The sequence below is a fragment of the Aotus nancymaae genome, unplaced genomic scaffold (assembly GCF_030222135.1).
Source record: "Aotus nancymaae isolate 86718 unplaced genomic scaffold, 86718_ANA_hifiasm-v0.15.2.pri h1tg000049l, whole genome shotgun sequence".
Lineage (NCBI taxonomy): Eukaryota > Metazoa > Chordata > Mammalia > Primates > Aotidae > Aotus > Aotus nancymaae.
The window spans coordinates 27,433,664-27,572,416 of NW_026988463.1; the positions used below are offsets into that span (position 1 = coordinate 27,433,664).

The 138,753-nt window shown below is 50.2% G+C and overlaps 6 protein-coding genes, 1 non-coding gene and 1 pseudogene across 15 annotated transcripts; 1 reads left to right on the top strand and 7 right to left on the bottom strand.

Moving 5' to 3' along the window:
- Positions 1-12,459: 12,459 nt before the first annotated feature.
- On the bottom strand, positions 12,460-14,126 carry LOC105725450 (phosphoserine aminotransferase-like; annotated as a pseudogene).
- Positions 14,127-27,796: 13,670 nt separating this feature from the next.
- Positions 27,797-82,413, top strand: ITGAL (integrin subunit alpha L). Of its 3 annotated transcripts, none has more exons than XM_064362663.1 (31): positions 27,797-27,996; positions 29,346-29,448; positions 31,078-31,172; positions 31,285-31,352; positions 34,513-34,630; positions 34,731-34,861; positions 36,962-37,107; positions 39,958-40,090; positions 40,253-40,403; positions 44,898-44,971; positions 45,079-45,211; positions 50,016-50,167; positions 50,813-50,950; positions 52,019-52,216; positions 52,358-52,488; positions 55,857-56,017; positions 56,123-56,274; positions 60,246-60,335; positions 62,001-62,054; positions 62,143-62,216; positions 63,179-63,320; positions 66,120-66,230; positions 66,645-66,724; positions 66,814-66,900; positions 69,479-69,554; positions 73,942-74,055; positions 74,621-74,677; positions 74,762-74,860; positions 75,622-75,717; positions 76,840-76,950; positions 80,432-82,413. In XM_064362663.1, exons 1-31 carry the CDS (start codon positions 27,936-27,938, stop codon positions 80,603-80,605), a joined length of 3,510 nt encoding a protein of 1,169 aa, XP_064218733.1. In that variant the 5' UTR covers positions 27,797-27,935; the 3' UTR covers positions 80,606-82,413. The 3 variants fall into 3 exon arrangements, with proteins under 3 accessions (XP_064218733.1, XP_064218732.1, XP_064218734.1); XM_064362662.1 differs by having other exon boundaries at positions 29,346-29,437; positions 31,061-31,172; XM_064362664.1 differs by lacking the exons at positions 27,797-27,996; positions 29,346-29,448; positions 31,285-31,352 and having other exon boundaries at positions 31,119-31,172.
- On the bottom strand, positions 39,264-39,325 carry LOC135269133 (U7 small nuclear RNA). Its single transcript, XR_010337441.1, has one exon. It is a non-coding gene; the product is annotated as a U7 small nuclear RNA (small nuclear RNA).
- A 4,738-nt stretch (positions 82,414-87,151) lies between the features above and the next one.
- Positions 87,152-89,769, bottom strand: ZNF768 (zinc finger protein 768). The gene is made up of 2 exons (XM_012464481.2): positions 89,517-89,769; positions 87,152-89,232 (listed from the first exon to the last, which is right to left on the bottom strand). Exons 1-2 carry the CDS (start codon positions 89,602-89,604, stop codon positions 87,680-87,682), a joined length of 1,641 nt encoding a protein of 546 aa, XP_012319904.1. The 5' UTR covers positions 89,605-89,769; the 3' UTR covers positions 87,152-87,679.
- A 4,140-nt stretch (positions 89,770-93,909) lies between these two features.
- On the bottom strand, positions 93,910-98,978 carry ZNF747 (zinc finger protein 747). 2 transcript variants are annotated; one of them, XM_021672361.2, is made up of 3 exons: positions 98,622-98,978; positions 98,368-98,481; positions 93,910-97,294 (listed from the first exon to the last, which is right to left on the bottom strand). In XM_021672361.2, exons 1-3 carry the CDS (start codon positions 98,815-98,817, stop codon positions 96,645-96,647), a joined length of 960 nt encoding a protein of 319 aa, XP_021528036.2. In that variant the 5' UTR covers positions 98,818-98,978; the 3' UTR covers positions 93,910-96,644. The 2 variants fall into 2 exon arrangements, with proteins under 2 accessions (XP_021528036.2, XP_021528035.2); XM_021672360.2 differs by having other exon boundaries at positions 93,910-97,297.
- Positions 98,979-108,600: 9,622 nt separating this feature from the next.
- On the bottom strand, positions 108,601-115,219 carry ZNF764 (zinc finger protein 764). Of its 5 annotated transcripts, none has more exons than XM_064362666.1 (3): positions 114,552-115,219; positions 112,613-112,726; positions 108,601-110,917 (listed from the first exon to the last, which is right to left on the bottom strand). In XM_064362666.1, the coding sequence occupies exons 2-3, from the start codon at positions 112,689-112,691 to the stop codon at positions 110,001-110,003; spliced, it is 996 nt and encodes a 331-aa protein (XP_064218736.1). In that variant the 5' UTR covers positions 112,692-112,726; positions 114,552-115,219; the 3' UTR covers positions 108,601-110,000. The 5 variants fall into 5 exon arrangements, with proteins under 5 accessions (XP_064218736.1, XP_064218735.1, XP_012319911.1 ...); XM_064362665.1 differs by lacking the exon at positions 114,552-115,219 and adding an exon at positions 114,069-114,542; XM_012464488.3 differs by lacking the exon at positions 114,552-115,219 and adding an exon at positions 113,270-113,335.
- A 5,587-nt stretch (positions 115,220-120,806) lies between these two features.
- ZNF688 (zinc finger protein 688) lies at positions 120,807-124,065 on the bottom strand. The gene is made up of 3 exons (XM_012470017.2): positions 123,543-124,065; positions 123,118-123,231; positions 120,807-121,498 (listed from the first exon to the last, which is right to left on the bottom strand). Exons 1-3 carry the CDS (start codon positions 123,736-123,738, stop codon positions 120,981-120,983), a joined length of 828 nt encoding a protein of 275 aa, XP_012325440.2. The 5' UTR covers positions 123,739-124,065; the 3' UTR covers positions 120,807-120,980.
- Positions 124,066-130,634: 6,569 nt separating this feature from the next.
- Positions 130,635-135,487, bottom strand: ZNF785 (zinc finger protein 785). Of its 2 annotated transcripts, XR_010337393.1 has the most exons (4): positions 135,133-135,487; positions 134,849-134,977; positions 131,521-132,524; positions 130,635-131,176 (listed from the first exon to the last, which is right to left on the bottom strand). XR_010337393.1 is itself a non-coding variant. In XM_012470016.3 (3 exons), the coding sequence occupies exons 1-3, from the start codon at positions 135,335-135,337 to the stop codon at positions 131,638-131,640; spliced, it is 1,221 nt and encodes a 406-aa protein (XP_012325439.2). In that variant the 5' UTR covers positions 135,338-135,487; the 3' UTR covers positions 130,635-131,637. The 2 variants fall into 2 exon arrangements, 1 of the variants encoding a protein (XP_012325439.2); XM_012470016.3 differs by having other exon boundaries at positions 130,635-132,524.
- Between the last annotated feature and the right edge of the window lie 3,266 nt (positions 135,488-138,753).

Consider the following 138,753-nt stretch of genomic DNA (forward strand, 5'->3'; position numbering starts at 1 on the left):
CCTCTAGGAAACAGTCTTTGGGGGAAGGTTTTCATCCATACAGTTCCCTGTTGCTTCTACTTGGAGTAATATTCACTTGGCCCAGTGCAAAGAAAGTCAGGAATTTGCCTTCAGTGACCAACCTGCTGTGCTCAGAATGACACGTGCATTTGCCTCTGTGCAGGTGACCCATAGGGGCCTCTCAAGGGTGACCCTGAAGGCTGAAGCCTCAGCACCTGGAAGCATTCCTTTTGTTCTTTTCTTGTTTCTCACAGAGAGATCCATTGAGCTATATTTACTATTTGTGACCAGGCACAGTGACTCATGCCTGTAATCCCAGAACTTTGAGAGGCCAATTCAGGTGGATCACCTGAGATCAGGAGTTCGAGATCAGCCTAGCCAACATGGCAAAACCCCATTTCTACTAAAAATACAAAAATTAGCTGGCCATGGTGGTGTGTGCATATACTCCCAGCTACTCAGGAAGCTGAGGCAGGAGAGTAGCTTGAACTCGGGAGGTGGAGGTTGCAGTGAACCAAGATCTCACCATTGCACTCCAGCCTGGGCAACAGAGCGAGACTCTATCTCAAAAAAAAAAAAAAAAAAAAAAAAAAAAAAGAATAAGAGGACCTCGCTTGAGCCCAGGAGTTCAAGGTGACATGACAGTGAGCTATGATTGCGCCACTCCATCCAGGCTGGGAAAAGATTAACAGAATTGGAGTTCCAGCCCCTGGTTTGCTTTTCACATATAACAAAGGCATTTGGGCCATGTATGTGGTTTTTTTCCCATTATGATAATCATTTGAGATTATAACACTACACTTGAAGGATCAGTACACCTAAAAAAGTCTTATTTTTTACTGTGGTAAAATATACATACCTTTAGTGCACTATTCCCTTTTTCCCCTTTTTTTCTTTTCTTTTCTTTTCTTTTCTTTTTTTTTTTTTTGAGACAAGGTCTTGCTGTGTCACCTGGGCTGGAGTGCAATGGTTTAATTATAGCTCACTGCAGCCTTGACCTCCTGGGCTCAAGCAATCCTCCTACCCCAGCCTCCCAAGTAGCTGGGACTACAGGTGCACACCACCACCCCTGCTACATTTTTGCAGAGATGGCGTCTTGCTATGTTTTCCAGGCTGATCTTTAACTCTTGGGCTCAAGTGATCCACTCACCTGGGCTTCTCAAAATGCTGAGATTGCAGTCGTAAACCACCACACCCGGCCCCATTTTTTTTCTTATTGCAAAATCGTTCTGTTGTCATTGTAGAAAAACATAAGATACAACTTCATGAAAAGGAGGAATATTAAAACAACTGGAAATCCCATTTCCCAGAGAGAAATTCTATTAATACCTTAATGGATGGTCTTTTAAATATTTTCCACCTACACGTGTCACCACCTCACACTGAACTCCAGGGGGCGCCCTGTCACCCTTCATGCTGTGGGGAACCCTGCCCTGTATGCTGTGTATATATAAAATAAATAAATAAGATTATCCCGTTTAAATAAATAAGATTATCCCGTTAACGGGATAATCTTATTTATTTGGTTATTTATTTTATTATTTTTTGTGTGTGTGTGTGTGAGACAAAGTCTCACTGTCGCCTAGGCTGGAGTGCAGTGGTATGATCTTGACTCACTGCAACCTCTGCCCCCTAGGTTCAATCGATTCTCTTGTCTCCGCCTCCCAGTTGCTGGGACTACAGGTGCCTGCCACCACACCTGGCTAATTTTTGGTATTTTTAGTAGAGACAGGGTTTCCTCATGTTGGCCAGGCTGATCTCGAACTCCTGACCTCTGGTGATCCACTGGCCTTGTCCACCTAAAGTGCTGGGATTACAGGCGTGAGCCACCACAGCCAGCCTCAATTATTTCTAGTAAGAAATTAAATAATGGCTAAAAATTACCTGGCATACCAGGTTATAGATGTTCAACACTCCCCTGGTTCATTCCAAATATTTACTGAAGATTTCCTCTGTGCCAGCCACTGTGCTAGACCTGGGGTACAGCAATGAACACAACAGGTAAAATTGTCTCACAGCAGTAAGCCAAGATCTCGCCACTGAATGGCAACAAGAGCAAAACTGTCTCAAAAAAAAAAAAAAATTAAAATTAAAAAAAAAATTCAAGAGGTCTGGAACCTCTGAAGCATCTTTCCTACAGTCTGAGCCTGCACTACGTTGGCCCAGCATCCAAATGAGTGCCCCAGTTGCCGTTTCCTGACCTGGGCTTGACCCAGGCCCGGCACAGCCTCAGTTCCCAAGCCCCACTTCCCCTGGACTTGCCTGTGGGACTTACAGTAACAGGCTCTGCCACAGAAGACTTGAGAGATTAAAAAAAAAAAAAAAAAGACTTGAGAGATGACACCTACGGCCACCACCCTCACACCTTCATCAGCTGCCACCATCCCAAGTGACAGAAAGCTTCAGCTTCATATCTGGGGCAAATGTGAGAAGCCCTAGTGCATCAGCTCTTGCCACAAGAGCAAGAGAGCCACACATGGTGGGTTGAGCCTGTAGCCTCAGCTAGTTGGGAGGCTGAGGCAGGAGGATCATTGGAGTCCAAGGGTTCAAGGCCATAGCGTGCTACGATGGGCACCTGTGAATGGCCACTGCACTCCAGCCTGGGCTACACAGGGGCTGCTCTCCATTCCCCTTTGGAATGGCTATTTCTCTGCCCAAGAAACACTATTATCTTCAAGAGGAAGTCCCTCCTTTGTGATCCCATACCCTGGTCTTTCCTCTGTTCTATCATTTACCATGCTGGATTTTCTCTGACACCTGTGAGCTCCTACAGCTGGAACCCCGCTTCACTGGTCTCCATGTGCCCAAGGCTCAGCGTGGGGTCTGGTACAAAGAAAGCCTTGGAGAGTGTTGGTTGAATGAATAAATGCAAAGAACGTGAAGAAGGAAAGAGTGCAACACCCTGACTCAGAGCTCACCAAAGCACTGCAAATCCTCTTTAAAAATTAGAATTTTTTCGAGACAGGGTCTTGCTCTGTCACCTAGGCTGGAGTGCAATTGCACAATCTTGGCTCACTGCAACCTCTGCCTCCCAGGTTCAAGTGATTCTCCCACCTCAGCCTCCCCAGTAGCTGAGACTACAGGCATGCACCACTACACTGGCTACTTTTTTCATTTTTAGTAGAGACGGAATTTCACTGTGTTGGCCAGGCTGGTCTCGAACCCCTGACCTCAAGTAATCTGCCTGCCTTGGCCTCCCAAAGTGCTGCGATCACAGGTGTGAACTACCGTACCCAGCCAAAAATTAATTAATTTTTAAAAGAGATTACGTTTCTCACTCAGGCTGCACTCACCTGGGCTAGATCATAGTTCACTGCAGCCTGGAACTCCTGGGCTGAAGCGATCCTCCTGCCTCACCTTCCCACCATGCCAAGCTTATCTCAAATCCATTATTAATTTTTTTATTTTAAAAGTAATATGTGCTATTTATTTTAAAACAAACATTATGGAGATATATACACAGCCAGCCCTTCGTATCTGTGAGTTTCGTGTCCGTGGATTCAACCAATCATGCATTGAAAATAATATTAAAAGAATGAATGGTTACCTCTGCACTGAACATGTACAGACTTTTTTCCTTGTGATTATTTCCTAAACAATACAGTGTACCAATGATTTATATATTTACATACCATTTACATTGTATTAGATATTGTGAGTTATCTAGAAATGATTTGTGTAGGTTACATACAAATACTATGTCATTTTATATAAGGGACGTGAGCATCCGTGGAATCTGTTATTTGCAGGGATTCCTGGAATCAGTCCCCCAGGGACGATGATCATTCAAGTGATTCTCCTCCCAGAGCCTCCGGAGTAGCTGACCCTACAGGCGCCCGCCACCACGCCTGGCTAATTTTTTATAAATATCAGTATCACTGCACATGGATGGTTCTCAAATCCTCATCTCTTCTGTGCTCTATAAATAAGACATCTCTAAAATCTAGAAATAACTGTACAGAGTTCCTCCCAGCAATTTGTTTTAAAGTATGCCTAACAAATGTTTACTAGGCAGAGATATGGACGTGGGAGGCTGAGAAAAAAACAGACTTCCTGTCTAACAGATAAATAAGATGTAACACACAATGTTTTGTAACTTGCTTCTTTCCTGCTTACATTATCATAACGATCTTTCTATGCTAGCACATGTAAATCTACCTTTTTATTTTTGAGACAGGGTCTGGTTCTGTTGCCCAGGCTGGAGTGCAGTGGCGTGACCTCAGCTCACTGCAACCTCACCGCCTGGGCTCAAACGATCCTCCCACCTCAGCCTCCCAAGTAGTCGGGACCACAGGTAGGCACCACCATACCCAGCTAATTTTTGTATCTTTTGTAGAGATGGAGTTTCATCATGTTGCTGAAGTTGGTTTCAAACTCCTGGGCTCAGGCAATCTGCCCGCCTCGGCCTCCCAAAGTTTTGGGATTACAGGCGTGAACCACAGCGCCCGGCCAACATTTTGTTAAAGGTTGGATAGTATTCTATGAAACTGATGCATTTAATTGATTTAACCAATTTATTATTGCTGGATATTTCATTTGTCTTGCCTTCTTCTTTTTTTTAATGAAAAGATTTCCTTGGCCGGGTGTGGTGGTTCATGCCAAGTAATCCCAACACTTTATTTTTTATTTATTTTATTATTATTATTATTATTATTTTCGGAGACGGAGTTTCGCTCTTGTTACCCAGGCTGGAGTGCAATGGCGCGATCTCGGCTCACCGCAACCTCCGCCTCCTGGGTTCAGGCAATTCTCCTGCCTCAGCCTCCTGAGTAGCTGGGATTACAGGCACGCACCACCATGCCCAGCTAATTTTTTGTATTTTTAGTAGAGATGGGGTTTCACCATGTTGACCAGGATGGTCTCAATCTCTTGACCTCGTGATCCACCCACCTCGGCCTCCCAAAGTGCTGGGATTATAGGCGTGAGTCACCGCGCCAGGCTCCTTATTATTTTTTTTTAAGACGGGGTTTCACCATGTTGGTCAGGCTGGTCTTGAACTCCCGACCTCAGGTGATCCGCCTGCCTTGGCCTCCAATGTGCTTGGATTACAGGCGTGAGCCACTACGCCCGGCGAATCCCAACACTTTAGAAGGCTGAGGTGGGAGGACTGCTTGAGCTTAGGAGTTCAAGACCACCATGGGCAACATGGCTAGACCCCTGTCAGCTGGGCATGGTGATGCATGCCTGTGGTCGAAGATACTTGGGAGGCTGAGGCGGGAGGATCACTGCAGTGAGCCAAGAATGTGCTACTGCACTCCAGCCTGGGTGACAGAGTAAGACCCTGCTTCAAAAAAAAAAAAAAAAAAAAAAAAAAGATTTCCTGGAACAGGCATTTACATTCATTGACTGATGATTGATTGATTGATTTTAGGCTCGTCAGGTGAAGCAGTTGGAGTGGAGAAGGACCAAGGAATCTGTAACTGGTTGTGATCAGTTCGCTGTAAACACCACTGCGCTCGAGCCAGCCCCTTTTGCTTTTATTTTGAGGCATCAAATGTCCTAAAAGTTGAAGCAGATGTTGCCCATGGGGTGATCAGAGGACTTGGGAATTTGTCTTATGGGGGAACATTAGTTATATCTAAGGATGTTCAGCCTGAAAGAGAGAAGACTAAGAGGTGACACGAGCCCCGTCCAAGTATCCAAAGGGGCTTCCAGGTGTGGAACGGAACGGACTTGTCCTGGGCATTTCCACAGGGCAGAGCCAGCTGTCAGCGTGGGAGTGGCAGGGAAGCATTTTCCCATAGGCAGAGCTGCAATGGATCTCAGCTTGAAGTTTCCAGCATCCTGTCTGGAGGTGCGTAAGCCGGGCTGGCTCAACACTTGGTGGGAGGGAATAGAGAAGGGACTGTGTGAGGCAGGGGAGTGCTGGATTAGATGATATTTAGGAGGCCTTTCAAATCTGATGTTTTATGACTACACTTCTAGTCGAAGGTATCATAAGAGGTGGCATGGAGAAGTTGGTCCAATGCCTTAGAGGCCTGGGGATATTTTGGCAAGTGGTAATGGGGGGGTGTTATCCAGGCGAAAGGAACAGGCTGATGAGAGAGATTGAGGAAGGGAAGCAGGAGGTGAGAGGTGTGGGCCAAGCTATGGCGTAAGATTGAACATTACTCCAGGTGACAAATAATTTTGGTGTGTCTGCCTAGCGTGACAACTTCCACATGAGAACTTCAGGTGATGCTGGGTTGTATATAGGATATGACCCTCTTCCTTTGATCATAGGTTACCTTAGGGTGGACATTTGACTCCAGCTGGGCCAATCAGATCCTCCCTCCTAAGACCTAAGACTGTGGAAATTGAGACCTTAGCCTCCATGTCTTTCTTTCTTTTCTTTCCATTTTTTTTTTTTTTTTTTTTTTTTTTTGAGACAGGGTCTCACTCTGTCACCCAGGCTGGAATGCAGTAGGGAAATCCCAGCTCACTGCAACCTCCACCTCCCAGGTTCAAGTGATTCGCCTGCCTCAGCCTCCCAAGTAGCTGGGACTACAGGCACCTGCCACCATGCCCTGCTAATTTCTGTATTTTTAGTAGAGATGGAGTTTCACCATGTTGTCCAGGCTGTTCTTGGACCCTTAACTTCAAATGATCCATCCACCTTGGCATCCCAAAGTGTTGGGATTACCGGCGTGAGCCGCCTCCCCCGGCCATCCATGGTCTTTCTTTTCTTTTTCTTTTTTTCCTTTTGAGACAGAGTTTTTGCTCTTGTCATCCAGACTGCAGTGCAGTGGTGCAGTCTGGGCTCACTACAACCTCTGCCCCCCGGGTTCAAGCGATTCTCTTGCCTCAGCCTCTCAAATAGCAGGGATTACAGGCGCCCGCCACCACATCCAGCGAATTTTTTGTATTTTTAGCAGAGACAGGGTTGCACTGTGTTGACCAGAATGGTCTCGAACTCTCGACCTCAACTGATCCACCCACCTCCGCCTCGCAAAGTGCTGTGATTATAGGCGTGAGCCACCGTGCCCGGCCATGGTCTTTCGATTAAGCAAGTGCAAAGTTGGGAACTGACGTTGCCACTGAAGGGCAGTTATATTCACGGTTTGTTGAAAAAAAGGTGACCTGCAGAGAGAGGGAGAATGGAGGGATATGGTGGCCTCCTCCAGCCACCCAGGAGACCTGATATATTTGGGTTCCTCGAAGGGTTTTTTGATAGCCCTTAAATTATTGGGGTATTGTTTGTTTGTTTGTTATTTGAGACAGTGTCTGGCTCTGTCACCCAGGCTGGAGTGCAGTGGTATGATCATAGTTCCTTGCAGCCTCAGCCTCCTAGACTCAAGTGATCCTCCTGCCTCAGCCTCCTGAGTAGCTGGGACTGCAGGCAAATGCCACCATGTGCGGCTACAGATTATTCTTTTGGTTCTAGCCAGCTCACAGGGGCTCCTCCTACTTGCCACACCCGTATGAGCTTTGGCCAAGAACTTCCAAAATAATAGGGAGTCATCCAGGGCTCCCCAGTGAGCTTCAGGAATATTCAGCTGGAGGAGGAGTGGCAGAAGGGGCTGAGAAGAGAGTCCAGCAGCTGTTGAGGCCAGCAGGAGGCCTTCCTAATCATTCTGCTACTAGAGGTGCTGTTGGAGATGATTAGAAAGATGCCACAGGGCCGGACGTGGTGGCACACACCTGTAATCCCAACACTTTGGGAGGCTGAGGCAGGTGGATCACAAGGTCAAGAGATCAAGACCATCCTGGCCCTCTACTAAAAATACAAAAATTAGCTGGGTTTGGTGGCGCACGCCTGTAGTCCCAGCTACTTGGGAGGCTGAGGCAGGAGAATCACCTGAACCCAGGAGGCAGAGGTTGCAGTGAGCCGAGGTCACACCACTGTACTCCAGCCTAGGGGGACAGAGAGAGACTCTGTCTTAAAAAAAAGAAAAAGAAAGATGCTACAGGAATTCCCCCAAACACTTCAGCTCCTTGCACCGTGCAAAGGCATCAGTCAGTAACAGGTACCACACTTTCTGTTTTTGTTTGTCTTTTTTTTTTTTCTTTTTTTGAGGTGGGATCTTGCTCTGCTCGGCACAGGCTGGATCACCACTCACTGCAGCCTCAAGCTCCTGAGCTCAAGGGATCCTCCCATCTCAGCCTCCTGGGTAGCTGAGACTACAGATGTGTGCCACCATGACTGTTTGTTTTCTGTTGTTTTGTTTTTTTGTTTTTGTTTTTGTAGAAATGGGGACTCACTACATTGCCCCAGGCTGGTCTTGAGCTCCTGACTTCAAGCCATCCTCCCACCTTGGCCTACCAAACCCCTGGGAATACAGGTATGAGCCACTGTACCCCACCAAGGAACAAAGTCTTAGTCATCCCTGGGGAGTAGTGACACTGCCTGTGGCATAGTGGCTGTTACTCAAGTGTATTTCTGGCTCAGCCTCCCTGAATATACATCTGGGTTCAAGAGACAGAGGGAGAGAGAAAGAAGAATAGGTAAAAACTGAAAGACCTGACTGGGCGAGGTAGCTCCCAGCACTTTGGGATGCCGAGGTGAGCTGATCACTTGTGGTCAGGAGTTCAAGGCCAGCCTGTCCAACATGGCGAAACCCCGTTTCTACTAAAACTACAAAAATTAGCAGGTGTGGTGTCACACGCCTGTAGTCCCAGCTACTCAGGAGGCTGAGACAGGAGAATTGCTTGAACCCGGGAGGCAGAGGTTGCAGTGAGCTGAGATTGCACCACGGCACTCCAGCCTGGGCGACAGAGCGAGACTCCATCTCAAAACAAACAAACAAGACTGAAGGAGCTGCTTCACTAGCCTGTACACGCCGGAGCCCAAGCTGTAGCTTTGGGACACCTTCCCCATGATGCAATCAAAGCAGAGAGAGCCCTTCTCCCCAGCTCTGCTACAGCTCCGTCAGTCCTGGCACGTCCAGGGCTCAGGGCCAGGGCCAAAAGCAAGCGGAATGGCTCTAAGGTCAGACTATAGAACAGCAGCCAAGGGGCAACGCCTGGAACAGCTCACCCTCCAGGGAGAAGAATGGAGCACCAGTAAGATAACGCTGGAGGCTTTCTGCAAGAACTCGAGTTTGCAGGAAGCTGGAGAGCCTGGACTGGCAGGTGGAGGCAACGAGGCCACAGCATGGGGATGTGAAAGTTAATATGATGCTATTGGAACTCATGGGTTATCGAGTCCTGTAGAGGTGTAAGTTATATATAGAGGGAGGTCTGAGGCCCAAAGAGGGGAATACCCTCATCCACATTATTTGTTTATTTTTAGTTTTGAGACAGAATCTTCCTCTGTAGCCCAGGCTAGAATGCAGTCAAGCTATCTCTGCTCACTGCAACCTCCACCTCCTGGGCTCAAGAGATTCTCCTGCCTCAGGCTCCCAAGTAGGTGGGACTACAGGCACCCACTACCACACTGAGCTAATTTTTGTATTTTTAGTAGAGACAGGGTTTCACCATGTTGGCCAGGCTAGTCTTGAACTTTTGGCCTAGGTGATTTACCTGTCTCAGCCTCCCAAAGTGCTGGGATTACAGGCATGAGCCACCATGCCTGGCCCATTCATCGACATTAAAGGCAAGAGAAGAGTGTTGGCCCTATCTGGCTCCCAGGTCTCTGGCCCTGAACTATACGGTCGTTTGCAAACACACACTCTCTCTCTCACACACACCCACACAAATCAACCATCCACTTAGAGTCTGGAAATGAAGCCCCTGAAGTGAGCTCACCCAGTGACAACGGACCGTATGGACTGCATGTGAACACCCCCAAGGGATGCTATCCTTCCAAAACCCTACCTGTGGTGCAGGCAGCTCAGTCCTTCCTCAGAAAATCCAGGTTGAGTTTCTAGAACTTTAGTTTGTATTTATTTATTTAGAGACAGAGTCACAAACACCAGAAGAAAATAAAAAAATAAATAAAATAAAAAGAGACAGAGTCTCGCTCTGTCACCCAGACTGGAGTACAGTGGCACGATCTTGGCTCACTGCAACCTCTGCCTCCCAGTTTCAAGTGATTCTCCTCCCCCAGCCTCCTGAGTTGCTGAGACTACAGGCACCCGCCACCATGCCTGGCTAATTTTTTTTTTTTTTTTTTTTTTGTATTTTTAGTAGAGACAGGGTTTCACCACATTGGTCAGGCTGGTCTTGAACTCTTGACCTCAAATGATTCACTCGCCTCGACCTCCTAAGTGCTGGGATTACAGGCGTGAGCCACTGCGCCTGGCCTTGAGTTTCTAAAACTTTGGAATGCCCAGACCCACCTACCACGAGATCACAAAGGCCTTGGAACCTGATGATGGCCTCCAAGCTCCACCCACCTTAGAAACCTCTCCCCTGAGGCGCAGCCTCCCCTAAACCTCTTGGCAGGTGGGAAGAAGAGGAAGGAGCAGTGTGGTGACCCACAAACATCTGTCAGAGTCATCTTGACCAAAGTGGCCTTTGTCATGCACCCAGGAGGAAGTGGTGGGTGGGGAACCAGGCTGGTAGGAGAGAGCGGCAGCTGAGAGCGAGGCAGCGCCTGCCCAGCAAGCCTCTGTGAAGCTGCAGGCAGACCTTTAGCCCTGATTTAGCTATGAGGCCTCCAGGGACTGGTGTAGGGCAGGGAAGCCCCGCCTGCTTCTCCAGCCAGAGCCCTGCAGCCCACTCCATGTCTGTGGCCATTTGTCTCAGTGTGCCCAGCAGCCTCCTGCTGCCACACCCCAGTTTACTCCACTTTTTTTTTTTTTTTTTTTTTTTTTGAGACAGAGTCTCACTCTGTTACTCAGGGAGGAGTGCAGTGACGCTAACTTGGCTCAGCACAGCCTCGACCTCCCCAGGCTCAGGAGATTCTCCCACCTCAGCCTCCTGGGTAGCTGGAACCACAGGCACATCCCACCACAGCTACCTAATTATTTTTTCTTTTTTTGTGTGTGTAGAGAAGGGGTTTTGCCATGTTGCCTAGGCTTATGCATCATTTTATTCATTTAAAAGCCACAAGAGGCCGGGCATGGTGGCTCATGCCTGTAATCCCAGCACTTTAGGAGGCCAAGGCAGGTGGATCACCTGTCAGGAATTTGAGACCAGCCTGGACAACGTGGTGAAATCCCGTCTCTACTATAAATACAAAAAATTACCCAGGCATGGTGGTGGGTGCTTGTAATCCCAGCTACTCGGGAGGCTGAAGCAGGAAAATTGCTTGAAACCAGAAGGCAGAGTTTGCAGTGACCTGAGATCACGCCACTGCACTCCAGCCTGAGCGACAGAGCGAGACTCCATCTCGCACTCCAGCCTGGGCGACAGAGCGAGACTCCATCTCAAAATATAAGTAAATAAATAAATAAAAGCCAACAGAGAGAAAGATTCAGCAGGAAACTGTATGGACTGGGACTAGAGGGGCCATGAGGAATGGAGGCAGCTCTGCAAATTATTGCTGTTTTTTTGTTTTTTTGTTTTTTTTTTCTGAGACGGAGTCTCTCTCTGTTGCCCAGGCTGGAGTGCAATGGTGCAATCTTGGCTCACTGCAACCTCCACATCCCAGGTTCAAGAAACTCCCCTGCCTCAGCCTCCTGAGTAGCTGGGACTACAGGCGTGAGCCACCATGCCCGGCTAATTTTTTTTTGTTAGTAGAGACGGGGTTTCACTCTGTTGGCCAGACTGGTTTTGATCTCCGATCTCCCGACCTCGTGATCTACCCACCTTGGCCTCCCAAAGTGCTGAGATTACAGGTTTGAGCCACCGCATCTCGCCACCTGGCACTCTTAAACTGCTCCCCCTATGGTCAATGTTGACCTTGAATCAGCAGCTGCTGAACCCAGGAGACCTCACAGATGTCTAGATTCAGCACCTAGAGGGCGCCACCTACCCTCTACGCTGTGTGTTCCCAGGACTCCAGAAATAATTAATTGCAACTTGCATTAAGTCCACAGGCAAGTTTGAAATCTAGCTAGAAAAAGTAGCAGCAAAGGCAAAATAAGCTGGAATTTCTTAGAAAAGCAAAGAGAAGGGCACGGTGGCTCATGCCTGTAATCCCAGCACTTTGGGAGGCCAAGGCGGGTGGATCACAAGGTCAAGAGATCGAGACCATCCTGGTCAACATGGTGAAACCCCATCTCTACTAAAAAATACAAAAATTAGCCAGGCGTGGTGGTGGGCACCTGTGGTCCCAGCTACTCAGGAGGCTGAGGCGGAAGAATCACTTGAACCCAAGAGGCGGAGGTTGCAGTGAGCTGAGATTGCGCCACTGCACTCCATCCTGGCGACAGAGCAAGACTCCGTCTCAAAAAAAAAGAAGAAGAAGAAAAGCAATGAGAAGTTCTCAAAAAATGCTTCCAGTTCAAATCAGAATTAAGGTAAACATTAGGTCCCACCAGCTTTGCAGAGCTGTAGATGTTTTGCTCTTGTTCTTTCAAAAAAGAAGAATCTATAATAAGCATGTTCATTTGAGAGAAATACTGTGCTTGTTAACTTTTCTGCAGCCATCCCCAAGTTAGTTTAAACTTTGTATGCTGTTCAAGAACAGCGTATATGCTGGTTAGGATGTGTTTATAGCTGATGCATCTCCAAAAAATTTTTCATGAATGCGGCCAGTTTCTGAACATCTTCAATTGTGACAGCATTACACAGAGAGGCCCGGATGCCTCCCACAGACCTGTGCCTGTTCAAGGGCAACATATTGAATTCGAGAGCTTTATCAAGAAATCTTTTTCTAAAGCATCATCTCCTTTGGCGTTGATGATTCGGAATGGAATATTCATCTTGCTTCTATTTTGGGGGTCCACTGGACATATGTAGAATCCTTGAATTATCAATAATCTCACAAATCATTTGGGATTTGATGGAGCTAAGCTTCTCCATGGCTGTGGCACCTCCAATGTTTTTAATCCACTCCAGGACCAAGCCCATGATGGAGATGCTGGAACATGGAGGCGTGTTGTACCAGGAGCTATTTCCAGCCTGCACCTTGTATTCCAGGACCGAGGGGCACTCTCTGAGGGCAAACCCCAGCAGGTCATCACAGACAATCACCACAGTGACCCCAGCAGAGTCAGCGTTCTTCTGGGCACCAGCAAAAATCACACCAAACTTGGAAACATCCACTGGCTTGGATAGGAAGTTTGAGGACATGTCGCGAACCAGTACTGCTCCCTTGACACGGGGCATAAAGTCACACCCCACACCATGCACCATCTCATTTGTGCAGTGTTACACATAGGAGGCATCCCAGTTGAGGTTCAAGGTGCTTGGATCTGGAATATCTATATCATTCACAAGTCTAGGGTGAACGATATTTATAGTCCCAAACTTCTTGGCTTCTTCTGTGGCCTTAGCAAGCTCCTGTCACCACATAGTCTGCACAGCTTCCTGCTTGCTTTCTTTTTTCCTTTTTTTGAAACAGAGTCTAACTCTGTCACCCAGGCTGGAGTACAGTGGCATGATCTCGGCTCACTGCAACCTCCGCCTCCAGGGTTCAAGTGATTCTCCTGCCACCACATCCAGCTAATTTTTCGTATTTTTAGTAGACATGGGGTTTCACCATGTTGGCCAGGCTGGTCTTGAACTCCTGACTTTGTGATCCACCTGCCTCAGCCTCCCACAGTGCTGGGATTACAGGTGTGAGCTACTGTCCCCGGCCACCTTCCTGCTTTCAAGCCAATTGGGTTTAAGGGGACAGCACTGAACTGGCCGGACCCACCTCTTGGCATAAAAATCACCTTATAGTTGTCTGGAATGGCTAACAATTACCGCACAAGATTCTCTGTTTGTTAATAATCTTGGCAAAATATGACAACTTGTGACTTATTTCTTTTTTATTTTATTTTATTTTTTTATTTTTATTTTATTTTATTTTTTTAAAGACGGGGTTTCTCCATGTTGGTCAGGCTGGTCTTGAACTCCCGACCTCAGGTGATCCACCTGCCTTGGCCTCCAAAGTGCTTGGATTACAGGTGTGAGCCAGTATGCCCGGCCATTTTTATTTTAAAGATGGAGTTTCACCATGATGGCCAGGCTGGTCTTGAACTCCTGACCTCAGGTGATACACCCACCTCGGCCTCCCAAAGCCTGTGACTTATTTCAAGAACACTAATGCCAACTCCCTTGTAGTCTAATAATTCCTTTTGTATCTTTAACAACATTGAGCACAGCAGTTTGGCAGGACCAAGCCCGGAGTTAACCACCTGCCTTGGGGCGCCCATGGTTTGGTGGTGAGGGCAGTGAGTGAGCCAAAGAGGATCGAACGTGTGAACATCGAGCATTCCTGGCTGCTGCAGGGCGAGTCTTTTTTTTTTTTTTTTTACTTTAGAGCCAATTCTGTATTTTTTTTTTTTTTTTTTTTTTTTTACTTTTTAGAGACAGAGACAGGGTCTTACTCTTTCACCCAGACTGGAGCACAGTGGTGTCATCATAGCTCGCTGCAGCCTCCAAGTCCTGGATTCAAGCAATCCTCCTGCCTCAGCCTCCTGAGTAGCTGGGACTATAGGTACCCACCACCATGCCTGGCTAATTTTTGTATTTTTTTCATAGAAGTGGGGTTTTGCCGTGTTGCCCAGGCTGGTCTCAAACTCCTGGGTTCAACTTGTCCTCCCACCTCAGACTTCCAAAGTGCTGGGATTACAGGCATGAACCACCACACCTGGCCTTACTTGGTCTTTTTTACAGGCTAGCTACAACACCTGGCATTGTTAATAAATATTTGTTGAATGAATGCCTCTCTATAGAATAATTCCAGGCTCACACCTGTAATCCCACCATTTTGGGAGTCCTAGGCTGAAGGATTGCTTGAGGCCAGGAGATTAAGAGCAGTCTGGCAACACAGCAAGAGCCTATCTCTACAATTTTTTTTTTAATTTTTGAGATGGAGTCTCGCTTTGTCCCAGGTTGGAGTGCAGTGGCCTGATCTCAGCTCACTGCAGCCTCCGTCTCCCAGGTTCAAGTGATTCTCCTGCCTCAGCTCTCCCTACCCCCTCGTAGCTGGGATTACAGGCGTGTGCCACCACGCCCAGCTAATTTTTGTATTTTTAGTAGAGATGGGGTTTCACCATCTTGTCCAGGCTAGTCTTGAACTCCTGACCTCATGATCCACCCACCTCAGCCTCCCAAAATGCTGGGATTACAGGCATGAACCACCACATCCGGCTACAAAATTATTTTTTTTTAAATAGCTAAGCATGCTGGACACGTATCTGTGGTTCCAGTTACTTGTAAGGCTAAGGTGGGAAGATCACTTACAGGCGTGAACCACCATGCTCAGCCAAAAATGGCTTTAATCCACAAGACAGGCAATAACAAACACTGGTGAGGATGTGGAGAAAAGGGGAACTGTGTACATTGTTCGTGGGAATGTAAAAAGTACAACTGCTATGGAGAACAGTTTGGGGGTTCCTCAAAAACTAAAAATAGAGCTATCATATGATTCAGCAATCCCACTGCTGAGCATAAACCCAAAAGAAAGACAATCAGGGCCAGGCGTGGTGGCTCACACCTGCAATCCCAGTACTTTGGGAGGCTGAGGCAGGAGAATCACTTGAACCCGGAGAGGCAGACGTTGCAGTGAGCTGAGATCGGGCCAATTGCACTCCAGCCTGGGCAACAGAGGGAGACTCCATCTCAAAAAAAAAAAGACAACCAGTCTATCAAAGAGATACGTGCACTCACGTTTGTTGCAGCACTGTTTCCGATAGCTAAGATTTGGAAGCAACCTGAGTGTCCATCAGCTGATGAATGGATAAAGAAACAGGTTCATGTACACACAGTGGAGTACTATTCAGCCAGAAAAACGAATGAGATCCTGTTATTTGCAACAACATGGAACTGGAAGTCATTATGTAAAGTGAAATCAGCCAGGCACAGAAAGGCAAACAACAAATGTTCTCATTTATTTGTGGGATCTAAAAATAAAAACGATTAAACTCATGGACATAGAGAGTAGAAGGATGGTGGGGGGCATGAGGGCAGAGATGGGGATGGTTAATGGGTACAAAAAAATAGTTAGAAAGGGGCCGGGCGCAGTGGCACACACCTGTAATACCAGCACTTCAGGAGGCCGAGGCAAACAGATCACTTGAGGTCAGGAGTGTGAGACCAGCCTGGCCAACATGATGAAACCCCATCCCTACTAAAAATATAAAAATTAGCCAGGCATGATGGTGGCTGCCTGTAATCCCACCTATTCGGGAGGCTGAGGCAGGAGAATCACTTCAACCTGGGAGGCAGAGGTTGCAGTGAGCCGAGATCTCACCACTGCACTCCAGCCTCCGTGATAGAGCGAATCCCTGTTACCCTGTCAAAAAAAAAAAAAAAGAAAAAAAGAATGAATGAACAAGACCCACCATTTGCTACTATAACAGGGTACTACAGTCAGCAACAATTTAACTGTATGTTTTAATATAACTAAAAGAGTGTAATTGGATTGTTTATAACACAAAGTATAAATGCTTGAGGAGATGGGTATCCCATTCTCCATGATGGTTTTCATTTCACATTGCATGCCTGTGTCAAAACGTCTCATGAATCCCATAAAGATATATATACCTACTATATTCCCACAAAAACTAAAAATAAAACCTTTTTTTAAATAAAAAACCTGCAACAACAGCCAGGCGTGGTGGCTCATGCCTATAATCCCAGCACTTTGGAAGGCCAAGGTGGGCAGATCACCTGAGGTCAGAAGTTTGACCAGCCTGGCCAACATGGTGAAACCCCGTCTCTACTAAAAATACAAAAATTAGCTGGGCGTGGTGGCGGATGCCTATAATCTCAGCCACTTGGGAGGCTGAGGCAGGGGAATCGCTTGAACCCAGGAGGCGGAGGTTTCAGTGAGCTGAGATGGCGCCATTGCACTCCAGGCTGGGGAACAAGAGCAAAAGTATGTCTCAAAAAAAAAAAAAAAAAAAAGCAACAACATGGATGAATTTCAATAGCATTATGTTAAGTGAATGCAGCCAGGCACAAAAGGCTATACACCATATGCCATGGTTTGAATGTGTCCCACAAAAGCATGCGTTAAAAAAGGAATTCCCGGGCCGGGCGCGGTGGTTCACGCCTGTAATCCCAGCACTTTGGGAGGCCAAGGCGGGTGGATCACGAGGTCAAGAAATCGAGACCATCCTGGTCAACAAGGTGAAACTCCGTCTCTACTAAAAATACAAAAAATTAGCTGGGCATGGTGGTGCGTGCCTGTAATCCCAGCTACTCAGGAGGCTGAGGCAGGAGAATTGCCTGAACCCAGGAGGCGGAGGTTGCGGTGAGCCGAGATCGCGCCATTGCACTCCAGCCTGGGTAACAAGAGCGAAACTCCGTCTCAAAAAAAAAAAAAAAAAAAGGAATTCCCAATGCACCAGTGTTGGGAGGTGGAGCCTAATGGGAAGTGTTTAGGTCTTGAGGGCTCTTCTTCCCTAAATAGATTAATGCTGATTATAAAGGGACTTACAAGAGACTGAGGCTGAGAACTGCTTGAACCCGGGAGGCAGAGGTTGCAGTGAGCCAAAATCGAATCACTACACTCCAGCCTGGGTGACAGAATGAGACGCCATCTCAAAATAAAAAAAAAAAAAGGGACTTGATGCTGTGAGTTCAATCTTTTGTTCTTTGAATGCTGTCTCATTCAAAAGATGTGATGTGATACCGTCTACTGTGGAATAACACAGCAAGAAGGCCCTGACCAGATGCAGGTTCTTCAGCCTTGAAGTTCCCAGCCTCCATAACCATAAGCCAAATAATAAATCTCTGTTCTTTATAAATTACCCAGTCTCAGGTATTCTGTCAGAGTAGCACAAAACAGATTAAGGCCCTACATGAGGTCGGGGGCAGTGGCTCACGCCTGTAATCCCAGCACTTTGGGAGGTGGGTGGATCATGAGGTCAGGAGTGCAAGACCAGCCTGACCAACATGGTGAAACCCTGTCTTTTTTTTTTTTTTTTTTTTTTTGAGACGGAGTTTCGCTCTTGTTACCCAGGCTGGAGTGCAATGGCGCAATCTTGGCTCACCGCAACCTCCGCCTCCTGGGTGAAACCCCGTCTCTATTAAAAATACAAAAATTAGCCGGGCATGGTGGCTGTAATCCCAGCTACTCAGGAGGCTGAGGCAGGAGAATTACATGAACCCAGGAGGCAGAAGTTGCAGTGAGCTGAGATTGTACCACTGCACTCCAGCCTAGGTGACAGAGCAAGACTCTGCCTCAAAAAAAAAAAAGAAGACCCTACATGATTCTTTTTATAGGCTATTCTGAAAAAGCAAAACTGTGGGGACAGAAAACAGATCAATAGTTGTCAGGGTTTGGGGTAAATGCAAGAAATTCACTTCTAAGTAGCAAAAGGGGCATTTGAGTGTGAGGGAAAGATTCTGTATCTTGATTGTCATAGTAGTTACTCAACAGCATACATTTGTCAAACTCATAAACTATACTCTTTTAAAGGGTGAACATTAATGAGTGTAAATGATACACAAATCTGGCTTTTATTTATTTATTTATTTATTTATTTTTTATTTTTAAGATGGGGTTTCACCATGATGGCCAGGCTGGTCTTGAACTCCTGACCTCAGGTGATCCACCCACCTCGGCCTCCCAAAGTGCTAGGATTATAGGCATGAGCCACTGCACCCGGCTTATTTTTTAATTTAATTTAATTTTTAAAAATAGAGATGAGGTCTCACTATGTTACCCAGGGTGGTGTCAAACTCCTGGGCTCAAGTGATCCTTCCACCTCAGCCTCCCAAAGTGCTGGGATTACAGGTGTGAGCCACCCACCCAGCCTAAATCTGGCTTTAAAGAGTCCTGGGAGGTTTATGTATTTCAAAAATTAGATGGAAGATCTTTGGATTTCCCCGTCTTGGTGGCTATGGAGATGCTCATTGTCCAAGCTGCCTGTTTCATTCTAAAGCAGCAGTTCTACTCAGAGGATCTCGTCTCTTCACGCCCAGATCGGCCACTGGAAGTTGTCTTGCAGCCTCTAAATCCAGGGATTTGGGATTCTGTCTCCAGACTTCCACACATCACCCTCCAGGACTGCCTCTTCCAGCACAGAGAGTCATAGCCATCGATTGCCCTCATTTATTTATTTATTTATTTTACAAGGAGTCTTGCTCCGTCGCCCAGACTGGAGTGCAGTGGCGCAATATCTGTTCACTGCAACCTCTGCTTCCTGGTTTAAGCGATTCTCCTGCCCCAGCTTCCAGAGTAGCTGGAATTACAGCTGCTCACCACCATGCCTGGCTAATTTTCATATTTTTCTTTTTTTTTTGTTGTTTTTTTTAGTAGAGATGGGGTTTTGCCACCTCAGCCTCCCAAAGTGCTACGATTACAGCCCGTGAACCACTACGCCCAGCCTAACCCTCTTCTTTCCACGCCTTCAAGCCATCTGTTTTGGACAATACAGCTGTTTGCTTCTAAGAATCTAGACCTTCAAAAACAAAAGCCTCTTAACTCTCCTTGTGGGCAGTGGCAACCCCAAACATTTTCTCATTTGATAAATATTTACTGAGCATCTACTATGCTCCAGGCACTGTTTTAGGTCCTGGGGATAGAACAGTGAAGAAAACAAATAATAATAATACTTCCTCTCGGGAGTTTACATTCTAGTAGGAAAAATGAACAATAAATTGGATGACTAAATAAGTTAGATAGTATAGGGCCAGGCGTGGTGGCTCACGGCCACCCACCTCAGCCTCCCAAAGTGCTAGGATTACAGGTATGAGCCACAGCGCCCGGCCAATAATTATTCTTTTCAGTTGGAGAGATGGGGATCTCACTATGTTGCCCAGGCTGGTCTCAAACTCCTGGCCTCAGGTAATCGTCCCACCTTAGACTCCCAAAGTTCTGGGGTTACACATATGAGCCGCTGCCTCTGGCTACACTGGAGGGTTCTGAGCCAGTAAGTGACATGACCTGGCGTCCCCCACCCCCTCCCCAATCCCCACTCCCACTCCCACTCCCCAATCCCCACTCCCACTCCCACTCCCCAATCCCCACTCCCACTCCCACTCCCACCCCCACCCCCACCCCGTTTCCTGATCCTCCCAGCTCCTAGCAACTGTCACTTCCTTTCTTTTCTTTTCATTTCCTTCCTTCCTCTCTCTTTCTCCCTTCCTTCCCTCCCTCCCTCCTTTCTTTCTTTCTCTTTCTTTCTTCCTTCCTTCTTTCTTTTCTTTCTTTCTTGACAGAGTCTCACTCTGTTGTCCAGACTGGAGTGCAGTGACACCATCTTGGCTTACTACAACCTCTGCCTCCCGGGTTCAAGCAATTCTCATGCTTCAGCCTCACGAGTAGCTGGGATTACAAACATGCACCGCCATGCCCAGCTAATTGTTGTATTTTTAGTAGAGACAGGGTTTTACCATGTTGTCCAGGCAAGTCTTGAACTCCTGACCTCAAGTGATCTGCCTGCCTCAGCCTCCCAAGGTGTTGGGATTGGGTTATAGGCATGAGCCACCATGCCCAGCCTTGTTTTTTTTTTTTTTTTTTTTTTTTTTAAGACAGTGTCTTGCTCTGTTGTCCTGTCTGAAGTGCAATGGCATGATCTCGGCTCACTGCAACCTCTGCCTCCCAGGTTCAAGCGATTCTCCTGCTTCAGCCTCCTGAGTAGCCGGGATTACAGGCTCGAGCCACCACGCCTGGCTAATTTTTTTTTTTTCTTGTATTTTTAGTAGAGACGGGGTTTCACTATGTTGGTCAGGCTGGTCTCAAATTTCTGAACTCGATCTGCCTGCCTTAGTCTCCCAAAGTGCTGGGATTACAGGTGTGAGCCACCGCACCCAGCCCAGTTTTTTTTTTTTTATATATCTGAAAACATATTATGATAAATGCATATAAGGTTGCCTGCTGAAACTTTTTTTTTTTTTTTGAGACGGAGTTTCGCTCTTGTTACCCAGGCTGGAGTGCAATGGCGTGATCTCGGCTCACCGCAACCTCCACCTCCTGGGTTCAGGCAACTCTCCTGCCTCAGCCTCCTGAGCAGCTGGGATTACAGGCATGCGCCACCATGCCCAGCTAATTTTCTGTATTTTGAGTAGAGACGGGGTTCCACCATGTTGACCAAGATGGTCTCAATCTCTTGACCTCGTGATCCATCCGCCTCGGCCTCCCAAAGTGCTGGGATTACAGGTGTGAGCCACTGCGCCCTGCTGCCTGCTGAAACTTAAATCCAAATTCAAGTATCTAAATTTTGAGATGGCCTGAGGGAAAACCTTCACACAGGAGATGGCTGACTTAACCATTAATTCTCAGTTAGATGTTCTGTGGTGAGATAATTATAGTTTTTCCAAACAGGTCAAACCTGTATAGTTAACTATTAAAACTATTTTGTTGAGACAGAATCTTGCTCTATTGTTCAAGCTGGAGTGCAGTGGCATGATCTTGGCTCACTGCAACCTCCGCCTCCCAGGTTCACGTGATTTTCCTGCCTAAGCCTCCTGAGTAGCTAGGATTACAGGTACCTCCCACCATCCCTGGCTAATTTTTGTATTTATAGTAGTAGATGTGGGGGTTTTACTGTGTTGGCCAGGCTGGTCTTGAACTCCTGACCTCAGGTGATCTGCCCGCCTCAGCCTCTCAAAGTGTTGAGATTACAGGTGTGAGCCACTGCTCCTGGCCTAAATTTTTTTGTTGTTGTTCATAAAAAAATATGGCTTCAATTTTTTTTTTTTTAGATGGAGTCTCGCTCTGTTGACCAGGCTGGAGTGTAATGGCGTGGTCTTGGCTCACTGCAACCTCGGCCTCCCAGGTTCAAGCGATTCTTCTGCCTCAGCCTCCTGAGTAGCTAGGATTACAGGCACCTGCTACCACACCCGGCTGTTTTTTTGTGTTTTTAGTAGAGATCGGGTTTCACCATGTTGGCCAGGCTGGTCTCGAACTCCTCACCTCATGATCCACCCACCTCAGCCTCCCAAAGTGCTAGGATTACAGCTATGAGCCACCTCAACAGCCCAAAGGCTTCAATTGTTAGCAACGATTCCTCCTGGGATTTAGAGATGGAGGGGTGGACGTTAAAACAATGCTTATCCTTCTTCTTTATACACTTCCACAGTGTTTGAATTTAAAATATATACTCTCTTCGTAATGTCAGAACAAAAAAGAATTTGGTTGGAAGGAAGTTGGAACTGCTTAACAGAGAATCAAAGAAATCAGCCTGAATTATCTGATCTTAACTGAATTTTCAAAAGACTATGTAATATCTTCTAATTACCACAAGCCAGCTTGTCCCGTTCCAGCTGAGGACAGTAGAGATGATAGATAATCTGTCTGAAAAGGTTTCCTCAGGCCAGTGACATCTTTGCAGGTTGAACAGGATTTCTTCACAGCACAGAAAGAATCTGAAGAGCTTCTCAATTTCTTATAAAAGCATATAGTTCCTTCACTCTGTTGTGTTTTAAATATTTTTATGTTTTTGTCTGTGTATAAAGACAGAGTATCACTGTCACCCAGGCTGCAGTGCAGTGGGATGATCATAGCTCACTGCAGCCTCTACCTCCTGGGCTCAAGCAGTCCTCCCACCTCAGTTTCCCAAGGAGCTAGGACTACAGGGGTGCACCAGCATGTTTGGCTAATTTTTTTTTTTTTTTTTTTTTTTTTTTAGTAGACACGAGTTCTTGCTAAGTTGCCCAGGCTGGTCTCAAACTCCTGAGCTCAAGCAATCCTCCCTCCTTGACCTCTGAAAGGGCTGGGATTACAGGCGTAAGCCACCATGCCCGGCCAATATTTTTATTTTTTATTATTTTTTTTAAGACTCAGTCTCGCTCTTGTCCACCAGGCTGGAGTGCAATGGCATGATCTCGGTTCACCGCAACCTTCACCTCCTGGGTTCAAGGGATTCTCCTGCCTCAGCCTTCAGGGTAGCTGGGATTACAAGTGCCCACCACCACGTCCAGCTAATTTTTTGGTATTTTCAGTAGACACGGGGTTTCACCATGTTGACCAGGCTGGTCTTAAACTCCTGACTTAAGGTGATCTGCCTGCCTCAGCCTCCCAAACTCCTGGGATTACCGGTGTGAGCCACCACATCTGGCCTATGTTTTTTAATGGTAGTTTAATTTTTTTTAATGGTAAAGTTATACATCCTCATTGTAAAAAAACCTGCAGACTACATAGAAATGTATAAACTTCATTCTGCAGAACTAACCACTGTTTAGAGTATGGTTGTATATCCTTTCCAATTTAACAAATATATACATACATATATAATTTAATTTTTATTTTTTATTGAGATACAATTCACATACCATAAAACTCACCATTCCGAAGTATACAATTCACCAGGCATGGTGGCTGACACCTGTAATCGCAGCACTCTGGGACGCTAAGGAAAGAGGATCGATTGAGCCCAGGAGTTTGAGACCAGCCTAGACAACACAGCGAAACCCTGTCTCTACAAAAAATATAAAAATTAGCCAGCTGTGGTGGCACACCCCTGTAGTTCCAGCTATTTGGGAGGCTGAGGTGGGAGGATTGCTTGAGCCAGGGAAGTCAAGGCTGCAGTGAGCCATGATCGCACCACTGCACTCCAGCCTGGGTGACCCCGTCTCAAAAACTAAAAAATGAGACCCTGTCTCAAAATTAAAAAAAAAAAAGGATAGAATTCAGTGGTTTTAAAACATATTCACGAAATTGTGCAATCATTACCACGGTCTATTTCCAGAACATTTCATCACCTGAAACGAAACCGTATGCCCATTAGTAGTGGATCCCTAGTCTCCATTTCCCCCATCTCCCACAAGCACGAATCTGCTTTCTGTCTCTCTAGATTTGCCTGTTCTGGATATTTCACTTAATGGAGTCAGACCATATGAGACTTTTTTTGCTGGCTTTTTTCACTAAGTGTATTTTCAAGACTTACTCATATTGTAGCATGTACCAGTACTAGATTTTTTTTTTTTTTTTGAGATGGAGACTCACTTCGTCACCCAGGCTGGAGTGCAGTGGCGTGATCTCCACTCACTGCAACCTCCACCTCCAACCTCCACCTCCCGGGTTCAAGTGATTCTCCTGCCCCAGCCTCCTAAGTAGCTAGAATTATAGGCGCGCACCACCCCCTTCCCCCAGCTAATTTGTGTGTTTTTAGTAGAGAGGGGGTTTTACCATGTCGGTCAAGCTGGTCTTGAACTCCTGACCTCAGCTGATTTGCCTGCCTTGGCCTCCCAAAGTGCTGGGACTACAGGTGTGAACCACCACACCTGGTCTGATTCTTTTTTACAGCTGAATAATATTACATTGTATGGCTATACCCTATTTTGTTTATCCGTTTGTCAGTTGATGAACGTGTGGATTATTTCCAGTTTGGGGCTAGTATGAATCATTATTCATACTACTATGGTCATTCATGTATAAGTTTTTGTATGAACATATGATTTCAATTCTTTTGGGTATATACCTAGGATAACTTCTGGGTCATATGGTAACTCTGTGCTCAACTTTTTTTTTTTTTTTTCCTGAGACAGAGTCTCACTCTGTCACCCAGGTTGGAGTACAGAGGTGTGATCTCGGCTCACTGCAACCTCTACCTCCCAGATTCAAGCGATTCTCCTGCCTCAGCCTCTTGAGTAGCTGGGACTACAGGCACGCACCACCACACCTGGCTAATTTTTGTACTTTTAGTAGAGATGGTGTTTTGCCATATTGGCCAGGCTGATCTCGAACTACTGATCTCAGGTGACCTCAGGTCTCAAACTCCTGACCTCAGGTGACCTCAGCCTCCCAAAAGTGCTGGAATTACAAGCATGATCCACCACGCCAAGCCTATGTGTAACTTTTTTTTTTTTTTTTGGAGACGGAGTTTCGCTCTTGTTACCCAGGCTGGAGTACAATGGCGCGATCGGCTCACCGCAACCTCTGCCTCCTGGGTTCAGGCAATTATCCTGCCTCAGCCTCCTGAGTAGCTGGGATTACAGGCACGTGCCACCATGCCCAGCTAATTTTTTGTATTTTTAGTAGAGTTGGGGTTTCACTATGTTGACCAGGATGGTCTTGATCTCTTGACCTCGTGATCCACCTGCCTCGGCCTCCCAAAGTGCTGGGATTACAGGCATGAGCCACCGCGCCTGGCGTGTAACTTTTTTAAAGAACTGTTGGGCTGAGTATGGTGGCTCACGCCTGCAATCCCAACACTTCAGGAGGCTGAGGTAGGCAAATCAATTGAGCTCAGGAATTCAAGACCAGCCTGGGCAAGGTAGTGAGACCCCCATCTCTACAAAAAAATACAAAATTAGTCCGTCGTGGTGCCCTGCACCTGTAGTCCCAGCTACTCAGGAGGCTGAGGTGGGGGAACGACTCGAGCCCATGAAGTTGAGGCTGCAGTGAGCCGAGATCACACCACTGCACTCCAGCCTGGATCAGAGTGAGACCCTGTCTCAAAAAAATTAAAAATAAAAAAGAACTGTCAAGGTGTCTGGCCCAGCAGCCACACCATTTTATATTTCTGCCAGCAATGTGTACCAGGGTTCCAGTTTCTTCACATCTCCACCAATGCTTATTTCATTTCCTTTGTTTTAAACTCTAGCCATCAAAGTAGGTGTAAAGAGTAGATCTCATTGTGGTTTTGATTTGCATTTCTCTCATGACTAATAATGTTAAGTATCATTTCATGTGCATGTTGGCCATTTACATATCATCTTTGGACAAATGTCTACTCAACCCCTTTGCTCATTTAGAAACTTAGGTAGGTTGGTTTGAGTGCAGTAGTGTTTAAAACTATTTTTTTTTTTTCTTTGAGATGGAGTCTTGCTCTGTCGCCCAGGCTGGAGTGAAATGGCGAGATCTTGGATCACTGCAATCTCTGTCTCTTGGGTTCAAGCGATTCTCCTGCCTCAGCCTCCCGAGTAGCTGGGATTACAGGCATGCACCCCCACCGGTGGCTAATATTTGTATTTTTAGTAGAGACAGTTTCACCATGTTGGCCAGGCTGGTCTCAAACTCCTGACCTCAGATGATCCACCTGCCTCTGCCTCCCAGAGTGCTGGGATTACAGGCGTGAGCCACCACGCCTGGCCATCTAAAACTAATTGAACACAATTCTAATTGAACACAACCAGTTACCAGTATCTTTGTTCCTTCTCCACTCCCACTACTTCACTTGACTAGCCTAAAATAAGTAAATAAAAATAAGCTGGACACAGTGGCTCACACCTGTAATCCCAGCACTTTGGGAGGCCGAGGCAGGAGGATTACTTGAGCATAGGATTTTGAGATCAGCCTGGGCAACAGAGTGAGAAACCACCTCAAAAAATAAAAACTAGCCAGGCATGGTGTCACACACCTGTGGTTCCAGCGACTTAGGAGGCAGAGGTGGGAGGATTGGTTGACTCTGGGAGTTCAAGTTTGCAGTGATCTGTGATCACACCACTGCACTCCAGCTTGGGTGACAGAACAAGACCTTGTCTCAAGAAATTTAAAACAAAACAAAACAAAATATTGGTCATTTGTCTTTTTATTGTTGAATTATAAGAGTTTTTAGACCGGGCACAGGTGGCTCACGCCTATAATCCCAGCACTTTGGGAGGCCGAGGCAGATGGATCATGAGGTCAAGAGATCGAGAATGGTGAAACCCCATCTTTACTAAAAACACAAAAATTAGCTGGGCATGGTGGCGCGCGCCTGTAGTCCCAGCTACTCAGGAGGCTGAGGCAGGAGAATTGCTTGAACCCAGGAGGCGGAGGTTGCAGTGAGCCAAGATCGTGCCATTGCACTCCAGCCTGGGTAACAAGAGGGAAACTCTGTATCAAAAAAAAATTTTTTTTTTTTTAAATATATTCTGGTGTCCAGGCACAGTGGCTCAAGCCTGTAATCTCAGCACTTTGGGAGGCCGAGGTGGGCGGATCGCAGGTCAGGAGATCAAGAGCAGCCTGGTCAACATGGTGAAACCCCATATCTACTAAATATATAAAAATTAGCCAGGCATGGTGATGCATGCCTGTAATCCTAGCTACACGGGAGGCTGAGGCAGAAGAATCACTTGAACCCAGGAGGCAGAGTTTGCAATGAGCCAAGATCGCACCACTGCACTCCAGCTTGGCAATAGAGTGAGACTCTGTCTAAAAAAAAATATGGTATATATATATATATATACACACACACACACATATATGTGTGTGTGTGTGTATTCTGGAGACAAATCCCTTATTAGAGATATGATTTGCAAATATTTTCTCCAATTAAAAAAAAATTTTGTTTTTCTAAATAGAGATGGGGTTTCACCATGTTGGCCAGGCTGGTCTGGAACTCCTGACCTCAGGTGATCCACCCACCTTGGCCTCCCAAAGTGCTGGGATTACAGGAGTGAGCCACTGTGCCCGGCCTTCAATTTTTTTTAAAGAATTAAAAAAAATTTTTTTTTTTTTAAAGACCAAGTTTTGCTTTGTTGCCAAGTCTGGTCTTGATTCCCAGCTTTAAGTGATCCTGTCACCTCCACCTCCCGAAGTCCCAAAGTGCTGGGATTACGGCCATTGAGCCACTGCACCTGGCCTCCAATTCTTCAGATTTTACATTTTAGAAGCAAAATGAGTTACTAATTCTGTTACCTGCTCTTTTCTTTAATAGTAGTTCATGTGCATCTTTCAAAGTCAAGAGAAAGCTATGTCACTTTTCCCCCCATTTTACTTTTCCTTCCCTCATTCTTTTTCACTGCTGCGTAGCATTCCATTGTAATTTTGCCACCATTTACTGGCACGGTCCTCTGCTGAGCTTTACAGAGTCCTTAGTTGGGGTGTTAGTGAGAGACCGTGACAGCAGTGAAGACAGTCATCTCCCCACCATGCTGTCAGCTTTTAGATAATGTGAAAATGCAAGCAGGCACAGGAAATGTCTCTAACCTGCTTACACTTCCTCCCTGAAGCCCTGCGGTTTCACAACCCCTACAGGCGAGCCTCCCTCCCCGCCCAAGAGTGTCACCAGCCTGGTGCTTCTGTGAGAAAGTACCACTGTAAGAGGCCAAAGGGCATGATCATTTTCCTCTTTTACCCTGTCTAGGTTGCCAGCAAATCCCAAGGGCCTCCTGAGGCTGCCCCTGGAGCCACAGGTCTCTCCAGTGCTGGAAGAATGAAGGATTCCTGCATCATCGTGATGGCCATGGCGCTGCTGTCTGGGTTCTTTTTCTTTGGTAGGCAAGGGAGGAGGCAGGGGATGGGACATGTGTCTGTGACCAGAGAAACTGCAGAGCTTGGTGGAGCTGGACTTAACAAGGAGCTCTCCCCTAAAAGTGGGCTTGGTCTTAGGGGTATGGGGCCCTGGGATCCTGAAAGGAGAAACTGGGGAGTGGGGAAGTAAAATAAACAAATAGGCAAGGGGCGGAGGCAAAGACAGAGAAGGGGGCATAAGAAGGGGCAGTGGGGTCTTTAAAAAGGCAGATGGGGCTGGACCTGGTGGCTCACGCCAGTAATCTCAGCACTTTGGGAGGCCGAGGCGGGTGGATCAGCTGAGGTCAGGAATTTGAGACCAGCCTTGCCAACACGGCAAAACTTCATCTCTACTAAAAATACAATAATATTAGATGGGTGTAGTGGCACATGCCTATAATCCCTGCGACTCAGGAAGCTGAGGTACGAGAATCATTTGAACCCAGAAGGTGGAGGTTTCAGTGAGCCAAGATTGTGCCAGTGCACTCCAGCCTGAGGGACAGAGTGAGACCTTGTCTCTTAAACAACAAACAAAAGGCAGATAGTTAATGAGTAGCTAGAGCTGGGTGGGGAGCGCTGGGCTCTGGGCCATCCGTGGTGCCGCCAGTGGTACCACCCCTGTGCGTTTTAGGCAAGTCCTTTCCCCCTTTCCAGCCTCAGTCGCTTCATCTAAACAAATGAAGGCCCGGCCTCCCTGACATCCTAGGATGCTCTGAACTAAACTCCATGCTGGGAGAGAAAATAGGGCAGAAAGGACAGCCTGGGTGTGCCAGGGCGCCTAGGCAGGCCGCATGAAGGGGAAGGGGGCTGGGAAATCTGCTGGTGCTTGAAAGACTGGCCCGTGGGGCGGGGAGTGGGGAGGCAGCCCCCCAGGGATCAAGGGAGCTAGAATCTCAGAATATGGGAAGGGGCGCCTGGGCCCCATGACGGCAGAAGTGGGTGGTGGAGGCGCACCCGGCCCTGGGGCATCCCCATCTTGGCCTCTGCCTAGGAACTTGGCTACCCTCTGCCTCAGGGCCTCTCGGATCTGCTCCTCTTTCTGGGGCCTCTGACTTCTTCTCATCTTTCCTTCTTTGCAGACAGGCCAAAAGGGAAGTTCTGTCCTCAGGCCCTGGGAAGAGCTTTCAGAGCTCTGGGGGGCTGGGAGTCGCTCCTTCCATATTCCCCGAAGTCAACGCCCTGGAGGGGAAGCGCAGAGCGCGGGTCCGTTCCGCCCACCCGGTGCGGGCGGTCTGGGGAGTGAGAGCCAGGTGGGCTTGGGGTTGGCCACCTGCCGGGCACGTGCAGGGGCGGGGATCACTGGGTAGTACATGACCCCTCTTGCCTTCCTCAGCTCCGACCTCGAGCTACAACCTGGACGTGCGGGGCGCGCAGAGCTTCTCCCCACCGCGCGCCGGGAGGCATTTTGGATACCGCGTCTTGCAGGTCGGAAACGGGTGAGCTGTGATCCCCAAGTCCTCCCCGCGATGCCCGCCCTGGGGCAGACCCCGAGGCGGTGGCTGCCTCCCCGACCATCGCCTGGGCCAGTCGGTGGCACGGGGCAGCTCTCCAGAGGTTCCCGTCAGGAAGAGCCTGTCGTGGGAATCCTCGGAGACAGGAATGAGGGATGAAAAAGACGGTTAGGGGCGAGCAGGGGGGCCATGGAAGTGTCGAACAGGGAAAGATCCCAGCCCCAAACAGTTTGCATCGCCCAGTAGGTTTCTGTCGGCCCATTGGTCCCTTCCTGCTGCGAGTGCCTGGAAGCCAGGGGTTTGTTCTCGCTTCCCAACCCTTCTTAAATACCCCGCCGTCCAGCACTCGGTAGGTAAGCCATGAATGGCTTTTGAATTAAGGCCTGAATGAAAGAACCTGTCATGAGACATTCTGGCGGATCAGTCTGGGCCTCAGAGACTAAATGCAAAGGAACCTTAACTTTTTAGGGTTCTGGTATTTGGAATTATTTCTCTGGGATTCTGTAGGGAAGAGGTGAGGACGGAGGCACCTTTTTTTTTTTTCTTTTTTTCTTTTTTTTTTTTTTTGAGACAGATTTTGCTCTTGTCGCCCAGGCTGGAGTGCAACAGCTCCATCTTGGCTCACTGCAGTCTCCACCTATGGAGTTCAAGCTATTCTCCTGCCTCAGCCTCCTGTGTAGCTGGGGTTACAGGTGCCCGCCACCACACCTGGCTAATTTTTGCATTATTAGTAAAGACAGGGTTTCACCATGTTGGCCAGGCTGGTCTTGAACTTCAGACCTCAGTTGATCCACCCACCTAGGGCCTCCCGAAGTTCTGGGATTACAGGCATGAGCCATTGCTGGCAGACCAGAGGCACCTTCTTTTTTTTTTTTTTTTTTTCTTTTTCTGAGATGGAGTCTCGCTCTTGTTGCCCAGGCTAGAGTGCAATGGCTTGATCTTGGCTTACTACAACTTCCGCCTCCTGGGTTCAAGCGATTCTCCTGCCTCAGCCTCCTGAGTAGCTGGGATTACAGGCGTGTGCCACCACGCCCCGGCTAATTTTTTTTTTTTTTTTTTTGAGACGGAGTTTCGCTCTTGTTACCCAGGCTGGAGTGCAATGGCGCGATCTCGGCTCACCGCAACCTCCGCCTCCTGGGTTCAGGCAATTCTCCTGCCTCAGCCTCCTGAGTAGCTGGGATTACAGGCACGCGCCACCATGCCCAGCTAATTTTTTGTATTTTTAGTAGAGACGGGGTTTCACCATGTTGACTAGGATGGTCTCGATCTCTTGACCTCGTGATCCACCCGCCTCGGTCTCCCAAAGTGCTGGGATTACAGGCGTGAGCCACCGCACCCGGCCCCTAATTTTGTGTTTTTAATAGAGACAGAGTTTCTCTATGTTGGTCAGGCTGGTCTTGAACTCCCGACCTCAGGTGATCCACCCGTCTCAGCCTCCCAAAGTGCTGGGATTACAGGCATGAGTCACTGCGCCTGGCCTAGAGGCACCTTCTTGAAGGGGAATGGCTGCAGTGCTTGGAGAAATGCAGCAGGAGATCTGAACCTCCTTAGCGGGCAGGAGTGGGTGGGTACAGATCTAGGCCACTCCCTCTCACAGGTGAGATTTCTCACCAGGGTCTTCGTGGGAGCTCCGGGGGAGGGGAACAGCACAGGAAGCCTCTATCAGTGCCAGCCAGACACAGGACACTGCCTGCCAGTCAGCCTGAGAGGTGAGTAACTGGCCGGTGAGCTGGGAGGAATGGGATCTTGGGGAAACTGAGGCTGGCCCCAGCCCACCTAGATTGCTTGAGCTCCTCCAGAGCAACCTTCTGGTGCCTACAGGTTCCAACTATACCTCCAAGTACTTGGGAATGACCTTGGCCACAGACCCCACAGGTGGAAGCATTTTGGTAAGAATTTTGCGCAGTGGCGTTATCAGAGCCGGTGAAGCTCATTCAAGGAATGAGAGATGAAAAGAGGAAGAATGTGGATAAAAGTTTCCACAGAAGGTCAAAATCAATTAGTGTTTATTGAGAACCAATAAGTCAATTATTGGTCCTCAATTATCAGAGTCAATTAGTGTTTATTTAGAACCAATGATGAGCCAGCATTTTTTTTTTTTTTTTTTTTTTTTTGAGACAAGGTCTGATTCTATTGCCCAGGCTGGAGCGTAGTGGTGTGATCACAGCTCATTGCAGCCTCAACCTCCCTGGGCTCAGGTAATCCTCCCAACCGCAGCCTACCAATTAGCTGGGACTACAGGCGCATGCTACCACGCCCAGCTAACTTTCATATTTTTTGTAGAGATAGTATCACTACATTGCCCCAGACTGGTCTCAAACTCCTGAGCTCAGGAAATCCTCCTGCCTCAGCCTCCCAAAGTGCTGGGATTACAGGTGTGAGCCACCACACCCAGTAGTCAGCTATTTTCAAGAATTTATGTCACTTTTCTTCCAAATATGAAATATCTGTGATCATTGATATGCAATATGATTTTTAGTGGTATACAAGCTTTTAATGTTTTCATAGTTATATATTTATTTATATGGCTTTAATGGCTTGTTATAAAAAATATATGCCAAGCACATCAAATTTATAATATCCTAGATCATATTGGGTAGGAAGAGGCTGAAGTTAAACAAAAATTTAAAGGAAAATATTAAGAATATAATATGCTTATATGACAGATAGTGTGAAGCATTACACGAATGCCTAAAGTTTAGGAAACGCTCCTTTCTTTAGTGGGGGTACAGAATTTCACTCTTGTCACCTAGGCTGGAGTGCAATGGCATAATCTCAGCTCACTGCAACCCCGCCCTGTGGGTTCAAGCAATTCTCCTGCCTCAGCCTCCAGAGTAGCTGAGATTACAGGCATGTGCCACCATGCCTGGCTAATTTTTGTATTTTTATTGGAGATGGGTTTTTGCCATGTTGGTAAGGCTGGTCTCAAACTACTGACTCAAGTGATCCACCTGCCTCGGGCTCCCAAAGTGCTGCGATTATAGGTGTGAGCCACCACACTCACACTTTTTTTTTTTTTTTTTTTTTTTTGAGATGGAGTCTCACTCTTGTTGCCCAGGCTGGAGTGCAATGGCTCCATCTCAGCTCACCACAACCTCCACCTCCCGGGTTTAAGCAATTCTCCTGCCTCAGCCTCCCAAGTAGCTGGGACTACAGGAATGTGCCACCATTAACCCTCAAGACACTCAGGTGAGATAGGGATCAGGGTACACATTTCACACACAAGGAAACAGGACCAAAGGGGTTAAGAGACTTGAGTCAGGATTCGAATAAAATTCTTATTTGATTCCAAGTTCGTGGCTCTTTCCCGTTTATCCCAGCTAGCATCCTTCTGTGTGAGAGACGGAAGACTGACCGAAATACTGATCCAGTATTTAAGTACAGCCTGTTTATTTACCTACTATTATATGCCAGGCATTGGGTGAGGTTCTGATGGGGGAAGGGGAGTGAGATACAAAGTTGATGAGGCTGGGCCAGTGGCTCACACCTGTAATTCCAGCACTTTGGGAAGCCAAAGCTGGAGGATTGCTTGAGGCCAGGGGTTCAAGACCAGCCTGGGCAACCCTGTCCCTACCAAAAAAAATATTTTTTAATTAGCTGGGCACGGTGGCACACAAGTGTACTCCCAGCTACTTGGGAGGATCAATTGAGGCCAGGAGTTCAAGGCTGCAGTGAGCTGTGATCACACGACTACACTCCAAGCCAGGGAGACAGAGCAAGGCCTGTGTCTAAAAAAAAACAAAAACAAAAACAACAAAAACATGATCAAGATATAAGCCCAGACTTTGAAGAAATTGCAGTCTGGCAGGAAAGAGTGGTAAATGAAAGAAATGACTTTGGGAGGCTGAGGCGGGTGGATCACTTGAGCCCAGGAGCTTAAGACTGGCCTGGGCAACATGGCAAAACCCCATCTCTATGAAAAAACATTAGCCAGACGTGGTGGCGTGTGTCTATAGTCCCAGCTATTTGGGGGGCTGAGGTGAGAGAATCACCTGGGCCCAGGAAGTTGAGGCTGCAGTGAGCCCTGAATGTGCCACTGCACTCCAGGCTGGGTTATGGGAGTGAAACCAAGAGAGAGAGGAAGGAAGGAGGGAAGGAGGGAGGGAGGGAGGGAAGGGAGGAGGGAAGGAGGGAGGGAAAGGGAGTGAGAAGAAGGAAGGAAGGAAAGAAAGAGAGAGAAGAGAGAGAAAGAGGAGGGAAGAAAGGAAGCAAGGGGAGAGGAGGAGAGAGAGGAAGAAAGAAAAAGGAAGGAAGAAGAAAAATGAAAGAAAGGAAGGAAGGACAGATGGACGAATGGATGGACTGGGCGTGATGGCTCATGCTTGTAATCCCAGCACTTTGGGAGACAAAGGCAAGTGAATCACAAGGTGAGGAGTTCGAGATCAGCCTGGCCAATATGGTGAAACCCCATCTGTACTAAAAATACAAAAATTGACCGGGCATGGTGTCAGGCACCTGTAGTCCCAGCTACTCCCGAGGCTGAGGCAGGAGAATCGCTTGATTGAACCCGGGAAGTGGAGGTTGCAGTGAGCCAAGATCACACCAAGATGCACTCTGGTCTGGGCAACAGAGCAAGACTCTGTCTCAAAAAAAAAAAAGGAAAAGGAAAAGAAAATAGAAAAGGAAAGAAGGAAGGAATGGAAAGGGGAAGGGAGAAAGAAAATAAAAAAGAAAGAAAACAAAGAGAGAAAGGAAAGAAAGAAAGATATTGTGTATTCTGGGAATCTTGATAATTTGATTTGGCTGAAACACAGAAAGGGAGGTTGGGACTAGGAGAAGATGGGCCTGTAAATGTGAGGTTGTGTGCAACGTAAGCCCAGCTACGGAGCCTAGAGTGTATCCTCCAGGCAGTGAGCATGGCAGGATTGGCAGGATGGGAGGGACAGACACTAGTGACTGTGGAGATGGACATGCTTTCCCTTGGTAGTCAATTGGATAGAGGGAGTGAGGGAGGGACGAGGACTCCGAACGTTCTTATTCTTGGTTGACGGTGCCCGAAAGACACATAACCAATGGGAGACCCAAATCTGTGGCCTTTGCTTCCTTCAGGCCTGTGACCCTGGGCTGTCTCGAATGTGTGACCAGAACACCTATCTGAGTGGCCTGTGTTACCTCTTCCACCAGAATCTGCAGGGTCCCGTGTTGCAGGGGCGCCCTGGTTTTCAGGGTAAGGAACTGGGGACCCAGTGGGTACAAATACCTCCAAGTGGCTGCTCCTAGAGAGAACCGGTATGGACGGGTGGGTGTCTTGCATCTGACCTCTGCAGAATGTATCAAGGGCAACGTTGACCTCGTATTTCTGTTTGATGGTTCGGGGAGCTTGCAGCCGGATGAATTTCAGAAAATTCTGGAGTTCATGAAGGATGTGATGAAGAAACTCAGCAACACTTCCTACCAGGTAAAAATGTTAGTTAGGATTCTTGGTTGCAGGCAATAGATGCCTACCTGAACTGGCTTAAACCATGAAAGGAAATTTTAGTATGTGGTATCCTCAGAACCTATGGGCATGGCTACAACTGGGCCTGTAGAAGGAACAAGAACTAGGGAGTAGAAAGCTTCTAGGAGGCTCTCTAGTGCTTATTTCGTTTTTTTTTTTTTTTTTTCGACAGAGTTTCGCTCTTGTTGCCCAGGCTGGAGTGCAATGGTGTGATCTTGACTCACTGAAACCTCCGCCTCCCGGGTTCAAGTGATTCTCCCTGCCTCAGCCTCCTGAGTAACTGGGATTACAGGCACCTGCCACCACACCCAGCTGATTTTTGTATTTTTAGTAGAGATGGCGTTTCACCATGTTGGCCAGACTGGTCTCGCTCGAACTCCTGACTTCAGGTGATCCGCCCACCTTGGCCTCCCTTAGTGTTGGGATTACAGATGTGAGCCACCGTGCCTGGCCTTTTTTTCTTTTTGAGACAAGGTCTTACTGTGTCCCCAAGGCTGGAATACAGTGGCACAATCACAGCTCACTGTAGCCTCAAACTCCTGGGCTCAAATGATCCTCAAATGATCCACCACGGTGCCCGGTTAATTTTTAAATTTTCTGTAGAGATGGTATATCACTGTGTTGCCCAGACTGGTCTCAAACTCTTGGGTTTCTCAAAAGATCCTCCCGCCTTGGCCTCCCAAAGTGCTGGGATTACAGGCATGAGCCACCGTGCCCGGCTAGTTCTCATTTCTATTTCTTTTTGCGTCTTAGCTTCCTTCTTCTCTTTTCCCAGTCTCTGTAGACTGGCTCCCTTAGCGCTTTTAGACCACATGGACCTATGGAAAGCTCCTAAGTTCATGTGTTAAAATTCCAAGAGGGCTTTTTACCTTCCCCTCAACCAACTCCTCCCTTTGGAAATTCCCAGTTGTCAGAGAAGAGATTCTGGCTGGCCTAGCTTCAGTCAGGTGTTCATCCCTGGCCCAGCCAACTGTGTCTAGTTAAGCTGGGTCACTCAGCAGAAATATGGCTACCAAATCCCATCCCTGTCAATGACGTAGGCAGACCCAGAAAACAGGAGCTAGGTACACAGTGTTATGTGAGGGAGCAGAGGTTTATTTAATTTTATTGCTGTGCTTATTCTTATATTGCCTCATTTTCAAAAGAATTATCTGAGGGACCAATGTGGAGTTGGGTTGCCCAGGTCCTGCCTAAGAAGAGATTGAGCCAGGCACAGTGGCTACTCCTATAATCCCAGCACTTTGGGAGGCTGAGCCAGGAGGATCACTTGAAGCCAGGAGTTTGAGACCAGCCTGGGCAACATAGCAAGACCCTGTCTCTACAAAAAATAAAAACTAGCCAAGCGTGGTGGCAGTTGGCTGGGCCGGGGTGAACACCTGACAGAAGCGAGGCCAGCCAGAATCTCTTCTCTGAAAACTGGGAATTTCCAAAGGGAGGAGTTGGTTGAGGGAAAGGTAAAAAGCCCTCTTGGAATTTTAACACGTGAACTTAGGAGCTTTCCATAGGTCCATGTGGTCTAAAAATACAAAAGTCAGCTGGGTGTGGCGCCTGTAGTCCCAGCTACTTCAGAGGCCGATTTGGGAGGATGGCTTGAGCCTGGGAGGCTGAGGCTGCAGTGAGCTATGATTTCGCCCCTGCACTCCAGCCTGGGAGGCAGAACAAGACCCAGTAGGGACTTGAAAAAGAAGTAGAGTTTGGGCCTGGGTGTGGTGGCTCACACCGGTAATCCCAGCACTTTGGGAGGCCAAGGCAGGTGGGTCACCTGAGGTCAGGAGTTCGAGACCAGACTAGTCAACACGGTGAAACCCCGTCTCTACTAAAAATACAAAAAAATTAACCAGGCGTGGTGGCATGTGCCCATAATCCCAGCTACTTGGGAGGCTGAAGCACAAGAATCACTGGAACCCAGGAGGTGGAGGTTGCAGTGAGCTGAGATCACGCCACTGCACTCCAGCATGGGCGACAAGAGCAAAACTCCATCTCAAAAAAAAAAGTAGAGTTTGGAACAGACAAATGGAAAGAGATATGTAACTGCATATCATTTCTTCCTTCCTTTTCTAGTTTGCTGCTGTTCAGTTTTCCACAAGCTACAAAACGGAATTTAATTTCTTAGATTACATTAAGCAGAAGGACCCTGATGCTCTGCTGAGGCACGTAGAGCACATGTTGCTGTTGACCAACACCTTCGGTGCCATCAACTACGTCGCGTGAGTTCCCTTTTGCAGGAGAGCGCGTTCTGGGTGACCCACCTCCTTCTAGCTGCAGGGCATGGGAACTCAGTAGGTAGCTACAGCAAGGGGCAGTTTATTGCCTGAATTAAAGTGGAACAATTTTGCTGCAGGTTCTTTTGGTTGTACATAGCAGAAATCCACTTCGTACTAACTAAATCCAAAAGAGAAAGTCTAAGCCGGGTGCGTGATCTGTAATCCCAGTGCTCTGGGAAGCTGAGGCCAGAGGATCTCTTGGGCCCAGGAGTTTTTGTTTGTTTATTTATTTGGGTTTTTTTTTTGTTGTTGTTGTTGTTTTGAGACGGAGTTCTGTTTTGTTCTTGTTGCCCAGGCTGGAGTGCAATGGCACCATCTCAGCTCACTGCAACCTCCACGTCTCAGGTTCCAGCCATTCTCCTGCCTCAGTCTGCCAAGTAGTTGGGATTACAGGCCTGTACCACCATGCCTGGCTAATTTTTTTGTATTTTTAGTAGAGACAGGGTTTTCCCATGTTGGCCAGGCTGGTCTCAAACCCTTGACCTGAGTTGATCCACCCGCCTCGGCCTCCCAAAATTCTGGGATTATAGATGTGAGTCAGCACGCCTGGCCTATGAGCCCAGGAGTTTGAAGCTGCAGTAAGCTATGATCACACCATTGTACTACAGCCTGGGCAAGAGAGCAAGACCCTATCTCTAAAAAATTTTTTTTTTAATTTAAAAAGAAGAGCCAGGACACCAATGTGGCTGGAGAGAAATAAGTGAGAGGGGAAAATAGTAGGTGATGAGGTCAGAGAGATCTTGAGGGTTGGATGGGTTAGTGACTTGGAGGCCATATTGAGGGCTTTGGCCTTCCTCTAAGTAAGATGAGAAGTCATTAGAGGTTTTGAGTAGAGGAGTGATGATCTGATTTATGTTTTTGTTTTTTTTTTTTTGAGACGGAGTTTCGCTCTTGTTACCCAGGCTGGAGTGCAATGGCGTGATCTCGGCTCACCGCAACCTCCGCCTCCTGGGTTCAGGCAATTCTCCTGCCTCAGCCTCCTGAGTAGCTGGGATTACCGGCATGCGCCACCATGCCCAGTTAATTTTCTGTATTTTTAGTAGAGATGGGGTTTCACCACGTTGACCAGGATAGTCTCGATCTCTTGACCTCGTGATCCACCCGCCTCAGCCTCCCAAAGTGCTGGGATTACAGGCGTAAGCCACCACGCCCGGCCTTGATTTATGTTTTTTAAAAGATCCCTCTGGCTGCAGGGTTGATATTAGATTGTAGAGGGGTCAAGGGCAGGTGGAAGCGATGGGACCAGTTATGAGACTGCTGAAAAGTCCAGATGAGAGATAACGGTTGTTTAAACCAGGGTGGAAATCCACAAACAGGACCTGAGATAGGCCCATGTGTGTGTGGATGGAGATTGGAGAAGCATTTTGCATCCAAGAAGGAACCAGAGGTCTTGATAGCAGGTGTTCGTGGGTGAGATGGTTCACACTGCGCTGCTGTTGCAGTAAGAGCTATGCCCAACCCAACTTGCTCAAAGGGAGGCTGTGGGCAAGGCAGGGATTTTCTTTTTCTTTTTTTTTTTTTTGAGACGGAGTTACACTCTTGTTACCCAGGCTGGAGTGTAATGGCACGATCTCGGCTCACCGCAACCTCTGCCTCCTGGGTTCAGGCAATTCTCCTGCCTCAGCCTCCTGAGTAGCTGGGATTACAGGCATGCGCCACCGTGCCCAGCTAATTTTTTGTATTTTTAGTAGAGACGGGGTTTTACCATGTTGACCAGGATGGTCTCGATCTCTTGACCTCGTGATCCACCCACCTCGGCCTCCCAAAGTGCTGGGATTACAGGCGTAAGCCACCGCGCCCGGCTCTTTTTCTTTTTTTTAAACTCAAGACTGGAGTGTAGTGGCATGATCCTAGCTCACTGCAGTCTCAAACTCCTGGGCTCAAGCAATCCTCCTGCCTCAGCCTCCTGAGTAGTTGGAATATAATCACATATCACCACACCTGGCTAATTGTTTTCATCTTTGTAGAATTGGGGTCTTGCTATGTCACCCAGGCTTGTCTGGAACTCCCACGGCAGAAATTTTTAGCCTTGGCCCATCTGGTGTTCAGTTCTCCCTTCTTTATTATTATTTTATTTTTATTTTTATTTTTTGGGTGGGAGGGGATTTTCGGCAAGAAACAGAACGCCTGCTAGACAAATTCTAAAAGAGCTGTAACACTAGTTCTCCCTTCATCTCACATGCACAAGCACCTCCTCTGTACTGGGAGCCAGAGATACAGCAACAAATCCAACATGGTCCTTTCCTTGAGGAACTCATGATGTAGGGGGGAAATTGAGAGAGAAAAATGTCACGGTAACTCACTAGGTTCACTGCTATAGTAAAGATCCGTAGGCAGCCTGGGAACCATGGGAAGGCCGAGGAGGTGTGGGGAAAGCTTGCTCTGGAAGAGTGACTCTCCAGTTTTCTTCAGCTATGGGACTCTCTCTTCCCCATTGAAATCTCACCTGGATCAACATCTGTAACTGATTGAAGAGCAGTGGCCATGTGTTTGCAATGGAGGGTAGGAAGGCCAGAGTCATTCCTCACAAAACCTCCTCCTCCTGACCATGGGCTCTGGCTGGGACACCCTCTGGGCTGCCCAGGCTGCAGTGTGAGGATCACTGGTCCAGAGGGAGAGGGATGGCAGCAAGAAGGTTCAGAGGTGACCGCTGCAGGCTTGGAATCCCGGCCTGGGAGAGGTGGGAAGGCCTTTTTCGTAACCAGTACAGCAGTGACTTGATGAGCAGGTGGGGAAGAAGACCTCAGGCCCTGGTTTGAGGGAGTCTCTCACCTCCTCCTTTCCTGGACATAGGAAAGAGGTGTTCCGGGAGGAGCTGGGGGCTCGGCCAGATGCCACCAAAGTGCTCATCATCATCACAGATGGGGAAGCCACTGACAATGGCAACATCGATGCGGCCAAAGACATCATCCGCTACATCATCGGGGTATGGGCCCCAGGCCCCGGCTTCTTTGTGCGTCTCGCCTTCCCTCTCCTCTTCCCGAACCCCAGGCCCCTTTCTCCCTGGGGCCAGACTCTTGTGAACATAATAGGAAACTGGACTGAGGTTTGGGGGAATGCCAGCTCCTCACTCTCCACTCCCTCACAGATTGGAAAGAATTTTCAGACCAAGGAGAGTCAGGAGACACTCCACAAATTTGCCTCAAAACCTGCAGGAGAGTTTGTGAAGATTCTGGACACATTTGAGAAGCTGAAAGATTTATTCACTGAGCTGCAGAAGAAGATCTATGTCATTGAGGGTGAGTGGCAGGCCCTGGGAGAGGGCTCGGGAGGTGCATACGGAAATTCCCCTGGGACATCAGGCCGGGGCTCGGTGGCTCACGGCTGTATTCCCAGCACCTTGATTGGCCGAGGCAGGTGGATTGATTGAGCTCAGGAATTTGAGACCAGCGTGGTGGCTCATGCCTGTAATCTCAACACTTTGGGAGGCCAAGGCAGGCGGATCACCTGAGGTCAGGAGTTCAAGACCAGCCTGGCCAACATGGTAAAACCCTGTCTTTAAAAGAAAAACAAAAAAAGAGACCAGCCTGGGCAACAAGGTGGAATCACATCTATACTAAAAATACAAAAAATAGCCAGGTATGGTGGTGTGTGCCTGTAATCCCAGCCTCTCAGGAGGCTGAGGCACAAGAATTGCTTCAACCCAGAAGGCAGAGGCCAAAGTAAGCCGAGATCACGCCACTGCACACCAGCCTGGTTGGCAGAGGGAGACTCCGTTCAAAAAAAAAAAAAAATGGCAGACTGTGGTGGCTCACGCCTGTAATCCCAGCACTTTGAGAGGCTGAGGTGGGCAGATCACATGACGTCAGGAGTTTCGAGACCAGCCTGGCCAACATGGTGAAACCATCTCTACTGAAAATACAAAAATTAGCCGGGTGTGGTGGTGCGTGCCTGTAATCCCAGCTACTCGGAAGGTTGAGGCGGGAGAATCACTTGAACTCGGGAGGTGGAGGTTGCAGTCAGCCGAAACGTGCCATTGCACTCCAGCCTGGGCGACAAAGGGAGACTTTGTCTCAAAAAAAAAAAAAGAAAGAAAGAAAGAAAAGAAAAAAAACTCTTCTGGGACATCATATTAGAAACACAAAGAATAATAAGCACTTACTGAGTATCTGACCTTGTGCTAAGGGCTTGCCTAAATAAAACAGACCTCTAGGAGGAATTTAGGACAGGGTCATTTGGGAGCAGCCTCTGTGATCTTTCTTGCCCTCCCTTCCTTCCTCCCTCCCTCCCTCCCTTCCTTTCCCCCTCCCTCCCTCCCTTCCTTTCCCCCTCCCTCCCCTCCCCTCCCCTCCCTTCCCCCCCTGCCTTTCCCCCTCTCCTCCCCTCCTCTCCCTCCCCTTCCCTTCCCTCCTCTTCTCTTTTCTTCTCTTTCTTTTCTTTTTTTCTTTTCTTTCACAGGGTCTCACTGTCATCTAGGCTTGGGTACGGTGGAATGATCACAGCTCACTGCAGCCTTGACCTTCCAGGCTCAGGTGATCCTCCCACCTCAGTCTCCCAAGTAGCTGGGACTACAGGTGTGTGATACCACGCCTGGCTAATTTTTGTGTGTGTATTTTTTGTAGAGGCAGTAGTTTCGCCGTGTTGCCCAGGCTGGTCTCGAATTCCTGGTCCCAACCAGTCTACCCGCCTCAGCCTCCTGAAGTGCTAGAATTACTGATGTGAGCCACTGCGCCTGGCCCTCTGATATTTCTTTCTGAAATTCCATCTTCTCTTGGAGCTCAGGTTGATCCAGGCCTGACCTGTATCTTGCTGGTGTGATCCGAGCCCTGCAGAGTGAATGTAATTCCTCCCCCTTCTTGCTCAGCTGTCGCACTGTCACTTGTCTTAGGCTCCACATTACTTCGGAAGGGCAGACTGGCAGGGGCCAGTGTGAAGAACCCACGTCTTCTTTCCTGGCCTAGAATAAGAGATTTTATTGTGGTCACTGGATGGAGGACTGGTTATGGAGGGCATCTGCCCAGGAAACTTAGTCGACCAAAAGATATGTGATTCCTATGGGAAAGTCTCCTTTGCTAGGACACGGCCTTAGTGTTCAATTCAATTAAAGAAGCAATGGGCTGGGCATGGTGGCTCATGCCTGTCATCCCAGCACTTTGGAGGCCGAAGTGGGTGGATCACCTGAGGTCAGGAGTTCAAGAACAACCTGGCCAACATGGTGAAACCCCATCTCTACTAAAAATACAAAAATTAGCTGAGTGTGGTGGCAGGTGCCTGTAATCCCAGCTACTTGGGAGGCTGTGGCAGGAGAATCACTTGAACCCGGGAGGTGGAGGTTGCAGGGAGCTGAGATTGTGCCACTGCACTCCATCCTGGGTGACAAGAGCAAAACTCTGTCTCAAAAAAAAAAAAAAAAGACCGGGTGTGGTGACTGACACCTGTAATCCCAGCAATTCGGGAGGCTGAGGCAGGCGGATCATGAGGTCAGGAATTCAAGACCAACCTGACCAATATAGTGAAACAGTGTCTCTACTAAAAATACAAAAAGTTAGCTGGGCATGGTGGCAGTTGCCTGTAATCCCAGCTACTCAGGAGGCTGAGGCAGGAGAATCACTTGAACCCAGGAGGCAGAGGCTGCAGTGAGCCGAGATCGTGCCATTGCACTCCAGCCTGGGCAACAGAGCGAGACTCCATCTCAAAAAAAAAAAAAGAAAGAAAAGAAAAGAAAAACAAGCAATCGTCCAGCTTGGGCAACACAGCAAGACCCCATGTCTAAATAAACAATACAAATGAAAAGTGAATTTAAAAAAAAAAATTTTTTTTTTTTTAATTTACTCTCAACTGGCTTTTGAGCTGAGATATGAAAGATGAGATTCAAACAGCAATGTGAGGAAGCTGGAATGAGGGCAGAGAGCATTCCAGGCAGAGAGAAGCACAGGTGCCAGGGCAGGGGCTGGGCATGCTGGGAAAATGGAAAAAGTTCAATGTGACCGGAGCACAGTGAGGGACGGAGAGAGAAGGTTGGCAGGGAGGTAGGGGCCTTCCAGGCCCTCTGAAGGAGTTTGGCTTTCAGTGTGAAGATTGATGAGAAATCATGAAGGGGTTTTTTGTTGTTGTTTTGGGACAAGGACTCGCTCTGTTGCCCAGACTGAAGTGCAGTAGGGCGATCGTGGCTCACTGCAGCCTCAATCTCCTGGGTTCAAGCAATCTTCCTACCTCCACCTCCTTGGTAGCTGGAACTACAGATACACACCAACACACCTGGCTAATTTTTAAATTTTTTGTAGAGACAGAGTTTCTACTATATTGCTCAGGCTGGTCTTGTACTTCTTAGCTCAAGCAATCCTCCTGCCTCAGCCTCACAGATTGCTGGGATTACAGGCATGAGCCACTGCGCCCAGCCCATGAAGAGTTCTTTTTTTTTGGCAGGGGGTCAGGGGACAGAGTCCTGCTCTGTCGGCCAGGCCAGAGTGAACAATCTTGGCTCATTGCAATCTTCATCTCCTCGGCTCAAGCAATTCTCCTGCTTTAGCCTCCCAAGTAGCTGGGATTACAGGCATGTGCCACCATGCCCGGCTAATTTTTGTATTTTTATTAGAGATGGGGTTTTACCATGCTGACCAGGCTGTTCTTGAACTCCTGACTTCAGGTAATCTGCTCGCCTTGGCCTCCCAAAGGGCTGGAATTATAGGCATGAGCCACCACTCCCGGCCGGTGAATAGTTCTTAAGAAGGGAGAAGCTATATGAGCCAGGCAGAGTGGCACATGCCAGTAGTCCCAGCTACTTGGGATGCTGAGATAGCAGGATCTCTTGAGCGTAGGAGTTTGAGGCTGCAGTGAACTATGATCATACCACTGCACTCCAGCCTGGGCAACAGAACGAGACCCTGTCTCAAAAAAGAGAAAGAGAATGTATTTCAAAGGCAGGACTACCATGATTTGGTGATGTGTTGGAGATGGGATGGAGGAAAGAGAAGACTCCAGGTGGATTTGGTTTCTTAGCATGGGTTCATTAGGTGGATGTGGGTGCCATTCATTGACATGAGAAGCCTGAGTCAGAGCAGAAACCAAGAGCTGCGTCTTGGACACACAGAGCTAGGTAATCGGATATTCAAATCTGGAGGCCGGGCGCGGCGGCTCACACCTGTCATCCCCCAACACATTGGAAGGCCGAGGCAGGTGGATCACCTGAGGTCAGGAGTTCGAGATCAGCCTGGCCAACATGGTGAAATCCTGTCTCTGCCAAAAATACAAAAATTAGCTGGACATGGTGGTGCACACCTGTAATCCCAGCTACTTGGGAGGTTGAGGCTGGAGGATCAGTTGAACCCAGGAGGCAGAGGCTTCAGTGAGCTGGGATTGCACCACTGCACTCCAGCCTAGGTGACACAGCAAGACTCCATCTCAAAAAAAAAAAAAAAAAAAAAAAAAATTAGCCAGGCATGATGGTGTGTGCCTGTAGTCCCAGCTATCCTGGAGGCTAAGCCAGGAGGATTGATTGAGCGTGGGAGGTTGAGGCTGCAGTGAGCTGTGATTGCTCCACTGTACTCCAACCTGGGCAACAGAGCAAGACCTTGTCTCAAAAACAAAAAAACAAACAAATCTCAGGCTCCCAGGGTATTACATGAGAAAGCCAACTCAGCATTAAGCCACTTACTGGGTCTGCCTGACTCTTGCATGCCTGCCTTCTACCTTGCCCAGAGGTCAATGCCTCACTTCTTCCTCCTCCTGCCGTGAGTTTGTTTCACTGAATTAACAGCTGTTGGGTCTCACCTGTTCTCTGCTTTGTCCCCCAGGCACAAGCAAACAGGACCTGACCTCCTTTGACATGGAGCTGTCCTCCAGTGGCATCAGTGCTGACCTCAGCAGGGTGCGTGCTGGGCTGGAGCAGTGGGCTGCGGGTGTCTCGGGAGTGCAGCTGGCTCTGGTGGGGTGAGTTGGTGGGTGGCTGACCCGTTCGTCTCCTTCCCTGGGCAGGGCCATGCAGTCGTGGGGGCAGTAGGAGCCAAGGACTGGGCTGGGGGCTTCCTCGACCTGAAGGCAGACCTACAGGATCACACATTTATTGGGAATGAACCATTGACACCAGAAGTGAGGGCGGGCTATTTGGGTGAGTATTTCTCTTTTCTGCTGGGTTCTTCTGGTTGTAGGGGTCAGATGGTTACTCAGTCTGGCTTTCAGAAGAATAATGAAAGCAGTTAAGCAACCAGCATGAACAAACTCAGAGTTTAAATATAGTTATAACATTCATAATTAATTGTCTGTATTTTCCGATGCTTTGACATCTTGGGGCCGTTCTAATCCTGAAGAAACTACCCCTCCCGGGCTGGCAAATTCCTAGAGATAGTGAACAACTTGCCTGCGAATATACCTTGTAGCTAGTCATGGTGGCTCACGCCTGTAACCCCAGCACTTTGGGAAGCTGAGGCAGGCGGATTGCCTGAGGTCAGGAGTTCAAGACCAGCCTGGCCAACATGGTGAAACGCTGTCTCTATTAAAAATACAAAAATTAGTCAGGTGTGGTGGTGCACGCCTGTAGTCCCAGCTACTCTGGAGGCTGAGGCAGGAGAATCGCTTGAACCCAGGAGGCGGAGCTTGCGATGAGCCGAGATTGTGCCACTGCACTCTAGCCTGGGCAACAGAGCAAGACTCAGTCCCAAAAAACAGGGCCAGATGCAGTGGCTCACACCTGTAATTCCAGCATTTTAGGAGGCCGAGGCGGGTGAATCACCGGAGGTCAGGAGTTCGAGACCAGACTGGCCAACGTGGCAAAACCTCAACTCTACTAAAAATATAAAAATTAGCCAGGCGTGATGGTGGGTGCCTTTAATCCCAGCTACTCAGGAGGCTGAGGCAGGAAAACTGTTTGAACCTGGGAGGTGAAGGTTGTAGTGAGCCAAGGATCACACCACTGCACTCCAGCTTGGGTGACAAAGCAAGACTCCATCTCAAAAAAAAAATGCCTTTTATATGCAAACCAGCCAATTCTGAGCCCATATCCCCAGCCATCTCCGTTGTCTAATCCTTACACACCAAGCCAATATTTTCTCTGCCCTAAATCAGCCCAGGGTCAGGCACCAATCAACTAGAGGCCACTGCCAGAGCCCCAAGCCAGCCAAAATAATTCAAACTGTGCAATCCTAAACTTGCTCGAACTTGCCAATCTAGCTTGCCACCCTTCCTTGTGGAAACCACAAGAAGAGCTCTGGGCCATGCTCTTTCCTGGCTCCTCCTGACTCTCCACTAATCTGGTGTTTCCCCATGTGGCCCTGCGTGGCATGCAGTGCCTCCTGCCTCCAGGAACTGTGAGTAGTAAACTTGTTTCAATGACAGTGACTCTCTATATCATCAGTCACACCTATATGTTAAATCCCAGGCACATTTTAAAACAACCTGCCTTATTAGTAAGAGGACTGCCCACCCCTTTTTGAGGCTTCCTCCTCTTGAATTGTCCAAGATCACCTGAGGTCAGGAGTTCGAGACCAGCCTGGCCAACATGGTGGAACCCCATCTCTACTAAAAATACAAAAAATTAGCTAGGCGTGGTGGTGCACACCTGTAGCCCCAGCTACTTGGGAGGCTGAGGCAGGAGAATCACTTGAACCTGGGAGGCAGAAGTTACAGTGAGCCGAGATTGCACCATTGCACTTCAGCCTAGGCGACAGAGAAAGACTTTGTCCTCCACAAAAAAAAAAAAAAAATTAGCTGGGTATGGTGGTGCATGTCAGCTACTTGGGAGGCTGAGAGGGGAGGATCACTTGAGCCTGGGAGGTTAAGGCTGCAGTGAAGAAACAAAAAAAAAGAAAGAACTCTAAAGTTTCATCTCTAGCTGGGCGTGGTGGCTCACACCTGTAATCCCAGCACTTTGGGAGGTTGAGGCTGATGCATCACTTGAGGTCGAGGTCGGCAGTTCGAGACCAGCCTGGCTAACGTGGTGAAACCCCGTCTCTGCTAAAAATGCAACAAATTAGCCAGGCATGGTGACATGTGCCTGTAATTCCAGCTACTCAGGAGGCTGAGGCAGAAGAATAATTTGAACCCAGGAGGTTGCAGTGAGCTGAGATCGTGCCACTGCACTCCAGCCTGGGTGACAGAGAAAAACTCTGTCTCAAAAAAACAAAAAGTTCAATCTCTAGTTAGACACCCACCCCACTATACACACACATAAATATGTACATATGTGTGGATAGATAGACAGAATCTGAGTGTTTACTATGCTACTATCCTTCAGATCGCAGTTTAGGTATCACTAGCATAGCACTAAGCATTTTAGATCCATGTCTTATTTAACTCCCAAAACACACCCCATGAGATTGGTACTGTTCCTCTTTTTTTTCTTTTTCTCCCCCCACCGTCCCAGGCAATTATTTATAGCAGTATGAGATTTCTTCTTCTTCTTTTTTTTTTTTTTTTTTGAGATGGAGTCTTGCTCTGTCACCCAGGCTGGAGTGCAGTGATATGATCTCAGCCCACTGCAACCTTCACCTTCCAGGTTCAAGCGATTGTCCTGCCTCAGTCTCCCCAGTAGCTGGGATTACAGGTGTGTGCCACCACACCCAGCTAATTTTTGTATTTTTAGTAGAGACGGGGTTTCACCATGTTTGCCAGGCTGATCTAGAACTCCTGACATCGTGATCCACCCACCTTGGCCTCCCAAAGTGCTAGGATTACAGTTGTGAGCCACTGCACCCAGGCCCCTTTTCTTTTTCTTTAGACATGAGGTCTCTCTCTGTCACCCAGGTTGGAGTGCAGTGGCTTCATCTTGGCTCACTGCTGTCTTGATCTCCAGGCTTTCAGCAATCCTCCTGCCTCAGCCTCCCAAAGTGCTAAGGTTACAGGCGTTAACCACCATGCCCAGCCTCTTCCCTTTTTGTAGATGAGAAAAGTGACGCACAGAGGCATGAAGCAATTTACTTAAGACTACACAGCTAAGAAACAGTAGCACTAGGATTTAAACCTTGTCTCACTGAGTTCAAGGAGTTGAAGTTTTTTATTTTTATTTTTTGAGATGGAGTTTCATTCTTGTTGCCCAGGCTGGAGTGCAATGGTGTCATCTCAGCTAACCGCAACCTCCGCCTCCTGGGTTCAAGTGATTCTCCTGCCTCAGCCTCCCGAGTAGCTGGGATTACAGGCATGAGCCACTACGCCTGGCTAATTTTTTGTATTTTTAGTAGAGACTGGGTTTCTCCATGTTAGTCAGACTGGTCTTGAACTCCCGACCTCAGGTGATCCACCCACTTTGGCCTCCCAAAATGCTGGGATTACAAGGGTGAGCCACCGCACCTGGCCAGAGTTGAAGTTCTTAACCCTTGTGCTTCTGGACTCCATAAGACAATAGGGAAGGGATTCCGTCTCTTCACTCTTCCTCCCATGTGCTGTCAGGCCTTGAACAGCTGTTTTCTTCACTTGCTTTCAACAGCTCTGCATGGAGACCATCAGATGGGGTCAGTGACTCATCCCAGAGCATTCCTGCTGGGTGGCTCCTGGCTCTAGCCTAATCCTGTGTCCAATTTCCTGTTTCCTCAAACATTCTATAGAGGTTGCCCCAGTATCTGAGAGGAGAGAATCTCATTACAGGAAGTGTGAGATTAAGACAGTCTGACATGATATCTTTTTTTTTTTTTTTTTGAGACCGAGTCTCTCTGTTGCCTAGGCTTCAGTGGCACAATCTTGGCTCACTGCAACCTCCGCCTCCTGGGTTCAAGTGATTCTCTTTCCGCAGCCTCCCGTGTAGCTGGGACTACAGGCACATGCCACCGTGCCTGGCTAATTTTTTGTATTTTTAGTAGAGGTGGGGTTTTACCATATTGACCAGGCTGGTCTCGAACTCCTGACCTCAGGTGATCCACCCACCTTGGCCTCCCAAAGAGGCGTGAGCCTCCTCGTCCGGCTGACATATCTTTAAGCATGAAGTTTTCTCAAGATTCCTGCTTTATTTTATTTTGTTAGAGACAGGGTCTCATTCTGTCACCCAGGCTAGAGTGTAGTGACACCATCGTAGTTCACTGCAGCCTTGAACTCCTGGGCTCCAGCACTCAGCCTCTCTAGTACCTGGGACCACAGGTGTCTACCATCACACTTGGCTAGTTTTTGTAAGTTTTTGTAGAGACCGGGTCTCTCTATGTTGCTCAGGCTGATCTCAAACTTCTGGTCTCCAGTGATCCTTCCGCCTCAGCTTCCCATAGTGCTAGGATTACAGGCATGAGCCACTGCGCCTGGCCCAGACATGCTTTTTTTTTTTTTTTAATATCCATGCCACCTTTTCCTTCTGACTAACATACCCTATTTTATTTTATTATTTAAGAAAAAAGAGGTTAGGCACAGTGGCTCATGCCTGTAATCCCAGCACTTTGGGAGGCTGAGGTGGGTGGATCATCTGAGGTCAGGAGTTCAAGACCAGCCTGGCCAACATGAAGAAACTGTTTCTACTAAAAATACAAAAAAAATTACCTGGGCATTGTGGCTGGGTGCCTGTAATCCCAGCTACTTGGGAGGCTGAGACAGAAGAATTGCTTGAACCTAGGAGGCGAAGGTTGCAGTGAGCTGAGATCACCCCATTTCACTCCAGCCTGGGCAAAAGAGAGAGACTCTGTCTCTAAAAAAGAAAAAAGGAGTGTTCTTTACTAATCCTCAGGTAAACTAGGCTCAGAAGAGGCTCCACGCTCCACCTATGGTGATGGCTGCTTTTCCCTGGGTGTGCATGTCACCCACAGTTGGAGAATCCCCAAGATGGTAGGATTTGTTCTGCTGGGAGCACATGGCTGCTTTTCTCAGGAGAAGATCTTCAGCTGTCTCGATGCATCTCTGCCACTAACCCAATTCCCCGGGGCTCCTGCCGGTCTCCTGCTGGGTGTTGCCTTCTTCTTCCAGCATCCTCTGTGTTCCGAACCCCACGCCCCGCACCCTCTCCTCAGGGTACACCATGACCTGGCTGCCCTCCCGGGAAAAGACTTGGCTGCTGGCCTCGGGAGCCCCTCGATACCAGCATGTGGGCCGAGTGCTGCTGTTCCAAGAGCCAGAGGGCAGAGGACGCTGGAGCCAGGTCCAGGCAATCAATGGGACCCAGGTGAGCACAGCCTGAGGGCATCTGCAGACCAGGGGCTGGGGGGACACACATCACACTCTCTGCTGTCCTTTGAACACTCATCCACTTACCGTGTGGCAGGCCCTGTGCTAAACACGATCATATTTGTCCCTCATAACACAGAGGTAAGCCCTGTCTCTTCCCTCTCTAGTTTAAGAAACTGAGGCCGGGCGTGGTGGCTCATGCCTGTAATCCCAGTACTTTGGGAGGCTGAGGTGGGTGGATCACGAGGTCAAGAGATCTAGACCATCCTGGCCAACATGGTGAAACCCCATCTCTACTAAAAATACAAAAATTAGCTGGGCATGGTGGCACGCGCCTGTAGTCCCAGGTACTTGGGAGGCGGAGGCAGGAAAATTGCTTGAACCCAGTAAGCAGAGGTTGCAGTGAGCCAAGATGGCGCCACTGCACTCTAGCCTGGTGACAGAATGAGGCTCTGTCTCAAAAAAAAAAAAAAAATGAAACTCAAAGAGCCCAACTTGTCTTAATACACATAGACTAGGGGTGGATCCATGATTGGAACCTGCGTTTGAGGGAGTGGCATAAGATGAGCTCGGTACAGGTGTCTCCCTGCCAGCCCCTGCTGTTCCCACAGGCGCGTCCCCAGACACCTGCCTCTCTCCACAGATTGGCTCTTATTTCGGTGGGGAGCTGTGCAGCGTGGATATGGACCAAGATGGGGAGACGGAGCTGCTGCTGATTGGCGCCCCGCTGTTCTATGGGGAGCAGAAAGGAGGCCGGGTGTTTATCTACCAGAGAAGACAGGTGGGGCCAGGATCTGGAGCTGAGCGGTAGGAGGGGAAGGCTTTCCCTGTCTGGTCATGTGGTGATTAAACTTTTAGAACAACAGACAAGCAAGAGTGAATCCTCACTGGTGAAATACTGTGTGCAGGGTCCAGTGCCAAACTTTTTTTGTTGAGATGGAGTCTCACTCTTGTCGCCCAGGCTAGAGTGCAGTGGTGCGATCTTAGCCCACTGCAACCTTCACTTCCTGGGCTCAAGTGATTCTCCTGCCTCAGCCTCCCGAGTAACTGGGATTACAGACACCCACCACCACGCCCAGCTTATTTTTGTATTTTTAGTAGAGATGGGATTTTGCCATGTTGGCCAGGCTGGTCTTGAACTCCTGACCTCACGTGGTCCACCCACCTCAGCCTCCCAAAGTGCTGGGATTACAGGCGTGAGCCACTGCGCCTGGCAGGCAGCGCCAAACTTTTTATAGATCACGACCTCACTTTCCTCATGACCACCTGCTGAGATCCCACAAGCTTTATTTTATATATAGGAATTCCTGGGGTGCAGTGGCTCACGCCTGTAATCCCAGAACTTTGAGAGCCTGAGGCAGAACAATTCCTTGAAGCCAGGAGTTCAAGACTAGCCTGGGCAACATGACAAGTCCCTGTTTCTACAAAAATAAATAAATTACAGTTAAAAAGTTAATCAGGTGTGATGGTACTTGCCTGTAGTCCCAGCTACTTGGGAGGCTGAGGTGGGAGAATCACTTGAGCCCAGGAGTTTGAGGCTGTAGTGAGCTGTGATCATCCCACTGCACTCCAGCCTCTGCGACAGAGCAAGACTCTGTCTCAAAAAAAATTATCAAAAAAATATATATACTTAAATGGAAACCCCAAGGCTCCGTAAGGGGATATCTGAAGCCACAAGGTCACACAGACAGTAAGAGGTCGGGCTGGTGCTTGAACCGCAGTTATCTGACAGCCCCGTTCGAATTCTGTGAGGGGCCCCGTCTTGTATTTCTTTAGCGTTCTTCACTCAGTTGTTCTGTGACAGCTTGCTGAGTAACTTGGGTGTGTCCTGTCTCTTGCTACTTCCTAGTCGGGGTTTGAAGAGGTCTCAGAGCTGCAGGGGAACCCCGGCTACCCGCTCGGGCGGTTTGGAGAAGCCATCACCGCCCTGACAGACATCAATGGCGATGGACTGGTAGATGTGGCTGTGGGGGCCCCTCTGGAGGAGGAGGGGGCTGTGTACATCTTCAATGGAAGGCATGGGGGGCTGAGCCCCCAACCAAGTCAGGTGAGGTACACTGCCTGCCAATCACACTCCAGTCTTGGGTGCCCGAAGGCCCCAAGCCCAAACCCCACTCCCCAGCCCAGCCCTTCTCTCCTTCCAACCTGCCTCTTTTCAGCTTAGCGGCAATTTCTCTCTTGCTCTCAGCGGATAGAAGGGACCCAGGTGCTCTCAGGAATTCGGTGGTTTGGACGCTCTATCCATGGGGTGAAGGACCTTGAAGGGGACGGCTTGGCAGACGTGGCCGTGGGGGCTGAGGGCCAGATGATCGTGCTGAGGTGAGACGGGGCTCCCGGGTCCCACCTGATGACCCCAGCTGTTATCCTTTGTTTTGTTTATATTTTATTTATTTATTTATTTTGGGTTTTTTTTAGAGACAAGTTCTTTCTCTGTCACTCAGGCTGGAGTGCAGTGACATGATCATAACTCACTGCAGCCTCGAACTGCTGGGCTTAAGCGATCCTCCCACCTCAGCCTCCCAGGTAGCTGGGACTACAGGTGCTTGCCACCACACCTGGCTAATTTTTTTTTTTTTTTTTTTTTTGATAGAAATGAGGACCTGCTATGTTGCCCCAGGTGGTCTCAAACTATCCTTTCTTCTCAGCCTCCCAAAGTGCTGGGATTACAGGCAGGAGACACTATGTATGGTCTATTTATTTTTTTAATATATGGTCTTCCAGGCCGGACATGGTGGCTTACACCTGTAATCCCAGCACTTTGGGAAGCCAGGGCAGGTGGATTACTTGAGGTCAGGAGTTTGAGACCAGCCTGACCAACATGTTGAAACCCCGTCTCTACTAAAATTATAAAATTAGATGGGTGTGATGGTGAGTACCTGTAATCTCAGCTACTCAGGAGGCTGAGGCAGGAGAATGGCTTGAACCCAGGAGGTAGAGGTTGCAGTGAACCAAGGTTGCACCTTTGTACTCCAGCCTGGACAACAAGAGAGAAACTCTGAATCCCACACCCCCACCAAAAAAAAAGATATGGTCTTCTGAGGTAGGCAGATCACTTGAGGTCAGGAGTTTGAGACCAGCCTGGCCATCAAGGTGAAACCTTGTGCCTACTAAAAATGCAAAAAAATATAGCCAGGCATGGCAGGCACCTGTAATCCCAGCTACTCGGGAGGTTGAGGCAGGAGAATTGCTTGAACACAGGAGGCGGAGGTTGCAGTGAGCCAAGGTCGTGCCACTGCACTCAAGTCTGGGCAACAGAGTGAGATTGCATCTCAAAAAGAAAAAAGAAAAGAAGATACAGTCTTGCTACTTTGCCCAGGCTGGTCTCAAACTCCTGGGCTCACGGGATTCTTTTGCCTCAACTTCCCAAGTAGCTGGGATTACAGACATGGGCACCACACCTGGCCACATCTTCTGCGCAGTCACTGTCTGCCAGGCGCCGTGCAGATGTTTTGTAGGCATGAGCTCATTGGGTCTTCATGCAGCCCTGTTAGGTAGGTTTACTTTTTATAGAGCCTTCATGTCTTACTCCAGGTTGAACAGCGGCCATCAGTGATGGAACTGGGATGTGCACCTGAAACTGGGGCTATCTGACACTGAAACCTCATAGAGAAGGAATATCATGGGATCAGGAAAACCATAGTTTTAGAACATGGTGATCTGGAATCAAGTTAAGGCTCTGCCATTTACTTCTGGGATGCTGTTACTCCAGTCACTTAGCTGCCTTTTTTATTTTTTTTTATTTTTTTTTATTTTGCAAACTCCACCTCCTGGGTTCAAGTGATTCTCCTGCCTCAGCCTCCCGAGTAGCTGGGATTACAGGCGACTGCCACCACACCCAGCTAATTTTTGTATTTTTAGTAGAGATGGGATTTCACCATGTTGGCCAGGCTGCTCTTGAACTCCTGACCTCAGGTGGTCCACCTCCCTTGGCCTCTCAAAGTGCTGGGATTACAGGCGTGAGCCACTGCACCCTGCCCACTTAGCTTCTTGGGACCCATGTTTCCTCATCTTTGAAATGGTAGTGACATTTCCTGCCTTACCCGTGTCTTAGAATTGCTGGAAGAATCATGTAATATCTGCTGGTGAATAGTTTTTTATTGATCACCTGCTACATCTTAAACACTAAATCAGGCACTGGGGAGAGAGCTTACATGTTGGAAAACGTATAATTAAAAATTAGCAGGGTGTGGTGGCTCACGTGGGTAATCCCAGCACTTGGAGATGACATGTGGCAGGACAATCACTTGAGCTCAAGAGTTTGAGACCAGCCTGAGCAACATAGTGGGACACGATCTGTACATTTTTTTTTTTTAACATTGTCTTGCTTTGTCGCCCAGGCCAGAGTGCAGTAGTATGATCTCGGCTCACTGCAACCTCCACCTCCTGGGTTCAAGTGATTCTTCTGCCTCGGCCTCCCAAGTAGCTGGGATTACAGGTGTGAACCACCACACCCCACTAATTGTTTGTATTTTTAGTAGAGACGGGCCATGGCTGGTTTTGAACTCCTGACCTCAAGTGATCTGCCCGCCTCAGCCTCCTAAAGTGGTAGGATTACAGACGTGAGCCACTACGCCTAGCACTTTTTTTTTTTAATTCGCCAGGTATGGTGGTGCGTGACTGTAGACCCAGCTACTTGGGACACTGAGGCAGGAGCATGACTTGAGCCTGGGAAATCGAGGTTGCAGTGAGCTGTGATCATGCCACTGCGCTGCAGCCTGAGTGACAGAGTGAGATCCCGTCACAAAAAAACAATACATAGGGCGAGCACAGTGGCTCACGCCTATAATCCCAGCACTTTGGGAGGCCAAGGTGGGCAGATCACGAGATCAGGAGTTTGAGACAAGCCTGGCCAATATGGTGAAACTCCATCTCTACTAAAAAAAAAAAAAAAAAAAATAGCCAGGTATGGTGGCACATGCCTGTAGTCCTAGCTACTTGGGAGGCTGAGGCAGGAGAATCGCTTGAACCCAGGATGTGAAGGTTGCAGTGAGACGAGATCGTGCCACTGCACTCCAGCCTGAGTGACAGAGTGAGGCTGTCTCTAACAATAACAACAAAAAGCTGGAATTTTTTATTATAAAGCATCATAAAATTCATGCAAGCATCAACGAAGGCTAAAATGTAAACATGAAAGTAACTCAGTATGATTTCCCCTCCTAAGAGCTTACTCTTCATGGAAAATGGGTCAGAAGCTGTGAGAATGAACTGGGAGCCCTAATTATCATCATTACTGGCCAGGTGTGGTGGCTCACACCTATAATCCCAGCACTTTGGGAGTCCAAGGTGGGAGGATTGCTTGAGCTCAGGAGTTCAAGACCAGCCTGGACCACATAGGAAGATCCCTTCTCTACAAAAAAATTTTTTAATTAGCCATGTGTGGTGGCACATGCCTGTGGTCCCAGCTCCTTGGGAGGCTGAGGTGGAAGGATCACTAGAGCCTGGGAGGCTGAGGCTGCAGTGAGCTGTGATCTTGTCATTGCACTCCAGCGTGGGCAAAAGAGTGAGACCCTATCTCAAAATAAATAAATAAAAAGTAACATTATTATTTTTCTTAAGAGGAGACAGTGACAGGCTGAGGTCTGCTTTAGGGAAGGAGAGTTCCCTGGGCTCTGCTGGCAGAAGCCCACGTCTGATGGGGGTGTCCAGTTGGGATGGAGGGAGAGACTTGGTCGCTTTCTGCCCTGCAGCTCCCGGCCCGTGGTGGATGTGGTCACCCGGATGTCCTCCTCTCCAGCCGAGATCCCAGTGCATGAAGTGGAGTGCTTCTATTCAGCCAGTAACAAGATGAAGGAAGGCATTAATATCACAGTCTGTTTCCAGATCAAGTCTCTCATCCCCCAGTTCCAAGGTCAGAGCTCTCCTTCTGCTCCCCAGGGCAGCTGCCACCCCAAATCCATGCTTACGGCCCCGGGATCCCCCACCATTCAACTCCTGCCTTTTCCGCCCTGCCCAGGCCGCCTGGTTGCCAATCTCACTTACACCCTGCAGCTGGACAGCCACCGAACCAGAAGCCGGGGGTTGTTCCCAGGAGGGAGACAAGAACTCAGCAGGAACATAGCTGTCACCACCAGCATGTCCTGCAACGACTTCTCATTCCATTTCCCGGTAAGGGAGCCAGTCCCAATGCTCTGAGATGAGCTGCCTGCAGGGGCAGGCTCAACTCTGTCACTATCCACTGGGAGACACATTACTTGATCCCTCTGTGCTGACACTTCTTCTTCTGTAAAATGGTAGTAATAACGCCTTTAGCATATTTTGTTCTAGTGGGGTTTTTTTAATGTTTTATGTTATTTATTTGAGATAAAGTCTTCCTCTGTCACCCAGGCTGGAGTGCAGTGGCTTGATCTTGGCTCACTACAGCCTCCACCTCTCGGGTTCAAGCAATTCTCCTGTCTCAGCCTCCCGAGTAGCTGGGATTACAGGCACCTGCTACCACACTGGCTAATTTTTTTTAATCTTTTTTTTTTTTTTTTTTCCGAGACGGAGTTTCACTCTTGTTACCCAGGCTGGAGTGCAATGGAGCGATCTCGGCTCACCGCAACCTCCACCTCCTGGGTTCAGGCAATTCTCCTGCCTCAGCCTCCTGAGTAGCTGGGATTACAGGCACGTGCCACCATGCCCAGCTAATTTTTTTTGTATTTTTTTTTTTTAGTAGAGACGGGGTTTCACCATGTTGACCAGGATGGTCTCGATCTCTTGACCTCTCCACCCGCCTTGGCCTCCCAAAGTGCTGGGATTACAGGCGTGAGCCACTGCACCTGGCTTTTTTTTTTTTGTATCGTTAGTAGAGACAGAGTTTCACCATGTTGACCATTTTTACAGAATATTCAGTCATCGTAGCATTTCATTATTTGCCAGGTACATATCATGCATCCCAGAAAAAGTTGTGTTTTTTTTGTTTTGTTTTGTTTTCTCAAGACAGAGTTTCACTCTTGTTGCCCAGGCTGGAGTACAATGGCGCAGTCTCCGCTCACCACAACCTCCACCACAGCTGAGTAGCAGCCTCCTGAGTAGCTGGGATTACAGGCATGCACCACCATGCCTGGCTAATTTTGTATTTTTACAAAATTACAAAATTTCAGGCTGGTCTTGAACTCCCAACCTCAGGTGATCCACCTGCCTCAGCCTCCCAAAGTGCTAGGATTACAGACATGAGCCACTGTGCCCAGCCAAGTATTTTAAGTTTTTAACTTAAGTCTCATATATGGTACATGGAAAAAAAAGTTTTTAAAAGGGTTTAAACAGGCCAGTCACAGTGGCTCATGTCAGCACTTTGAGAGGCTGAAGTAGGTGGATCGCTTGAGCTTAGGAGTTCAACACCAACCTAGGCAACATAGCGAGACCCCTTCTCTACAAAAAAAAAAAAACAACAAAAAAATCAGCCAGGCTTGGTGAAATACACCTGTATTCTCAGCTACCTGGGAGGCTGAAGCAGGAGGATTGCTTGAACCCAGGAGGTGCAGGTTGCAGTGAACTGTGATTGTGCCACTGCACTCTAGCTTGGGCAACAGAGTGAGACTCTGTCTCAAAAATAAATAAAGTTTAAACAACTTCTGAAATACCCAGATTCAGTTGCTTATAAGCAATCCTGTGTAAAATGGAATTGATATCAAATTATTATGTTCTCTTAAATATTTCATAAAAGGCAGGGCAGAGTGGCTCATGCCTGTAATCCCAGTACTTTGGGAGGCTGAGGCAGGTGGATCATTTGAGGTCAGGAGTTCAAGACCACCCTGGCCAACATGGTGAAACCCCATCTCTGCTAAAAATACAAAAAGTTAGCCAGGTGTGGTGGCAGGCACCTGTAATCCTAGCTACTTGGGAGGCTGAGGCAGGAGAATCACTTGAACCCGGAGGCAGAGGTTGCAGTGAGCTGAGATCGCCTCATTGCACTCCAACCTGGGCAACAATAGCAAAACTCCATCTCAAAAAAAATTTATAAAAGACAGTATAGGATTGGGGTATAAGAATTTCAAGTTTGTTTTAAACTTTTTGTTTTTGAGATGGAGTCTCACTCTGTTCCCCAGGCTGGAGTACATTGGTATGATCTGGGCTCACTTCAGCCTCTGTCTCCTGGGTTCAAGTGATTCTCTCAACTCATCTTCCCAAGTTGCTGGGATTACAGGTGTGTACCACCATGCCCAGATAAGTTTTGTATTTTTAGTAGAGACGGGGTTTCACCATGTTGGCCAGGCTGGTCTCAAACTCCTGACCTCAAGGGATCCACCTGCCTCAGCCTCCCAAAGTGCTGGCATTATAGGCATGAGCTACCACACTTAGCCCATTTTAAACTTTTTTTTTTTTTTTGAGACAGAGTCTTGTTCTGTCACCAGACGCCAGGCTGGAGTGCAATGGCGCGATCTCGGCTCACTGCAACTTCTGCCTCCCGAGTTCAAGCAATTCTCCTGCCTCAGCCTCCCACTTAGCTGGGACTACAGGCATGCGCCACCATGCCCAGCTAATTTTTGTATTTTTAGTAGAGACAGGGTTTCACCATGTTGGACAGGATGGTCTCAATCTCTTGACCTCGTGATCCGCCTGCCTAAGCCTCCCAAAGTGCTGGAATTATAGGCATGAGCCACCGCGCCTGGCCCATTTTAAACTTTTTATTATGGGGAATGTGAATCATACAAAACTAGAAAAAAATAGTTTAATGAATCCCCAGGTCCTCATCACCCAGTTTCAATTATCAAATCACCTTCGATTTCATTCAAACCTCCACTAAGTGCCTCTCTGACCCCTCAAATTCCACCTCTTACAAGATTTAGACATTTTAAACATCAATTTGCCAGAAAAGAAAGCAGTGTGACGTGGTGGAAAGACCCTGGACTTTGGATTTGGACAGATTTGGGTTCAAATCTTGACTCTGTCACTTCTAGTTCATAGGACGATTGTGCCATCTTTTTAGTTTTCATTTTCTTTTTCTTTTTTCTTTTCTAGAGGTAGGGGAGGGAGCGAGGAAGGATGAAAGAGAAAGAGAAAGGAAGGAGGGAACGAAGAAGAAGGAAAGGAAAGAAAGAAGGAGATAGAGAGAAGAGAGAGACGAAGGAAGGGAGAGGGAGGGAGGGTAGAAAGGAAGGAAAAGAAGAAAAAAGAAGAGAGAAGGAAGGAAGGGAAAGAAAAAAGGAAAGGAAGGAAGGGAGAGCTCATTTTCCTTATTATAAATGTTGGGGTAATTGTAAGGGTCCTTGGGTTCTTGCCGAGTTTAAAGTGAAGAAGCTGAGGCCAGCACAAGAAGATCCAATGCGAATTTATTCAGCTCCTGGGCGAGGTTCTGTGGTCTGACAGGAGGGGCCAGAGAAGTCACAGGGACTCCTCTCAGATGTGGGGTTTTATAAGGAGTGGTGGCATTCGATTGGTTGTGGGAGAGCAGGGTGTGGGCAAGGCAAGCTTGCTATTGGCAGGTAGGCAGGGTTCGAATGCTATTGGGTAGTTTTACAAGACTCGACTGCTATTGGGTAGATTTACAAGACTTTGTTTGCATTTTGGCAGGGTTCTTTAAGGGAGGGCTAGGCTGTGTGAGGGGGGTGGGCATGTCCGAGCTCCTGGAGAGGGAGTGGGGGTGTCCGAGCTCCCGGCGAGGCAACCGGCCTTACAGTAATAATACCTACCTCTTTGGATTAGTAGAAACTTTAGGTGAAAAACAATTTGAGTACCTACAGAATGCCAGTGTCAGGCATAGGTAATAACAAGTGACTAAGACCCAGCCCTGTTCTCAAGGAACAAAATTCTACAACTAGGATATTCTAGTTATTCTGGAATTTTCTTCTGTAAGCTTTGATAATGACTGCCTATGTCAAAGATTCAGGGGCTTCCGTTAGGACACAGTGGGAAAAAGTGCTGGGATTGATTAGTGATGTCTGCTGGGGAACTGGGGCTGAGGGATGATACCTGTGTTGAGAAGCCCCCTGGGCAAACACCTGCTATGTAGTCAATGGATTTTCACTACTGGTAGGGTCTTACACAAATAGCTACCAGAATTTCATCATTTGTAAAATGCTGACAAGGTATACATCTAATTGGAAGTGTGGTAAAGGTTAGATTCATGACACAGGCTGTATTCTTATCACCCTCAGGTATGTGTTCAAGACCTCATCTCCCCCGTCAATGTCTCCCTGAATTTCTCGCTTTGGGAGGAGGAAGGGGCACCGAGGGACCAAAGGGCGGTAAGAAGAGATGGCTAAGGATGGTGCAGAGTTTCTCAGAGAAATCTATTTGACAAGAAGTGACTATCAAATGGCCAGGCAGCTCACTCCTTTAATCCCAGCACTTTGGGTGGCTAAAGTGGGTGGATTACTTGAGGTCAGGAGTTCGAGTGACCTCAAGTCGAACAGTTGGCCAGCCTAGCCAACTGTTCGATGGTGAAACCCCATCTCTACTAAAAATACAAAAATCAGCTGGATGTGATGGTGCACTTGAGGCCAGGAGTTTGAGACCAGTCAGGCATAGTCAGACTCCCTTTCTAGAAAACATAAGAAATTAGCCGGGTGTGATGGTGTACCCCTGTAGTCTCAGCTACCCAGGAGGCAGAGCCGGGAGGATCACTTGTGCCCAGAGAGTTGAGGCTGCAGTGAGCTATTGAGCTATGATTGCACCACTGCACTCCAGCCTGGGCAACAACAAGTGAGACCCTGTCTCTAAACAAAAGAAAAAAAAAAGAGCCAACCCAGTGTGGTGGCTCATGCCTGCAATCCCAGCAATTTGGAAAGGCTGAGGTGGGTGGATTTCTTGAGGCCAGGAGTTCAAGAGCAGCATGGCCAACATGGCAAAAACCTGTCTCTATTAAAAAAAAATTATATATATATACACATACACACACACACACAAACACACACACACACACATATATTTTTGAGACTAAGTTTTGCTCTCATTGCCCAGGCTGGAGTGCAATGGCACGATCTTGGCAACCTCCACCTCCTGAGTTCAAGCCATTCTCCTGCCTCAGTCTCCCACGTAGCTGGGATTACAGGCATGCACCAGCATGCCCAGCTAATTCTGTATTTTTAGTAGAGATGGGGTTTCTCCATGTTGATCAGGCTGGTCTCAAACTCCCAACCTCAAGTGATCCACCTGACTCAGCCTCCCAAAGTTCTGGGATTACAGGCATGAGCCATTGCACCGGCTTACTAAAAACTTTTTTAAAAATTAGTGGGGCGTGGTGGTGCATACCTGTAATCACAGATACTCAGGAGGCTGAGGCAGGAGAATCGCTTGAACCTGGGAGGCAGAGGTTGCAGTGAGCAGAGATTGCGCTACTGCACTCCAGCCTGGGCAACAGAGTGAGACTTGTTTAAAAAAAAAAAAAAAGCTGGCGCGGTGGCTCACGCCTGTAATCCCAGCACTTTGGGAGGCCGAGGCGGTGGATCACAAGGTCAGGAGATCAAGACCATCCTGGCCAACGCTGTGAAATCCCATCTCTACTAAAAAAAAAATACAAAAAAATTAGCCGGGCATAGTGGTGCACACCTGTAGTCCCAGCTACTTGGGAGGCTGAGGCAGGAGAATCCCTTGAACCCAAGAGGCAGAGGTTGCAGTGAGCCGAGATCACGCCACTGCACTCCAGCCTGGGCAACAAAGCGAAACTCTGTCTCTTTTAATTTAAAAATTAAAAAACAATAAAGAGCTGCCACCAGAGTACAGCTGCATAAGTGCTGTGGGAAGAGGCGGGAGAATGAGACAACCCTGGGAAGGGAGCTGTCTCCTGGGCAGGGCCAACCACAGCCAGTCCAGTTGAGCTAAGCTCCTGCCCCTCCATTCCTCCTTCATGAGGTCTGTTGCCTCAGCTAATCTCTCCTCTCTCCATCCTGCCCACTCCCCTCGCTCGACAGGGCAAGGACAGACCACCCATCCTGAGACCCTCCGTGCACTTGGAGACCTGGGAGGTAAGAGGGGAGGAGGGGCAGGCAGAGAGGCCTGGGGCCCTGTCCCTCCTGGTCTGAGCCTCTTACTCCTTTCTTCTTGACCTTTCAGATCCCTTTTGAGAAGAACTGCGGGGAGGACAATAAGTGTGAGGCAAACATGAGAGTGTCCTTCTCACCTGCAAGGTCAGTAAGGCTGCCCCACCTCCAGCCTCCCATCCACTCTGTTTTAAGACCCCCGGCTCCACTCACCAGATACGTCATTTGGAGACACCACTTCCCTCTCTTGGGCCTTAGTTTCCTTTCCTGAGAAATTCAAGGCTGAACTCAGTGGCTCATGCCTGTAATCCCAGCACTTCAGAAAGTCAACCAAGGTGGGAAGACTGCTTGAAGCCAAGAGTTCAAGACCAGCCTGGGCAGCATAGCAAGACCCTGTCACTACAAAAAATTTAAAAATTAGCTGGGCACGGTGGCTCATGCGTGTATTCCCAGCTACTCAGGAGGGTGAGGCAAGAGGATCACTTGAGCCCAGGAGTTTGAGGCTGCAGTGAGCTATGATCATGCCACTGCACTCCAGCCTGGGCAACAGAGCAAGACCCTGTCTCTAAAAAATAAAAAATAAATAAAATAAAAAGCAAGTCCTTCATGGAACTCCCATCAGTCAGCAGTAAATGAGATTGCATGAATTGCAAAACTGAAAGGCTGGGCATGGCCAGGTGCGGTGGTTCACGCCTGTAATCCCAGCGCTTTGGGAGGCTGAGGTGGGCGGATCACCTGAGGTCGGGAGTTTGAGACCAACCTGGCCAACATGGAGAATCCTTGTTTCTACTAAAAATACAAAAATTAGCCAGACGTGGTGGCGCCTGCCTGTAATCCCAGCTCTTCGGGAGGCTGAGGCAGGAGAACCGCTTGAACCCAGGAAGCGGAGGTTGCAATAAGCTAAGACTGCATCATTGCACTCCAGCCTGGGCAACAGAGCAAGACTCTATCGGAAAAAAAAAAAAAAAAAAAAAAAGACTGAGCATAAAAGATGATTGGTTTTGATTTACTTCTTTCTGGCCCACCAGATCCCTCAGTTCTGATATTCCCTACCCTGATCCTGCCTCCTCCATCTTGGACCCTAACTTTTCCCTGATCATCTCCCACAGATCCAGAGCCCTGCGTCTGACCGCTTTTGCCAGCCTCTCTGTGGAGCTGAGCCTGAGTAACTTGGGAGAAGATGCTTACTGGGTCCAGCTGGACCTGTACTTCCCCCAGGGACTCTCCTTCCGCAAGGTGGAGATGCTGAAGGTGGGTGAGAGGACAGCACCAGGCCTCCGTTCCACAGTCGCTGCTCCCTTCTTTGAACCCCAGGTGGCCAGGACAGCCTGAACACATAGACAGCTGTGGGTGGACAGGGGTCTCAGGGTCACATCTGGGTTCCCAGCCTAGAGCTGTATGATCTGATGATGTACAAGGTTTTACCCTCAGGCTGGGCATGGTGGCTCATGCTTGTAATCCCAACCCTTTGGGAAGCCAAGGCAGGAGGAGCACCCAAGATCGGGAGTTCAAGACCAGGCTGACTAACATGGTGAAACCCTGCCTCTACTAAAAAAATACAAAAATTAGTCAGGTGTGGTGGTGTGTGCCTGTAGTCCCAGCTACTAGGGAGGCTAAGGCAGGAGAATCATTTGAACCTGGGAGGCAGAGGCTACTGTGAGCCGAGATAGCACCACTGCACTCACTCCAGCCTGGTTACAGAGCAAGACTCCATCTCAAAAAAATAAATAAATAAATACATAGATAGAGACAGAGTCTCACTATGTTCCCCAGGCAGGTCTCAAACTCCCGAGTTCAGGCAACCTGCCCACCTCAGCCCCCCAAAGTGCTAGGATTGCAGGTGTGAACCAGTGCGCCTGACCAAATTTCCTTCCTTTTTAAGGTTGAATAATATTCCATTTTATGTATAGACCATATTTTGTTTCTTTATCTGTTGATGAACACTTGAATCATTCTTATACAGCAACATCGAATGCTTCCTTGCTGGATGTGGTGGTGTGTACCTCCAATTCCAGCTACCTGGGGGGCTGAGGGGGAGGAGTGCTTGAGCCCAGGAGTTCGAGGCTGCAGTGAGCTATGATCACACCAGTGCACTCTAGCCTGGGCAACAGAGCACGACTCTGTCTCTACAAAAAATTAAATAATTAGCCAGGTGTGAAGGGTGTGCCTGTAGTCCTGCTACTCAGGAGGCTGAGATGAGTGGATCACTGGTGTCCAGGACTTTGAGGCTGCAGTGAGCTATGATTACACCATTGCCCTCCAGCTTGGGTGACAAAGTGAGACTGTCTCAGAAAAAACAAAACAAAACAAAAAACTGGGCTGGGTGTGGTGGCTCATGCCTATAATCCCAATACTTTGTAAGGCTGAGGTAGGCAGATCACCTGAGGTCAGGAGTTCAAGACCAGCCTGGCCAACATAGTGAAACCCCATCTCTACTAAAAATACAAAAAAATTAGCCAGGTGTGGTGGCGGGTGCCTGTAATCCCAGCTACTCGGGAGGCTGAAGCAGGAGAATCACTTGAATCCAGCAGAGGGAGGTTGCAGTGAACAGAGATCGAGCCACTGTATTCCAGCCTGGGTGACAGTGAGAGACTCCATCTCAAAAAAGAAAAAGAAAAAAAAACTGGAGTTAAACAGTGCTGTGTTCAAGGTCTTACGGATCCCTGCTGTTACTCAGTGATGACACCGTGGGAAAGTCCTATTTCCTCATCTGTTTCCTTCCCAGTCTGAGACTGAAATCTGTCCTTGACAAGATTGGGATGAAGATGAATGGTTTCATAATGCTTAGCCCGGGAGCAGGCTGATTTTTAAAACAGTTACTGAATGTATAGAGGTAGTAGCATTTTAAAAACTTCACGCTAGTCTCTTTTTTGATTGTACCACACTTTACTGAGCTGTTGTTATCTCTTTGAACTGTTCGAGCACTTCAGTTTTTCAGCGTTATAAATAGTGTTGCAGTTAGCCCCCCACCCAACTTTGATTTTTGAGATAAGGTCTCACTCTGTCGCCCAGGCTAAAGTGTAGTGGCACAAGCATGGCCCACTGCAGCCTCAGTCTCCTGGGCTCAAGTGATTCTGCTGCCTAATAGCTGGGATGACAGGCATACCCCACTATGCTCAACTAATTTAAAAAAATTTTTGTAGGCCATGTACAGAGGCTTACACTTGTAATCCCAGCACCTTGGGAGGCCAGGGCAGGCAGATCACTTGAGCCCAGGAGATCAGGAGCAGACTGAGTGACGTAGAGAGAATTCATCTCTACTGAAATACAAAAATTAACTGGACATGGTGGCACCTCCCTGTGGTCCCAGCTACTTGGGAGTCTGAGGCAGGAGGATTGCTTGAGCCCAGGGGTCAGAGGTTACAGTGAGCCAAGAGCACACTACTACACTCTAGCCTGGGCGACAGAGTAAGACCCTATATTAAAAAAATATTTTTTGGGGGCTGGGTACGGTGGCTCACGCCTGTAATCCCAGCACTTTGGGAGGCCAAGGCGGGTGGATCACGAGGTCAAGAGATCGAGACCATCCTGATCAACATGGTGAAACCCCATCTCTACTAAAAATACAAAAAATTAGCTGGGCATGGTGGTGTGTGCCTGTAATCCCAGCTACTCAGGAGGCTGAAGCAGGAGAATTGCCTGAACCCAGGAGGCGGAGGTTGCGGTGAGCCGAGATCGCGCCATTGCACTCCAGCCTGGGTAACAAGAGCAAAACTTCATCTCAAAAAAAAAAAAAAATTTTTTTTTTTTTTGTAGAGATGGGATCTTACTGTTGTCCAGGCTGATCTTGAACTCCTGGCCTCAAGTAATCCTCCCACCTCAGCCTCCCAAAGTGCTGGGATTTCAAGTGTGAGCTTCCTTACCCAACCTTGCAGTGACTATTTTGTACTAAGCCTCTGTCTGCAGCCCTAATTCTTGGACCCTTTCCCTCTGAGAAGGTGCCATGACAGGGACAGAGCCCCTGGGGGAGGTGGGCCCGGAGGGCTGGTGGCCTCTGCGGGAACCTTGGCCTTGCTCACTAATAAGCTTGTTCCCTCCTTTCTCTCCCAGCCCCATAGCCAGATCCCTGTGAGCTGTGAGGAGCTTCCTGCAGAGTCCAAGCTTCTGTCCAGGGCGTTCTCTTGCAACGTGAGCGCTCCCATCTTCAGAGCAGGCCGCTCGGTAAGTGCAAGTCTCCTGGGACCAAGCAGCCTAGGGGCTCTGAGCTGGCGGAGGGGAGGGAGCTCTTGGCTCAGGAGGAGGGAGCAGGGGATTGTCAGGAAGGGCGTACCTTGCCTCTACTCTAAGAGAAATGTATGTGAAGCTGTTTTGTGTCATGTTTGAGAACCTGGACTTTGGAATCAGGCAAAGCTGGGATTGGGTGATTCATTTTGTGACCTTATAGACGTGACTTAGCCATTTGGAGCCTCACTTGTCTCATCTTTATAATGGGTAGAATCCTAGCTCAGTGCTTGGGGTGCAGTGAGCACTTGATAAGGGGTCCCTGAGATGATGGTGATTGGATGTCGGGGCTGTGAGGTGCTCAGGCTGCCCCTCAGCCCCTTCCATTTCCATTCCCCTCTCCTTCCCTTCCAGGTTGCTATGCAGATGATGTTTAATACGCTGGTAAACAGCTCCTGGGAGGACTCAGTCGAGTTGCGAGCGAATGTGACCTGGTAAGCAGGCCCCGCCCACATCCCTGCCCTGGTCTCAGACCTGGCCAAGCCCTTCTCCTAACTCTGGCCTCTTCCTTGCCCCAATGCAGTACCAATGAGGACTCAGGCCTCCTGGAGGACAACTTGGCCAGTACCAGCATCCCTGTCCTGCACCCCATCAATGTCCTCATCCAGGAGTAAGTCCTTCCCTGCAGACGGCCAGTCTTCTCCTCCCACCTCAGCCTCCCCACCTAGGGCCCCGATTTTGCCCCCTGGGGCTCTCCTTCTGAACCTCCTTCCTTTCCTAGAGTCCCCCGGGGTCATTAGAACTGATTACAGCCACAACCCTAACAGTTTTCAAGATTCCAAAATATGGGGACCCTGGAAGAGCTGGGGGAAGGATCAGCATTTACTGATGGAAGAAAAAACTCATTGAACACTGAAAGTATATCAGACTCAGGGCCAGCTCCACTGCGAGGTTGCTGACATTCCCTGGAACCCTCAGCACCTCTGTGAGGCAGCTCTGCTTCTTTCCATTTTACCAATGAAAAAGCTGAGACTCAGAGAAGGCCGATACTCGCTCAAGGTCCAACAGCTGGTACTAAAGCCAGGGTCTCAGCCCCAAAGCCTCAGCCAAGCTCCTGACTGTTTCAGTCACCCTAGATTCTCTCCCCTCCTGGGGGCCAGCAGTGCCAGGGAAGATGGGAGAAAAGTTCTCACAATACCCCTTGCCCTCAGGGAACTTACAGTCAAGTTGGAGAGACCAAACTCACGCACATACAGTCAGTGGCTCTGTGCAGGAAGGACCCATGGGGATCGCTGGTTGGGTGTGTCACTGAACCTGGGTCTGGCTGCTTATTACTTGAAAGCCAGATTCAAGGGGCAAGAATTGGTGGGAAGAAAGGCAGGTTTATCTGGAGAGCCAGGCAACTGAGAAGATAGTGAGCTAGTGTTCTAAGTACCATCTTTAATGTTAAGGGGAAGAGGAAGAGGGTGAGATCAAGAGGTAACTTAGGAGCACAGACATCTGGACACCAAGGAGGATACACAGAGGTTGGGAATGTCTTGGTCCTTGGTCAGGTCACAGTGCTCCTATAAACCTTTAACAAAACATAGTTCTTCATATACGTTCCCTTTAATGCCAGACCTAGTTTTAAAAACTACCCGATTGCTGTTTTTTGCATGTTATCTTGGTGCTCTAAAATTATCCTAGCCTAGGGGCAGGATGGGTAAAGACCTCTTCAACAAAAATGGAAGATATTATATCAGTTTTTTGCTATTTCAAAAAACCCTGTTACAGGTTTTCTTGCTCGTAGAGAAGGAAACTTGGCCAGGTGTGGTGGTTCACACCTGTAATCCCATCCCTTTAAGAGGCTGAGGCCGGTGGATCACTTGAGGTCAGGAGTTCGACACCAGCCTGGCCAACATGGTGAAACTCCATCTCTACTAAAATACAAAAAAACCGCCAGGCATTGTGGTAGTGGGTGCCTGTAATCCGAGCTACTCTGGAGGCTGAGGCAGGAGACTCCCTTGAACCTGGGAGGAGGAGGTTGTAGTGAGCTGAGATCGCACTTTCGCTTGGGTGACAGAGCAAGACCCTGTCTGAAAAAAAAGTCGGGGGGGACTCGAAAAGTCAAGTGGCTTTTTCCAGTTGGCTCAGTGACAGAAGGACCAAGAAGGACGGAGACAGTGTCTGAGCCCAGATCTCCAGTGCTTTTTTTTTTGATTTTTAATTTTTTAAGAGACAGAGTCTCACTCTGTTGCCCAGGCTGTAGTAGAGTTGCACAATCTCGGCTCACTGCAACCCCTCTGCCTCTTGGGTTCAAGAGTTTCTCCTGCCTCAGGCCACCAAGTAGCTGGGATTACAGGTGCCCACCACCACAATGCCTTGCTAATTTTTTTATTTTTAGTAGAGACGGGGTTTTACCATGTTGGCCAGGCTGGTCTCAAACTCCTGACCTCAAGTGATCTGCCTGCTGAGGCCTCCCAAAGTGCTGGGATTACAAGCGTGAGCCTCCATGCCCGGTCTCCAGTGATTTTGAAAATCAATGCCACACAGTATGATACTGACATGAAATTAGAGCCAGGAGAGATGAGCGTGCACTGGGGGAGAAATGGAAGGGTTTGTGGAGAAAGTGTGGCTTAGACTGGGGTCTGGAGGATGAGGCCATTAGGGCAAGAGCTAAAAAGGAAGCCAAGTGTCCTCATCAGAGACCATAGCCCAGACGAAGGCAAGGAGGGAGGAAGCAGTGGGGCAGACCTGAGGGCAGGGAGAGGGCAGGATTAGCCAAGGACAGGTGTGCAGGGGAGCAGTGGGGAGACAACCTGGACGTGGGGGGCTTTAAACCTGACCCTCCCTCACAGTAGGGGGCCATTGGCAGATGCTGAGCAGGTGAGTGGCAGGACCAGAGAGTGATGTGTGTTGGAAGGATGGGTGGGAGGGGCATCAGCAGCTGATACAATTATCTAGGAGATGAGCAGGGACTCCAGAGGACAGTGGAGTCACTTGCAAGGTGACATGCAGTGAGGAGGGACATAGCCTCCACTGGACATGCCTCCCTGGGTTCCTGTCCTGTCTCTCCACTGTGGGGCTTTGGGAAAGAGGCTGGCCTGTCCAGGAGCCTTAGTTTCCGAAGAGAAAGGGTGGGTTGTGGTAGGGGTTGAATGAGATGGTGTCTGTGTGGTTCCCAGCGCAGTGGCTGGCCGCCCAGAGGCTTCCTGGAGCCAGGGTTGCTGTCACTTCGCTCCTCCATCGCTGCCCTTCTCTCTCCACAGCCAGGAAAACTCCACACTCTATGTCAGTTTCACCCCCAAAGGTCCCAAGATCCACCAAGTCAAGCACATCTACCAGGTATGAACCCCAACGTGGAAGGTCCTTATAGGTCACACATTCATTCCTTATCCTGGAGACTGAGGATGCAGGCACCAAGTACACACAGTCCTCATCGTAGCCGTCCACCTGTTCAACAACCTTTTCTCCAGAGCTTCACGGCCTCCAGGCTTCCAGCATCCGCATATGCTGACTCCTTTCTGCCACTGGATACATTATTTCGAGAGTCACAGGACTTGAGAGCAAAGATGACTCTGAGAGAGAACCTACTTTTTCATTCAGACACTGAATGAGCTACTATTCTTTGCTCTGTTACGCAGGCTAGAGTGCAGTGGCGTGATCTCAGCTCATTGCAACCTCTGCCTCCCGAGTTCAAGCAATTCTCCTGCCTCAGCCTCCCAAGTAGCTGAGATTACAGGCATCTGCCACCACACCCAGCTAATTTTTGTATTTTAGTAGAGACGGAGTTTCACCATGTTGGCCAGGCTGGTCTCAAACTCCTGACTTCAAGTGATCCACCCACCTTGGCCTCCAAAGTTCTGGGACTACAGGCGTGAGCCACCGCACCCGGCCTATACTAAATTAGGTATTTAGCTAGGTGTTGGCACCCTGCCCAGTCTTCTGCTGCTTTATTTTTATTTTTATTTTTACCTTTTTTTTTTTTCTTTTTTTTGAGACAGGGTCTCATTTCGTCACCCAGGCTGGAATACAGTGGCATGAACATGGCTCGCTGCAGCCTCAACCCTCTGGGCTCAAGCAATCCTCCCACCTCAGCCCCCCAAGGAGCTGGGACTATAGGCATGCATCACCATGCCCTGCTAATTTTTGTATTTTTTTTTTGTAGACACAGGGTTATGGCACATTGCCCAGGCTGGCCTGGCACTTTCTACATGCAATGCCCTATAATTCTCACACCCACCTGTGAGATCCTGTAAGATAGGTACTGTTATTCTTTTTTTTTGATGTGGACTTTCACTCTTGTTACCTAGGCTGGAGCACAGTGGCACGGTCTCACTTCACTGAAAACTCCACCTCCTGAGTTCAAGTGATTCTCCTGCCTCAGTCTCCTGAGTAGCTGGGATTACAGTTGCCTGCCACCACACCTGGCTAATTTTTGTATTTTTAGTAGAGATGTGATTTCACCATGTTAGCCAGGCTGATCTCAAACTCCTGACCTCAGATGATCCACCTGTCTCCACCTCCCAAAGTGCTGGGAATACAGGCGTGAGCCACCAGTCCTGACCTGGAACTGTTATTCTTATGAACAGAGAAACCTGCAGCACAGACAGGCCACACAGCTCACAGGGGGAAGAAGTCAGCCTCCTGCGTGTACTTCAATATCAAAGTCCACGATTGTAATCTCTGAGTTAATGATCTGCCGTTTCTCATGCAATGTGCTGTGACTGTGATCTTTAATACAGGGGATAGGGGGACTTAGAGGAGGCTGAGGTTTCCCTACAGGGAACCTCTGAGGGAGGAGCAGGCATTGACCAAGCCAAGAGCATTTTCAGCAGTGGCCCATGCATGTGTCATCTCAGCACTTCGGGAGGCTGAGGAGGGAGGATGGCTTGAGGCCAGGAGTTGAAGACCAGCCTAGGCAACATACCAAGACCTGGTATCTACAAACAAATAAAAAATACGAAACCTTAGCTGGGCATGGTGACCTGCACCTGTAGTCCCATTTACTCAGAAGGCTGACGTGGGAGGATCACTTGAGCCCAGGAGTTCCAGGCTGCAGTGAGCTGTGATGGCACCACTGCCTCCAACCTGAGTGACAGAGCAAGACTGTCTCTGTTTTTAAAAAACAAAACTGTTACAACTGTCATCCCAGCACTTTGGCAGGTTGCGGCAGGAGAATCACTTGAGCCCAGGAGTTCAAGACCAGACTGGACAACATAGTGAGACCCTCTCTCTAAAAAAAAAAAATTTTAAAATTAGCTGGGCACAGTGGTAGTCACCTGTAGTCCCAGCTACTCAGAAGGCTGAGGTGGAAGGATGGCTGGAGCCCAGGAGTTTGAGGCTGCAGTGAGCTGTGATCTGCCACTGTACTCCAGCATAGATGACAAAGAGCAAGACCCTGACTCAAAAAAAAAAAAAAAAAAGCATTTTCCTGTAGTCTAGTGTAGCGTAGTGCATTGCAGTATGCAGGGGTGTAGCGTAGCTTAGCATGGTATGTCAGAGTTTAACTAGCAGTACAGTTCTCCTCTTGAAGCTTTGGTCTCATTATATTCTTTTTTTTTTTTCTGTCTTTCTTTCTTTAGTTTTTTTTTTCGAAATGGAGTCTGGCTCTGTCACCCAGGCTAGAGTACAGTAGCATGCTCTCGGCTCACTCCAACCTCTGCCTCCTGGGTTCGAGAGATTCTCCTGCCTCAGCCTACCAAGTAGCTGGGATTACAGGCACCCACCACTATGCCCAACTAATTTTTGTATTTTTAGTAGAGACAGGGTTCGCCATGTTGGCCAGGCTGGTCTTGAACTCCTGACCTCAGCTGATCCACCCACCTCAGCCTCCCAAAGTGCTGGGATTACAAGCATGAGCCACTGCGCCCAGCCTGGTCTCAACATATTCTAAACCAAATTTGCTGTCTTCCCCTAAGCCAGCATCTCCTCTGGCTTGTGTGGAATCTTTTGAAAGGCACCATCTCTTCCTCAAGCAAAACTTACGAGTCTGCGTTAATTTCTCCTTCCTCCTGCCTTGTTCCACTGCCTCCCGGAGGCTGGTTCTCTGCATCCCTTTTCTGCTACTGCCCAGATCCAGTTCCTCGCCTTCTTACCACTGGAGTGTTGAGACAGACTCCCAACATGGGCCATGACCCGCCTCTCCCAGCCTCTTTCCAGCCCACGCCTGCAGGGGATAGAGCTCCCTGGAGCCACTCTCTTCCTCTGCCACCTTCTGTGACTTCCCATTGCTTCCTTGATGCTACCCCAACTCCTCACTCTCAAGCCTTCCAGGCCCCTTCTGATCCCGGGCTTCCTTTCCAGCCTTAGCTCCTGTTCTCCTTCCCAGGAACCCTCCTTCCAGCCACATCCCTCTCACCTGGTGCCGTCCTGACTCCCCGCATGTCTCTTCCTGAATGCCCTGTCCCATCTTCATCTGTTAAAATCCTATCCATCTGGCTGGGCAGGGTGACTCACACCTGTAATCCCAGCACTGTGGGAGGCCCAGGCAGGCGGATCACCTGAGTTCAGGAGATCAAGACCAGCCTGGCCAACATGGTGAAACCCCACCTCTACTAAGAATACAAAAATTAGCTAGGTGTGGTGATGCATGCCTGTAATCCCAGCTATTGGGGAGGCTGAGGCAGGAGAATCGCTTGAACCTGGGAGGCAGAGGTTGCAGTGAGCTGCGATCCCACCACTGCACTCCAGCCTGGGTGACAGTGACACTCTGTCTCAAAAAAACAAGCAAACAAAAAAATTCTGTCCATCTTTCACAGTCAAATTCAAATGATATTTGGCCCCTGATATTTGGCCTTTTTAATTTAATTGGTATTTCAAGTGTCCATGAATGTTTGTTGAATGAATAAATGATAGAATCCTTCTAATTTGATACACATTTCTCTGCTTCCTGAGACATGTTAGTGCCACTCCTGTGTCACTTTCTTATACATATCTGGATCTCCCAGCCTTAGCACAGATAGCTCTTTTTCTAATAAAAGGTGCTCAGAAAAAAAAAATTTTTTTTTGATACGAAGTCTCGCCCTGTTGCCCCAGCTGCAGGGTAGTGGTGTGATCTTGGCTCACTGTAACCTTCTCCTCCTGCCTCAGTGATTCTCCCACCTCAGCCTCCAGAGTAGCCAGGATTATAGGCATACGCCACCACACCCGGCTAATTTTTGTATTTTTCTTAGAGTCAGGATGTCACCATGTTGGCCAGGCTGGTCTCGAACTCCTGACCTCAAGTGCTCCTCCCACCTAGGCCTCCCAAAGTGCTGCGATTACAGGTGCGAGCCACCACACTAGGCACAGCGTCAGGCAGTGGGAGATTGGAGGTGGAGTAAGAATGGCTCCTGTCCTCAGGGAGCTCCTGGTCTAGAGGAGATGCAGACACCCAAGCGGATCCCTCGCCATCCTGCTGAGGACGCAGAGTGCACTGTGGCAGCCCAGGACGGGGAGTTGCCCTGTCCTTGGGAAGTCAGCAAAGCCTTTGGATATAATATTGAGCAGGCTCTTACAGGGTGTGTGAGGGCGTGCAGGGTGGAGAAAGCTGGAAGAGCATGGAAGCCACACTGCAAGGCCCTGAGGACGGAAGCTGGCCGCACCCAGTCACTGCACACTGCCTAACTAACAAGGGTCCTGGGGACTCAGCCGATGAGGACTGGAAGAGGCGTGCAAGGGCACATGGGGTCTGGGTGGCAGCTGAGGTGACTGGCATTCAGGGCTCTGCATCCCTTATCCTCTGTGCCAGGTGAGGATCCAGGCTTCCATCCATGACCGCAACCTGCCCACCCTGGAGGCCATGATTGGGGTGCCACAGCCTCCCAGCGAGGGGCCCATCACACAGCAGTGGAGCGTGCAGATGGTGAGTGCTGCCTAGAAAGGGAGGGGCTGCCCTCCCCAGGTCTGGGGGGGGTGAGTACATGCCAGGGGACAGAGGGCAGAGCTTGGCCAGAGGTGGTGGCTCACACCTGCCAAATCCCAGCACTTTGGGAGGCCAAAGTGGGAGAATTGATTGAGACCAGGATTTTGAAACCAGCCTGGGCAGCATAACAAGACCCCAGTCTCTACGAACAAATTTTAAAATTAGCCAGGCATGCATGGTGGCACATGCCTGTGACCCCAGCTACTAGGAGAGACTGAGGTGGGAGGATCACTTGAGCCCAGGAGTTCAAGGCTGCAGCGAGCTATGATCACGCTACTGCACTCCAGTCTCGGCAGCAGAACATGACTCTGTCTCTAACAAAAAAAAAAAAATGAAGGGGGCAAGGCTGGGTGTGTGGGGAGCGAGGATGCATGAATCTGGGTCCTGCCAGACTCAGAGGTGTCTGAACTCACCCAGGGCTAGGGCCGGGGCGGGAGAAAGCTGGGATGCCAGGTCTTATCTGGGCTCGGGAGGTCCTAACTGAAGACCTGCCTCTCATTCCTAGGAATCTTCTGCGCCCTGCCACTATGAGGAGCTGGAGAGGCTGCCCCGTGCAACTGAGGTATGGGCATGGGAGCTGAGAGATGGGGCTGGGCGGCACGCGGTGGGAATGAGGCCGCCATGACCCCGCTTTCCTCCTCTTCAGCCTTGTCTCCCCGGAGCCCTGTTCCGCTGCCCTGTTGCCTTCAAGCAGGAGATCCTCGTCCAAGTGATCGGGACCCTGGAGCTGGTGGGAGAGATCGAGGTAGCCCCTGCTCCTAACAGACACAGAGCAGCCGTGGGGGCCCCAGTGCCTAGGGCCGTGGGGGGTGGGCTCCCACCAGACAGTCTGCCTCCATTTTTCTTTTCCATCTTGATGAAAAATCTCCCGTTTACACAGTCACAGGTGAAAGAGAACTATGATTTGTGTGAAATTTGCAATGCTATGTCCATGGGCCTATTGATAGTTCCTATGTGTTTTTTATAGAAAAGTGTTCCTTCCAACAACAGGAGTGACATATTAGAGTGCCACAGTAGAGGCTGGGGCAGGCCTCACGCCTGTAATCCCAGCACTTCAGGAGGCCGAGGTGGGCGGATTACTTGAGGTTGGGAGTTCGAGACCAGCCTGGCCAGCATGGTGAAACCCCATCTCTACTAAAATTACAAACGTTTAGCCGGGCATGGTGGTGGGCAACTGTAATCCCAGCTACCTTGGAGGCTGAGGCATGATAATCCCTTGAACCCAAGAGACAGAGGTTGCCGTGAGCCAAGATCACACCACTGCACTCCAGCCTGGGTGACGGAGCCAGACGCCATCTCAAAAAAAGAAAAGAATGCCTGGGTTTACAAGGGGTTAAAATTAAAAGAAAAAAGAAAAGAATGCCACAACAGAGAGCTGAGTGGAGCCGGGTGCACCCCCCTGGGACCCCTTCTCTGCTCCTCCCCATTGTGTTGTGGTGGGGGCAGAAGCCAGCAGGTTCTGTCCTCGTTCTTCTGGGTTCTGACGCCTTTTCCCCACTCCCGCAGGCCTCCTCCACGTTCAGCCTCTGCAGCTCCCTCTCCATCTCCTTCAACAGCAGCAGGCATTTCCACCTGTATGGCAGCAATGCCTCCCTGGCCCAGGTATCTCCACCTCCTCAGAAGCCCCAGGAACAGGCAACAGAGGGAGCCCAGGAGCCCCGGGGCAGACCCAGATGTGGGAGAGCCTCCTGGGCTCTGTGCGAGTCAGAACTTGCCCACCGCCAGAGCCATCAGCCTGGGGGAAGCTTCCTCTCCCCTTGGTGGGCACACGACCCCAAAGTCGCCTGTCTGAGATATGGTAGACTTACATGTGGAGTAAAGATCAACTGAGGCCAGGCACGGTGGCTCATGCCTGTAATCCCAGCACTTTGGGAGGCTAAGGCAGGCAGATCGTGTGAAGTCAGGAGTTCAAGACCAGCTTGGCCAACATGGTGAAACCCCATCTCTACAAAAATACAAAAATTAGCTGGGCCATGATGACGGGTGCCTGTAATCCCAGCTACTCGGGAGGCTGAGGCAAGAGAATCACTGGAACCCAGGAGGCAGAGGCTGCAGTGAGCTGAGATCCTGCCATTGCACTCCAGCCTGGGTGACAGAGTGAGATTCCATCTAAAAAAAAAAAAAAAAAAATCAGAGACAGACGTGGTGGTTCACACCTGTACTCACAGCACCTCAGGTGGCTGAGATGGGAGGATTGTTTGAGCCCAGGAGTTCAAGACTGCAGTGAGCTACGATTATCCCGCTGTACTCCAGCCTGGGCGACAGGGCGAGACCCTATCTCAAAAAAATAAAAAGAATCAATTTGATGGCAACTTAGCAAAGAAACTATCAAGTCAAGGGTCAGACAGTGAAGAGAGGGCACTCTGAGCAGAGGCAGCAAGTGCAGAGGCGTCCGTGGGGAGCGTGGGCAGGGCAGCCTGAAGGTCAGTACGGCTGGCAGGCAGAGGGGAGGAGGGAAGACGCATCTAACAGGTAAGCAGAAGCCGGATTCTGGACGGCTTTGAATGCTGTGCCACATGCGATTCCAGGGAAGCCACCGAAGGCCTAGGGCTGCCTAAGGTGTGTGTTGGCCAAGTCACAGCAGCGCCTGTAACAGGTGACACGTTGAGGGGAGAGGGTCTGCAGCTGGGGACTCCAGGTGGGTGATGCAGTCAGATAGGAGGGGACGGGGACTTCGACGGGTGGGAAGGGCATCTTCCAGCATTCCCCTCCCCCTGCCCCCAGGTCGTCATGAAGGTTGAGGTCGTGTATGAGAAGCAGATGCTGTACGTCTACGTGCTGAGCGGCATCGGGGGGCTGCTGCTGCTGCTGCTGATTTTCATAGTGCTGCACAAGGTGGGCACCTCCGGGGTCACGGGCATTGCTGAGACAGCCAGGTGGGGAAAAGGGATCTGGTGGGAGCCAGGGAGGAGAATACCAAGCCAGGGAGCATTAGAGCCAGGGGAGCCTCAGCCTACTCCCTCCTTCTACAGAGAAGGCTGCTGAGGTCCAAAGAACAAGTGAGGGCCAGGGGCCGTGGCTCATACCTGTAGTCCCAGCACTTTGGAGGCCGAGGCAGGCAGATCACTGAGCCCAGGAGTTCAAGACCAGCCTGGGCAACATGGCAAGCATCTGCCTCTACAAAAAAATTTTTAAATTAGCAGGATGTGATGCCACCTACCTGTAGTCCCAGCTACTCGGGAGGTTGAGGTGGGAGGATCCCTTGAGCTCTGCAGGTCTAGGCTGCAGTGAGCCACGATGTTGCCACTGTGCTCCAGCCTGGGTGACAGAGCGAGACCCCATCTCACACACACACACACACACACACACACACACACACAAAGAGCAAGAGAGACTTTTCTACCATCATTTAGACCATCCCTGGCAGAGCCAGGATGAGGCGTCCTGGGAGAGGAAAAGGAAGTACCCCACATATGGAGGTTCTCCTGTCTGCCGGGCACTGTCCCAGGCACTGGGACACAGAGGTGCATGCCACAAACATGCTCCCTGCCATTGTGGTGCTCACAGTCTAAGGAGGGACACAGGCAGCAGCAAGCAGAATGAGGGCTGCAAAGGGCCTGTGTGCCCTGGGACCTAGAGCCCAGGCGCCTCACCTAGGCTAGGGGAGCCCAGCAGGCCTCCCAGGAGAGGTGGCATTTGAGGTGGGATTTGAAGCCTGAGTAGAAGTTACAGATGAAGGCTGGGTACCATGGCTCACGCACATAATCCCAGCACTTTGGGAGGCTGAGGCAGGAGGATCACTTGAGTTCAGCAGTTCAAGATCACCCTGGCCAACATGGTGAAACCCCATCTCTACTAAAAATACAAAAATTAGGCCAGGCGCGGTGGCTCACACCTGTAATCCCAGCACTTTGGGAGGCCGAGGCAGACGGATCACGAGGTCAAGAGATCCAGACCATCCTGGCCAACATGGTGAAACCCTGTCTCTACTAAAAATACAAAAATTAGCTGGGCATGGTGGCGCACGCCTGTAGTCCCAGCTACTCAGGAGGCTGAGGCAGGAGAATTGCTTGAACCCGGGAGGCGGAGGTTGCAGTGAGCCGAGATCACACCATTGCACTCCAGCCTGGCACCTGGCGACGGAGCGAGACTCTGTCTTAAAAAATACGTATACAAAAATTAGCCAGGAATGTTGGCAGGCACCTAGAATCCCAGCTACTTGGGAGGCTGAGGCAGGAGAATTGCTTGAACCCTAGAGACAGAGGTTGCTGTGAGCTGAGATCGCACTACTACACTCCAGCCCAGGTGATAGAGTGAGACTCCATCTCAAAAAAAAAAAAAAAAAGACGCTACAGATGAAGAGTATTGAGTTTTCCATCTAGAAAAACTCAAATGTAACAGAAAGGATAACATAGCAAAGCAAAGGTTCTCTCTCTTGCACTCCCAGAGGGTTGTCATTAACAACGTTTTGTTTATATTCCTCCAGGTGCTAATCTTATTGTTAACATTCATGTGTAAATGTGGGCGTGAGGTGGCTCACATCTATAGTCCCAACACTTTGGGAGGCCAAGGTGGTAGGATGGCTTGAGGTTAGGAGTTCAAGACCAGCTTGGGCAACATAAGAAGAACCATCTCTACAAAAATAAATACATTAGCTGGGCATGGTGGTGCATGCCTGTAGTTCACGCTACTTGGGAGAAAGCGGGGGGAAGATCACGTGAGCCCAGGAGTTCGAGGCTGCAGTGAGCTATGATTGCACCACTGCACTTCAGCCTGAGCAACAGAGATAGACCTCGTCTTTAAAAGTAAATTTAAGGCCGGGTGCGGTGGCTCACGCCTGTAATCCCAGCACTTTGGGAGGCCAAGGCGGGTGGATCACGAGGTCAAGAGATCGAGACCACCCTGGTCAACATGGTGAAACTCCGTCTCTACTAAAAATACAAAAAATTATCTGGGCATGGTGGCACGTGCCTGTAATCCCAGTTACTCAGGAGGCTGAGGCAGGAGAATTGCCTGAACCCAGGAGGCGGAGGTTGCGGTGAGCCAAGATCGCGCCATAGCACTCCAGCCTGGGTAACAAGAGCGAAACTCTGTCTCAAAAAAAAAAGTAAATTTAAGCCGGGCATGGTGGCGCATGCCCGTACTCCCAGCTACTCAAGGTGGGAGGATCACTTGAGCCCAGGAGTTCTGGGCTGTAGTGTGCTATGCCGATTGGGTGTCCACACTAAGTTCGGCATCAACATGGTGACCTCCCGGGAGCAAGGGACCACCAGGTTGCCTAAGGAGGGGTGAATCAGCTCAGGTCGGCAACGGAGCAGGTCAAAACTACTGTGCTGATCAGTAGTGGGATCACTCCTGTGAATAGTCACTGCACTCCAGCCTGGGCAACATAGTGAGACCCTGTCTCTTAAAAATAAATAAATAAATTTAAAACATATATTAATATATCACCAAACCAGGTATAGTGGTAATGCTGTAATCCCAGCTACTCAGGAGGCTGAGGTAGGAGGATGCTTGAGCCTTTAAGTTTAAGACCAGCCTGGGTAACATAGTGAGACCCTATCTCAAAAAATAATAATAAGGCCGGGCATGCTGGCTCACGCCTGTAATCCCAGCACTTTGAGAGGCCAAGGTGGGTGGATCACGAGGTCAGGAGTTCAAGACCAGCCTGGCCATATGGTGAAAGCCCATCTCTACTAAAAATACAAAAATTAGCTGGACGTGGTGGCAAATGCCTGTAGTCCCAGCTGCTTGGGAGTCTGAGGCAGGAGAATCGCTTGAACCCAGGAGGCAGAGGTTGCAGTGAGCCAAGATTATGCCACTGCACTCCAGCCTGGGCCACAGAGTGAGACTCTGTCTCAAAATAATAATAACAATAATAAAAATGAAAATATATATAGAGACAAGAACCAAGCATAGGAGATGCCCCATCCCCGGAGCAAACACCATGTGCCTGCAGAACTCTTGACTCATTGACTTAAAAAGTATTCTGAGCTGGGCTCAGGGACCCACACCTATAATCCCAGCACTTTGGGAGGCCAAGACAGGCGGATCACTTGAGGTCAGGAATTCAAGACAACTTTGGCCAACATGGTGAAACCCTGTCTGTACTAAAAATACAAAAATTAGCTGAGCGTGGTAGCAGACACCTGTAATCCCAGCTACTTGGGAGGCTGAGGCAGGAGAATTGCTTGAGCCTGGGAGGCAGAGGTTGCAGTGAGCCAAGATCATGCCACTGCACTCCAGCCTGGGTGACAGAGCAAGACTCTGTCTCATAAAAAGAACACACACACACTCACACAAAGTATTCTTACATTTTCCTGGGGCTAAAATGCTCAGTGAACTTTTTGCTCACTCAAATTTTGTCTTTGCACAGGTTGGCTTCTTCAAACGGAACCTCAAGGAGATGATGGAGGCTGACGGAGGTGTCCCAGATAGAATCCCTGCAGAAGACTCCAGGCACCTGGCGTCTGAGGAAGAGGCCGGGGATCCAGGCTGCCTGAAGAACCTCCACGAAGAGGACACGGAGAGTGACAGTGGCAAGGACTGAGTCCAGGCCTGTGATGCGCAGAGCGTCCCGAACTGGACTCAGGATGCCCAGGGCCACTCTGCCTCTGCCTGCATTCCACTGTGTGCCCTCGGGGGAGTCACTGCCCCTCACTGGGCTTCAGTTTCCCTATCTTGAACATGGGGGTCATGCCTGCCTGCCTCCTTTGCAGGCTCATAGGGTGGACCTGCTGAGGGACTGGCCAGGAGGGCTGCAGAAGTGAGGACTTGTCATGACCAGACGGTCCTGGCTTCCACCAGCCTCTCTTGGTTTCTCTCCCTGGAAGAGAACATCTGATCTAAATGTGGAGAAACTGCAGTCTCGGGACCTAGGGACGTTCCTGACCCTCACACCTGCCCTGGGAGGTCCACAGATGCCTCCACCCCCGAGAAACTGTCCCCGCATGCTCCCCTGCACTGGAGTCCAGTCTCTTCTGCTGGCAGAGAGCAAATGCGACCCGTGTCATTACATGATTGTGGCACATGCCTTGCTCTTGGCCAAAGACCAAATTCCTTGACATGCCTTCCAGCACCTTGCAAAATGAGACCCCTGCGGCCTTCCCCAGCCTCTTCTAGAGCTGTGCTGCCTCCCTGTTGAAGCTCTGGTGATACCAGCCTTTCTCCCAGGCCAGGCTCCTTCCTGTCTACCTGTGTTTACCTTTACAGCTCCCTTCCACCCTGCCACTCCTCCTTTGGCCGGCAGATCCCAGCTCACACATCAGACTCGGTTGGGTCCCCATGTCTTTCACACTTCCACCAGCCTGCACTTATCCCTCAAAGTACACGTCATGTTTTTTCCCTGTTTAATGATTTACCTACTTAGCAGCTCTCTCTCAGTGAACTCTGTGAGGATAGAGGCCATACTCGTCTTGTTCACCTTGGGACGCCTGCTGATATGTCAGGGCATGGGACATCTAGTAGCTGCTTGACACAATTTCACTGAATTAATGATGGAGCCTGTGGGAAGATATAGAAAAAAGGGATGGGCTGGGCGCGGTGGCTCACACCTGTAATCCCAGCACCTTGGGAGGCCAAGGCAGGTGAATAACCTGAGGTCAGGAGTAAGTTTAAGACCAGCCTGGCCAACATGGCGAAACCCCATCTCTATTAAAAATACAAAAATAAGCCAGGCGCAGTGGCTCACGCCTGTAATCCCAGTACTTTGGGAGGCCAAGGTGGGAAGATCACAAGATCACACATTCAAGACCAGCCTGGCCAACATGGTGAAACCCCATCTCTACTAAAAATACACAAATTAGTCAGGTGTGGTGGTGCTTGCCAGTAGTCCCAGCTACTCAGGAGGCTGAGGCACAAGAGTCGCTGGAACCCAGGAGGTGGAGGTAGCAGTGAGCCGAGATTGCATCACTGCACTCTAGCCTGGGCAACAGAGTGAGATTCTGTCTCAAAAAAAAAAAAAGCCAGGCATGGTAGTATGCGCCTGTAGTCCCACCCAGCTACTTAGGAGGCTGAGGTGGGAGAATCACTTGAACCTGGGAGGCAGTGGTTGCAGTAAGCCAAGATTGCACCATTACACTCCAGCCTGGGCGACAGAATGAGACTCCGTCTCAAGAAAAAAAAAAAAAGGCGGAGATGGGCTCATGGCCTCCCTATCCTTGGAGGCTCTCTGTCATCCCAGGCTTTGCCCCTGCGCTGGCTCCACACCCTCTCCCAGGACCCATCACACCTGTGCAGTGGCCTCCACAGAAAGACTGAGCTCAAGGTGGGGACCACGTTTGCTCACTTGGAGCCCCAGTGCCAAGCACAGTGCCTGCATGTATTTATCCAATAAATAAATTCTGCCCAATTTTGTGATGTTTTTGTGCTGGTGCAATATTGCAGCCCTGCTCAATTAAGTGAACATTTCTGACTGGGCCCTGTGGCTCACACCTGTATTCCCAGCACTTTGAGGCCAGGAGTTTGAGACCAATCTGGGCAACATAGCAAAACTCTGTCTCTACAAAAAATTAAAATAGAAAACTTAGTCAAGGCTGATTGAACATACCTGTAGTCCCAGCTACTCAGGAGGCTGAGACAAAAGGATCATGTGAGCCCAAGAGGTCAAGGCTGCAGTGAGCTATGGTCACATCACTTCACTCCAGCCTGGGCCACAAAGCAAGACACTGCCTCCAAAATTTTAAAAAAGCCCGGGCACAGTGGCTCGCGCCTGTATAATCTCAGCACTTTGGGAGGCCTAGGTGGATGGATCACCTGAGGTCAGGAGTTCGAGACCAGCCTGGACAGCATGGTGAAAATCCATCTCTACTAAAAATATTTAAAAATTAGCTGGGTGTGGTGGTGGGCAGCTGTAGTCCCAGCTATTCGAGAGGCTAAGGCAGGAGAATCACTTGAACCTGCAGCGGGGTGGAGGGGAGCGGAGGTTGCAGTGAGCTGAGATTGCACCAGTGCACTCCAGACTGGGTGACAGAGTGAGACACAGTCTCAAAAAATAAATAAAAACAAATAAAAAATTTTATTCCAATGCAAGAAAAGAAAGAAAAAAAAAGTTTTTAAGTACTTAAAAGTATTGGTACATATCAGAAACAAGTCAGCCTCTAGTCACTCACCCAGTGTTTCTTGAGTGCTTTATGTCAGGCTCTGTTCTGGGTTCATTTGAGGTCAGGAGTTCAAGACCAGCCTGACCAACATGGTGAAACCCTGTCTCTACTAAATATACAAAAACTAGCTGGGCATGGTGGCATGTGTCTGTAATCCCAGATACCCAGGAGACTAAGGCAGGAGAATGGCTTGAACCCAAGAGATAGAGGTTGCAGTGAGCCAAGATATCACCACTGCACTCCAGCCTGGGCGACAAAGCAAGACCCTGTCTCTCTTTATATATATGATTCCCAAAAATCTTTTGTTTACATGGATTACAGCTGTCCATATCTATCAAAATATACATTAAAATGGAGGCAAATGCAAAACAAGAACACCCAAGCCGGGCAACGTCGCTCATGCCTGTAATCTCAGCACTTTGGGAAGCTGGGATCGCTTGAGCCCAGCTTGAACAATGTAGTGGGACCATCTTTTTTTTTTTTTTTTTTTTTTTTTTTTTTTTTTTTTTTTAGACGGAGTCTTGCTCTGTTGCCCAGGCTGGAGCACAATGGCACGGTCTCGGCTCACTGCAACCTCTGCCTCCTGGGTTCAAGAGATTCTCCTGCTTCAGCCTCCTGGGTAGCTGAGACTACAGGCACACACCACCACACCTGGCTAATTTTTGTATTTTTAGTAGAGACGACGTTTCACAATGTTGGCCAGGGTGGTCTCGATCTCCCTACCTCGTGATCCACCTGCCTTGGCCTCCCAAATTTCTGGGATTACAGGCATGAGCCACCAAGCCCAGCCATGGGACCTTGTCTCTAAAAAATAAAACAAGACAAATAACCCGGCTATATATGCTTCAGAGCTGTTGTGAGCATTGAGCATTGAGTGAGCAGCACCTGTAAACTGCTGCGCACTGTCGTAGCACTAAGCAGTTGATAGTGGTAGTGGAGAGAAATGGTTTATGTGTGCAAGTGGTAGAGTGGAAAGCGTCACGCTGGACTCAGGTCGAGAGACGGCTGTGCAGGTGCAGCCCAGCTTGCCATGTGAGCTTGGGGAAGACACATGCCCACTTGGGGTTAGGCCCACACCACCTGGGTAGAGATGGAGGTGCCTCTGGAGCTGTCATGGCAGACGGGGTGGGTCCAAGCTGTTAAGCCCCACCCTCATTTGCCCTGGTTTTGTATACATGGGTACAGACCACATTATCAATTAAGCACCCTAGGCACTGTGCCCAGGGCCTCCCATCTTCTGAGGGCCTACAAACATGTTTAGAAGCCGAAAAAAGTCAACTCTAAAATATGAAAATCAAATAGATTGAGTTAGGTGTGATGCTAAAAGTTGACAAAAATAAATATAAAAAAAAAGAAAGAAAATTAGGCTGGGCATGGTGGCTCATGCCTGTAATCCCAGCACTTTAGGAGGTCGAGACAGGCAGATCGTCACTTCGGGAGACCAGCCTGGCCAACATGGTGAAACCCTGTCTCTACTTAAAATACAAAAATTAGCTGTATGTAGTGGCGCACACCTGTAGTCCCAGCTACTCCGGAGGCTGAGGCAGGAGAATCTCTTGAGCCTGGGAGGCAGAGGTTGCAGTGAGCTGAGATGCACAACTGCACTCCAGCCTAGACAAGAGCTAAACTCCATCTAAAATATATATATATATATATATATATATATATATATATATATATATATATATATATAAAATAGCTGAGTGACTTCCCAGCAGCTGAGTGATTTCCCAAGGTGTGGCCGGTCCTCTTCATCTAAGGTCACAACTGGCCACACTCCAGAATCCCCCAGACTCATTGATGGCACTGACTCTCCATCCATTCTGAGGGGTTAGGAAGGCTGAAGCTTGACTGGGAAAGGAAAGCAAGATAAAGGGGGCGGAAGGGGCAGGTGGGCCCACCAATAGGTACGGGGCCCTAAAAAGGTATAAGAGCCACTGCAATCAGACTGGCATGGTGGGAGGGCTTAGGGGCCAGAGCAGTTGTCCAATCCTGGCACCTGATCAAATATGTACCCCACTGTGGGGGTGGAGTTGGAACTGCAGACACCTGCTGTGGCTCCGCACAGGGCGGTGGCTAGAAGTTCTGGCTGTGAGACAGGGAGAGTGGGCAGCTGGGTGCCGGGAGCCAGGGAAAGATGGAAAACAGGCTCTAGGCCAGGGTCTGTTTTCTGGCCCAAGGACAGACCCTCTGTTTAGGAAGCAAGATCTCTGCAAAGTTGAGGGCTTGGCTTCTGCATACCTCCCACATCGGGCCCACTCTGTGTTTGTCCAGCATTCAAAGCATGGGACATGAACTTGGGCAGATGCGAGTGAATTACGTCTTCTGAGCCAAAAATTATAAGATTACAGTAAAACACTGACTGCAAAAGCACTACCAGGCCAGGTGCAGTGACTCTCACCTGTAATCCTAGCACTTTGGGAGGCTGGGGGAGTAGCGGGTGGGGATCACCTGAGGTCAGGAGTTCAAGACCAGCCTGACCAACATGGTGAAACTCCATCTCTACTAAAAATACAAAATTAGCCAGGCATGGTGGCGCACCCTTGTAATCCCAGCTATTCAAGAGGCTGAGGCAGGAGAATCACTTGAACCTGGGAGGCAGAGGTTGCAGTGAGCTGAGATCCCACCATTGCACTCCAGCCTGGGCAACAAGAGCAAAACTCTGTCTAAAAAAATTAAAATAAAATAAAAGCACTTCCAGGTGGCCACCACACTCACAGTCCCAGCTTCTCTGGAGGCTGAGGCAGGGAGATCACTTGAGCCCTGGAGTTCTAGGCTGCCATGAGCCATGCCAGGTGTCTGCACTATGTTCAGCAGCAATATGGTGACCTCCTGGGAATGAGGGGCCACCAGGTTCCCTAAGGAGGAGTAAACCATCCTAGGTGGGAAACAGAGCAGGTCAAAACTCCCATGCAAGACTGCATCTGTGAAGAGCCACTGCACTTCAGCCTGAGTGGAACAGCAAGACTTCATCCCTAAAAACTTTTTTTTTTTTTTGAGATGGAGTCTTACTCTGTCACCCAGGCTGGAGTACAGTGGTGTAATCTTGGCTCACTGAAACCTCTGCCTCCCTGGTTCAAGCGATTCTCCAGCCTCAGCCTCCTGAGTAGCTGGGGCTACAGGCATGCACCACCACACCAGGCTAATTTTTGTATTTTTAGTAGAGTTTTTGTATTTTTAGTAGTGTTTCACCATATTGGCCAGAATGGTTTCGATCTCCTGACCTCGTGGTCCACCCATCTCGACCTCCCAAAGTGCTCGGATTACAGGTGTGAGCCACCGTGCCCGGCCAAAATTTTTAAAAAGAAAAAAACACTTCCTGTAGTCCCAGCACTTTGGAAGGCCGAGATAGGCGGATCACTTGAGGCCAGCAGTTCAGGACCAGCCTGGCAAATATAGTAAAACCTCATCTCTACTAAAAATACAAAATTTAGCCAGTGTGGTGGCAGGCACCTGTAATCCCAGCAACTCAGGAGGCCGAGGCAGGACAATTGCTTGAGCCTGGGAGGTGGAGGTTGCTGTGAGCAGAGATACGGCCAGTGCACTCCAGCCTGGGCAACAAAGCAACACTCCCATCTCAAACAGAAAAAAAGAGAAAAAGCACTTCCAGCCAGGCGCAGTGGCCCAAGGCAACACAGTGAAACCCTCCCTTTTTTTTTTTTTTTTTTTTTTTTTTTGAGAAGGAGTCTCGCTCTGCTGCCCAGCCTGGAGTGCAGTGGTGCAATCTCGGCTCACTGCAACCCCTGCCTCCTGGTTTCAAGCAATTCTCCTGCCTCAGCCTCCCAAATAGCTGGGATTACAGGCGCCTGCCACCACACCAGGCTGATTTTTTTGTATTTTTACTAGAGACGGGGTTTCACCATGTTGGCTAGGCCAGGCGAGACCCCCTTTCTAACAGCAGCAGCAGCAAAGCACTTCCTAGATAAGGCCCTGGTGTTCCCGGCTATGACTGGTGTCTCTTGCTGCCCAGGGCACTGTCCACACACACATTTTAAGAACAAGTCTCATTTACCACATAAAGGTTTTTATTGAACTCAAACTCAGGGGCTCCAACGCCTGAGGAAGATGAGGGAGGCTGGGGTTTGCAGGCAGAGGCCCAGGCCCCACCCCGGGGCCCCACTCCCCACCCCACCTACCCTTTACCCGCTCCTGACTCAACGAGGGTCTCAGCAGCTACCAATCTAAGCTACCCCATTCTAATTAGGTAACCCCCCCACCCTCCACCCTCCCCGTTCTAGCGCGTTGCCAAGCCAGGCACCTACCAAAGAGCCGTGCCTGAGGCCAGCCCTCCGCCGACCTCTCTCCATTTCTCCCAGGGCCTCCCGCTGCCGGCCTGGCCTCCCTCCAGCCCATTTCCCCGCAAATCTCCAGGGCATGTCACTTCCTCCACCCTGGCCCTCTTCTTCCAGCATCCTCAGCTCCTCCATTCTACTGTGACTTCTCCACTATCCTCCTAAAGGTTCCTCTAGCTCCCTGGCTCCTTATCCTTTGCCCATGCCTCCCACTTCTGCTGGGGCCCCAGGTCAGCGCCGGCCCGCCGCGTGGGTCCGCTGGTGGCGGATGAGGTCAGAGCTCTGTGAGAAGGCCTTTCCGCAGTCATCGCACTTGTAGGGCCGCTCACCGCTGTGGACCCGGTGATGCTGCAGCAGTGTGGAGGAGCGGCAGAAGCCCTTCCCGCACACGGCGCACCTGTAGGGCCGCTCGCCCGTGTGGGAGCGCTGGTGCTGGATGAGCGTGGAGGAGCGATTGAAGGTCTTGCCGCAGTCGGGGCAGCTGTAGGTGCGGCCTGGCAGGTGGGTGCGGGCGTGGATGGCCAGCACCGAGCTCTGGCCAAAGCGCTTGCCGCACTCAGGGCACTTGAAGGGCTTCTCCCGGGCGTGGCTGCGGGCATGGGGGATAAGAGCCGACCGCTGGGAGAAGCTCTTGCCGCAGATGCCACAGCTGAAGGGCCTCTGCCCGGTGTGCACCCTCTGATGGCTACGCAGGGATGAGTTCTGGCTATAGCACTTGCCGCACTCAGTGCAGCTGTAGGGCCGCTCGTGGCTGTGGGTGCGCTGGTGTCGCAGGAGGTAGGAGCTGTCGCCGAAGGCCTTGCCACAATGTGGGCACTTGTAGGGCTTCTGGCCAGAGTGGGTGCGCTGGTGGCGAAGCAGGTAAGAGCTGTCGGCGAAGGCCTTGCCGCAACGGGGACATTTGTAGGGCCGCTCGCCCGTGTGGGTGCGCTGGTGTTTGATGAGGTCAGAGCTCTGAGAGAAGGCCTTGCTGCAGACCTCACATTTGTAGGGCTTCTCACCCGTGTGGATGCGCTGGTGCTGGATCAGGGTGGAGCCCCGCCCAAAGCTCTTTCCACAGATGCCGCAGATGTTAGGCCGAGGGCCCTGCCCCCCCCTGGCCCGGCCACCCCGCCGGCCTGGACCTCGAAGGGCTCCTGTGAGACCCAGGGGATTCTGAAGCATCTCAAACTGCGGTGTAGATAGCAGGGCCCCTGTGGGCATCTCAAAAGGTGGCCCTATGGGCAGGCCCCCGGTGGGCTGCTCCCCAAACCCCTGAGTGAAGGAGTCCAGGGGGTGAACTCCTAAGGAGATATTCAAGGGACTTTTTTCCTCAGGATTCAGAAGCACCTCTTCACCTTCCTGGAATTTGGAACTTGGAGCTTCAAATTCTGGGGTTTGGGTTTTGAACTCAGGGTTCTGGGGTTCATATCTAGAGCTCTCAGATTCATAGCCAGGGCTCCGGGGTTCATAGCCAGGGCTCCGGGGTTCATAGCCCGGGCTCTTGGGTTCATAGCCAGGGCTTTGGGGTTCATACCTAGGGCTCTGGGATTCAAACTCAGGGCTCCGAGAATCTGATTCAGGGCTTCTGGGTGCAAACTCAGGGCTTGGGGGCACAAGCACAGGGCTTCGGGACTCAAAACCCGGGCTTTCAGGCTCAAATCTGGGGCTTTGGGGTTCAAACTCTGGGCTTTGTGGCTCAAACCCAGGGCTTTGGGGTTCAAGTCCAAAAGGTATCTCTTCGACTTCATAGTCCCCGGTGCCTTCTTGCTGAGAAATTTCCTCTTCATTCTCACTCATGTTGCCTGCAGGATCAAAGAATTACAGAAAATCCAGATGGTGTGGGACCTGGAAGGTCATTTGGTCCATTAGCAGCCACACACCTCCCCCCTCACAAGCAGCGTCGCTGGCCCCTAGACAGGTGCTGAAATTCCCTTGCCCCCCTCAGCTGACCCAGACACCCCAGTCCCCGGCGCCCCCACCTCCAAGTCCCAGGTATACTAGCCCCGTGCCCTCGCTCCCTCCCTGGAGCCACAGCCCCCTTCTCCTGCACGCAGGTCCACTCCTCGGATGGGCGCTCCCTCCTCACCTCTGAGAGACCCTTCGGGGCTCCTCATTTCGTCAGAACTCTGAACATCCTGGGGCTCGAGGCCCCACGGCGACGCCTCCCGCTCCATCCCCCGCGGGCTCCCAGTGCGGCGGCGGTGATGGTGGCCGATCCTGCGACCCGGCCTGGGTTCCCTGAGCCCCGGGCCCCCGCCGCCCGCCCGCCCGCCGCTCGCCCGCTCAGCACTGCCCAGGGGACGCGGCGGCCCAGCCGGAGCCCCCGAGGCCGGACGTCTTGACCCCGGGCCTCTCCCGAGCGCCGGGCCCCTCCCCTGTCCGCGGCCCCGCCCCCTCCCAAGGTCTCGGCTTCCCGGTGGCCCTCACTAGCCCCCGGGCGTCGCGGCCTCTGGGATGAGAGGCTTCGCGATCCGCCCGGCCGCCCCCAGACCCCGCTCCCGCCCGGGCCCCCGCCGTCCGGCCCCCGGCGTCGGGCTGGGCAGCGCTGTCCAACGGCCGCCCGGCCCCCCCTCCCCCGCACAGGAAGTGTCCGTCCGCGGCCAGGTCCCCCTGCCGGCTCGCTCCGCGGCCTCTCTAGGAGCCGCTGGAGGTGGAAACTCGTTGGCATTAACCCTGGGCAGGAGGGCCCCGGCCTGGGGGTGGGCGAGGACCCGGCGCTCTGGAGCCCGCGGGGCTGCTGGGGCAGTATGTGTGCCTATGTTCTAGGTCTCCGTCCCTCCAGAGGCCCGTCTGTCCATCTCCCGGGCACCGTGTCGTCGGTGCGTGTGGCCAAGGGCGAGGCGACAAGCGAGACCAAGGTCAGCGAGAAGGAGCGACGCTTCCCGACGCCAGCGGGGGCGGTGTCTAGCTCCCTCCCCGACCGGGCCTCCGGGTCAGCTCCGGGCGCGCCTCGGGAACAGAGATGGACTCCCGCCTTGGCCTCGCCGAGTCCCTCCCTGGGCCTGGGACCCCCTCCTGGAACTCCGCTCCCCACGACCTGCACGCCCACTCCCGTTCCTCCGCCCCCCGCCCCGCTCTGCTCCCCCGATCCTCCTCCTCCCTCCGGGAGGGCTAGGATCGTTGCCAAGGAGACAGTCCCGCCCCGGCTCCCAGAGGCACCGCTTCTCCGCCCCAGGAAGCCCGGCGGTTGGCCGATGGGGCTCCTGCTCTCGCCGCCCCGCCTCCTCCAACCCCGCGGACGGCGGGGTGCTAATGGTCGCCAGGGAACGCCAGGCGCCTTCCTGATTGGCCGGGGTCGCTCCGGTCGAGTCCGCCTTTCCTGTCCTCCAGAAGAGCCTGCAGGAGGTAGTGAGAGAGTAGTGCCTCAGGGGTCTCCTCTCCAGCCGGACCTGTCCCTTCAAAACTTTTCCCGCCCCCACTTACCCTCCATTATGTTTTATTAAAACCAGGAGATACGAGGATAGACACCTTCCTCCTTGTCTGCCCCACACCCCTTGCCTCTCGCCTCCACCTTCCCCAGCGCCTGAGTTTAACTCAATCCTTGGCAGTCTTAGTCCCTAGTTCCCGGATTTCCTCACAGGGAGGCAGGATTCCTTCCAGGTGAGGGTGATACAGAGGAGAAATGGACAGAGAGAACCATCTGGTCTTCGAGGCATCTAACAACGCTCCAGTCTTGTCTGACTCGAATGGAGGCTTGCCGAGGAAGGGAACCGGAGAAACACTGCCTCGGGTGCAGCTTTGAATTGAGGAAGTGAGCCTGGACAGACAACTTAATATCATCCAGTTCTTGTCTTTCTGCTTCCCTTCGTGCTGAAACAAGTTGCGCAGCGTTCTTGACAGTTAATGAGCCTGATGCCCCTGTGTGATGCAGGAGCCACGGATCGTGTTTTTCTGTCCCCTACCCAGACAAACAAAATGAAGAGACCGGGAGGAAGGATGGCCTCTTCTATTCTCTTGAAAAAGGATGAGAACAATAACTTGGAGAAGGCCAAGTGGTAAAAAGTGGAGAGCGGCGGGGCACGGTGGCTCACGCCTGTAATTCCAGCACTTTGGGAGGCCAAGGCGAGTGGATCACCTGAGGTCAGGAGTTCGAGACCAGCCTGACCAACATGGAGAAACCCCGTCTCTACTAAAAATACAAAAATTAGCCAGGTGTGGTGGCACATGTCTGTAATCCCAGCTACTCGTGAAGCAGGAGAATCACTTGAACCCAGGAGGCGGAGGTTGTGGTGCGCCAAGAGCACCATTACACTCCAGCCTGGGCAACAAGAGCGAAACTTCGTCTCAAAAAAAAAAAAAAGGCGGGGGGGGGGGCGGGCGCGGTGGCTCACGCCTGTAATCCTAGCACTTTGGGAGGCCGAGGCAGATGGATCACCTGAGGTCAGGAGTTCAAGACCAGCCTGACCAACATGGTGAAACCCCATCTTTAAAAAAAAAGAAAAGAAAAAAGAAATTTAAAAAAAAAATTGTACAAATAAAATCACAAGAGCTCATCCCACAAATGAAGTGGGGCGGAAGAGAACTTTCTGCCCTCTGGAGGAACAGCTCCATAGCTCTCTCCCATCCCAGTGTCTCTTTGTCCTAAAACCTTTGCTAATAATGGTCCAGCACTAGATCCCAAACAGGCAGAACAGCCTACAAGAGGACCAGTTTGGGGAAGAGCTGGATATGGGGTACCCTCTGGTCATCCCGAAAGCACTCACACAGGTAGGAAACAAGTCTCCTTCACAAGACACTTTTCTCTGACATCCAACTTGCTGATCCACCAAAATTCACTCAGGAGAGCAGCCACACCCTGAAAATGGGTGGCAAGGCCTCCAGCCACAGCTCTGACACTGTCCACTGCCTGCACTCATTATGGGCCGCAAGTCCAGATGTAGCAGAAGTTGAGCCAAGACTTCAAGCTGCTCCAGCACCAGCATCTCCACGTGCAAATTCACCCTCACTGGCACCTGGAGTAAGAGTGGCTCACTTCCATCCAGCCTCCTCCAGCACCAGAGTGCCATCTATGCACAGGGACTTCACAAGGAAACCAGCCTCCACCCGACACACAACCACAGCAGTGAGAGGCTCCAAGTCCAGGAAAGCCTCTGATAAATCTGCACCTTGACCCAACACCAACTAATCCAAGGCAGGAGAAACTTGGGAGTCCACTGGCCTTGTCCTACCTCTGCATCCATGAGAATGAGGCCTGCGCATGTCCTGAGTTAGGTGGTCACTGTGTCCACAGCATTATCTCCTGGCATGCACAACACTAGGGCAGAGCCATTCAGTGTGCAGCCAAGGCTTATGGTCCAGCCAATGTGGTCAATGCTGCAGGCTAGAGAGAGCCCTCACAGACATTCTCAGTGAGAGGAACTTCCGTATGCACTGCTCCCGTCCCGCATGCAAAGGACCAGCCCTCTTAAAGGCCTTCCATCCAATGCTAGAAGAGATGCCCCAGTGTATTGAGTGTGATCATAGGTACCCAGGAAGAGAGCAGATATGCCACAGGGGAAGAACAGAGAAATGGAGACCTCTCCATACTCAGAGACTTCTAGGTAGTAATCATGGCACCTTTAGTTGGCAAATTCAGGGCCAAGATCTGCCAGAGATCTTGTCAGTCTGGGCTGAGAACTGGTGTTGCAAGCTGGGCTTTCCCCAGGGTGTGCTGAGGGTTAGGGGAGGGGACTGGGATGTACACTGGGAATTAAAACCTGGTACAAAGGTAGCTCCTACTGCCAGGGTGCCTCTTCTCACCCCATGTGCCCCGTTGTTCTTCCTTTGGGAAGAACAGAGAAATGGAGGACTTTGTGTATGCCCTGGGACCAACCACTACTCTTACAAAATTAAGAGCAGTTAGAAAATAATGTTTTGTTCCCAGCAGTGGTTCTCTCAAACTTTCACAGGCATAAAATTCCATCTCTGGAGATTCTGATTTAATAGATGAGGAACAAAGCCCAGGGAGCAGCTACTTTTTTGTTTTGAGACAAAGTCTCACTCTCACCCAGGCTGCAGTGCAGTGGTGCAATCTTGGCTCATTGCAACCTCTACCTCTCGAGTCCAAGCAATTCTTCTGCCTCAGCCTCCCGAGTAGCTGGGACTATAGGCGCATGCCACCACACCTGGCTAATTTTTGTAATTTTAGTAGAGGCGGGGTTTCACAATACTGGTCAGGCTGGTCTTGAACTCCCGACCTCAGGTGATCGACTTGCCTTGGCCTCCTGAAGTGCTGGGACTGCAGGCATGAGCCACCATGCCCGATGGGAGTAGCTACATTTTTTAAAGATACTCAGCCAGGCCCTACCTCTAGGTGGAAATATCTATGCTACGAACTGAGGAGCTGAGAATGGGGTGGGCTGAGGCTTAAAGCTTTCACAACACTAAAAAAATTGACGAAATGGTGGAAAGTTGGGTCATGAGAGCAGGAAACAGAGGAATCATATCTGGCTTCTAGGCTCTAAAAAAGCTTTGCAACCTTCAAAGCACTCAGAGACCTCAAGGTAGTAATCGGCACCTTTAATTGGCAAACTCAGGGCCAAGATCTGGCTGTCAGTCTGGGCTGAGAACTGGTGTTGCAAGCTGGGCTTTCCCCGGGCTGTGCTGAGAGTTAGGGAAAGGGACTGGGATGTACACTGGGAATTAAAACCTGGTACAAAGGTAGCTCCTACTGCCAAGGTGTCTCTTCCAAACCCATGTGCCCCTGTGATAAGGTGGGACACAAGTCAACCCACCCCAGAAGAGCTCAGAGAGGGCAGACCTTGGTGGGGTCAGATTGGAGAAGAGGTTGAAATGAATCAGTTCATTACTTCACTTGACACCTAAACATTGTCTTTTCGCCAAAACTTCAACCTCCTTTCATGTGGTAAATCGGGTTTCTTCCTCCCTGGGTAAGCCAGAGAGGGCTGAGCTGGGTGACAGGCCAGGGCGCACAGGCCAAAGAGGTCACAGGCCCTTGCTTCCCTCGGGCAGGTGTTGTCCTGACCAGAAGCAGGGCAGGAGCTGCCCATGGCTGGACTCTGCCCACAGAGGAATTAGTGGTAGATGGATAATGGAGTAGTGAGGTGATGGGGGGTGGAATTCCATGCAGAGCTTGGGAATACAGATGGGTATGGTTGCTGCTGGCTACATATCTAACACTAGGTGTTCCTGGCCTAGCCCCTTCTACCCATGATGGCACATACTTAAAAGACAGTAAAGATGGCTCATACCTAAAGACAGGAAAGATGCAAGGCCTGTTTTGACAGAGACATGGGTTCAGGAAATACCTCCCTTTCTTCTTTGCTGTACTTTAAGATAAACGTCAAAAACACTAAAAGCAAGCCATGATGAATGGCAAGTGTTGCTTGGTCAGGAGCTGATGGGATGAGTGGCCGGGCCACAGGAAGTTGGGAGTTCTGGCTCCAGCCCAACTCCCAACAACTGCGATTTCATGGGAGCCTCGGTGGAGTTGCTAAGTCTTTGGACTTTTCAAGAGATGCCAAAAACCTGGATTTTGGTGCAAAATATTCTTTTAAATCTTCACCATTAATTTATATCACTTAAAAACACTGCCTGGGCCCAAATCAATACAGCAACTGCAGGCCAGATCCAGTATGGGACCACTGGTTTTTTTAACTTGTGCAGTAAAAAGACAATGGAGGCCAGTGTGATAGCTCACGCCTGTGATCCCAGCACTCTGGGAGGCCAAAGTGGGCAAATTGCTTGAACCCAGGGGTTTGAGACCAGCCTGAACAACACAGTGGGAACCCCATCTCTGCAAAAAATTTAAAAATTAGCTGGGCGTTGGGCCGGGCGCGGTGGCTCACGCCTGTAATCCCAGCACTTTGGGAGGCCGAGTTAGGTGGATCATGAGGTCAAGAGATCGAGACCATCCTGGTCAATATGGTGAAACCCCGTCTCTACTAAAAATACAAAAAATTAGCTAGGCATGGTGGCACGTGCCTGTAGTCCCAGCTACTCAGGAGGCTGAGGCAGAATTGCCTGAACCCAGGAGGCGGAGGTTGCAGTGAGCCGAGATCGCGCCATTGCACTCCAGCCTGGGTAACAAGAGCAAAACTCTGTCTCAAAAAAAAAAAAGAAAAAAAAAATTAGCTGGGCGTAATGTTGCTCACCTTTAGTCCCAGCCATCTGGGAGACCGGGGCAGGAGGATTCCTTGAGCCCAGCAGGTCTAGGCTGCAGTGAGCCCAGTTCACGCCACTGCATTCCAGCCTGGGTGACGGAGCAAGATGCTGTCTTAAAAATAAATAAATAGCCGGGCACAGTGGCTCACGCCTGTAATCCCAGCACTTTGGAAGGCCAAGGCAGGTGGATCATGAGGTCAAGAGATCGAGACCATCCTGGCCAACATGGTGAAACCCCGTCTCTACTAAAAAAAAAAAAAAAATAGCTGGGCGTGGTGATGCGTGCCTGTAGTCCCAGCTACTTGGGAGGCTGAGGCAGGAGCATTGCTTGAACCTGGGAGGTGGAGGTTGCAGTGGGCCGAGCTCAAGCCACTGCACTCCAGCCTGGCATGTGGTGACAGAGCGAGACTCTGTCTCAAAAAATAAAATAAAATAAAATAAACAAACAAATAATGGGTATTGTGTTCTAGGAGGGTCAAAGAATAAGAAAAGTCCAGGCGAGTTGGCTCACTCCTGTATTCACAACACTTTGGGAGGCCAAGGCAGGTGGATCACCTGAGGCCAGGAGTTTGAGACCAGCCTGACCAACATGGTAAAACCCCTTCTCTACTAAAAATACAGAAAAATTACCTGGACATAGTGGCAGGCGCCTGTAATCCCAGCCACTCGGGAGGCTGAGGCAGGGAGAATCGCTTGAACCCAGGAGGAGGAGGTTGCAGTGAGATCACATCATTGCACTTCATCCTGGGCAACAAGAGCGAAACTCCATCTCAAAAAATTAAAAAAGAAAAAAAAAGACAATAGGTAAAACAAGGTTCTCCTCTACCTCAATCCTGTTAGCATCTCTGGGCTGAGAAACAGCTTTTGCTTCCCCTTATAGAGGTCTGGGGGGTTCTCACCTCAGCCCTGCCTCAGCAAAGGGGGCCTTTGAGAGCCTGGGTCGGGGGGAGCAAGACGCTGGCAGAGGACGCTGCTGAGAGCCCAAGATGAGACTGTCCGCACGCCAGAGCCAGCTCTTGCCAGGGATTCTAGGACCTCCCTGCAGGCTGCTGCAGAGATTCGGGCCCCTGAGCCCATCTCAGGCCTCCCTCAATGTCTAGATCATACTTGGTCACCCACACTCCTGGAATATCTCTGGATATAACTGGAAGCCCACAGGCGGGTTCAGGTCCCCATGGCCAGGGGTCAGGGTCACAGACAGCCCCCCAGGGCGCCGGCCCCTGCGCCCACCGCCCCCAGGCCGATGGACCCACTGGTGCTTGGCCATGCCCGTCTTCAGGCCGAAGCAGCGGCCACACTGCGGGCAGCTGTAGGGTTTCTCCCCCGTGTGGATGCGCAGGTGCGAGGTCAGCGCTGTGCGGCGCAGGAAGGCCCGGCCACACTCGGGACAGCGGTAGGGCCGCTCCCCACGGTGGATGGCCCGGTGTTTGCTCAGGGAGGAAGCGTGGCTGAAGCCCTTGCCGCAGTCCGCACAGTAGAAGGGCTTCTCGCCCCTGTGGCTATAGACGTGCTCCACCAGCGTGGAGCGCCAGGCGAAGCTCTTCCCGCACACATAGCAGCCATGACGCTGGTCCGCTCGTGGGACAGCGGGGTGGGCACAGAAGCGGGGGTGACTCCGGCGCCGCACCTTGGATGGCTGCTTCAACCCGCCAAAGGGGGCTTGGGGAGCCTTCAGCCCAGGAGGCCCTGTGGCCACAGGGAGGGGTTTCTCCAGGGCTCCCATCCCTTCCCTTTGTCTTTCCTCTTCCTTGTTTCTGGAATCTGCTGGGAGATAAGGAGAGGAGAGTTCAGCCTCGGCTCATCCTGGTCCTTGAATCCCACTCCCCGTGTGGACAGGGACAGGCCTGCTGGATCCCCGGCTGTCCCTGGGACCCAATACAGGCAGGAGAGCAAGGAGTGACACTTGTTCCTCGGCTACAGAGCCAGACAGAGCCGGGAGGAAGGAAACAGTCCATTCCGCCTCGCGGCTGGGGAAATATCACTGTGGGAAAGGGCAGAGATGACATGAACATCTGGGCCTGATCCGGAAGGAGGAGCAGACACCTGGGGATATTCCAGGCAACACGAACAGCACCAAGAAAGGCAGAATCAGGCGGGCATGGCCAAGTTCAGTGGGGCTGGACAATCTGCAAAGGCTGAGGCAAGAACTGAAGGAAGGAAATGAGGGGGCTGGATGCACCTGAGTGCTGGAAGACGGTAGGGATGGGTCATGATGTGGAGGCAGAGTCAACAGAGCTTAGATGCTGAACTCAGTGGCTCAAGCCTGGAATCCCAGTGCTTTGGGAGGCCGAGATGGAGGATTGCTAGAGTTCAAGACCAGCCTGGGCAACACAGCAAGACCTCTGCCCCTTTAAAAAAAATTTTTTTTTAATTAAAAGGAAAAAAAAAAAAAAACAGACAGGCGTGGTGGTGACTGCCTTTACAGTCTTAGCTACTCTGGAGGCCCACGCAGGATTGCTTGAGCCAACTGCTTGAGCCCAGGAGTTCAAGGCTGCAGTGAGCTATGATGGCGCCACTGCACTCAGCCTGGGCAACAGAGACCCTGTCTCTAAAACAGAAACACCAAAAAGGAAAAAGAAAAAGCCCCCAGAGTGTAGTGACGAATGACCACCTAGAGGTGAGGACGCAGAGGCAGGTATGGCAGGGACAGAGCCCCCATCACAGCCCATTTCTAGACTGCAGCCAGGAGCCAGGCAGGGGCAAAGCCTCCTGGCTGCAGTTGAGAAAGCAGTTCAGAGACCAAACTGCTAAGCAGGTAGCTGGAGGTGGCAGAGGACACCAGGATAGGTCAGGAACAAAGAAGTCCCCACGGGACTGAGCACCCGATACTCCACCTGGGTCCGCTTCTGTCGGACGCTTAGCCACCTCCGGATCCTGGGCAGCCGGACCCCACAGTTCGGCCTCCTCCTCCACCCAGGAGATGAGCGCCGGCTTGCTGCCTCCGACTCCTGGGGGAGAAGAACGCAAATCCCACGCTGCGGGGAGGCCGCCTGCCCGGCCGCGGGGCCCCCAACTCCACGCGCAGCTTCCTGAGGCGCGGCAGGGCTTGTGAAGGCGCAGGGCCCAGGCGAGCAGGTGGGACTCTCACCGAGCGCGCCCAGGTGGCTGTAGGTCTCCCGCATCACGTCCCGGTACAGGGCCCTCTGCGCGGGCCGCAGACAGCCCCACTCCTCCCGGGAGAAGTACACGGCCACGTCTCCGAAGCTCACGGTCCCGGGCTCCCTCCAGTCGGTCCCGGCCCTGTTTGGGTCCCAGGAAGGGAGCGGGGTCAGAGGCGGCGCCATGGGGACTGTCGGCGCCGGCGACGGATCGGTCGCCTCCCCTGGCCGGGCCTGGACCTGCGTAACCTCCTGCGCCCGAGAACGCCTCCTCGGCCCGGACCCAAGGGAAGGAGGGAAGTCACAAGAGCCCCCACTAGAGGGGATGGAAACTAAGGTTCGATGGCTGCGAATCCATAATCAGAATTGGATGATGTCTTCAAAAAACTGCGGCAGCGGGACCGCTCGACCTTTGCCCCTGCGCAATTGTGCCCACGACGACGCCCCCCGCCCCCTATTTCTGGGCCGCGTTCTCTCCTTGCCCTAATCCAAAATGGCCGCGGCGGCTACAAGCGCCGGCCTTAAAAACCAGCCGCGCATGCTCCGGCCCCGCCCGGTGAGGCGGTGCAGCCCAGAGCTCCGCCCGGGTTTGCAGGAACAAAGGAGCGCCCCACGGAAGGGAGCCTTCGTGAACTCAAGTTAGTTTTTGTCCCTGGACCTTTTTATAATCGGGCTCCAGCCCATCATTCTCTCGTTTTATCCTCGTTATCTCAGAAACACAGCGACAGCAGTCTCTTCCCAATGTTGAGAGTAAAAAGTGTGAACCCAGAAATTCCGAGACATATCTCAGGTAATTTAGAAAGTTTATTTTGCCAAGGTTGAGGACGCGTCGGTGACAGCCTCAGGAAGTCCTCACGACATGTGCCCAAGGTGGTCGGGCAAAGCTTAGTTTTATACATTTTAGGGAGACATGAGACATCAATCAGTGTATGTAAGAAGTACATTGGTTCTGTCTGGAAAGGCGGGGCAACTTGAAGCAAAGGCTGGAAGACTGGAAGCAGGGAGGGGGGCTTCCAGGTCACAGAAGATGAGGCATAAACGGTTGCATTCTTTTGAGTTTCTGATTAGCGTTTCTAAAGGAGGCAGTCAAATACACCACTATGTCAACCAGCAAAGGGGTGACTTTGAATACAATAGGTGGCAGGTTGGCCCCAAGCAGTTCCCAGCTTGACTTTTCCCTTTAGCTTAGTGATGTGGGGGCCCCAAGATTTCTTTTCCTTTCACAAAAGCAATGGAGTGGGTAAAGGAGAACCTCCTCTATTGTAGGCTTGTTGGAACCTGAAATTCTGGGAGCTTCTAGATGGAGGAGGCAGCGGGGAAAGTAGGGTAAGGTTGAGAAAGTCAGAGGGTCCTCTCTTCTAGAAGCTTCTCGCATGTGCTATGCAGGACGCCTCCGAAGGCCAGTCTCCCTCTAGCTGCAGCCGGGTTCTCAGCTCCCCTCATGTCCTGCCCCTGCCAGGATGGCCCAAGGCTCCTCAGTTCAAACCCAACCCATCCCTTTCTTGCCCCAACCTGCTTCTCCTGGGGTCTCATCTCAGTAAATGTCATCAGCCCTCCCCGAGATCTCCCTCATACTTCCTAATGGGCTACTCTGTGCTCCACGTGACTTCATACATGTCCTGTGTACAGGAGTTGGAGTCACCTCCAACATGGGGCTCTTACTGGGGCTCTTTAGTTGAATCTAGGCCCAGATTGAGAATCACCTGTAATCCTAGCTACTGGGAGGCTGAGGCAGGAGGATCTCTTGAGCCCAAGAGAATGAGATCAGCCCGGGCAACTTAGGAGACTCTATCTCAAAAATAAATAAGAAAATAAGAAATGAATAGATAGCAGACGGACTAACAAGAGAAAAGAAAACAAATTTTATCCATTTTACATGTAAGTGGGGATCTTCACGAGAGAGAAGTCAGAAAAAGTGGGCAAAGCAAGGTGCTTTTATATTTCTTAGAGAACTATATATATATAGATATATATATATTTTTTTTGAGACAGGGTTATGCTCTTGTTGCCCAGGCTGGAGTGCAGTGGTGTGATCTCGGCTCACTGCAACCTCCGCCTCCCAGGTTCAAGTGATTCTCCTGCCTCAGCCTCCTGAGTAGCTGGGACTACAGGCGTGCGCCATACCGCACCCGACTAATTTTGTATTTTTAGTAGAGATGGGGTTTCACTATGTTGGTCAGGTTGGTCTTGAACTCCTGACCTCAGGTGATCCACCCACCTCGGCCTCCCAGAGTGCTGGGATTATAGGCTTGAGTCACTGCACCTGGCCAAGAACGATCAATTTTAAAAGAAATGACAGGACAAAGAAAATCTGGCTAGGGTGGTAAATTTTCGAGGAGAGTCACTGGGAGATATACGGGAGGGGGCGTCGGACAGGTGGAAGATATGGATTACTTTGTTAAGTATGTCTATTCTGGTTCCTTGTGGCCTCTAAGGGCTATTTTCTCACCCTGGGGAGAGGAAGCAAAAAGTCTGGGAGAGATATAAGGATTCAGTGTTGCCCAGGGAGTGTGGTCTCAGCCCTAGGTCTCCCAGGCCTCTGAGGGACACAAGAGGAAACTGAAAATCTCCCTTAAAAGCAATGATATTTTGTATCTTGCAGTGCCAACCCCTCGGTGTGGTGCCCATCACCCGCAGGCTGGAAGAGCTCTGGGAGATGCTGGAAGCTCCCTCAGGGATCTGGACCCTCCTGGGAAGGAACCAGGGGCAGAGTTCTCACTCTTGGAGGTCAGCCTCTGAGGCCCATGTCACCAGGCCAGTGGATCCACTGATGGGCCTCTAGGTCAAGCACTGCCCACAGTGGGGACAGGCGGAAGAGCACAGGCCGGCTGCGCAGCAGGAAGCAGGGGCGGGCCTTGCTGTGGGAGAAGTGGGTGCTGTACCAGCTGTGGGCAGAGGGTCACTCCCTGGGGCCTGGCTGAAGGTACTGGGAAAGTATGGCTGCACTAGGGACAGGAGTGAGGTGCTGGGTGAGTGCCAGATGTTGAGGCCAGGCAGAGACTGCAAGTTTGGGGAAGGCCTGGCTACAGGGAGCCTTGGTCAGAGGCTCAGAGACCAGGTCAGTGTTTCTGACGCCAAGGGCTTATGACAGCTCCCAAACAGACTCCTGCTGGTCCCTTCCAAATGTGTCATGTTTCTGAGTGGCCATTGGGAAACTGCTGATTCAAAACTTACCTCTGGGCCTGTCAACTCCCCAAGGCCTACTCATATTCAGGGGACAGAATCAACCTTCACAACAGCAGCATTCAGATGGGTACCCCTGGGAGCCACCCCCACCCCCCACCCCCAGACCATGCTGGCCAACTGAGGGGGTTACCAGGCAGTGACCTTCCCACACATGTCAAGGCCAACCAGAGGAGCCACCATCAACCACAGAGACAGCTGTTCTAGGGCCTAGGGGCCTGGAGACAGAAAGGTGAACTTTCTTCATCCTAAACTTGAATTCACACCCTGCCACTAAACCGGACGATTCATAGTGTGACCTGATTGTAGTCCCACTGGATGTCTCCAATCAAATTAAGTCCCGGGCACGATGGCTTACCCCTGTAATCCTAGCACTTTGGAAGGCAAAGGAGGGTGGATCACTTGAGATCAGGAGTTCAAGATCAGCCTCGCCTACATGGTGAAACCCCGTCCCTACTAAAAATACAAAAACTAGCCAGGTGTGGTGGTGCACGCCTGTAATCCCAGCTACTCGGGAGGCTGAGGCAGGAGAATGACTTGAATTCGGGAGGCGAGATTGCACCACTGCACCCCAGCCTGGGTGACAGAGTGAGACTCATATCTTTTTTTAAAAAAAGAAAAGAAACCCTGTCTCGGCCAGGTGTGGAGGCTCACACCTGTAATCCTAGCACTTGTGAAGTTGAGGCAGCTGGGTCACTTGAAGTCAGGAGTTTGTGTCCAGCCTGGCCAACATGGTGAAACCCCATCTCTACTAAAAAAATAATAATAATAATACAAAAAATTAGCTGGGCATAGTGGTGGGTGCCTGTAATCCCAGCTATGCAGGAGGCTAAACCAGGAGAATCACTTGAACCTGGGAGGCAGAGGCTGCAGTGAGCCAAGATCATGCCAGTGCGCTCCAGCCTGGGCAACAGAGCGAGACTGTCTCAGAAAAAAAAAACAAAATTGAATTAAGTGAGAAAAAGAAGGTCAAGATCCAAAGCTCCAAGGGATGTCATAAATTCAGGTCAGCAAAAATGAGCCACACTAGGAGCAAGGAACATATAAAGAGCGTTTCTTCCTCAACAAAACATTCCTCTTCCAGCTGGGACTCAGGAGTCATCTCCTCTTCTCCCCTTTCTGCTTTTCTCTCAGGCTCCTCCTTCCTGGGGATTCTAAGCAGTTTGGACTTCACAGCTGGACCTCCTCCTACTCCCAGGAGACGAGGACTGGTTTGGAGTCATGGAACCCTGGGGAAGAACACTGATCACTCAGGAAACATATCAAAAGACAGATACATATCCTAAGACTACATTCATTTCATGAAAATGTATTGGCCCCCTCTTGTGTGCCAAGAATTATTCTAAATGTTCTGGGTGGTGAAGACATTGGTGAGCCAAGATAAAGTTCTTACAGTAAGTTTACATAAGCTGGGGGAGAAAGATACCAGCTATGAGTTCGGCTGACAGAAGTTTGGGGAAGACCTTCTGGGCAGATTGTGTCCAGGACAAAACCATAGAGGCGCAGTTCTGAGGCTGCCAGCATGGGATAGAGGGGCTCCTGGAGGAATTTCATGGAGATAGCATTGAAGGGCACTGACAGATGAATTAGATGTGCAAGTGTAGCCTACCTAGGACAGAATCGCTAGAGCAAAGGCTCATTAAGATAGAGGCATGGGCTGGGTACGGTGGTTCACGCCTGTAATCCCAGCACTTTGGGAGGCCAAGGCAGGCGGGTCACGAGGTCAAGAGAACAAAACCATCCTGGCCAACATGGTGAAACCCCATCTCTACTAAAAATACAAAAATTATCTGGGTGTGGTGGTGCACGTCTGTAGTCCCAGCTACTCGGGAGGCTGAGGCGGGAGAATAACTTGAACCCAGGAGGCAAAGTTTGCAGTGAGCCGAGATTGTGCCACTGTATTCCAGCCTGGCGACAGAGTGAGACTCCGTCTCAAAAACAAAACAAAACAAAATGATAGAGGCATGTCAGGCCAGGCAGTGGCTCATGCCTGTAATCTCAGCACTTTGCTGAGTGTCAGAGGAAGACCAACCCTGCCTCCAGAAAGAAACAGGCATGTCCAGAGAACAAAGATTCCATCCATTTAGCTGGAGCTAAGTGGGATCACTTGCCTGTAGGGAAAGATGGGGTTTGACTTTGAGAAGGTTGGTATGCGATGAGCCTGGAAGGTCATAGGGGTACACACTATGAACACTTTTTTGAGACAGGGTCTTACTCTGTCGCCCAGGCTGGAGTGTAGTGGTGTGATCTGGGCTCATTGCAGCCTCAACCTCCTGGACTCAAGCGATCCTCCCACCTCAGCCTCCCAAGTAGCTGGGACCACAGGCACTTGCCACCATGCCCAGTTAATTGTTGTAGAGATGGGGTTTCGCCATGTTGCCCAGACTGGTCTCAAACTTCTGGGGCTCAAGCAATCTGTCCCCGTTGGGATCCCAAAGTGCTGGGATTACAGGCATGAGCCACCGAGCCCAGCAACCTACATATTAAAAAGACACTGAGCCAGGCACAGTGGTTCACACCTATAATCTCAGCACTTTGGGAGGCTGAGATGGGAGGATCACTCAAGGCCAGGAGTTTGAGACCAGCCTGGGATCCTGAGACAGGTTCAAAAAATAAAAAATAAAAACCCGCAACAACAAAAGAAAGACCACGCTGGGCAACTCACTGAGACTCTTTCTCTAAAAAAAAATTTGTTAATTAAAACGTGGTACAAAATCTCATCCAGCTTTTGTACCAGGTTTTAATTCCCAGTGTACATCCCAGTCCCCTCCCCTAACCCTCAGCACAGCCCGGGGGAGGCCCTGTTTGCAACACCAGTTCTCAGCCCAGACTGGCAGCCAGATCTTGGCCCTGAGTTTGCCAATTAAAGGTGCCATGATTATTACCTAGAGGTCTCTGAGTGCTTTGAAGTTTGTAAAGCTTATTTAGGGCCTAGAAACCAGACTGACTCCTCTGCTTCCTGCCCTCATGACCCAACTTTCCAGCATTTCATCAATTTTTTTTTTTTAATAGACAAGAGTCTCGCTCTGTTGCCAGGTGCCAGGCTGGGGTGCAATGGCGCGATCTCGGCTCCCTGCGACCTCCGTCTCCCAGGTTCAAGCAATACTCCTGCCTCAGCCTCCCAAGTAGCTGGGACTACAGGCCCAAACCACCACACCCAGATAATTTTTGTATTTTTTAGCAGAGACAGGGTTTTACCATGTTGGCCAGGATGGTCTCTATCTCTTGACCTCATGATCCACCCGCCTCGGCCTCCCAAAGTGCTGGGATTACAGGCGTCAGCCACTGCACCTGGCCCATTTCATCAATTTTTTTAGTGTCATGAAACCCCTCGGCCTCAGCCCCACCCCATTCTCAGCTGCTCTTTTCGTGGCACAGATATTTCCACCAGAGGTAGGGCCTCCTTTTCTCTCTGCTACCACAGGTCTTTGAGGGTCAGCCCCAGAAGCAACTGAAGGCAGGAAGGGGCTTTTCCCAGGTTTCACTGTGTGTCGGGGAAATGCTTGTCTGTATTGACAGAATAAGCCACATCTGAGTGGCCAGAGTGAGAAGTAAAGGCCAAGGCCACATGTCCACCCCTTATCTGTCCAGACCGTTTAAGGGTAGGAAGCCAGGCACGGTGGCTCATACCTGTAATCCCAGCAGTTTGGGTGGCCGAGGCAGGCAGATTGCTTGAGGCCAGGAGTTCGAGACCAGCCTGGCCAACATGGTGAAACCGTCTCTACTAAAAATACAAAAGTTAGCCAGCTGTGGTGGCAGGCACCTGTAATCCCAGCTACTTGGGAGGCTGAGGCCTGAGAATCGCTTAAACCAGGGATGTGGATGTTGCAGTGGGCCAAGATTGTGCCATTGCACTCCAGCCTGGTGACAAGAGTGAAATTCTGTCTCAAAAAATAATAATAAAAAATAATAATAAGGGTAGGTAATGATCTCAGCTCCAAGACCCCTAAAATTCCTTGGAATGTTTGTGTGTGTCTTTCTTTCTAGAAATAGGACACGCAAAGATAGTTATGACCCAAAGAAGCTAATACTAGGCTAGTATTTTCAAAAAAGGCCTCCCTGATGCAGAATCACTAGGTTATCTTTTATTATTACTATTTTATTTTGAGACAGGGTCTTTCTGTGTCACCCAGGCTAGAATACAATGGTGTGATCTTAGCTCACTGCAGCCTTGAATTCCTGGGCTCAAGCCATCCTCCCACCTCAGTCCTGCATAGTTGGGACTACAGGTGTGCACTACTACACCTGGATGATTTCTTAAAAAATGTTTTTGGCCAGGCGCGGTGGCTCACACCTGTAATTTCAGCATTTTGGGAGGCTGAGGCAGGTGGATCACGAGGTCAGGAGTTTAAGACCATCCTGGCCAACTTGGTGAAACCTAGTCTCTACTAAAAATACAAAAATTAGCCAGGCATGGTAGTGCACACCTGTACTCCTAGCTACTCAGGAGGCTGAGACAGTAGAATCACTTGAACCCAGGAGGCAGAGTTTGCAGTGAGCTGAGATGGTGCCACTGCACTCCAGCCTAGGCAAAAGAGAGAGACTCCATCTCAAAAAAAAAACAAAACAAAAAAACAAACCTGGTACAGAGGTAGCTCCTGCTGTCAAGGTGCCTTTTCCAACCCCATGTGCCCCTGTGATAAGGTGGGACACAAGTCAACCCGCCCCAGAAAAGCTCAGGGAGAGCAGACCTTGGTGGGGTTGGATTGGAGATGAGGTTGGAATGAATCAGTTCATTACTTCACTTGGCACCTGAACAGTGTCTTTTCTCCAAAACTTCTACCTCCTTTCAGGTTGGTTAATTGGGTTTCTTCCTCCCTGGGTAGGCCAGAGAGGGCTGAGCTGGGTGACAGGCCAGGGTGCACGGGCCAGCAGAGGTCAGGGGCCCTTGCTCTCCTCTGGCAGGGGCTGCCCATGGCTGGACTCTGCCCACAAAGGAATTAGCGGTAGATGGATAATGGGGCAGGATTCTGTGCAGAGACTGGGGATACAGATGGGCACAGTCACCCCTGGCTACAAATCTAACACCAGGTGTTCCTGGCCTAGTCCCCTCTGCCCGTGATGGCGCAGATGCAAGGTCTGTATGCCTTGGGACTCTCCTCATTGGATTCTGAGCTCACCTGGTCTGTCACGTGGCCGCTTTGTCAGACTCATGTGGTATGTGGGTTTTGCTGATCCTGGGCTAGTCTAACCCCATCCAGGTCAGGGCTGGGTGTTATCAGATGAGAGGGCAGATTTCTGCAGAACCTGGCTGAGACACCAGCAAAGGACTCAGGAGTGATGTGGGGATCGCTCCAGCGTTGAGACCACTCAGTGTCCCCGCCATAATGGAGCTTGAGCCCGGACATGTTTCTCACCCCCTGGAAGCAGTCGAGACCAGTGAAAGAGAGATTTAATAGAAGTTTGAGTTTGCAGAAGCCTATTTCTGGTCCACTGACCTAAAATGCTGGGTGAAGGCTGTGTGGTTTTACTAGGCATTGTTTCTTGAAGTACCTGTTCTGGGCTAGTTTTATGACTTTGTTTACCCTCTATTGATGGGTCCTGTGCTTGTTCCTGTGACTGCTATTTGCAAAGTTAATGGGTCTATCACCTCTCTGATGACTTGTATAGATCATTAACATTTTAACTATAGGTTTCCTCACCCTGATAATGAGACCCACCTCCATGACTTGATTGTACCCATTGTGTGACTTGATTGTACCCATTGTGTGTTTTCCGCTGCCTAAGCTTGGGGCAGCCGGATGGCGCTCTCTTCCCTTTATCAAGATAATGGCATCTGTTCTGATAATTGAGATGGGACTAAGAATGCTTATGTAAATGAGGTGGGGCAAAGAATGTTCCTGTAAAATGAGGTAGGAAAAGATATATATACTAACTCAGTGTACAATAAAGTTGCTGGTTTTAGGGCCAGCCCTCCAGACTCCAGCTGTCCTGTCTTTTCTTTTCTTCCGCGCACTCTCTCTTCCAGGTATTGGGACCCTCTTGCAGGTCGAGAGACCCCGGCAGACGTGCCGCTCTCACCGGCCCCCGACAGAGTGACAGGGAAAGTCAGCAGTCAGCTGAACCCTGGGGTCTCTGTGTGACCCTGGACAGGCTGCTTAGCACCTCTCTGGCCTCAGCGTCCCCAACTACAAAAGCCTGGGAAAGTAAAGAATTCTTCCAGTTCAAAGCTGGGCATGATGGCTCACACCTGCAACCCCAGCACTTTGGGATGCCGAGGCGGGTGGATCACAAGGTCAGGAGGTCGAGACCAGCCTGGCCCATATGGTGAAAACCAGTCTCTACTAAAACTACAAAAATTAGCCAGGCATGGTGGTGTGCACCTGTAGTTCAAGTTACTCAGGTGGCTGAGGCAGAATTGCTTGAATCCAGGAGGTAGGGGTTGCATTGAGCCCAGATCGCACCATTGCACTCCAGCCTGGGTGATGAAGCAAAACTGTGTCTCAAAAAAAAAAAAAAAAATCTTCTTCCAGTTCAAAACTGTGATGCTGCCCTCCTGGCAGGGTCTAGGGAGGCTAAAAAGGCATGAGCCATGGGGCTGTCTCAGGGGGTCCAAGGAAGACTGGGGGGAGCTCTCAGAATCTTCCTATTCAAAATTCAGGAACTGCCTGTTGGCTGATGGTGGACACACCCCTTGGTTTGGAATGAAAGGCAGTCCTGACTGCCTCTTCCTGACCAGCCTGTCCTCTTCAAGCAAGGGGCTTCTCCCAGCACTTATGAAGGTGAAATGAGTCAATGGAGGAGACAGTACTTTGTAAACCATAAAATGCAATAGAAGCAAAGATCTAAAATAAACCCTACTTTTACTTCTCTCCTTCCAATCATCTTTTCTCTCCAACTCCGGAAAACCTGAATGCTACAGACCACCGTGTTCAAAGCCAAATGACCACAGGAGCTCAGCAAGTCATAAAAATCAGTGGGAAATGACAGATGGAAAGGTCTGTTTTGATAGAAACATGGGTTCAAAAAATACTTCCCTTTCTTCTTTGCTTTGTACTTTAAGATAAACACCAAAAACACTAAAACCAAGCCATGATGAATAGCAAGGGATGCTGGGTCAAGAGCCCATGGAGGTGGTGGGGATGAGTGGCCAGGCCACGGTGAATTGTGAGTTCTGGCTCCAGCTCAGCTCCCAACAACTGTGGTTTTGTGGGAGCCCAGGTGGAATTGCCAAATCTTTAGATTTTTCAAAAGATGCCAGAAAACCTGTATTTGGGTGTGACATATTCTTTTCAATCTTCATCACGAAATCATATCACTTAAAAACACTGCCTGGGATCAAATCAGTAAAGATGGCAATTGCTGGCCAGATCCAGCACAGGGCAAGGGGATTTTAATTTGTGTAGTAAAAAGATAATGGAGGTGGCAGGCACCTGTAATCCCAGTACTTAGAAGGCTGAGGCAGGAGAATCGCTTGAACTGAGGAGACGGAGGTTGCAGTGAGCTGCGATCAGGCCATTGCACACCCTGGGCAACAACAGCAAAATCCCCATCTAAAAAAAAGACAACAGAAGCCAGGCATGGTGGCTCAGGCCTGCAATCCCAACACTTTGGGAGACTGAGGCAGCAGAACCGCTTCAGCCTAGGAGACCATCCTAGGCAACAGTGAGAACCTCATCTCTACATAAAATTTAAAAATTAGCCGGGCGTAGTGTTGCCCAGCTGTAGTCTCAGATATTTGGAAGGCTGACAGAAGAGGATTCCTTAAGCACAGCAGGTTGAGGCTGCAGTGAGCCCTGTTCACAGGGCTCTGTTGCATTCCAACCTGGGCAACAGAGCAGGAAGCTGTCTCAAAAATAAATAAATAAATAAATATAAAAAGACAGTAGGTATTGTGTTCTGGAAGGGTCAAAAGAATAAAAAATAATGGGTAAAACAAAGTTCTCCTCTACCTCAATCCTGTTAGCATCTCTGGGCTGAGAAACAGCTTTTGCTTCCCCTTATAGAGGTCTGGGGGGTTCTCACCTCAGCCCTGCCTCAGCAAAGGGGGCCTTTGAGAGCCTGGGTCAGGGGGGAGCAAGACGCTGGCAGAGGACGCTGCTGAGAGCCCAAGATGAGACTGTCTGCACCCCAGAGTCAGCTCTTGCCGGGGATTCTGGGACTTCCCTGCAGGCTACTGCAGAGGTTCAGGCCCCTGAGCCCATCTCAGGCCTCCCGCAGTGTCTAGATAGTCACTTTGGAGGCCATCACCCACACTCCTGGAATATCTCTGGGTACAGCTGGAAGCCCACGGGCGGGTCCAAGTCCCGGCGACCAGGGGTCAGGGTCAGAGACAGCCCTCCAGCGCCCCGGCCCCTGTGACCCCCCGCCCCAGGCCGATGGACCCACTGGTGCTTGGCCACGGCTGACTTCTGGCCAAAGCGGCGGCCGCACTGCGGGCAGGGGTAGGGCTTCTCGCCGCTGTGGGTGCGCCTGTGGGCTGCCATCTCCGAGCTCTGGCGAAAGCAGCGTCCGCAGTCCGGGCATGGGTAGGGTTTCTCGCCGGTATGGGTGCGCACGTGGCGCCGCAAGTCCGAGGGATAGGCAAAGGCACGGCCGCAGTCCAGGCAGGGGAAGGGGGTCTCGCCGCTGTGCACGCGCCGGTGCTGGTACAAGGCAGAGCTCTGGCTGAAGCGGCGGCCGCAGTCAGCGCAGCCATAGGGCTTCTCGCCAGTGTGGACACGCAGATGCGAAGTCAGCGCAGAGCGCTGTGTGAAGGCCCGGCCACACTCAGGACAGTGGTGGGGCCGCTCCCCGCGATGGATGGCCCGGTGTTTGCTCAGGGAGGAAGCATGGCCGAAGCCCTTGCCGCAGTCCGCGCAGTGGAAGGGCTTCTCGCCCGTGTGGCTGTAGACGTGCTCCACCAGCGTGGAGCGCCAGGCAAAGCTCTTCCCGCACACGTAGCAGCCATGACGCTGGTCCGCTCGGGGAACAGGGGGGTGGGCACAGAGCGAGGGGCGTCCCCGGCACGGTGCCTTGGACCTCAGCTCCCAACCATAAGGGGGCCCGGCCGAGGGGACTTGGGGAGCCTTCAGCCCAGGAGGCCTTGTGGCCACAGGGAGGGGCTTCTCCAGGGTTCCCATCCCTTCCCTTGGTCTTTTCTCTTCCTTGTTTCTGGAATCTGCTAGGAGATAAAGAGGGGAGAGTTCAGCCATGGCTCATCCTGATCCTTGAATCCCACACTCTAAGTGGGCAGGGACAGGCCTTCTGGACCCACAGCTGCCCCGGGAGATGAAGGAGTGACACGTGTTCCTCGGCTGCGGAGCCAGACAGAGCCAGGAGGGAGGGAACAATCCATTCCGCCTTGGGGCTGGGGAAATGTCACTGCGAGGGAAGGGCAGAGAGGACATGAACATCTGGGCCTGATCCCGAAGGAGAAGCAGACACCTGAGGATGTTCCAGGAAACAGGAACAGCACCAAGAAAGGCAGAACCAGGCGGGCACGGCCAAGTTTAGTGGGGCTGGACACTCTGCAAAGGCTGAGGGAAAGAAATGAAGGAAAAAAATTGGGGGTGGGGGGCAGGTGGTGGTGTGGGGGAGGAGAGGAACCAGTTTGCAGGAGGACCGGACTGGTGGGTCCTTATGTGGAGGTAGAGCTTAGAGGCTGGGCATGGGGGCTCACGGTGGTAGAGAAGGTGGATTGCTTGACCCTAGGAGTTCGACACTAGCCTGGGCAACATAACAAGACCCAAGATCCCACTCTCTAATATATATATATATATATATATATACACATATATATATATATGTAAATATATATTTAATATTTTAAGAATTAAAAAAAAAATTAGGCCGGGTGCATGGGTCACGCCTGTAATTCTATCACTATGGGAGGTCGAGGGGGTTGGATAGCTTGAGCTCAGGAGTTCAAGACCAGCCTGAGCAACATAGTGAAACCCCATCTCTACTAAAAATACAAAAAATTAGCCAGACATGGTGGTGGGCACCTGTAATCCCAGCTACTTGGGAAGCTGAGGCAGGAGAATTGCTTGAACCTGGGAGGAGGAGGTTGTAGTGAGCTGAGATCGCGTCATTTCACTCCAGCCTGAGTAACAGAGAAAAACTCTGTCAAAAAATACAACACACTTTGGGAGGCTGAGGCGGGTGGATCACGAGGTCAAGAGATCGAGACCATCCTGGTCAACATGGTGAAACCCCGTCTCTACTAAAAATACAAAAAATTAGCTGGGCATGGTGGCACGTGCCTGTAATCCCAGCTACTCAGGAGGCTGAGGCAGGAGAATTGCCTGAACCCAGGAGGCGGAGTTGCGGTGAGCCGAGATCGCGCCATTGCACTCCAGCCTGGGTAACAAGAGCGAAACTCCGTCTCAAAAAAAAAAAAAAAAAAAAAAAAACAACAATTACCCAGGCTTTGTGGCGAGCGCCTGTACAGTCTTAGCTACTCTGGAGACCCACGAAGGAGGACTGCTTGAGCCCCGGAGTTCGAGGCTGCAGTGAGCTATGATGGTGCTATTGCACTCAGCCTGGGCAAGAGCGAGACCATCTCTAAAACAAAAACACCAAAAAAAGCCCCCCGAGTGTAGTGACCACGCGGAGGTGAGGACTTAGAGGCGAGTAAGGCAGGGCCAAGCCCCCATCATGATCAGCCCCTTTCTAGGTTGCATCCAGGAGCCAGGCTGGGCTCAGCCTCGTGGTCGCAGTTGAGAAAGCAGTTCATTCCTGCTCCCAAGGCATAAGGGAAAAAAAAGGAAAAAGTTCAGAGATGAAACTGCTAAGCAGGTAGCTGGAGGTGGCAGAGGGTAACGGGATGGAACAGGAACAGAGAAGTCCCCACGGGACTGAGCACCCGATACTCCACCTGGGTCCGCTTCTGTCGGACACTTCGCCACCTCCGGATCCTGGGCAGCCGGACCCCACAATTCAGCCTCCTCCTCCATCCAGGAGATGAGCGCCGGCTTGCTGCCTCCGACTCCTGGGGGAGAAGAACGCAAATCCCACGCTGCGGGGAGGCCGCCTGCCCGGCCGCGGGGCCCCCAACTCCACGCGCAGCTCCCTGAGGCGCGGCAGGGCCTGTGGGGACGCAGGGCCCAGGCGAGCAGGTGGGACTCTCACCGAGCGCGCCCAGGTGGCTGTAGGTCTCCCGCGTCACGTCCCGGTACAGGGCCCTCTGCGCGGGCCGCAGACAACCCCACTCCTCCCGGGAGAAGTACACGGCCACGTCCCCGAAGGTCACGGCCCCGGGCTCCCTCCACTCGGGCCCGGCCCCGTTTGGGTCCCGGGAGTAGAGCGTGGCCAGAGGCGGCGCCATGGGGGCTGTCAGTCCCGACGACAAGTCGGCTGCCTCCCCTGGCCCCAGTTGGGCCTGTGGAACCTCCCGCGCCCGAGAATGCCTCCCCGGCCTGTGCCCAAGGGAAGGAGGGAGGTCACTAGAGCCCCCGAGGGCGCACTAGAGGGGATGGAAACTAGCAGTCGCGATGGCAGCTGGTGCACAATCAGAAATGGAAGATACCCTTACAAAAAATGGCGGCAGTGCAGCCACTCGACCTTTGCCCCTACGCAATCGTGCCCACGACAACGCCCCCAGTATCTCCAGCCGCGGTCTCTCCGTACCCTCATCCAAAATGGCCGCGGTGGCTACAGGCGCCGGCCTTGAAAACCAGCCGCGCATGCCTCGGCACCGATCCAGCGAGGCGGTGCACCTGAGAGCTCCGCCCCGGTTTGCACTAGCGCCCCACAGGAGGCAGCTGGCCTCTTGGCTTTAGTGAACTCAGGCATTAGTTTTCGTCTTTGCACTGTTTTATAATCGGGCTCCAGCCCATCACTCTCGTTTTGTCCTTGATATTTCAGAAACGGGGCGACAGCAGTCTCTTCCCAATGTTGTGTGTAAAAACCAATGAAGTAGGCCGGCCGCGGTGGCTCACGCCTGTAATCCCAGCAGTTTGGGAGGCTGAGGCTGAGGCCGGCGGATCACCTGAGGTCAGGAGTTCGAGACCAGCCTCACCAACATGGCGAAACCCCATCTCCACTTAAAGTACAAAAAATTAGCCAGGTGTGGTGGTGCGCGCCCGTATCCCAGCTACTGAGGAGGCTGAGGCAAGAGGATCGCTTGAACGCAGAAGGCAGAGGTTGCAGTGAACCGAGATTGTGCCACTGCACTCCAGCTTGGGTGACAGAGCGAAACTCCGTCTCAAAAAACAAAAAAAGAACGAAAAAAGAAAAGAAAATCTGGCTAAGGCAGTAAAGTTTTGGGGGGAAGTCACTAGGCTACATATGGGGGAAGTCAAACAGGTAGAAGGCAGGCATTACTTTCTTACGTTTGTTTATTCTGGTCCCTTGTGGCCTCTCTGGGCTATTTTCTCGCCCTGGTACGGAAGGATACTTCCCCAGAGTAATGTTTCTGGCATGCTGCATGCAGAAGGAACAGGTTGGCTTGCTCCTTCTGAAACTACAATTTCTCTAATTTTTTTTAACTCGGAATCATCAGTATACCAGGCTGTGAACGTTTTGCAGGAGATCCTGGGAGCTCTTTGTAGGATCCTGTTGGGAACTTCAGGGAGGCTGATCTGGCGGGGTTCTCAGGAAGCGGGTCAACCTTCCGCATAAGTGAAGAGAGCCACTTCTTTCCCTTTTCAGGGATCCGGGTGGGGCGGGTGCAGCTGAGCGCGTCCACGTGGCCGCAGGTCGCGGCAACGCGCCCGGATCAGGACGTGAACACCCGTACACCGCAGACACCCGCCCTGCGCCAGGAAGCGGCAGTTGGCCATGTCCGCGGAGCATTCGGTCCGCGGGCTCTTTACCTGCCTCAGTCCCTCTCGCTTTCCCGAGTTCATTGGACTAGAACTGGCTCCGCGGCTTCTGGAGGGACGCTGGGGATTCGCCCTGGGAGTGGAGTGCAGGGGTTTCCACCGACGCCTTGGCGACCGGAAGTAGCTTTGGGTGGGGCCGCTCTAGGGCGGCGAGCAACGCTGTGGTGCCGGAGTCCAGAAAAATGGAGGCGCCCTCAGAAAAGATGGCGACAGTCCAGCGTCTCTTCATTTTAGAGAAAGGCACTGAACAGCTTGAATAGCGATCGATGTTGGTGACCTGGTTTGTTCCTCCTGGAAACGTCTTCTCTTGCTGTTCCTCCCAGGCAGCCTCGGCAGCGTCTCTTTCCCGTAGTTAAGATGGCTGCGGCCGCTTCGACCTGGGCTCCAGCACGTGGACGCAAGGGCTGCAGGGGATGGGAAACCAGTCCAGGATTCTCTACCGAGGGCCTGATGTCCCCTTCCCAGTCCCTTTGAGGAGGACCACTTAGTGACCGAGGCTGGTTTTTTTTTTTTTTGAGACAGTTTCGCTCTTAGAGTACAATGGCGAGATCTTGTCTCACTGAAACCTCCGCCTCCCGGGTTCAAGCGATAATCCTGCTTCAGCCTCCCTAGTAGCTGGGATTACAGGCGCCTGCCACCACGCGGCTAATTTTTTGTATCTTTAGTAGAGATGGGGGTTTCACCATGTTAGCCAGGCTGGTCTCGAACTTCTGACCTCAGGTGATCTGCCCGCCTCGGTCTCCCAAAGTGCTAGGATAACAGGCGTGAGCCACCGTGCTCGGCCTCTATTGTCTACTCTTGAGAGGGAGTTTCGTTCGCTCTTGTCCCCCAGTCTGGAGTGCAATGGCGCAATCTCGGCTCATTGACTCCAGAACCCAGACTGGAATCCCTCAAATTACTGAAGGCAAAACCTCGGCAACCATAGAGAGGTGGGATTTTAGGCTAGGTTACCACACTGCCATATAAATGTAAAGAGGAAAAATATACAATTTGGGAAGCCGACGCAGGCAGATCACTTGAGGTCAGGAGTTTGAGACCCGCCTGGCCAACATGGTAAAACCCTGTCTCTACTAAAAATACAAAAATTAGTCGTGTCAGGTGACTCATGCCTGTAATCCCAGCACTTTGGGAGGCCGAGGCGGGCGGATCACCTGAGGTCGGGAGTTTGAGACCAGCCTGACCAACATGGAGAAACCCCATCTCTACTAAAAATATAAAAGCTGGTGTAGTGGTGCTTGCCTATAGTCCCAGCTGCTCCAGAGGCTGAGAGGCAGGAGAATTGCTTGAATCCGGGATGCGGAGGTTGCGGTGAGCTGAGATCATGCCATTGCACTCTGTCTCAAAAATAAATAAATAAATGAAATTACAAAATAAAAATACAAAAATTAACTGGGCATGGTGGTGTGCACATGTAGTCCCAAATACTCAGGAGGCTGAGGCAGGAGAATCTCTTGAACCCGGGAGGTGGAGGTTGTGGTGAGCTGAGATTGCGCCACTGCACTCCAGCCTGGGTGACAGAGTGAGACTCCAACTCAAATAATAATAATAAATAAATTTAAAGAGGAAAAATATAAATGACAAACTATGATAAGTACTAAGGTAGAACGATTGTTTAGAGGCCATGTAATGGGGGATTGTTCAGGTATCTAGGAAGTATGTAAAATTGCCCAGGATGGGTGACAGATGCTTCACAAAGGGTCCCCTGTAGCAACTGTCACCACTGTCCCCTCTTGCTCAGGCCCTTGCTGAGTTAGGCCTGGGGCCTCCTAGCTGGCCTCTGGGCCTCCAGCCTTTTGCCTTTGCCATCCATCTGGCACTGCAGCCTGGTGTACTGAAAACAGGAAGGGCCTGGGAAATAGAGATTTGGGATTCAGGCCTACCTCTGCCACTGACTCGGTTTCATGATCTTAATGATGTCCCCTCCTCTCTCTGGCCTCAGTATTCTCAGCGTATTCTGTAGAACAGCATTCCCATGAGACGCTCCATGGGGTAAAAAAACAAACAAAAAAAACAAAAAAACAGCTTTCTCCATTTCCCTTGAGAGTCCCCTTTGGCAAATTTAAGGTTCAGGGCAGGCTTCAATACAGAAATGATTCCGCTCATTGCAGTGAGCCGAGATCATGCCACTGCACTTCAGCCTGGGTGACAGAGTGAGACTGTCACAATAAAGAGAAAGAAAAAAAAAACAACAGAAAGAAAAGAAACAACATCATGGGAATGAGAGAGCCTTGTGGCAGCTCCTCCCCCTCCCCAGCCCATCTGTCAATCTTCTCCACTCGATGCCTCCAATGTCCTTTCTGCATCTCGCCGGAACTCATCCCTAGCTTGGAGCATCTCACTTGCTGTTCCCTCTGTTTGGAAACATCTCTACCCGCTACTCTCCCTGACCACAGCCCCAAGGGAACCCTGCCCTTCCCCACTCCCTGTCCCCTAACCCTGTTCCCTATGGTGCCTCCTCACCATGGCGCAGCCTCAGCCTCCAACTGCAGCAGGCTCTTTCTGCACATCGCTGTTGGAGCTCCTTCATAAGCCTTATTATTTGCATTTGCAGTTCCTTGCTTCCTTCGTGTTCTGGTTTATTGCTTGTCTCTACTTCCTAGAAAGTAAGCTCCAAGAAGGTTCCTGTGTCTCTTTCTCCTGCTATGTTCTGGCATGGAGAATAATAGCTAGTGCATGGTAAACGCTTAGTAGCTATTTGTTAAATGCACCAATGAGAAAGAGAAATAGCAGAAAGCACTTGCCCTGTGCCCAGCACCAGCTCTGGGGTTGCCCGGAGCAGCTGTGTGCTTGACACACTTAACCTGGTTCTGCTCCTCCCTCCCTGGCAGGGTCTCCTCCTCGAGCTGTGCCTTCTCTTTGGCCTCACCGTTTCCCAGGATGGGTCACCCTTGGCCTTCACACCCTCCTACTCCTGATCGCCCCTTGCCGGGCACTGGGGCCCCTGGCTCCGGCTTTCCATGCTGGATCATCTGGGTCTTACTGGCTCATGTTGTCAGTCACCAAGCTGCAGATTCTATGGCAGAAGCCTCTCATGAGTGTCTTTCTTCCTTTTTTTTTTTTTTTTTTTTTTTTTTTTGGTATGCCTTTATCAGCAGAGTGTCTTTCTTCCTAATTCCAGGGTCACTACCTTGGTCCCACTCCTGGTGACCCTCACTTGGGAAAAGATGTCCAACAGATCTCTAGTGTCTAGCCCTGTCCCCCAACCAGGTCACACCCACACTGATTTGCCACTTCTCGGCTGCATCTGTCTCCCATTCTTCCTTGTCTAGTTTTGTTGTTATTGTTTCTGAGACAGAGTCTCATTCTGTTGCCCAGGCTAGAGTACAATGGCACTATGTTGGCTCACTGCAACCTCCGCCTCCTGGGTTCAAGCAATTCTTCTGCCTCAGCCTCCTAAGTAGCTGGAATTACAGGGGCCCACCACCACACCCAGCTAATTTTTGTATTTTTAGTAGAGACAAGTTTCACCATGTCGGCTGGGCTGGTCTTGAACTCCTGACCTCAAGTGATCCACCTGCCTCAGCCTCCCAAAGTGTCTTTTGTTCTTTCTATGAAGCAAGACTTCTTTGCTGTCTCCTCTGCCTGAAAATCTCTCCCAACACCAATTCGTACTGAAGACTATGGAAAGCACAGCCATCTCCTCCTCCCAGCAGCATTTCCTGGCATATCGCCAACCAGCCTGGGTGAGGTGGTGCCTCTGAGCTTCCTCTGTCATAGCATCAATTACCCTCTCCCCACATCAAGTGTGGGCCCTGAGTCAGCTGTGTCGTTGGAGCCTAGCACAGAAACCCACAGAGGCCTCAACAGAGTTTTTGCTGAATGAATGAATGAATGAGATCAGGTTTCCTCATCTTGGAATTCCCTTGTTACCTAGCACAGTCCCTTCAACAAAAGGCACTCATCACACAGTCACTAAAGGCTAATTGTACCTTCTTATTTGTTTTTCCATTTGTTTTGAGACAGAGTCTCACTCTGTTGTCCAGATTGGAGTGCAGTGGCGCAATCATAGGTAACTGCAGCCTCAGTCTGCCTGGCTCAAGTGATCCTCCCACCATAGCCTCTCAAGTAGCTGAGACTACAGGCACACGTCACCGCACCTGGCTGATTTTTGTTTTTGTAGACATGGGGGCACCACTATGTTGCCCAGGCTGGTCTCAAACACCTGAGCTCAAGAGATCCTCCCATCTCAGCCTCCCAAAGTGTTGGAATTACAGGTGTGAGCCACCATGTCCAGCCTGACTATGCCTTCTAAGTTAGTCATAGTCAGGCAAGGTGCCTTACACCTGTAATCCCAGCACTTTGGAAGGCCAAGGTCAGAGGATCACTTGAGCCCAGAAGGTAGAGGCTACAGAGAGCCATGTTCACAGCACTGCACTCCACCCTAGGTGCCAGAGTGATATTCTATCTCAAAAAAAAAAAAGAACTTAAAAAAAGAGAAAAGGAAAGGAAAAAGAAAAGAGGCATCTCCTAGACTCTCAGTGTTCTGCTCACACTCCCCAGACCAGGCTGGGCCGGGCACTACATCCTGAGTTCCCAGCCCGTTTTCTGTCCAGATCTGACTTCTCAGAGGAGGTGGTGGAGAAACCTGGGGTGTGTGTTCGTTTCCAATCATGCTGCTCTATGGCCGTGAAATCTTGAGAGCATCACGTCATCTCTCTGAGCCTCAGTTTACTTATCTGCGAACATTTTTTTTTTTTTTTTTAAAGATGGAGTTTCACCATGATGACCAGGCTGGTCTTGAACTCCTGACCTCAGGTGATCCACCCACCTCGGCCTCCCAAAGTGCTAGGATTACAGGTGTGAGCCACCGCACCCGACCAAACATGGTTATTAACATCCATGCCCTGCCTCCCTGGCAGGCTTCTTTACACTTTCTAAAGTGTAGACCATCCACAGTAATTCAACAAATGATTGTTGCACATTTACTAAGTTATACATCTTGTTAAAATGTCAGTCTCCATGGTAACCCTTTTGAGGTAGATATTATTCATCCTTATTTTACAGAGGAGGGCACTGAGGCTCAGGGAGGTCACATGACTTACCAGCTGTGCCTGGGGAAGTTCCAGAGACTAGGTTGTGTTTTTTTCTTGAGACAGAGGTGTGTTCAACTGCCCAGGCTTGAGTACAGTGGCATGATCTTGGCTCACTACAACCACCATCTCCTGGGTTCAAGCGATTCTCCCATCTCAACCTCCCAAGTAGCTGGGATTACAGGCACCTGCCATCATGCCCAGCTAATTTTTGTATTTTAGTAGAGATGGGGTTTCACCATGTTGGTCAGGCTGGTCTTGAACTCCTGACCTCAAGTGATCCACCTGCCTAGGATTACAGGTGTGAGCTACCGAAACTGGCCTTTTTTTTTTTTTTTTTTAAGAAATGGAGTCTTGGCCAGGTGCAGTGGCTCATGCCTGTAATCCCAGCACCTTGGGAGGCCAAGGCGTGTGGCTCCTGAGGTCAGGAGTTTGAGACCAGCCTAGTTAACATGTGAAAACCTGTCTCTACTAAAAATAGAAAAATTAGCCAGGCATGGTGACTCATGCCTGTAATCCCTGCTACTCAGGGGGCTGAGGCAGGAGAATTGCTTGAACCCGGAAGGCAGAGGTTGCAGTGAGTCAAGACGGTGCCACTGTACTCCACCCTGGGTGACAGAGTGAGACCCTGTGTCAAAAAAAAGGTTGGAAGGAAGGAAGGAAGGAAGGGAGGAAGGAAGGAAATAAAAGAAATGGAGTCTTGGTCTGTTGCCCAGGCTGTAGTACAGTGACACAATCATAGCTCACTGTAGCCTGGAACTCCTGTGTTCAAGCCCTCCTCCCGCCTCAGCCTCCCAAGTAGCTGGGACCACAGGCATGACATGCCACTATGCCCAGTTAATTTTTTTCCTCTAGAGATAGGATTTCACTATGTTGCTCAGGCTGGTCTGGACTCCTGGCCTCAAGCAATCCTCCCACCTTGGCCTCCCAATAGAGGCTGGATTTGTGCTACCTGCATGTATTCTATTCCCATTCACTCCAGTGTCTGAGCCCCCTGCTGGTGACAATTAGCCAGGGTTTGACAACGCCCTCCATGTAGGTCCCCTCCGCAGGCCTTGGTCCCCCTCAGCATCTGCATCTGAAGGAGTGAAGGACTGGCTAGTTCCTGAGATGATGGAAAGGTCTCTGTTGCACCTGATCTTCAGATAACACTTCGAAGTGAGTCTAGGATCTCACTCTGTTCTTTTTTTTTTTTTTTTTTTTTTTAACAAAAGACTGGGGAGAGAGGTGTCAAGTTTAATCTATTTGAATCTTACAGGCACTTTTCTTTTTACAAGTTGGAAACTTGAGGGATCCTTGAGGCATGAATTTCAGTTCCGGAGTCCTGGACTCAGGAGCCAACCTCAGGGCTCAGTCAGTTCTTCGTGCCAAGGTCAGTCTGCGGTGCCGCTCAGCCGCACTCCTCGAAGATGTCTGGGTAGTGCCGGAAGAGCACAGGCGGGTCCCGGTCACCTCGGACGGGGGCCCGAGGCACAGCCCGGATCCCAGGCCTCCGGCCCCGCCGCCCCCCGGAGCAGGAGCGGTGGATCCATTGGTGCGCTTCCACAGCGAATTTCCTCTTGAAGCGCATGCCACACTCAGGGCAGGGGAAGGGCCGCTCCCCCGAGTGCATGCGCCTGTGGCTGACCAGCAGCGAGGGGTAGGTGAAGCGGCGGCCACAGTCCGTGCACACGTGGCGCCGCTGGCCGGCCTGAGCATCCACGCTGGGCACGGGCGTCGGGGGCTGTGCTCCTGTGGTCTGGTCCCAGGCAGCACTTGTGGGTGGCTGTGCCCATGCCGAGGCCACGCTAATAGCCAGGTCAGTGTTGCATCCCACCAGCACTTCAGGACTCTCCATAGGAGCCTTTCTAGGCCCTTTGAATCTTGGACTTTCCTCGGGTTCCTCTTCCTTCGTGTTTGGGGCATCTCCTGGGAAATCGGAATTAAGGTACATTTACAAACGCTTTCGAACAGACTGTCTTAGGTTATAGAATGATTTTCACTTAAGGCAGTGCCAGAAAAGTTCCATCCAGTGATAAACACACAGGCTTTGGAACAAGGTAAACAGGATTCCGACCTCCTAAGAGTGACTTATCGGAGCCTTGGTTCTTTATGCATCAAATGGGAATAATAATGGCTTTTGACTTCACAGCTTTGCTGGATTAGCTGAGTAGAGATGTATGTTAAGCACTTAGTAAGTGCTTAGGAAACAGGGGCTATTATTATTATTTTATTTTTGAGACGGAGTCTCACTCTGTCACCCAGGCTGGAGTGCAGTGGCAGGATCTGGAACTCTGCAGCCTCTGCCTCCTAGGTTCAAGGGATTCTCCTGCCTCAGCCTCGCAAGTAGCTGGGATTACAGGTGCCTGCCACCACGCCTGGCTAATTTTTGTATTTTTAGTAGAGATGGGGTTTCACCACATAGGCCAGGCTGGTCTCAAACTCCTGACCTCAGATGATTCACCAGCCTCAGCCTCCCACAATGCTGGAATTACAGACATGAGCCACCGTGTCCAGCCAAGCAGGGGCTATTATTAGTGTGGTTTCTCCATTTTTTGTAAGGTAAGACTCTTTTACAGATGAGGAAACATATTTGCTCAAGGTCACTCCACTGAGGGATGGTGAAGGGAGAAAAGCCAACTTGTCAATGACTGGGCTTTTTTTCTTGTGCCACTTTACCTCACTTGAGGAATGTGAAAGGCAGACCTGAAGGCATTTTCATTCTTAAGGAGTTTTAGTTATTCCTGAAAGAGAGAGAATGAGGTGGCCAAGCACAGTGGCTCACGCCTTTCATCCCAGCCAACATGGGGAAACCTGTCTCTACTATAAATACAAAAATTAGCGGAGCATGGTGGTGTGTGCCTGTAATTCCAGCTACTCGGGAGGCTGAGGTGGGAGAATCGTTTGAACCCGGGAGGTGGAGGTTACAGTGAGCTGAGATTGCAGTACTGCACTCCGGCCTGGGCAACAGAGCGAGACTCCTTATTTAAAAAAAAAAAAAAAAAAGGTTGGAGAGGTGGCTCATACCTGTAATCCCAGCACTTTGGGAGGCCGAGGGGGGTGGATCACCTGAGGTCGGTAGTTTGAGACCAGCCTGGCAAACATGGAGAAACCCTGTCTCTACTAAAAATACAAAATTAGCCAAGTGTGGTGGCGCATGCCTATAATCCCAGCCACTTGGGAGGCTAGGCAGGAGAATCACTTGAACCTGAAAGGCAAAGGCTGCAGTGAGCAGAGATAGCACCATTGCACTCCAGCCTCGGCAACAAGAGCAAAACTCTTGTCTGAAAAAAAAAAAAAAAAAAAAAAAAGAGAGAATGAGAGGAACCTGGAAGCTCAAGCATGTTGGACTGGGCTCCCGGTCCCCACAGGACCGCTGTCCTATGTTCTGAAAACTTTGTACCAGTTCTGCCTTCTTTACTCTTCTAGTATTCAACAGTTGAATTTCTTTAGGGATGCTGGAAGTGGGGGCCTGAAAGGAAACTGCTAGACAAGAAGCCCTGGAAAACCAAGTTTGGGGAGGAGGGGGACCCGGGACCATCCCTCACCTCTCCGAGCTCCTCCCAGGTTTTCCCCCTTCTCAGGATCCTGGGCGGCGGAGCTCCAAGCCTCACTCTCCTGTTCCATCCAAGAGATGAGGGCTGGTTTAGGGCCTGGGAATCCTGGGAGAGAACAGGGATCACAGCGCGGGCCTGAGAGGCCATCGTGGGAAGATGGCATTCCCCTCCAGGCTGAGGGCACCTCCTCGGAGCTTATACTCAACCTGGACGGGGATGCAGTGCTGCTGCCTGAATGAAGTGGATGTGGGTGAAAACACTCCCGAGGGGGTACCTGAAGCCCTGGGAATGGGAGATGGCTGCTGGCGCTGGTGCAAGAGTGCGGGATTAGGGCTCACAGTCCTCTCGGTCCTTCTACATCATCTCCCCTGTGAACCCGGTGAAGGAGGAGAGGGGCTCGGACCCGGGGCTCTCACCGAGCGCGCCCAGGTGGCCGTAGGTCTCCCGCATCACGTCCCGGTACAGGGCCCTCTGCGCCGGCCGCAGACAGCCCCACTCCTCCGGAGAGAAGTACACGGCCACGTCCGCGAAGCTCACGGCCCCGGGCTTCCTGCAACCAGGCCTGGTCTCCCCGGGCCTCGGCGCCAGGAGCGGGGCTGGGGGCGGCGCCATGGGGCCTCGCAGCCCCGATCGGCGGCCGCCAGCTCCCTGGGGCCGCCGCCTCCCCGCTCCCGGCCTCAGCTGTTGTCCACAGGAAGGGCTGCCCCGCCAGCCGTGGCGTCCGAACGCAGCCGAGGCAACCGAAGTATCAGAAACTGGCTGCTAGGGATTCGGGATTCTGATAGGGACAAACAGAACTCCTCAGTGTTTATTCACTTGATGGCCGCTTGGACATAGACACCCGGGTTGAGGGACCCGGAAGGTGCCTTCAGAAAATATGGCGACCACCTAGGTTCAATTGTCACAGGCTGCTCTTAAGGGCGCCATTCTTTGACCGTATCAAATATGGCGCCTTTCTGACTTCCCTGGCCTCAACGTCCCACTTGCCCTTAAATAAAGCCGCTTCGGATGCTTTTCTGGTGGGAGAGGCGGGGTGACGGGGAAGTAGAGGCGAGAGGCTTATTGCCTTCAAGAAAGATGGACGGGTCGGAAACTTCACGTAGCCCTCTTTACCCGCAATATGTAACGGCTGATGATTGGCCGGGACCCCGGAAGAAGCTGAGCGGTGATTGGCCTGGGATTGGCGGGGCATTTGAAGGGATCCCGCGGTCCTGAAGCCTTTATTGACATACTGGAGCGCAGCAGGGACCTCGGCATCTACGGTGCTCGGGATTGTGTCCCCGACGGTCTCTTACCGTCCCTCCCGTTGGCGGCATCTGGAATCTGGTCCCCAGACCCCTTGGGAAGACGCGCACACCCTGGCAAACCATGTGTACTCTCGCGGTAGAAGCAGGTGCGTGTTTTGCAGTAGGAGGTTAGCTACTGAGTCCACCCCGCACCTGGCATCCGCACCTCTGCTTGCTCAAGCTCTAGACCGAAGCTGCAGGCGAAGGAACGTGCTTGGTGAGGATGGAATCGGAATGGGGAAATTTTAAACTACATTGTAATTTTTGCCAAATTAATTAACATACATGGATTTTTTGTTTTGTTTTGTTTTGAGACAGGGTCTTGCTCTGTGGCCCAGGCTGGAGTGCAGTAGTGCGATCCTAGCTCACTGCAGACTCGACCTCGCGGGCTCAAGCGATCTTCTCACCTCAGCCTCCCGAGTAGCTGGACCACAGGTGCACACCCATACTTGGCTAATTTTTAAATTTTTAAAACAGAGACAGGATCTTGCTATGTTGCCCAGGCTGGTATGGAACTCCTGGCCTCAAGTAATCCTCCTGCCTCGGCCTCTCAAAGTGCTGCGATCACAGGCATGAGCCACTGTTTCCTGTCATTTCTACTTCTTTACGGTTGTTCCAAATTACCAAAGATAGCATCAAATTTCAAATCCTAATTTTTTTCCTGGGAAACTTCCCTTCTTTAGCCTTCAGTCTTCTCTCTAAACTAGATTCGGCCTCAGCTCTTCTCATACGGGGTCTCCCCTTCCTGCTGTCCTGGGTTGTATCCTCTGCTTCCTAGATTTAACGTCTTTATTTTTCAACCAAGATGGGTCATCGTCATGGCTGGCAGCATTGTACTATACTACTAGTTTCTACATCTCCAAATTTGGAATATCCCTGCAGTCACGCAAGATGCAGAATACTGTTTGCTAAGCGTGGGGCTGGTCGCTGGAGATAACACGCAAGGCCTACCAGGTCCCTGCTGTCATTCTGGCTCTGGATCTACACCTTGCTCGGCTCCCCTGCTGGCCCTAGTATATCAAGCCTTCCTTTTTATTTAAGTATTCTTTATTGCTGCCTTTTCAGTGAAGATTTCTTTGTATTTTCTGGCCTACCCTTGCTGTTTTTCATCTGAAACATTTTTTGGCTTTTAGTGTGACTCCTGCTGATCTCATGCTTATTGACTTAATTAATTGTTAATAATTATTATTAACATGCTTATATTATTACTTTGAGTTCTGGAACTGCCTCACTTCACTCCACGTGGTGAATGGTGTAGAAATTGAATAAGGAAAAAATATACTCTTAGAAATCAGTCTTTATTTATTCATTTACTTATTTAAGATAGAGTCTCACTCTGTGGCCAGGCATAAAATAAATATTTTTAAAATTAAAAAAATAGGCCGGGTGCCGTGGCTCCTGCCTGTAATCCCAGCACTTTGGGAGGTTGAGGTGGGTGGATCACGGAGTCAGGAGATCGAGACCCTCTTGGCTACATGGTGAAACTCCGTCTCTACTAAAAATACAAAAAATTAGCCGAGCGTGGTGGCAGGCGCCTATAGTCCCAGCTACTCAAAAGGCTGAGGAACAAGAATGGCTTGAACCCATCTTGGCTCTTGCAGTGAGCCAAGATCACACCACTGCCCTCCAGCCTGGGTGGAAGAGTCAGACTCCATTTCAAAAAAAAAAAAAAGAGAGAAAATTTATTGAAACATATAATTTTTACATATTTATGGGATTGATGTGATATTTTGCTTTGTTTCATATATAGAATGTACAATAATCGAGTCAGGATATTTGGGGTATCAATCATGTTGAGTATTTAACATTTCTATGTGTTGGGGAAATTTCAAATCCTCTCTTCTAGCTATGGAAATTTATAGTACTTTGTTAACTACAGTCACCCTGCTCCACTATTGAACATTACAAGTTATCCCTTCTTCCTAACTGTATGTTGTACCCATTACCCAACTTCTCTTCATCCCACCTCTCCCACCCACATACACCCTTCCAATCTCTGGTATCATTCTCTCTACCTCTGTGAGATCAACTTTTCTAGCTCTCACATATAAGTGAGGATGTGATATTTGTCTTTCTGTGTCTGGCTTATTTCACTTAACATAATGACCTCCAGTTCCATCCATGTTGCTGTAAACATTATTTCATTTTTTTTTTTTAAGACAGAGTCTTGTTCTGTCACCAGGCTAGAATGCATTGGTGGGATCTAGGCTCACTGCAACCTCCGCCTCCCAAGTTCAAGCAATTCTCCTGCCTCAGCCTCCCAAGTAGCTGGGACTACAGGCACGTGCCGCCATGCCCAGCTATTTTTGTATTTTTAGTAGAGACAGTTTCACCATGTTGTCCAGGATGGTCTCAATCTCTTAATCTCATGATCCGCCCGCCCTGGCCTCCCAAAGTGCTGGGATTACAGGCCTTAGCCACCGTGTCCAGCCAACATTATTTTATTTTTTATGGCTGAATTCCACTGTGGATATATATATATATATATATATCTCAATCACGTTTTCTTTATTCATTCATCTGCTGATCAACACTTAGGTTGATTCCATGTCTTTGCTATGTAAACATGGCTACAGTAAACACAGAGATGTAGGTTATCTTTTTATATACTGATTTATTTTTCTTTGGATAAATTCCAGGCAGCGGGATTGCTGGATCATATAGCAGTTTTTTTTGTTTTTTATTTTTTTTTGAGATAGAGTCTTACTCTGTTACCCAGGCTGGAGTGCCGTGGTGTGATCTTGGCTCACTGCAACCTCTGTCTCCCAGGTTCAAGCAATTCTCCTGCCTCAGCCTCTCAAGTAGCTGGGACTACAGGCACCTGCCATCATGCCCAGCTCATTTTTGTATTTTTAGTAGAGACGGGGTTTTACCATGTTGGCCAGGCTGGTCATGAACTTCTGACTTCAGTGATCCACCAGGCTAGGCCTCCCAAAGGGCTTGGATTACAGACGTGAGCCACCGTCCAGCCCACATGGTAGTTTTTTTTTCCTCCATACTGTATTCAATAGTGGCTGTACTAACATTCCTATCTATCAACAGTGTGTAAGAGTTCGATTCTCTCTTTTTTTTTTTTTTTTGAGATGGAGTTTTGCTTTTGCTGCCCAGGCTGGAGTGCAATGGCATGATCTTGGCTCACTGCAACCTCCGCCTCCCGGGTTCAAGCTATTCTCCTGCCTCAGCCTCCCGACTAACTGGGATTACAGGCGTGCACCACCATGCCCGACTAATTTTGTATTTTTAGTAGAGACAGGGTTTCACCATGTTGGTCAGGCTGGTCTCGAACTCCTGACCTCAGGTGATCCTCCTGCCTTGGCCTCCCAAAGTGTTGGGATTGCATGTATGAGCCATGGCACCAGGACTGAATCAAACTTTCAAATAAGACTAAAACTGTTCCATCCCAAGTAGCTGATATGTTGTTTTTCCTGCCATTCATTACAAAAATAGAAAAATTGGCCAGGCATAGTGGCTTACACCTGTAATCCTAGCACTTTGGGAGGCTTAGGTAGACAGATCACTTGAGTCTATGAATTCAAGACCAGCCTGGGCAAAACCCATCTGTATAAAAAATACAAAAATCAGCCGAGCATGGTGGCATGTGCCTGTAGTCCCAGCTACTCAAGAAGCTGAGATGACAAGGAGAAATACCTGAGCACAGGAGTTCGAGACTGCAGTGAACCATGACTGTGCCACTGCATTCCAGCCTAGGCAACAGTGAGACCTTGTCCCCGCCCAAAAAAAGAAAATGCTCTTGTTTTCAAATTCTTTTATTGCCCATCAAATTGTAAATGTTTTTTCAAGATTCTTGATCAGATAATTATGAGAAGTCATAAAACATACCGGAGATAATTGGGCTTCAATAGACTTTACTTGTCAATAACAGAGTACAACTGAACTTTAAGTGGGAGCTAAAGTTTCTTTCTTGCTTTTTTTTTTTTTTCTTTGAGAGGAGCTCTTGTTGCCCAGGCTGGAGTGTAATGGCACAATCTTGGCTCACTGCAATCTCCGCCTCCCGAGGTCAAATGATTCTCCTGCCTCAACCTCCTGAGTAGCTGGGATTACAGGCATGTGCCACCATGCCCGGCTACTTTTTTTTTTTTTTTTTTTTTTTTTTAGTAGAGATGGGGTTTCACCATGTTGGTCAGGCTTGTCTAGAACTCCTGACCTCAGGTGATCCACCCACCTTGGCATCCCAAAGTGCTGAGATTACAGGGGTGAGCCACCGTACATGGCTTTTTTTTTTCTTGAAATAGTGTCTTGCTCTGTTACTAAAGTTGTGCCATCATAGCTCACTGCAGCTTCAAACTCTTGGGCTGAAGCTATCCTCCTCCCTCACCATGCTCATCTAATTTTTTTAAATTTTTGTTAGAAACGAGTTCTTGCTGTGTTTTCCAGGCTGGTCTCAAACGCCTGAGCTCATGCAGTCCTCTTGCCTTAGCCTCCCAAAGTGCTGGGATTACAGGCGTGAGCCACTGCACCCAGCTGAGAGCTGAAGTTTCTTGCACAAAACTCAGCTGTATGCTGAAGTGTTCAGAAGTGAAATCTAATGATGTCTGCAACTTTGAAATACATTAATAAAATGGATAAATGAATGGATGGAGGGATGGATAGGCAGAATGACACATGTAAAACCAATACAGAAAAATGTTATTTGTAGAATCTAGGTGATGCTAAAGGCCACACAGCTAGTCGGGACTGAGCCAAGCCTGGAATCCAGGTCTGCCAGTTTAGGAGAGGCTATGTGGTAAAGTAAAGATAACACCCAGTTCCCAGTTTTTGTTTTTGTTTTTGTTTTGTTTTGTTTTGAGATGGAGTCATGCTTTGTAGCCCAGGCTAGAGTGCAGTGGCACGATCTTGGCTCACTGCAACCTCTGTCTCCCAGGCTCAAGCAGTCCTCCTGCTTCAGCCTCCTGATGCACCACCATGGTCGGCTAATTTTTTGGTATTTTTGGTAGAGATGGGGTTTCACCATATTGCCCAGCTGGTCTCGAACTCCTGGCCTCAAGTGATTCACCCACCTCAGCCTCCCAAAGTGCTGAATTACAGGCGTGAGCCACCACATGCGGCCCCAGTTCCCATTAATAATTATCTTGGGCTGGGAGTGGTGGCTCATGCCTATAATCCCAGCACTTTGGGAGGCCAAGGTGAGTGGATCATGAGGTCAGGAGTTCGAGACCAGCCTGACCAACATGGTGAAACCCCATTCTACTAAAAATACAAAAATTAGCTGGGCATGGTGGTACGTGCCTATAATCCCAGCTACTCAGAGGCTGAGGCAGGAGAATCCCTTGAACCTGGGAGGCGGAGGTTGCTGTGAGCCAAGATCATGCTGCTGCACTCCAGCCTGGGCAACAGAGTGAGACTCCATCTAAAAAAAGAAGAAAAAAAAAAGGCAGAGCACTGAAGCTCACCCCTGTAATTCCAGAACTTTGGGAGGCCAAGGCAGGCTGATCACTCAAGTCAGGAATTTGAGACCAGCTTGGCCAACATGGCAAAACTCCGTCTCTACTGAAAATATAAAAATTAGCTAAGTGTGGTGGTGGGTGCCTGTAATCCCAGATATTCAGGAGGCTGAGGTGGGACAATCCCTTGAACCTGGGAGGCAGAGGTTGTAGTGAGCTGAGATCGTACCACTGCACTCCAGCCTGGGTGAGAACCCAAGGATTCAAAGAAGCAATCTTTTCAAAGATATATTTGAGTCACTGAGCACCAGTCCTGGAATGCAAATATGCTTAGTCCTACCTACCTCTTTTGTTCATTCCTTCAAAAGCTTTCTGTTCAAAAGTAGGGCTAGCAGATTTAAATGGGCCAGAAAGACCTCTTTTAACTGTTGTGTTTTTGTTTGTTTGGTTGGTTGGATTTTTTTGAGACAAAGAGTCTCGCTCTGTTGCCCAGGCTGAAGTGCAGTGGTGCTATCTCAGCTCACTGCAACCTCCACCTCCTGGGATCAAGCCATTCTTCTGCCTCAGCCTCCCGAGAAGCTGGGATTACAGGCATGCGCCACCACGCCTGGTTAATTTTTTTTTTTTTTTTTTTTTTTTTAAACTAGAGATAGGGTTTCTCTATATTGGCCAGACTGGTCTTGAACTCCTGACCTCAATCGATCTACCCACCTCAGCCTCCCAAAGTGCTAGGATTACAGGCATGAGCCACTGTGCCCGGCCTTCTTAACTGTTGACATATGCAAGCATTACAGTAAAAATTAGACTGGAAAGACTATGCCTTGATTTCAACTCTAATCAAAAGTAATTTATTCTTTCTTTAAAAAAAAAGTATGCTAATGCAGAGAAAGTTAAAAAGAAAAAAAAAATGTAATCCCAGCTACTCCAGAGGCTGAGGCAGGAGAATCGCTTGAACCCAGGAGGTGGAGGTTGCGGTGAGCTGAGATCGCGCCATTGTGCTCCAGCCTGGGCAACAAGAGCAAAACTCCATCTCAAAAAAATAAACATAAATAGAAAATAAGAATCCTCCAGCATTATATTTCCAGCTACTGTGGCCCAAGAATACATCTTTATCAAAAAATACAAAATCCAGTGAGCATGCAAATATCTGAGGAATAAAAAAACGCTGCAATCACTAATTCATACAGTGAAGGACTGCCCCAATTCCAGAGTTCATTAGGTTGGATGGTTTGTGCACTATGTGCAGAATGAGAGTGGGGCGGAGAGTTCCCCACCTGGGGCCACTGTCCTCTCTATGGCCACCTCTAGGTCTTCAGCCAAGGAACACCTGCACTCCAGGTGTCTACTTGCCAGATGTTTCACCTGCATTGGTAAAAGACAGAATCGTGGGATGAGCTTCCCCTCACAAGGGACAGGCCCGAGGTATCCCCTCTAGGGGATCCAGAGTGGGTCCTTTAATAGACACTGGAATGTAGGGGACTCCATCTCAGAGGAGTAGGAGAAATACAGGCCAAAAAGTAGACCGTTCCAAGAGAGAGAACAATCCAGAAGAAAAAGCCAGTTAAGTGAATGGTTTTCAGTGAAGGAATCCCAAGTGGGACAGGGGAACAAGGGGCTTGTGTGCAGGAGTTTCAGGAAATGGGTCAGCCCCCAGGCACCTTTTCAGATTCCTGCCTCCTCCTCCCCACAGCCCTCTGTGCCCTCACCTCTGCTTTTTCCCTAAGGCAGAACTTTGTTTTCCTTAAAACTTTCCTTATCCCTCAATGCACAAACTTGGCCTCTTCCTCTCCAGAGAAAACGCTGACCAGTTTGTGTGAACGCCATCACCCACACTCTTGAAATATATCTGGAAAGTGCCGGAAGTGAACTGGGGGATCCTGGCCTCCCAAAACGTGGACGGGCTCTGAAAGCCCCACCGCTGCCTGCTGCCACCCGCGCCTCTCGCTGCAGGAGCGGTGGATCCACTGATGGGCTTCCAGGGCGGACTTGCGCTTGAAGGCCTTCCCACACTCCGCGCAGGGGAAGGGCCGGCTGTCGGAGTGAATGCGCCGGTGACTGAGGAGGAGGGAAGAGTAGGTGAAGCGGCGGCCGCAGTCTGGACAGGGGTAGGGCTTCTCGCCCGTGTGTGCGCGCCTGTGGATGGCCAGCAGCGAGGTGTAGGCGAAACGGAGGCTGCAGTCAGGGCAGCTATAGGGCTTCTCGCCGGTGTGCTTGCGCTGGTGGATGGCCAGCAGGTAGGGGTAAGTGAAGCGACTCTTGCAGTCTGGGCACGCGTAGGGCTTCTCCCCAGTGTGAGCCCGCCTGTGGATAGCGAGGGAACCCCTCTGGCGGAAGCGGCGCCCACAGTCGGGGCAGGGGTAGGGCTTCTCGCCGGTGTGGATGAACTGATGCTGGAGCAGGTACTTGCGCTGGGAGAAACGCGCCGGGCACTGGGTGCAGGGGAAGGGCCGCTCCCCGGAGTGGACCCGCTGGTGGCTGGCCAGGAGGGAAGGGTAGCTAAAGTTGCGGCCACAATCTAGGCAAGAGTAGGGCGGCCTTCGGGTCACAGTGTCCATGAGCCAGGGCTTAATGGGGCTCTGCCTGGGGCTGCTGCAGAGCTCTGGGAAGGTGGCACTGGGCAACCACTCCTTGAGAGCCACTTCATGCGCCACCTCTTTTTGTTTTGGACAGTTCTTCACCCTTTCCTTCTCCTCATTCCCATCCCTGGATCCTGAAATAAGAAAGAGGTTAAAATCAGAAACCCGGGCCAGGCGCAGTGGCTCACGCCTGTAATCCCAGCACTTTGGGAGGCCGAGGCGGGTGGATCACGAGGTCAAGAGATCGAGACCATCCTGGTCAACATGGTGAAACCCTGTCTCTACTAAAAATACAAAAAATTAGCTGGGCATGGTGGCGCGTGCCTGTAATCCCAGCTACTCAGGAGGCTGAGGCAGGAGAATTGCCTGAACCCAGGAGGCGGAGGTTGCGGTGAGCCGAGATCGCACCATTGCACTCCAGCCTGGGTAACAAGAGCGAAACTCCATCTCAAAAAAAAAAAAAATCAGAAACCCATCCCTGGATCCTGAGACAGGGAAGATGATAAAATCAAAACCAGCATATTCCGGGACCATGTCCTGCCTTGGAAGGCGGCAGGAATGGTTCAGAATGTGGCCCCCAGGGAGCACGGCTTAATGATAGGGGCCTCATGAAGTCCTGAAAGCCAGCCTGGAGTAAAAGCAAATGCCACAGTCTGCAGGTTAACCCAAGAAGACTGAACACTGGAGATAATGAAAGAGGAGTTGGGCTAGGTGCTGTGGCTCACCCCTGTAACCCCAGCACTTCAGGAGGCTGAGGTGGGAGGATAGCTTGAGGCCAGAAATTCAAGGGACAATGAGCTGGGATTGGGCCTGTACTCCAGCCTGGGCAACTCTCTAATTTAAAAAAATAAAAATAAAAAAAGACCAGTGGCAGTGGCTAAACCTATAATCCCAATACTTTGGGAGGCCAAGGCAGGCAGATCACGAGGTCAAGAGATCGAGACCATCCTGGCCAACATGGTGAAACTCCATCTCTACTAATAATATAAAATTTTGCTGGGCGTGGTAGCGCGTGCCTGTAATCCCAGCTACTTGGGAGGCTGAGGCAGGAGAATCGCTTGAACCCTGGAGGCAGAGGTTGCAGTGAGCCGAGATCACGCCATTGCACTCCAGCCTGGGTGACAGAGCGAGCCACCATCTTAAAAAAGAGAGAGAGAGCCGGCGTGGTGGCTCACGCCTGTAATCCCAGCACTTTGGGAGGCTGAGGTGGGTGAATCACGAGGTCAAGAGATCGAGACCATCCTGGTCAACAAGGTGAAACCCCGTCTCTACTAAAAATACAAAAATTAGCTGAGCATGGTGGTGCACGCCTGTAATCCCAGCTACTCGGGAGGCTGAGGCAGGAGAATTGCTTGAACCCAGGAGGCGGAGGTTGCGGTGAGCTGAGATCGCGCCATTGCACTCTAGCCTGGGTAACAACAGCGAAACTCCGCCTCAAAAAAAGAGAGAGAGAGAGCTGGGTTTGGTGGGTGGCTCACGCCTGTAATCCCAGCACTCTGGGAGGCTGAGGCAGGCAGATAACCTGAGGTCAGGGGTTCGAGACCAGCCTGGCCAACATGGGAATACCTAGTCTGTACTAAATTACAAAAATTAGCCGGGCGAGGTGCTGGGTGCCTGTAATCCCAGCTACTCGGAAGGCTGAGGCAGGAGAATCCCTGGAACCCGGGAGGGGGAGGTTGCAGTGAGCCAACATCATGCCACTGCACTCCGGCCTAGGAGACAGCAAGACTCTGTCTTAAAAAAAAAAAAAAAAAAAATTAAAAAAGAAGGAGGAGTGAACAATATTGAACACCTACTCTGTGCCAGGCTTTGAGGACAGTGATTGTCCCAGTCCTCATGGCACTTACCATCCCGAACCTGTTTATAATCCCTTAACAGTCATTCAATGACCTTCTTTGGTACCAATTCAAATTCTTTTGGCACCTTTCCTCTCTGCCCTTACACACCACCACCAAAAAGTCTACACTTGGATTGCCCCACTAGGTTACACGTGAAGACCTTCCACAAGCATTTATTCTGGTATCAGAGCTGCAGGAAGAACATTTCATCTTCATTTAAAAATCTGATGAATGGTGTTATTTACACTGTGGTTAGTAAATAACACCTTCATTAGATTTTTTTAATGAAGATGAAATCATTAGTATCCAAGAGGAACATCTGTCTTCATTTTATCCCACAACAAAATCAAATTACAGGTTTCCCCTTTCCCTTGACCTCTTGGGAACCTCAAGCTCTATTTTGCATTAAACTGGGGTTTTCCTGTATGGTTAATCGGTTCCATAGGTCTCAATTTCACTGTTCCATCGGGCCATTTTTCAATGAGATGAGGACCTTTCTGGGGTAATGTGCAGGGAGACAGGATGAGACTTTGGAGGGGGCAGCCTGCGCTGAGGATGTGAGCTGGGGGAGGAGGTTGGGGCTTCTCCACGGCCACCTACTGCGGTTTGAAATGAAGTACCTGCTTTCTGTCCCTGGCCTCTGCTAACAGTTCCAGGGCTCTCACCCTCGGGATCCTGGACCTCCGGGCTCCACGCTTCCACTTCTCCTTCCACCCAAGAGATAAAAGCGGATTTGGGGCCTGAAAATCCTGCGAAGGAGAAACACTGGGTTCGGCTGAGCGCACGGGAGCGGAGGATGAGGCTCCTCCCTCGGCGCCCCGCTTCCAGCCCATTCGCTTTTGGGGACACCGATCCCCGCTTCCCACCGACTACTGGGGGTCCCGGCCGGAGCGCCCGGCCTCACCCAGCGCGCCCAGGTGGCCGCAGGTCTCCCGCATCACGTCCCGGTACAGGGCCCTCTGCGCGGGCCGCATGCAGCCCCACTCCTCGGGGGAGAAGTACACGGCCACGTCCGCGAAGCTCACAGCTCCCGGCCTGCTTTCCCGCGTGAGCCGAGGCCGGGTCTCCCCGGTTACATGGGCCGGGCGCGGCGCCAGGGGCGGCCCCATGGGAAACCCTTTCTGCCTAGTAAAGGGAGGCTTCCGGGGAAAGTGGAGATGCCGGCGCTTTACTGTCTTTCCTCTGACAAGTCCGTAAGGACCCTACTCCTTCCCTTAACCAAGATGGCGCCTTCCTGGCGTCAAGACCCCTCGCTTTTCCTCTGTGCCCTTACACACCTTGGGGAAACCAGCGGGGAAGCTGCGTCGTAACACAACCAGGTAGATGGCGTGCGTTGATTGGACACTACTGGGAGCCCCAGGGTAGAAGGAATGCTGTGATTGGGCATGTTTTGGAGCGGTCTGTTTGAAAAGCTGAGGGTGAAGGAACGACAGATCTGAAAGTAGTCGGAGCTGAGGGGCCTCAGGGTCTTCTGACTCGCTTTTCCCGGACAGACTCCTAGGAGAGAGGCTGTGGCCAGCTGAGGCTACTTCCTTCTGCTACTGAGGTGAGACGCCTTAGGGCAGATGCGGATGTCCAGGGCTTCGGGGTGAGTAAAGGTGAAGCGCAAAGCCTTGGGCGGCTGTACAGTGAGCGGGTTAGGGACGGCAGATCCCAGCTCTGAGCTCTGCGTACTCCGGGCCGGGCCAGCCCGAGGGGCTGCGGGAACAGGATCCTACCCAGGATCTAATTTGGCGTTTGCCCGGTGGTCACAGATGTCGTTCCTTTTAGAGACACAGAAGGCTAGGTGACTGCTCACAGGCGCAGAGCCGGGATTTAAGGGCAACTCCTGGCCGGGCGCGGTGACGCGGGCTGGTGGTCCCAAGCTAGTCTGGGGGCTGAGGCAGGAGGATCGCGTGAACCCCGGAGGTGGAGACTGCAGTGAGCCGAGATCGCGCCCCCGCACCCCAGGCTGGGCGACAGAGCTGGACGCCCATCTCTAAAAACAAAAAGTCATTTTCTCGCTTGCAGGTTCGGTTAAGGGCTTAGTGTAGGGCCCTGCACAAAGTACTATTATAATTATGAATTTATAGTTGTTATAGTAATTTTTAATACCATCTGTGTCCTGTCTCAATCAGAAAACCTGTGTTCAAATTACAGCTGATGGCCGGGCACTGCGGCTCACGCCTGTAATCCCAGCCGTTTGGGAGGCCAAGGCTGGGATCACACGAGGTCAGGAGTTCGAGACCAGCCTGGCTAACATGGTGAAACCCTGTCTCTACCAAAGATATAAAAAGGTGGTGTGTGCCTGTAATCCCAGCTACTTGGGAGGCTGAGGCAGGAGAATTGTTTGAACCCGGGAGGCGGAGGTTGCAGTGAGCCTAGATTGGGCCACTTCACTCCAGCCTGGGTGACAGGAAGAGACTCCGTCTCTAAATAAATAAATAAGCAAGCAAGCAAGCTGATAAGTGAGTAATAAAACTGGGAAATGAATCAGATCATCTCTTAAGACTGTTTTTCCGACCTTTCCAATCCAGTATTCATAGAAACAGAGGAGGAACATTTTAGATATATAACAAAAAGCTGCCCATCCCCACTTTGAATTTGGCCAGGCACAGACTCACGACTGTAATCCCAGCACTTTGGGAGGCTGAGGTGGGTGGATCACTTGAGGTCAGCAGTTCAAGACCAGCCTGGCCAACATGGTGAAACCTCATCTCTACTAAAATACAAAGACTGGCCAGGCGTGTTAGCGCATGCCTGTAATTCCAGCTACTTGGAGGCCTGAGGCACAAGAATCACTTAAACTCAGGAGGCGGAGGTTGCAGTGAGCCACGGTCACGTCATTGCACTCCAGCCTGGGTGACAGAGTGAGATTCGATCTCAAACACACACACACACACACACATACACACACACACATATAAAATATATTTATATATACAAAATATGTTCATTATATAAAAATATATATTATATATGTGTGTGTGTGTGTGTGTGTGTGTGTATATATATATGTATGTATACAGATGGCCAATAAGGACATGAAAAGATGTTCAACATCATAAGTCATTAGGGAAATACAAATTACACCTACAAAGAGCACTTGAAGCCCCTGAACTGAATTTAAAATGACTGGGCTTGGTGACTCAGGCCTGCAATCCCAGCACTTTGGGAGGCTGAGGCAGGTGGATCGCCTGAGGTCAGGAGTTGCAGACCAGCCTAGCCAACAAGGTGAAACCCCATCTCTACTAGAAATAAAAAAATTTGGCTGGGCATGGTGGCTCACCCTGTAATCCCAGCACTTTGAGAGGCCAAGGCAGGTGGGTCACCTGAAGTCAGGAGTGCAAGACCAGCCTGGCCAACGTGGAGAAACCCCGTTTCTACTAAAAATACACAAATTAGCCAGGCATAGTGGCACATGCTTATAATCCCAGCTACTTGAAAGGCTGAGGTGGGAGAATTGCTTGAACCTGGGAGGCGGAGATTGCTGTGAGCTAAGATCATGCCACTGTATTCCTGCCTGGGCGACAGAGTCAGATTCTGTATCAAAAAATAAATAAAAATACAAAAATTTCCTCCTCGAGCATTGTGGCTTGAGCCTGTAATCCCAGCTACTGAGGAGGCTGAGGCAGGAGAATCACTTGAACCCAGGAGGCGGAGGTCACAGGTCACAGTGAGCCAAGATCATGACATTGCACTTCAGCCTGGGCGACAAGCGAAACTCCATCTCATTAAAAAAAAATTTGTTAAAATGATAAATTTTATGTTATTTATATTTTACAACAATAAAAAAACACTATGAGATATCACTTTACATTCATGATGGTTAACAGCTACACCAAAAAACAAAAAAAAAAGTGTTGGTGAGGATGTGGAAGAATTGGAACCCTTGTGCATTGCTGGTGGGAATGTAAAATGGTGCAGCCACTGTGGAAAACAGTCAGTTCCTCAGTTAAACCTAGAACTACCATGTGACCCAGTAATTCTACTCATAGGTATCACAAAAAAAATGGAAAACAGACATTCAAACAGATACTTGTATACCAGTGTTCACTGTGGCATCATTCATAGTAAAAAGGAGAGAAAAACCCATGTCCATCAACTGATGAATGAATAAACAAAATGTGTTCTATACAATGCAATATTAATAAGCCGTCAAAAGAAATGAAATTCTGCTGGGCCCGGTGGCTCACATCTGTAATCCTAGCACTTTGGGAGCCCAAGGTGGGTGGATCACTTGAGGTCAAGAGTTCGAGACCAGCCTGACCAACATGGTGAAACCCTGTCTCTACTAAAAATACAAAAATTAGCTGAGCATGGTGGCTCACTCCTGTAATCCCAGCACTCTGGGAAGCTGAGGTAGGAGGATTGCTTCAGACCAGGAGTTCAAGACCAACCTGGGCAACATGGTAAGATCCTGTCTCTACAAAATTTAAAAATGTGCTGTGTGTGGTGGCATGCGCTTGTGGTCCCAGGTACTCGGGAGGCTGAGGTGGGAGCACCACTTGAGCCCAGGAGGTCGAGGCTGCAGTGAGCTGTGTTC

Coding starts and splice junctions, on each gene's coding strand:
- ITGAL (XM_064362662.1), top strand. CDS start 27,936: ATGAAGGATTCCTGCATCATCGTGATGGCCATGGCGCTGCTGTCTGGG. Junction 40,091..40,252: donor TCATCCGCTACATCATCGGG/GTATGGGCCCCA, acceptor ACTCCCTCACAG/ATTGGAAAGAATTTTCAGAC. Junction 69,555..73,941: donor AAGTCAAGCACATCTACCAG/GTATGAACCCCA, acceptor CCTCTGTGCCAG/GTGAGGATCCAGGCTTCCAT.
- ZNF768 (XM_012464481.2), bottom strand. CDS start 89,604: ATGGAGCGGGAGGCGTCGCCGTGGGGCCTCGAGCCCCAGGATGTTCAG. Junction 89,233..89,516: donor CCCCGAAGGGTCTCTCAGAG/GTGAGGAGGGAG, acceptor TTGATCCTGCAG/GCAACATGAGTGAGAATGAA.
- ZNF747 (XM_021672360.2), bottom strand. CDS start 98,817: ATGGCGCCGCCTCTGACCCCGCTCCCTTCCTGGGACCCAAACAGGGCC. Junction 98,482..98,621: donor CAGCCACCTGGGCGCGCTCG/GTGAGAGTCCCA, acceptor CTTCTCCCCCAG/GAGTCGGAGGCAGCAAGCCG. Junction 97,298..98,367: donor TCCGACAGAAGCGGACCCAG/GTGGAGTATCGG, acceptor CTTATCTCCCAG/CAGATTCCAGAAACAAGGAA.
- ZNF764 (XM_012464485.3), bottom strand. CDS start 113,062: ATGGCGCCGCCTCTGGCCACGCTCTACTCCCGGGACCCAAACGGGGCC. Junction 112,727..112,866: donor CAGCCACCTGGGCGCGCTCG/GTGAGAGTCCCA, acceptor CTTCTCCCCCAG/GAGTCGGAGGCAGCAAGCCG. Junction 110,918..112,612: donor TCCGACAGAAGCGGACCCAG/GTGGAGTATCGG, acceptor TTTATCTCCTAG/CAGATTCCAGAAACAAGGAA.
- ZNF688 (XM_012470017.2), bottom strand. CDS start 123,738: ATGGCGCCGCCCCCAGCCCCGCTCCTGGCGCCGAGGCCCGGGGAGACC. Junction 123,232..123,542: donor CGGCCACCTGGGCGCGCTCG/GTGAGAGCCCCG, acceptor GTTCTCTCCCAG/GATTCCCAGGCCCTAAACCA. Junction 121,499..123,117: donor CCTGGGAGGAGCTCGGAGAG/GTGAGGGATGGT, acceptor CCGATTTCCCAG/GAGATGCCCCAAACACGAAG.
- ZNF785 (XM_012470016.3), bottom strand. CDS start 135,337: ATGGGGCCGCCCCTGGCGCCGCGCCCGGCCCATGTAACCGGGGAGACC. Junction 134,978..135,132: donor CGGCCACCTGGGCGCGCTGG/GTGAGGCCGGGC, acceptor TCTCCTTCGCAG/GATTTTCAGGCCCCAAATCC. Junction 132,525..134,848: donor AGGCCAGGGACAGAAAGCAG/GTACTTCATTTC, acceptor TTCTTATTTCAG/GATCCAGGGATGGGAATGAG.